This window comes from Ochotona princeps, chromosome 2 (genome assembly GCF_030435755.1).
Source record: "Ochotona princeps isolate mOchPri1 chromosome 2, mOchPri1.hap1, whole genome shotgun sequence".
NCBI classification, from domain to species: domain Eukaryota; kingdom Metazoa; phylum Chordata; class Mammalia; order Lagomorpha; family Ochotonidae; genus Ochotona; species Ochotona princeps.
In genome coordinates this window covers 84,373,464-84,517,642 of record NC_080833.1, presented here as the reverse complement: position 1 = coordinate 84,517,642, position 144,179 = coordinate 84,373,464, and the positions used below count along the sequence as shown (strand labels likewise).

General features: G+C 39.0%; 1 protein-coding gene across 1 annotated transcript; it reads left to right on the top strand.

The window, feature by feature from the left end:
• The first annotated feature begins 25,452 nt into the window (after nt 1-25,452).
• PLPPR5 (phospholipid phosphatase related 5) lies at nt 25,453-141,752 on the top strand. The gene is made up of 6 exons (XM_004582019.4): nt 25,453-25,777; nt 65,573-65,705; nt 69,053-69,303; nt 108,744-108,920; nt 116,857-116,976; nt 141,006-141,752. Exons 1-6 carry the CDS (start codon nt 25,574-25,576, stop codon nt 141,036-141,038), a joined length of 918 nt encoding a protein of 305 aa, XP_004582076.1. The 5' UTR covers nt 25,453-25,573; the 3' UTR covers nt 141,039-141,752.
• Nucleotides 141,753-144,179: the final 2,427 nt, after the last annotated feature.

Below are 144,179 nucleotides of genomic sequence, written 5' to 3'. Positions count from 1 at the left end.
GAAACGAATGCCACATTGGTTTCAGGGACCTGTCACAGGAGGTAATGTCAAGGACATGATGGAGATGCTGTGTCAGTGATTCGGGTAGCAAACTACAGTTTTGTAAGGCTCTGGGAAAGTTTCTTGCTACTGATGTATGTGATAAGAACCCTGAAGTAATGGTTCTAATTCATAAGCATATGTGCATGGTGATCCTTCATAACTCCCCAGCTTTATTTTTGCTAGGACATGACACAATGACTCCATTGTGATTCTGACAACTTTCGCATTGGTCACATTGCTCTATCTTTCATGACCAGTGGGGCCAATAGTATTTTCCTATTACCAACTTTTCAAAAAATTAAAATGTAGCAACCTCCGTAACAATTTTCAGGTTATGTTCTTTAACAAAGAATTATACCTAGTTATTAAGAGCATATTCAACATATTAAGATTTTACAGAAAATGTTATGGCTTTTAACCCAGTAATTGATATGATTTATTTACTTGCAAGTAAATAGATGTTATCATATTTCAGCAATTTGGCAAACATTTGAAAATTTATTATGCTGCAAGAAATATATAAAATGATTGGTAATAATACTAGATTTGCTAAGTATTTCTGTTCAACATTAAAAAATTGAACTGCTTGATTTGCATATTTTGCCTCATTTGATCCTCCAAATGTGAGGTAAATAAAGTTACACTTATTTTACAGTTGAGAAAAGTTCAGCATAGAGAGATTGGATAATCTTCCCAGTGTCACATACATAATATGTGAGATCCAAGACTCCAATCCAGATCAATCTCTTCAAAATCGGTGCTCTTAACTGTGATACATTCTCATGAGGACAGAGTGAAAAAATCTAACTCACCCTTAATGTCAACTCAGGATAGCCAATAAACTTAGATGTCATAATGCAATACAAGAAATACAATACATGCAGAAATGCGTACTGAAAGTTCTGAGTAACAGGGGCTGTCTTTTGCCTTTTCAAATTCCAATGGGTTACCTTGTTCTTTGGTTAATAGTGATTAATTAGGATGCAGTGAGTGAGCAAAGATTTAAAAAATGAAAAAAAAATACAAACAGGGATCAGGGCATCAAGAATAATTTTTACATAAGAAGAAATTTGAAAGGTTAAGTGTCTACCCAAATGTCATTTATCTAAGTAAAATGGTCTTGGACTTATTTCATCTAATTCTACCTTTTCCCCCCCTAGGTCACTAGAGCAACATACTTTCAATATTATCAGGGAATCATAGAAACTCAGAAATGCATTCATTTTCTAAGATAAAAATACGGTTTTTTGGAGTGCTGCTTCAATGCTTAATATAATTTGTACAGTTTAAAGTAGACAGTGTGATATGTTGCTATATGTTCATACGGTGAGATGGTAAGTTCAATCAAGCAAACTTACAAATCCAGCATTTCATGCAGCAACCATTTGTTTGCATGTGTGTGTCTATGCAGTAAGAGCACTTAAGAACTTCCCTCTTAGTATATTTCAACTTTATAATACAGTATTGCTAAGTATAGTCAATATACTATTCACTAGATCCACGAGATTATTCATTTAACCATAATTAAAATTTTGCACTTTTTGACCATATCTCCCAATTTCTTTTACCCTAGACCCTAGAAATTACCATCTTATCATATTTTTAAGAGCAAAGAATACTTTATATTCCAACTATGAGGCCAAGCAGTATTTGTGTGTGGTTTATTTCTCTTAGTATCCTGTCCTTCAGATTCATCTGTGTTGTTAAAATACACATCATTTCCTCTTTTTCTTATGTCTATATGCACAAAGATGTATATTTACTTTTCCATTCACAGACATTTAAGTTGTATCTATATGTGGCTACTGTGCATAATGTTACAATGAATATGGAAGTACATATATCTCTTTGAAATATTATAATATCCTCTGAACAAATATCTAAAATTGAGACTGGTGTGTCAAATACTAGTTCTATTTTTAACTTTTTCAGCAGTCTGTACACTTTTTCTACAATTTTAATGTTTTCACTAACAAAATATGAAGATGTCATCTTTCAGATGATTTATCTTCAAGTTCACTGATTATTTCACATTGAATCTTCTATTGACGCTCTCTGCTGAATATTTCATTTTAGATACTGCGTTCTTCACCTACAGGATTTTTGTTCAGTTCTTTAATTATGATTGCTATGCTTTTATGAAACATCTCTTCTTGTTCATGCTTTGTTTTGATTTGTCATGACTAGTTTGGATTCTTTATCTAGCAGGTCATAAACTTCCATTTCTTTATGGCTGGTTAATGGTGTTTTGTTACTTTCCTTTGCTTGATTCTTCGACACATTAAACCTGCCTTGGTGTCTATATATTTGAAGGAGAAAAAAATCACTTTTTCAGGTTTGCAGGCTGTTTTCATCAAATAAAAACCTTTTTCTAGTGGGTCGCTGGATTGATGGGAGTGCAGAGCTAGAACTGGAGTTCAATCATGTCAGGGGTCAAGGGCAGCCTGTTAGCATGTTGATGGGTATGGCTCCCCCTAGGTCCGTGAATGGGCATTCATTTCCCCAGGTGTAGAAAAGTGTGCCTGAAACTTGATCACAGGGTTGATTTATTATCCACTGTCGGAGCTGAGCGCAGTAGACTTACACCAAAGGTGTCACGTGCCAGTATGAAACAGTCCTGCCAGGAACAAGGCTGAGAGACAGGTACTGAGAGAATTCATTAGAAATACGGAATCAATATGAAGGAAAGAGGCAAAGTGGGGAGACAGCAGGGACCAAGGTTGACTCTTGGCACTGCCAGGCACAGCAGTCCAGAGCAGCTCCTCGAGTCCATTTTCACTCTGTGTATACAAATCAAACATCGCATAAATCTGAGAGTCTGCGATTATGTGCAGGTTATAACAGCAATTATTAGCAAACACATCCATTGACTATTTTAGTTCCTGTCCTTGTTTTAGTTGTAGTCTGGTGCCAGGTGAATGACCAGTCATTAACACAGGCCTATGATCTCTTATCTCCGTTGTCTATAGGGCAGCCGGGCCTACCTGCCTGCATGCCAAACATTTATCCATGCCCATGGCAGAGGCCTTACAAGAGGGAAGCGTGCCTCCACTCTGATCTTGTTCCCAAAAATAACCATGAGGAAGTTAAGGTACCTGGTCTCCATTTATAAGGAGAGGTTACCTGCTGGACAGACTGCAGCCTACTCTAATATCAGGCTTTAGTGAAGCTTGAACCCAGCTAGGGCTAAAGCTAGAAATGCCAACACAGAGGCATAAGAGAACATTTTCTTAGCAGAATTCTGAGTAGACAATGCGCTCTGACAGTGTGAGGAAGAAGCTGGCTCTGAAAGGTGCTGGAAGGTTCATAGCCAGGAGGTCGGGGCCGTAGATGAGTGCTCATGGTTTTCTCAGTAGGTGGAACTGATAGAAGGGACCTGACTAAGCTAGGCTGGAACCAAGTCCAGAGGAGCACTGAGTTTATTCCATGTTGGACCTGGGTCCAAAGTCAGTGAGTGTACTGCTGGAATACATGCTTCCATCTCAGAGTGGCCCTTCCTGCTCTTGGGGCCCACTTGGAATTCACGACCTCCTGGCTCTCACAGAATCCATATTATGAATGGCTGCCAAATCACTGCTTCTATTGTGGAATAGGCAAGTTGGAGTCCTCTTGTTTCTTCATTTATTATGGCTCTTCCAAAGTGACAAGACCCTTGAAGCTTTGTTCCACCTTTACTTTAAAGCTACATTGTCATATTATATGTGATAGCAATACAATATGTGAGTATTAAAAGCATGAGCTCTCAGTAAGGTAAAGTGCATTCAAATTTAGACTGTGCTCTTTGTAAGCTGTGTGATCCCAGGATAGTTACTTTTAGTTCACCCACCTCAGCATAGTTGCTAATCCACAGAGCTGAGAAATTAATGTGAATATTGATGGAAAGTACTTATTCAAAGAGTGATTACCAGATGTTGGAGAATGGGGTGGGGGCTGGGAAGATATTGGCCAAAAAATACAAAATTTCAGTTAGAAAAGAGGGACAAGTTTAGATGTATTGTAATCCAGAGAGTATAATTAACAGCAATGTATCATATAAACAAAGACTACTGAAAGTGCAGATTTTAAATGCTCTCATTACAAACAATAAGTCAGTTAGGTATTGGACGTATTAATCAATTTGCTTTATTCATTCCACAATATATAAAAATATTAAAATGTCATTCTATATATCATAAATATAAGCATTTTCATTTGCTAATAAAATTAAAATATAACAAGAAGAAAATGATTCAACATACCACCTAATGCATATTATATAGTTCCAAAGACCTTTCCTTTATTTAGCAGGTATTTTAGTACACAGGATTACAATAATGAAGTACTAAAAGATGGATAGCTCAAAATAACAGAAATATATTTTCTTGCTTTCCCCAAGATTGTAAATCTGAAATCAAGTTGTGAGCAGAGTCATTCTCTTTCTTCCACTCCCTTCTCTGATTGTCCTAAGGAGTGGATTTTTTTTTTCTCTGCTAAGCTTCTGTAGGTTTATGGCAACCCTTGGTATTCTCTGACTCACAGATAAGTCAATCCTGTCATGGGGATATCTTCTCCCTGTTTGCACGTCATATTTCCTTTGTGCATGTCTATCATTGTGTTTGCATCAGTTTTAAACCATCACAATGCCTTCATGTTAAATTCATCACTTCATTAAAGACCACATTTTTAAGTAAGATCATATTCTAAAGGACTAGAGTTTACGACAGGAATGTATCAGTTTTTGGGCCATGATTCCACTTACAACACCAGGGTGTCTTACAGCCTGTTTTAGGAGACTTCTAAATTCAAATTTGCCAACCCAGAAAAAATTGTATAAAAGTCACTTCCCTGAGAACTGTCCCTTATGTGGCCTATTTTTCTTCACCTAGCTTCTCTGCCAGCTCGATTGCCTCAATTCAGAGATCCCTCCTGGGAGTGGTTTAACTGTCTCTATTGGTCTAATTAGGGGGGGGCACTAGGTGACCTGAAGCTTTCTTGCCCCAGTAGGCCTCTAGTACTGCTTTTCTTGTATCAGTAACTGCCTCTGATGGTATGGTGTTCCCCCAAGAGTCTAACCTCGCCCTTATTTTAGCTTCATTATCTCTCTATTGGCATAAGTGATGGTAATGACAGCTCCTATTTACTGAAAGTGCTTATGAATTAGGAGTTACATCAAATACTCTGCAGGTATAGCTTTATTTAATCCTCACAACAGTCCTCTAGCGCATGTTGATCAGTTTACACATAAGGGAACTGAAATTCATAGAAACTAGGTATTGTAAGGCCAGAATATAAAGCTAAGTTTGATTAACACCAAACATTGCTTCCTAATCATGCAGATGGTGCTGTTAAAAAAAAAAAAAAAGCGAAAAGTACACAGTATCATGGTGGTAGCAGGGTGTGGAGGAAGACAGGACCGTCAATGAAATACTTACAAAAAGTAAAATGATTGAAATGAGGGATGAACAATGGGAACATGAAGGATGATACAAAGTCCCATGTAATACCCCAGGGAAGACTTCTTAAAGATGACAATTCATCAAGCAATTGTGCAAATGTGGCAGAGGATGAAAAGAGAAGAGGAAGAGCCAAGAAACCAATGTGAATAGTTCCTGTTGGTCAGGCAGGAAACAGAGAGCAAACAGAGTATCAATAAGAATAATAGCCTAATGAGTGGAAACACACCAAACGCCTTTAATCTCATACATTTCACAAGTATAGTGTATATACAGCATATAACACAAATTACTAATATACAGGTAGATTTATTAGGTGACATAATTGCATGTCAATATGCAAATATATTACAATGTTTTATATGAATAATATTATTTAAATATTAAAAGTATCTATCATATATAAAATTCATTAAAATTTCATTTTATTCCTTGAGGCTATGCTGGGAAACCCAGTCAGTTTTCAAATCTGTAAATAAAAAGAATTAATAAAGCAAATGTTCTACATTTTCTTATTTAATCATTATCTAACACTGCCATTATCTTTAGGTTCTACCAAGGAAGGATCTGGTTCCAAATTATATTGAAGATACTTTATATGACTGTGTAGTAACATCTGAAAAAAACATAATCCCTTGCACACAAAAGCAAATGAAATAAATGTATCTCAAAGACAAAATACAATGGATATAATGCATTCATTAGGATCAGGGATAGAGCTTCTTAAATAATTGTAGAGATTTTAATTAGAGTTAATAATTATGAAATGCATGAAAATGAAAAAATAATATTTTTACATATGTAAAATAATTAAAAGACCTAGGTAATAGATATCAGGGACTAGTAATACCATTAATAGATAAAAACTAAAAGGAAATAAATTTGATCAAAGTCTAACAAACTAATGTCTATTCAATAGCCTCACTAGAGAATAAACATAAAAATACCTTTCAATTCAAAAAACTTCAGGAGAAAGAGGAATATGTTAACTGATCTTTCAGAGTGGTAATTATCCAGGTTTTGACTGCTACAGGAAGTACTCTATGATTTCAATGATTATTTTCTTTGGCACTTTTATATTGCTGTGGAAAATGTTTTTTGAAAATTTTTTATTCTTTTATTTTGAAGATCTTTACATAGTTTATTAGGGCACAAAGGTCAAGGGTTAGAAGAAAGTGGGTAAAACCATTGTTTCCACATTTTTGTGTGTGTTCATCTGGGGTACGGAGAGAGATAAAGGGAGAAGACCCACCTGACTTCCACCCCATCCCAAGGTCCCCGATGTGGGGCATGCTCTGAGGGCACTGCTCAAGTGGTTTTGATAGTCCAATAGTTCTGAATTGCTGCCAATTTTGCCATTCCAAGCACGATGGAATCGCTCCAGAATCCACTGGCTGACACAGTCCACCTTAGAGTCACCCTAGAGTCTTCACTGACAACATATGGCTGGAGCAGATAAGCAGTTTGTTCCATCCTCCATCCTTTGCTATGGTACCAGGTGTCCTCTGCAGGCTCCAATGGACTATCATTTCCTCCATGTGCACCTGCATATGCTGTCCACTGTTCCATCTGAGCCTCCAAGGAGACTCAGCTTTCACATGGACTCCATGTTCAGATCATGAAACCTGCACTACTCCTCATGGTTGGGGTTCTAAGATCAGCAGTTCAGTTGGAGGGATTCCCAAAGAAATTTCGAATTCCAGATCTGATTCTTGTGTGTGAACGCCAGTACAGTTTGGCACAGAACGTCGCCCCAATCAACTTATGCATATGCTGTTGGTTGCAATTGCTGGGTCATTTCTGTTTCCAGACCTGTCTTCCACTCAAACCAATGTAAGTTGCAGTCAAGCCTGATTCTGCCCACCACACCCTCAGCCCTCACACTAACCAGTGGGAGCTGCAGCCTAGAAGGGGTGACTTCCAATAACCCCCACCAAAGCTGGCCCTTACCCTGGTTCCCGTGTTTGCCAGTATGTATGGCAGACTTGTCCAGTCTGTCCCACACCACATTCAGCTCTCATACATGTCGATGGGTTTTGAAGCCTAGTTCAACCCAACCAGCCCTACTTTCCAGCAAACACATGTGCTGGCGGATGCCATTCTGTTTAGCTATGGCTGCCCCAGTCCTGGTTTTCATACTCTCCAGTGGGAGTGGTAACCCAAGATTCAGTTGCCCACTATTTCCCTACTATGCCACTCCCACTCCTGGATCATGCACTCTCCAGGTGGTTCTGGGAGTTAACTTGACAGAATTAGCTCCAAAATGTCAGCCTCTGCCAGCTGATGCTGCGGCAAAGCCCAACAAACCCTTACCCACTCTGATTCATGCTTACACCAGTAGGAATAGTCAGCCCTGCCTGGCTTTTCCCTGAACTTGCTCACATGAGGCCCACAGGTGTTGTAACCCTGCCTGGTCTGGTCTGCCCCCATCACAACTCAACACTCTTTAGTTCTCCAGTGGGAGTGGTGGTCAAGCAGGGGAACACTCCACATTCTCCCTACCAGCTTTGCCTCCTACCTCCCCGCCCCCGGCTTCTCACATGTGCTGGTTAAGTGCTGCGGTCCAGTCTAGCATGGCCCGCCTTGCCAGTGGATGCTGTAGCTTGGCATGGCCTAGCCCTCCCCCCTAATTCCAGCTCCAGCTGGTGGGAGTTACAACCTAGCCCAGCCCAGCCGGCATCCCATCCCAGACATAATGTGTGTTGCTATGTGTTGCAACCGAATCTGGCACAACTCACACTCTGATTTGGTGCTTGGATTCCCCAGTGGGTGATGTGAACTGGTTCAGCCTGATCCACCTCCGACATATGCCAAATGTGTACTGGTGGGTACCTTTTCCTGGTCTGGTCTGGGCTGTTCCCTATCATAGTTCTTGTGCTCAACTGTAGGGATTGTGGGATTGTGTACCGACAAAGGAGTTTCTTGTGGACTGGCATGTGGCAGTCAGCGATGCTCTACAATAACAGCCCATCTCAGGACTCCCATGTGGGCTGTTGAATCAGTCTGGCCCAAATAGATCTTATGGACTCTCCCCTCCAAACTACCAGGTCTCAGTCCCCACTGTTACCAGCAAGTTCCGAAACCCTGTCGCTGGGAGTCATACAGGATTCATCTCCCACTTACACTCACATTGGCCTTATCTGTGGATGTCCCAAGGCAGCAATTGCATACCCTGAAACCCTAGGGTTCGCCACTGGGCAGCGAGCAGGTAGAGCCTGGCACCTAATAGGTGCACTGGCCACCCAAATCCTAGGTCCTGCTCACTGTGTGGCAGCAGTGACCATGGCCTGAGTACCAAGCATCGGGTCCAGCCTGATTCAGGAACCCCTCACAGGCGCCACACTACAGAGGGCTCCTTTCGTGCCAGCCCCATGACCGAACACTGCCCAGACTCTTCCTGCCGCAAGGCAGTGGTGGCAGGGCTGAGCCAGGGGCCTAATCCAGTTCCTGCCTCATGATGTACTTACCCCGAGGGAAGAAATCTCTTGGGTCTGGGAATGCCTAGGACTCGCTCACCCGCATGCAATGGTGACCATGGCCTGAGTACCAAGCATTGGGTCCGTTCTGCCTCGGGCACCCCTGCAGCTGTAACACTGTGGCGGGCTCTTTTCACCTCAACCCTGTGGCTGAGCACTGCCCAGACTGAAAACCTAATAGAAGGGGAATTTACACATTAACGTAAATGTGAGACCTGAAACCAAGTGTCAGAATTTGAAAATTAACAGGTCTTTATTTTAATAAACTTTGAAAAAGACTGTACTTTTCTGAATGTTCAAATACTTCATAACTGAAAAAAAGAGATGATTAGTACAATGCCTACCATGTAAGCTTTTTCATAATTAATTATACCTTTTATTTCTTACATCATCCTGAAAGTAGCTAGCACCACTCAATTTACTCACACTGATGTTTGGAAGCCCATTTACAATAAAAACAACACATTGTTTCAGAGGACATTGTTTAATTATCTTATTACAGTTGTATGCTTACATTTCCATTTTTAAAAATTAGAACAAATGAAAATTTATAATGCATAGAGTTTATTTTTGTGCTTCAAGTTCTCCCAAGAAAATAATTATTAGAATGTAATGATTATGCATAAGCAGCCTTTTAAATGACTACCTTGCTTCTAATTTCATGGATAACAATAGTTGCAGTGTTTTGATCTTTCTCACCAAAACTGGTCAGGAGAAATAATGCAGTTTTAATACTCACTGACCAGTGATCAAGTACATGAAAAGCCTCATGAGGTTAACTCTCTGTTTTGCCTTTTCCCATGCGGTAATGATTTGATATGGTTCACAACTGAGTTCCTCCTCAACACATGGCACTGGATCAATCAGTGGGTTTTGCACAACTTTGATTTCTCTGATAAAAGATCTTTTTTTTTCAAAAGAAGTCATACTCAACAAATATTTTTATCTTCTGAAAAAGAAAATAAAAATGTCTGTATCCTTGCTTTCTTTTCTCAAAATGAAGAGGGAAGGTGGGATGGGAGTGAGGGGTTGGTGGAACATGCGACAGGCAGAGTTGAGGGCATGACAGATGTGAGCAGGACTTGTAAGGCGTGTTTTTGGCTTCAAGATTAAGTTTTGCAGTTCTAAATGGAGATGCTTAGGTCCATTCATCCACAATCTGCTAAAATGCCTTGTTTCAACAGGGTTAGTGTGTCCTATTTTTGTATACTTCTCACTACACAATTTAGCAAAGCGACTTTGATACCAGAGCTAAGTTAAAAAGGAAATTGTGCTTTTCATATCATGAAGAATCGTCAGCCTTCTTGAGACCATTAGGTTTTTATTGACCTACTTTCTCCCTGGTTCTTTTCTCTCGGCTCTTCCTTCTTCCAGCTTCTCTTCTCTATTTTCAGAGTTTTTTATATCCAGTTTCAGCCTCCAGTTTGCTTCACAAGAGGAAACCAACTCTCCAAAGACTGACCTTTCTGCCCACTGTTTCATGATTGGTTTGCTTATTTATACAATAAATAAACTACACATAGTCAGCGGGATGTGTTATTTGAACCACATCTGTTTCTTTATCAAATTGTTTAGATGACTTTCCATCATTTTTAGGATCAATCTTGAACCATTAGAGGTCATTTGCTCAGGGTTGTGTTAGCAGGGCCCAGTCCAATATTCTCATAATTCTCCCCAACACTAGCTCTTTTGTTTGATAAGCCAATCTCTATTTCCCAGACTCACATTTGTCGTATATTCTCTACAAACCCTTATGCTCTGAAATGATTTAAAAAAACTTTTTCTCCAACTAAAATCTAAACACATTCAAGAGTCTATTCTTTTAAATGTTTTTTTAACTACCCCAGACCACTATAAACCTCATTCATGGTATATTATTCTGTTGGCACATATTTGATTGCAACAGTTTCAAAAAGAATGAACCTTGCAAAAGTAGAATTCCTGTGTGGGAAAAAAATTACTTCTCATTTGAGTCAACATAAAGTTGGCTTAAATTAATTTAATTCTTAGATTATGACCTTCTTAGTGGTATAATTTTTCTAATTTTTCCCATGATGAATATGATATTGTTTCTAAATGATAAAGTTTTCAAAAATCCAGAAGAAAAAGAAAGAATCTGTGTAAAATTTTTATCATTATAAAATATTTTCAAGGCTCCTAAAATTTTTGGTAATAGTTTTATGTACTGCATGACATACTATTGAGATGATATTACATAAGTCATTCAATCATATTTTGTAACTAGGCATTTAATTTTTTCCAGATTCATCATAGCTTTAAACAAGTGGTATAACCATAATTTCTTAAGTGTCAGTTATTTTCTGAAGCTAGATTTAAAAGTATGCATGTGCTGACTCAAAGACCACAGAAAAAAATTTTTAATTTACTTTTAGAGAGAGAAAAAAGTGAGAGGCAAAGAAACAGAGTGTCCACCTTCTCTTTCACTCTGCAAATACTTACAAAGAGCTACAGTTGCACCTGGCTCAAACCAAGATACAGAAACTAAATCCTAGGTCTTCCACTTGAGTGCTAGGGACCAAACTTCTAGTGCAATCATCTGTTGCCTTTTAAAGTGCACACTGGTGAGAAGCTGAGATGGGGAGCAGACATCACTCAGACCCATGCAATCATATACAGGATGCATGCCTTTCAACCAGGGTCCTAAATGCCAGGCCAAACATTCTCCACAAGAGCTGGTATTTTTTATTCTCTAATACATTTTCCAACAAGGCTGTACTATTACCTATCCATGTTGACCATAAATCCATCCCTCCTAATTTTTCTGTATATTATAATCACCTGGGCATTTTTAAAAGTCATGATTGTGTTGGTTCCATCCACAGTCTTAATAATTGATGAGTATTGGATGTAACCTTGGAAGCAAGCATTGGAAACCTCCCCAGGCAGTTCCAGTGGACAGTGAAGTTTGGGAATCTTATGATAATCAAGAAAGAGATAGTCTCAGAATATATGGATGCATGTTCTCTGAGGTTTATGATAGGACAATAATGAGGACAGCCATGTTCTGACATCTGTAGACTTCCTCTGAACTGGGTTACCTCATACAGTGGCTTTGAACAGTCCTATTTGAATAACCATAAAAGGATAAGACTAAGCATTTGACAGAATGATACTAAAGCAAAGAGCTACTTGTGATCTTAACCTAAAACTTCACTGTCATTTGTGAAAGTTGGCAGTCACACATTTATCATTTATGACATTCTCTGTGTCCCTTATGAATCAGTCGGTATAGAAAAGTGATACCCGAGTAAGTCACTGTGAAAATAGGACTCAGATCTTTACCAGTATTCCTAGTAAAGAAGCTAACATAATGTAAATGTACTTCATAAATATATGTGTATATATTTATATATGTATATATAACATGCAATTAATATAAATATGCTTTTTAAATAGGCTATTATTTTAAAACAGTGTGAATTGCCTAGTATATAGCATCACTCTTCAAGAAAAAATATATATAGATTGTGCAAAGATTTTTATCCATTTCATTTTGATTTAGTTCTCAGAACACGCAATCTGCTAATGCTGAAGCCTGAATTCTCAGAAATTTTCCTTTTATTACATGCGTGGTATGCACATCAATAGTACAAATCAGATGGAAATTTTGTAGAGAAGCAAAATTGCTAACAGACTGGATGTGCCTGACCCCCAAAATTTGATTTATCTAACATATTTGCATTTTAATGGATTTTTCTGAATGAGTAATTTCAACAAGATGGGCTGCTGTGGCTACACTGAATAATTCACAATTTTCAGCTCATTTATATGTACTTATTAATGCACAGGGTGAATATTTGCAAAACATGCAGGCACATATGAATTATGTTTGCCTGAAATGTATGTTTAAATTTTGAAAAAACTCAGACATATGATACTGTGGTTACATTACAGCTGTTAATCTTCTAGTTTAAAATATACCATTAAATCAGTCTCTGAGTTTCAGGGTAATACTAAGTCCTCTATGGAACCCAATAATAAGTAGAATTCTTTTCACTCTTGGGAAGGCTGAAAACTTTTGGAAAAACCTTTCAAGAACTAGTATTGTGGAAAATTGGGTTAAATTTTCTATAGAATCTCCAATACCCCTTATAGGCACGAGTTCAAGTCCTGGCTGCCCCACTGCTCCATTTTCAATACAGCCCCATACTAATGCAACTGGAAAAGCAGTGGATGGCTAACGTCCTTGGACTCCTGCATTCATGTGGAGATGTACTGAAGTTTCAGGCTCCAGGTTTCAGCCTGGCCCAGATCCGTTCTGGCCTTTATGGAAGTGAACTAGCAGATGGACAATCTCTCCTCTCTCTCTCTCTTTGCATGTGCACCCCTTTCTCTCTCCAACTCTTTTAGAAATCCTAAAAACAAAACAAAACAAAAACAATACCCATCAGTTCCTCCTACTCAGTGTATGCTGCCAATTTTCAATGGGGCAAGATTCTAAGCCAGTCTTAGAAGCAAGTTTATGTTTGCCTAGTGGAGATGGTCAGTGGATGTTATCAGAAGTTAATAAGCTAGTCAATTGGATATGGTCTGATTAAAATCTGCCATTATCTCTCCCCTAACTCCACTGCGTAACACAAAAGCCTTTTTACCCAGTGCCTCATTTCTAGTACTCTGATTCTCCACAAGAACTGACACACCTCATCTTCATCACTGGGACAGGTTGCCTATTCTGTAATTAGCAGCCATGAAAAGCTAAGGAGGAAAAAGTTAAAACTCTTGGGTGGAATCTTCCCTTGAAAATAGAGAAGCTGCTGAGATCCTCTGTGAAAGAAGAGTTGAGAGAAAAGAGCCAGGAAGAAATTAGGTCAATAAAAATCTATTGGTTTCAAGAAGGCTGATGATTCACAGTGTTCTGAAGACAAGCACTTGCTGCCTGAGATGTCCTCAATATTCTCAATATTTATACCGACATTAGGATGCTACCATTTGTCGGTATTCACTACACTAAGCTTCATGTTTATTGTCCTCAAAAGACAGATAAATCATATGGAAACGCAGACTCACATGGAATAGGTTAATTTTTGGAACGTAAGTAGAGATAAAAATATGAACAGTCTTACTAGTATTTTCATATCTTCTACAGTTTTCCATGTTTCAAATAATATTTCTCTTTTTTCCTATTTTTTGACATACAATTGTGTAGATTTCAACATGCGTAACTCATATCATCACAACAATCAGCATGCCTATCATTTACATTAGTCAGAGAAGTTTCCTTGAAGCATTTTGTTGCAGTCGTATCACATGCCCAAACCAATACCATAACAACTACCGATCTTTTGTCCATCAGTATAGATGAATCTTTTCATGAAAGGCACATGAATGCAACTGTAAGGTATGTAATTATTTGAGTTAGGTTGGTTTACTTCACTCACCTTGATGCCTTTGAGATTCATGCAAGTTATAGTGTTTGCTCCTTTTAAATATTGAGTAGTATTTTCTCATTTTGATAAACCATGTCTTAATTACCTATTCCAATGTATCTTTAAATACACATAACAGTGTTTATAGTATCAGTATAACATCTCAGAAATTTTCAACATGATGCAGTAATAGAAATATTTCAGTAATCTGCCAATTGTAGATTTAAACTTTAATTCTGCTACTTATCAATTGTGGCCAAGTCCATCTCTTCAATCTTCAAATTTTGGAAAGTGAATATTTATTTCATGGAACTTTAGAGAATTAGAATTAGAGCTTATGAAGTGTTTGACATACAGTAAACATGCTTATCTTCCTCCCATCTGTCTCTAAGTGGAGGTACCATAAAATATACAGATATATGAGTATTTAAAAAATTTATTCCTTGATTTTCAGGTGTGGGAACTCATGATATTAACAGTTTTTTAATTGGTTTTGTTAACAGATGGGAAATAATACTATACATGGAAGAACTTTGTAAATTGTAAATTCTAAATGACTGTTTCTAAATAAGTGCAAAAACACCAGTCGGCATGTTTTTGTAATATAAAATTACCTTATGGAGTGAGTTCAGAGGCCAAGAATGCAGTAAATGTGCTTGGGATGCCATCAATAGAACAGTGTTCCCACATAATTTGATAATTATGTATGACAGATTCATATTTGCTCCTTGACATGCAATCATAGCAGCTAAGAAGGAGGAAAATCTTACATGCAAAGGTGCCTTGAGTAATTCAGAAAGCATCAGTTAAGTCCTTTGTTGAAGCTGATCTCTAAACATGCTTATCTCATTTGATACTGGACTCCATTACTTGTCAGTAATTGATTTGTTGCAATTCCTAGAGCATAGCATATGGCTTCTTATCAGTACAAGCTAGAAGAAGCAATTAAATTTCTGACCCTAAGATAAAAATATGTATATGCTTATCTCAAATGTCCCATCTTTTATTCATTTTAGACTTCTGGCTACACAAGTGAGTAAAACCATCCCTCAGATATCAACATGTACAAAATGAAAATCATGTTGAAGAAGCTATCAGTGTAGTTATACTGCCAAGTAAATCACTGAAGTTAGGTATCATCAGTTCACCTTTAACTCATACTTTCTGACTCTCACAATTAGATAATAAAAATCAATGTGATCTCAAATCCAAACTTTCAGAGTTCAACTGGAACACCATCAGATTGAAAGGCATAGACATAATATCAAATTGAATAAATATATTTTCTTGCCTCATGTTATAGTTTATGAGATTTTTCTCTTGCATATTATTAGCAATCTAGCATACCCAGAATGACCTCCAAATTATCCAGTTGAGGCTACCAACGATCAACTGCTTTCTGTCTTAAGAAAAACATAATGTGTTGAATTGAGAGAGTCATGGGTGCTATTGGATTTCCCCAAATTTGCATGTTGAAACCATAATTCCCAATGTGAATGGAGAGAAGGCATTTATACAAGTAGTCAAAGTTCAGAAGGTGTTCAGGATGATATCCTAATGACATAGGGCTTGGGTACTCATTAGATAAAGAGACACTACAGCAGCCCCAGACTCTCTTCCTCCCTTCCACCCACTGCAGAATGGCCACCACTCTGGCAACCATCTAGATGCCAGGAAGAGAGTCTTTAACAAAAACCAGCACTGATGGCACCTTATTTATTAATTCTCAGTCTTCTAAATTTGAAAATAAATTTCTGTTGTTTAAACCCCACAGTCTGTAGTATTTTGTTTTGTTAGCCTGAGCAAGCTGAATCAGATTATTTTACCCAATTCTCCAGTAATTTTTCCAATAACCAAACCAGATTATCACATGTTAAGAAGAAATGGGGATATCTGCCCTTCAAATCTATGGACTTCTTTCCTGTGGACCAAAATGAAAACTCCGGTGTCACTTAAGGAGAGCTTACATTCATAACCACGAAAAGTGGATTTATTATACTCTAAAATTTCAAACATTATATTTAAAAGTTTCCCGACATAAAAATTAACCAAGGACTGTGCAGTATGACATACGATGACACAAGAAGGTCTACTATGAATTTTGTTCATCTTACCACCAAATTCATTTTCTACACACTAGAAATGGACTCTTTAGTGATTTATTCAGGGTAAATAAGTCTTGAATATAAAAGTGGAAATAAACTCCCCTAGATTGTTTTGTGGCACAACTTACATTGCATGTTGGAGGGTGCTATGTTATTTAATTCTCTCAGCTGAAATCACAGATTATTAGGCCCATCATGCAAGCCTTGAACTCTTCCTTCATGTTTATTTTTGTGTTAGGTAGACATGTAAAAGTAAGCAATATTTCACAGTTTGAGAACACCTGCACTAAGACCAGGGGAATCTAGACTTAAGGCATGCCTGAAATCCTTTCCCTTACAAATTATTTAAAAAGAGATACAAATACTGTCAACGCAAGGACTTGGCTTTATCTCAGCAAGAAAAATAGCTGGAATAAAGTGGACTAGAATAGGAAATTAAAATGTTCTTCCTTGCTCTGCACCCATGTGATCACAGACAATTGATTTTGGAGACAGGGGGTTCTCTTTCTTTCTTTCTTTCTTTCTTTCTTTCTTTCTTTCTTTTTTTTTTTTTTTAAGATGAATGAGATCCAAACAATAGACGACCTTAAGGTTCACTTCTGGCACATGCCTTTGAGTGTGATGACAGTTTAAGAAAAACAAGCCTCCTTCTTGCTCTACCATTTGGAAAAAGGCCTATATCATGAGAACTGCAAAGTGTAAAAAATTCAATCCTTTCAAAGGTATATTTTCAGATTATCTTTGGTGAGACTACAAAATATCCCACTTAGCCTACCTTATACATCATAATATTTTAATGTATTATTTGAAGTAGTGGGCTCCACACACACATAGCTCCTCCTCAAAGTCAACAATTATGGATATAATCAAAGTAAGTGATTTTTTTGGTCAAGGAGAATAAGTAATATCTTAATTGCTATATTTGAAGTTATTAAATAGTAAAATATTCAAAAGTGGAAGTATTTATGCTTTATACCACTATGAAATTAAATAAAATTGACTTAAATGGAGGATAGAGTATTTAGAAGAGAAATACACTGTATATTCCTTTGCTCACTTTTTCAATTATTAACTTAACATTATTATATTTCATTATTACATCATGTATGTGATTTTTATTATCAATGATTCCATTGGTAACTATGCTAATTTAATACAATGGATAGTTCAGTTTATTTTTCCAGTCACTGATGATTTGCTTTAAAAATGTTTTTTGGTTCATGTGGATCTCCAGTAATAATAGAAGAACATGAACAGTAAAATCTTAATTAACTTCATAAAAAAGGATATCCTGGGGAACTACTGCCATTATTAATACAAATTCTCCAGGTTTTTGTCAGAAGTCCTGAATTAATAATCAAACTGAGATGAAATTCAGTTCTTATTGTTCACTACTATATTTGTACAAAATATAGAAAATAAAATACAAGAGACAGTTTTGTAAGTACTTAAGAAAGGATAAACCATGAAGACATTTAAGTATATTTAAAACAAGCTGTCCCCTTTGAAAAAGCAATGACATTTACTTAGTAACTACCATATACCCAAAAGAGGAGAAAATGTCATACTCACGTATCTTTAAAGAGGACACCACTCTCAGGTTACTGAAGAGATGTAATTACATTGGTCAGTTTCACCTTCTTTCCAAAACATAATATGCTTCTGTTAAATGAATACTTCTGCTGAAATTACTCAATTTACTTCAGTCTTCTATTGTGCATCAAATCCAGTTACAAATAAACCAGGCACTTACTAATCAAAATTATGAACCTTGTTTTGATCATTCGCTCTTGTTCTTCATTTTTCTTTCATGTTTTTATGTATTTTGTGTGAGCAGAGATGGAGAATTCTCCCATCCACTCATTCACTTCCATTGACAACAACTGAGGTTGGATCAGGTCAATGACCAGGAGCCTGGATCTCAGCCCAGGTCTCACAGTGATTAACAGGAACCCAAATACTGCAGATGTCACCTGCTACTTCCCAGGATGTGCATTAGCAAGAAGATGGAAAATAGCAGTTCTGGGACTCAAACACAGACACTCCAATGTGCAATATAGGATTCCTAAGCAGAATCTGAACAGCTACACAAAATATTAACCTCTAATGCATTTTTAAAAGATGTTAAATTAATAACTGATTTATGTTCCAAGTATAAACTGAAGAACCAATTTGAGAGTTGTATTTCCAATATCCTTCTATTTCAAACATTTCCCAGGACACTGAAGGACAAGCAAACAAATGCTGATTAGCATTCACAACCTGTATCTTTGACAAAGGATGCAGCTGTGCTCAGCTCAGTTTCATGTGTTCTATATCACTGTGCAAGAAGCTTTGTTTCTCAGAATATCAGCAGGATTTGTGATTCTGTTTAGGATGGTCCTCATTTATCAAAGCACAGATAATGACTTTCAGGTGTCTTCAAGTGACATGAAGTTACAAACACAGTTCGGCAGAATTTTATGCAGGCACATTTCCAACTGGATCAATAACAGTCTTGCTGATCCAGCAGTGGCATAATTACACCAACATGGGGAACAACAGCAGTCACCATAACGATCATTGATTTTGTGAGCAGCCTAGGCTCGGTACTGTACTTTGGTGAAGTAGGCTACATCAGCCTCAATTTGCAATACTGTGGAAACTGAGACACTAAAATGACTCAACAGGGTCTGTCATGGTAGCATGGTGCATAAAGTAACTTGCTGAAATGCCAGTATGACAATATGGGTGCTGGCTTTGTCCTGATTGCTCCATTTCTAATCCAGCTGCCTGTTAAATGACCTAGGAAACAACAGCAGAAGATGGTCTAAGAGTTTGGGCCCCTGCCACACACTTGAGAGACCCAGATGAAGCTCCTGGCTGTCGGCTTTGGCATAGCCTAGCATCAGCTGCTGTGGGCATCTCCAAAGTGAAACAGCAGAAGATCTCTCTCTTTCCCTGTCTATCCTTTTTCTCCCTCCCTATAACTGCAACTTTCAAATAAGTAAATAACTACTTAAAAACACAATGAAATAACCTAAACTAAGTTTTTGCAATCTTGATCTACAGAGAAAAGATGAAAATTTGGATTAACTGAATGGTTAATGTTGGACTTCCTCATCATATTTTATTTATACACTTTGATGTCCATTTCTCAAGGTATCAGGTGATGATCCCTAACCAATGATAGGGATCCATAAAGTTATATTGAATAAAACAGTGTGTATTTTTATGATTACAACTTAGAGTTAATATGTTTAATTGAACATTCTCAGATGTGGGAACAGATCTGTCCTAATTTTTATGAGTTCAGCTCAGTGTTGGGCAGAAACCCAGGACCCACTGGGTGAGGCAGTCTCTTTTCCTGATTGTGTATTTTCTAACACATATGGGCCCAATACTTTAAGTATTCTTTAAAATCTTTGCATGGCAAAGATTCCTTACCTCAATTTCACTTGGGTTGGAGGCTCAAAGAGGCTAAGTCATCCCCAAGATTACACTAGACATATTATTAGCTTATTCCAAATTAATGGTTACTAACTTAACGATTTAACTTTGGAGTTGATTATGGTTACATATTTCTATTCCATCAATCCCTAATACTTTGTAAATCATTCTGGCTCTTTGCACTCTATTCATTAAATCCATGTCTACACGTTTGGTGAAAAATGAATGAATTCTTTAATAAAATACACACCTTGTTTGTGATCATTATTGTACTGAAAATTAAAATTTAAAATATTGGAAGTATAGAACAACAAAACTGACTGTAAACAGAATCACAGAGTATAAAATACTTTACACTTCCTTATCACCCACCCAAAGACAAACGCTGCTTATCTCTGTCAGAAGCATGTGGTCTTTGAGACACACATCACATTACAGTTGGAACTTCATGGACAGACACTCAAATTGCTAGCCTATCTGTTTGTTTGTCTTACTGCGTTCTTGAGAAAGTAGTTGCTCCTGAAAGCATGCATGGAAAATCATCCTGTGAATATGAAAAAGCCTATGCTGTCAGTAATACATTGAGAGGTAAATCTCAAATGTTTCCAACTCTTCTTAGCTTGTATTTCAGGATTTCATATTTTTTGAACATCTCCAAGCACCCCACTTCTTGGATTAAACAGATCTACCTCTTACTCCTTGTACATGGTTCAGGATTTAAGCAGGTAGACTAGGAGTTGGTAGCTGTGTGCTCTGGCTCCAGATTCAATCTAATATTGTGATCACTTAGATAATGTTTTTTGCAGGACATATGCAATAATCTTAGAATCAGTTACCAGAGTCCTCACTTATTCTTAAAATAGCTACCTAGCACATTAACAAAAATCTCTTTATAAACTATCCTCCTGAGATTGTCCACCAAATCTATATGTTAATATATAAAGTTGAACATCAGTGTGAATTCATTAACCTTTCATACTCTTGAGTCTTCTCAAACATCTTAGCTCAGGGATAGCATTATAAAAATGGGCGTGTTGTTGTTTAAAGGAGGAATATATTTCTTTGACAAGGCTTCCTTAGTTTGACTTATGTAAAACATTCTAAATCTTTTCTCCTCTACCATCTCATCTATGAATTGAAGGCAATGCTATTTTTATCTCTGCACATGAAATGCAACAATTGGGGGAAACTTTCTATATTGACATACTAGTTGCTTGAAACATGTAAAGATCAAATTTAACATTTTTCTTTAGACATTGTCAAGTATTTCGAACAAAATTGATCAGTCTAGAAATCAATGAGGACAAATTATTTGACCATTAGCGAAAAACTCAGTCTGATTTGGTCAATATGGTAGGTTTTCTGTGTATACCAAATCTTAGTCAGGTACAGAGCTGCTTTCTGTGATTTCCTAGCATTCAATGTAGTTTTTCAGAATTAAGTAGAAGGCATAATTTATGTAGACATCTACAAATAGCCAATGTTTGCCCATCTGAGGAAAATTCATTTTGTCTTCATAGCAACATAAGCAGCATAAATACAACCCTCACCTCCAATTTTTGTATATTTGCCTCTTTTGGGGGAAGAAGTTATGTAACATTCACATAGACAAGAAAAATGCCTTGCTGTGCTAATGTGGCACCATAGAAGTTCTTACTAGAGTATTTAATATTGAAATAAATTGAGGGGATATATTGGAACTGATAAAAGACTTCCCCAAGATTTGTCTTAGTGTTTATTAAGGCTCATGTTGTACAGTGCATAAAATTGATTGAGGTGGGAGTGATTCTAATGTCATGTACATGAAAATATAATGCAAATTATTAGAAGAAATAAGAGTTCAATATCCTGCATTTTAAAAAATGTTTTATTTGTCTTGGTAGAAAGAAGATTAGGAAAATTTGAAATACATGACAGTATTTTGTTAAGAAATTTACTGCTACAACTCATCTAAAATTAGAATTGTGTGTTAAGCATTAAGCCAATTCAAGAATTTTGACAAGATTCCAAAGAATTGCATATTAATAGCAGAATTTTTTTTTAAAGTTTTATTTATTTTTATTACAAAGTCAGATATGCAGAGAGGAGGACAGACAGAGAGGAAGATCCTCCGTCCGATGATTCAAAAAGTGAGCCGCAACGGCCGGTGCAGTGCCTATCTGATGCTGGGAACCTGGAACCTCTTCCAGGTCTCCCATGCGGGTGCAGGGTCCCAAAGCTTTGGGCCTCCCTCGACTGCTTTCCCAGGCCACAAGCAAGGAGCTGGATGGGAAGTGGAGCTGCTGGGATTAGCACTGGGGCCCATATGGGATCCCCGCGCGTTCAAGGCGAGGACTTTGGCTGCTAGGCCACACCGCCGGGCCCAATAGCAGAATTTTTAATTAGAAAGAGTAGAAATTGAGGTAGAACTCTAAAGGATTTTCTACAGTTGACATATGTATTTTAAATAATTCACTTATAAGACTTAGCAGAAATGGACCTGGTGCAGTAACCTAGTGGCTAAGGTCCTCACCTTGTATGCGCCAGGATCCCATATGGGTGCCAATTCTAATCCCGGCAGCCCTGCTTCCCAGCCAACTTCCTGCTTGTGATTTGAGAAAGCAGTCAAGGACGGCCCAATGGCCTTGGGACCTTGCACCCGTGTGGGAGACCTGGAAGAGGCTCCTGGCTCCTGGCTTCGGATGGGCTCAGCTCCAACCACTGCGGCCACTTGGGGAATGAATCATCAGATGGAAGATCTTCCTCTCTGTCTCTCCTTCTCTCTGTGCATCTGACTTTACAATAAAAATATGTAAATCTTTCAATAAATAAATACATAAATTAATAAAAAATAAAAGAATTAGTAAAAACAAAGTGAAGAAACATGCCACATCCATACCTCCTTTGGATCACATCCCTCACATACTAATGTTTCATTTCTAGTTAAACCCAGAAGTAAGAAAGCATCACTGTGCTTTACCCCAGAAGCAGCTCAGTCTTAGGAAGGCAAACCAACCAGCCCTAGATACTTAACATATGCTACCTCATCTACTTTGAGTACTTTCTCTCACAGTCTGGTCTGCTCAAATATCCGTGGATGGGGGATACAATGTTAGTGTCCTTACAACATGAGTGAAGACTCAAGATTAACTTTCCATTTTGGCATTGGATATTTGACAAAGTGATAACATCATTTGACCACCTAAAACAGATAAGCAGTGACAAACTGGAATTCTGAAGAAAAATAAAACCATATTCCTGAAATGAATAGCATCTATGAAAGCTGAGTGTGTGATGTCTACAGAAGAGTGTGCTTACCTACCAATGTGTTTGGTACATCCACAATCATTGGTGTGCAATAAAATAAAGTGACTGTTATTAAAGAAGTCAAGGTCTAAAGCAGTTAGAAACCACTGTCACAGATTGAAAGTAATTAGCACCATTGATGTCTCATGTCAGCTGGGAATCGAATGCCAGTTCAATCTGGAAAGCAGGAATTGGAGCTTCTTGCCTGGTTTCCAGATGGCAGAGCTGGCATTTGAACTGAGGCTTGGGACAGAGTCGCCACTCACCTTTTCTGTCAGTGTGATCTTATTAGTAGATGGGCTGTGTTTAGCCTGAAAAATAATGATTGTGCATAAGTCTAATGTCTGCTGAATCACTCCCTAAAAGGCTGCAACAGCCAATGCTGAGCCACACTGAGTCAAAAATTTCACCCCCCCCCCCCTTCACGTGGTGCAGGGCCCAAGCACAGGGATGATCTCGTGCTGTTTGTGCAGACCCATTAACCAGGAGCTGGATTGGAAGTAGGGCAGCCTGGACTCCAACCTGTGTCCATATGGAACGCTAGCATCTCAAACAGACTAATTTAACCTGCTGCGCTACAACCCTAGCCCCCATGATGCATTTTAATTTCGAAAATAATACATGCTTCCACAGCTTGAAAAAATGGCCCACCATTGAATGTTAACATCATTCTACCATAAACCCAACGGGAAGGCTTGGGGATTTCTTGTTTAGAAGCAGAGAAGCAGTTTAAACACCCCACCACCTTAGAACGATTTTCTGAATGAAGCCTTAAACGATATATCTTTGTAGTAACAGTATTTTCATAATATCCCAAATCACTCATGTCCATTTCAGAACAGTTTACTCCCACAGCCCAAAATTGCTTGTTACCCATATTGCTCAGTGCCCTCGCTCCAGTGTGCTCTCCGTAATTACATTCTGAAATAATGTGGAGGTATATGCAACACTGATTGTGTATTAAAGAAATTCACCCTGCGGTTCCTATCCGACGCCCTATCAATCATTTGCCTATTTCAAACAACTTGTTTTTTAAGCTCAGGATCATTTTGCAGACAGCAATGGCCAGACTCTTTAAAATAATCTAATTGCAGCTGGATGGACATGAAGGAACAGTCTAGAAATGTGCTAAGGTAAGTGTGTGATTTCTTGAGGGGGACATGGTCTTCCTTAGCCTCCTATAAGCGGGTCCTTCCTCACCTACTGCAGGGAGTGGAGCGCCTGATCGGTGTCAACCTCCCTAAAGGGCCTCAGGAGTGTCTGCTGCGTAAGCCTGCGCAGGGTCTCATCGCTTCACTGAAGGAGCTCTTCACATACGTGCAGTTCCACAGACACCTGCAAACCCTCGCGCACGCGAGGGGATCCACGTAGCATGCATGCATGCGCGCGGAGCAGCCTTGGACTCCCTCTCATTTCACGTGACCCCGGAGAGAATTCCTACAGCTCTCAGCGAGAGGAGGTGGCTGGCCCCATCCCTTGGTTCCACTGGGGCCCCAGAATCTGCAATGCCTCCTCTCACATAAAGCGAGACTGTGGAGACGAGCTAGAGAAAAACACAGGCAACCGGGGACGGGCCCTCAGGAGATGACGCTCTGGGAACCACCAAGCCGGGATTTCTGCTTTAAAACACAAAGCCCTGGGGAGACAAAGCAAACCCGAATTTAGATGCCCTGAGAAGATTTTTTTTTTTGCTCTTTGCCACTGAGAACCACCGTTCAGCTCGTGCCACCCGCGGGATTCAGGGAAGCCAGGGCGAGTCACCCGGCTCGTGGACAAACGCGCACCGCATCCCGCACTTGGCGCTCGCGCTGGCGGCGTTTGCGCTCTCCAGACGTGCCCTCGCATAATCTTCCCGGGCGCCCTGCGGGTTCCTTCCAGCGCCCAGCTGGTGCTTCTGGAGGGAGTTTCTAGAAGCTCCTTCTCTGCTGCCTCCCCTCCCCTGTTGCTTGGTTTTAACCCCCCCTTGTCGGGATCTAAGCCAGCTCCACCGCGTCCTCCCACTGAGGGGTACGGGTGCCGCTGTCCCGCTGGCTGCCGCTGCCTCCGGGCTGGCCAGGGGGATTGACCCAGCATCGCTGTCTGGCGAATGGTCTCCTGCCAGAGCGCAGCACCCGCTGCCCGTCGCTGGGGACTTCCCACCCTTCCGCGCGACCCCGCGCCGGGGCGGGCGGTGCTGACGGCGGGCAGGGGGCGGGTAGGGGAGCGGGGGCTCGCGTGGGGCTAGCCGCCTCCTCTGCCGCCTGCCCGCGCCTCCGAAGCCGGACCTGCCTCCGCATCTTCCTCCAGCGGTTCCATCCTCAGCCGCCGCCCCCGCCGGCGGCCTCGGCGCAGCGGGGAGGGGGCCCGGCGCCGCGGCCGCCCCTCGGCTCGGCCCGGGCGGCGTGCCTGCCCCGCTGCCCGCGGCGCTCACCAGCAGCATGCTCTATTTCCAGATGGTGATTATGGCAGGGACGGTGATGCTGGCGTACTACTTCGAATACACCGACACGTTCACCGTGAACGTGCAGGGCTTCTTCTGCCACGACAGCGCCTACCGCAAGCCCTACCCGGGCCCGGAAGACCGCAGCGCCGTGCCCCCCGTGCTGCTCTACTCGCTGGCCGCCGGCGTCCCCGTGCTCGTGGTAAGCCAGGGGCTGAGGGTGGGGGGCGCCCGCCTCCCACTGCCGTCTGTCGCCCTCGCCTTCGCAGCGGAGGGCACGGGAAGGGCCGGGGCGCGGCAGCCTTTGCCTTCTAAGTTCCGTCAACTTGCCTGCCGCCCCTGCCCCGAGGACATGAAGGGTGGTTGAGGACGAAGTCCCTCGTTGGTGCCCACTCGCCACCCTCGCACCCCTTGTGGTGGCTGTGGTGTTCGGTGCAGCCGCCAGGCATGAATGGAAGGACAGGGGAAGTGGAGCCACAGGAGGGATCTCATGGGGGTCTGGGCTGGAAAGAAGGCTCTGTCCTTGGAGTGGCTGGCTGTTGTGGCCTTGTTTCAGTGGCCGCCCGTCTCCTCGGTGTGCTGCCAGGTGAGCAGCCACCAGGAGTGACCAGAAAGAGGTCAGTTGCTGGGTGTGCCCAGGCTTCCTTTTCCGATGAATGATGCACGAATGGATGGGACTAAGCTGCTCAAAGGGCAAGTATCAGCAGAAGAAATTTTGCAGAGTCTCTGAATGGAGAGGCCTTGGCCACACTGCTTTGCTGAAAAACAGGAGCTGTGCCCAAATTATGAGATGGATTTGTTTAAAGGCTGCTCGGCTTCCTGGGCAGTTGAAGTCCTTTGCTCTCAGAACAGCACGGAGAACACCTTGCCTGTTTGGGCTAGGAGAGCAACAGCAGCAGAGATGGAGCTGGAAAAGGAGATGGAGATTGTGCAGATAGCACACCCCGTGTGTGTGCCGTTGGTGGGGGGAGAGTCACACCGGTTACATTTGTGAATGTAGTGCAGAGTGATTTGTAAGAGTGAGCGGTGTATCTTTAGAAGACTCGAGACACTAGGCTTCTTTGATGTTGACCAGATGTTGGACCCTGCGTTCCTCTGATTCAGTCCCTCTCTCTCAAGAGATAATACATAGGGCATTAGAAGATGAACAGGAAAGGGAGAAGGACGCTTTATTTTCAGTAGTTGAATGCTGAAAGTGATCAACAAATGTGAAGAACATCTGTTATATCCACTAAGTTTTGGTATTGATCTTTTATTTGATGTTAGGGGAAATAACTTCATAATGTAGAAAATAGTGAAAAGTTCCTGAACAAACCGAGGATATTCCAGATAACTTCAAAGTAACTTTGTTTATGCCATGCACTGTAATAACCGACTTCACAATCAGGCCTGGCTGAATAATGATTCAAAATGTGTTCTGCCTTACGCAGGAAAATGTTTTACATATATATGAGTGCAATTTGCTAAAAACTCGGTCAGATGCACCCCAGTCCTACTTCCTGTCTGCGTTCTCTTTAGTCCATTTGAAAACCTGACAGAGGAAAAACAAATCTTGTTTTGGGCCCCTTTACTTTGTCCAGGTGATGGGGTTCCTGGCACATGTTTTCCAGGAGACTAAATGGAGAAAGCCTTTACTTTCAGGTCATTGGTTTGAGTGCAACATTAATTCATAGTGTCAGCAACTGTCCCTTGGTAATTGACATTCTGACTTGTTTAAATGAGATGGTATAACTCAGATCGTTATCAGGCAATCCATGATGGCAGATGCCAACTGTAGACAAGCATCAGTTGGCCCAAGGATTTAATTGTTCTCCAGTTAGGGAAAATCCAGCAGTGAAAGGGGTAATCAGTTGGTTGCTACTGAATACTAACTTTGCGCTGGGCTTTGCGCTGGGCACTGACGAGTTATAAAGTGGTGCTTTGAGGTGATGGTGTCTTCAGTTAACAGGTAGTAGATAGGAGCCATCTGAAAGCAAGAGTTGGATGCCGTGGTTGTGTGCCTATGGAACTGGTGCCAGGTACCATCTACTGCCGTTGCTTCCAAAGAATGTTTTTGAAAAGAAGATGAAAAATGAATGACTGAACAGGCATCTAGAGTACAGGTGTATGTAGTTTTTAAAGAGAGTGTCCAACTGGATTTCCACATTTTGACCATCATTTCTTTGTGTTCAAAAAATGGATTTATGAGTCTGTTGGAAATGTTGAATTTCGTAGCAAAGCAATGTGCTATCCTTAGTTTCCCATTCTGCTCCTAAGAAAAGTTCACAGCACAAAGTAAGGAGTTAGGAATGGAAAGGGGCAGCTCTTCCTGTTTCTCATCCGTGCACTGGCTTTGCATAATTACTGGGCATAAAAATAATGCTATTAATGACATTAATATTATTTACTGTTTGTAGAGCCATTGCTTTATTTTGCATATGCTAATAGGCATATGCTAATAGGCTTTTTTCTTTTACCCATACAATTTATTTGTATTATCTCAGAGAGCAAATATTCTCTTTATCATCCATCATTTTGAAAAATTAAGGCTCAGAAAGGTTAAGTGACTTGCTCAACAATTAAGGTTAAAAATGCTATATCCAGGGTTTTTATCCTAGTTATCAAGTTCCAAATCCTGTGTGCTTTTTCCATTACAGTATGCAATTGAAATTTACTCATCCATCTTTCTTCCAGATTAATGCTTCAATCTTCCCTTTATCTCTAACATTGTTTTTTTTTTTTAATGCTTATTACTCTATTTGGAAGGCAAGAAGAGACACACACACATAGAAAGGGAGACTGGCAGATCATCTATCTGCTGGTTCATCCCCCCAGACACCTGCAGAAACCAGGGCTAGTTCAGGGTAAAGCCTGGAGTGAGGAACTACATCTGGGTCTTGCAGGTGGGTGAAAGGAACTCAACTGCTTGAACCGTCATTTGCTGCCTTCCAGGAGCATTAGCATGAAGCTGAGTTAGAAGCAGAATAGCGAAGTTTGAATCAGGCACTCTGATGTGGGCTGTGTGTCTCCAGCTGTGGCTTACTGCAGTGTAATGTGCAGTCCTGCAGCGGTGTGGCTTGTACTGTAGTGGTTAAGCTGTTTTATATCACATGTCATTTTTACCTTTAAACTCCTAATTCTTGAGAGTAATTTGGAAAATCATTACTTTTCACTGTAGTCTTCATATTTACCTTAAACATGCTTATTTCTCTTAAGAATTTAGACAAGATATCTTTTGTCTCTTTTATCAGTTTTGTATAATGTGTACTTGGAGCCTACATTTAGAATCTGAGGCTTAGGATTCAGATCCAAGGTATACTGTGGCACTCCGTGACGAGCAAACTCCATTGGCTGTGTTATTATTGTTTATACTCCCTAAGCCTCAGCTTCTTAAGTCACAGGATTTAGGCTGTTCCATTTAGTTGCAATATAAAAAGTCATCGTTGGCTCATAGGTGATACTCTATAAGGTCAATACATCATTTACGTTATTGTTGTAAAATACCAATTCGGTGAATGTTTATTGAATTCCTTTGTTTTAACTTCTGTATCTGGCAGGGTGTAAGTTACAAATACAACATGGCCACTGAGTCTGAGGAGTTTGTAGCTTAATTTGGGAAATTAGACAAATACATCAAAATCATAATCTAAATAATAATGATAGAAACTGTACGTATAGATGTATGTCTGCACATATCCCACAGACTATGCTGGTTTACAAGAGATGGTAGATATGTAATTTGGAGGTGGAGTGGTTTCAGGAAAGGCATCAAAGAGGAGATTCTGGTATTTCAGATGTGCCTTGAAAGAGAAGTCACCAGGGAATGTGAGATAAGATGCCATAGCACAGCTCCATGTGTAACCACAGGGAGGCAGAAAATGCAGACTATAATCTTCAAACAGTGCCTGGTTTATCTCATTTCTGCCAGTTCTGTGTGGGGAAAATGGGGCACACAGCTTAAGGCAAAGGCTATACTTGCATGATGAGCCTTGGGACTACTGGCTGAGGGTGTTAAATACTGAGGAATCGAACAGGGACAGTCTGATGGGTGGTAGATTAGGATCTCTCTTGATTAGAAGTGCATAGGACTTTTCTACTTTCCTGATATCTGTGTTAGATTATCATATACTTTGTCTTCACTGTCTTGTATAACTTTACTTGTATTTTCAGGAAAATTAAAAGAGCTTATTTAAATAGATGACAATTTTTAAAAACTCTTTTAAAATCAGTACCATCCAATTTTTGAAATAGAGCATTTATCAAAACACCACACAAAGAATACACAGGTGTAAAATTAATCTGTGATATTTGGTTTTCAGTGATTAGAACAATTGACAATGACATTGGGTCTGTGTTCCCCGAACTTGTATAGAGTGACTAACAGTAGATCTAAGGAATTACGCTTGCAGGAGGCCAACAAGAGTCCATCTTGGCAGGGCCAAAATCAAGATAAAGAAAGTCGACACCAGCCGGGGTAGCCACTGGCATCAGTCAGGGTGGGTTTACAATTTAAGGCACATTTGTTGTTCTTGTCTGCAGCTTCAGGAAGTTCATCCTAGATCTTAGGCCCCACACGTGACAGGTATAGCCACTCCTGCCATCCCAGTTGTGTTGATCTCACTAAATGCAATGGAGACAGATGCGGTTGGAAAAGCATCTCATCACTAGCGTCCAGTCAGGTTGGATCAGACTGCCTGAAGCTTTCCTATAAACTCCGTCTCCCCAGAGCTTGCCTTGGTGCTCCCTTTTAGCTCCTTGGATACTTTCCTGTGGTATGGTATAGGCAAAATGTACAGAGCTGGCTGTGTCCGCAGTCTGGATTCTTATCCTGGTTCTTCTCTCTTGCCAGCCTTATGAGCTCAAGCAAAATTTTCCTGTTCATAAGCTGGGAGTACAAGCTGGTGTTCAGCCTGGTGGTTTACATACCAATTGATGATACCTATGTCCCATATTAGCTTGACATCTGGCTCAAGTTCATGACTCCAACTTCATGCCAGTGCGGACCCAAAGAGGATGACTCAAGTCATTGGGTTCCTGCATTCCTGAATGGAGTTCAAGACTCCTGACTTGCAGGGCCTGACTTCTTGCTTTGCAGGCTTTTGAGGAGCCGACCAACCATTGGAATCTCTCCTGTTCTGCTTGTCTCTGTCTGTCTCTCTCCTCAGTAAATTAATAAAAATTCCAAAAAACACAGAGGAATGAACTAGGGATAAAAACTTCAATTTCTTGGGGAGTCAGTACACAGAAATGTTAAGATCATAGACTATGGTGCAAACTCCTCGTACCCATACCCAAATTTGCCACTTTCCAGCTGTAGGAATCTGAATCAAGAGTTCTTTCTATGTGTATGAAATAGATAAACATCTGCAAATATCAGAATAATGTCCAGCTCTGTCTGTTAACCTCCATTTACTTTCCTAAGGTTGAGGTTATAGAAATTAACAACAACAACAACAAAACACCTATTGAAACACCTGAAAAAATTACAATGAAGATTGATGGTAGATTAGGGGTCTGAATAATAAGAAATATAAAAGTCTGAGATTCTTAGAATAAAGTTGGTGATTTCTATCTTTGGATACTCCATTTCATCAAGTGGATTAATAATAACTAGTACTTGTCTTGAGATTCCTGTGTATTAGATGCTGAGTTATGTACATTGAAAGTGCTATTTGCTTTTATGTTCATTCTAACAGCATGTTTTGTAAATATAAATACTATCAGAAAACTCATTTTATAAGTGGGAAGTGAGAAAGTGGATTGATCTTATTGTATCAGATTTAAATTATTTACCTTTATTAGTATCATTAATTCACAAAGTATGAAGCTGACTTGGATTTTGAGAAACAAGGTGACAATTTCCAAGTCAGTCCCAAGATGACAGTGTCAAAATTACCAGAAGCTAAGCGTTTAGTTTTTTATTCACACTCTTTGTCCTGGCATGTTAATTAGCTGTAAAGGTTTTTAGTTATAGGGATTCAATACCAACACAGTAGGATTTTTTTTTTTTTACCCTGGCTTTCATTTCAGTTGCCCAGTTGGATGGGGAGCTTAATATTCCATTGTAGATAATGGTTTCAGTGTGTGGAGTAGGAAATTGTTTTGTTTGCCATTAAGCTTGGGAACGTTGCAGAGAGGTGGGTGGTGACAGAAGGCATTCAGAGGGACTCCTGTTGTGATCTGAAGGCAATCTTCCCCTCTTAGGAGCACCCTCTATGAGGCTGCAGCACCCACATTTCTGCAGAAACACACTCTGGCTCTAAAGCAGCTGCCACAGAAGCCAGGAGTGGTGTAGCCACCTACCTGGTTAGGCTTCTTCACGTATGGAAAGGAGCTCTAGATTTTACTTAAGAACCTCCGTGATTTTATCTGATTTTCAAAATTTCCAAAAGCCCCTAAAAGTTAATATTTACTGCTTGGGAGCTCGTGGGCCTGTTTAAACTCCTTATGCCTCTTGGATATCTTAGAGTTTCTGAATAAAAAGTGGTTTCTTTTCCTCCTTCCATACCTCTATTCCTTCCTTGCCTCTTTCTACTTTTCCTCTATTCGTTTATCTCCTTTCTTTTTCAAACTGATCAAGAGGTGTTAATAGTGAGAGGAAAGCAGAGACCAAGGAATTAAAACATCAGGTAAGCTTTCCCTTCTCAGTGTTTCTCTTCCTCCCCCATTCTCCCTGTTATACTCAATCTCCTGCCTTCTCCCTGCCACTCATCCCTCAGCACTCATCACTGCAACTTCTCTAGGCATGCACCTGGGCACTTTGAAGACAGTAAACTCCGTCGTACATGTAAGGAAAACACAATTTGTGTAGGTTTCATGGGTTTTGTGGGGCCCCTGTCACTGGAGATGGTTGGCAGTGCTTGCAGTACTCTTTTGTCAACCTAATGCTTTTACCTTGTAGAAGAAATAAATACTGCTGCATATTTCTCTTCTGATTTTCCTGTAGATAGGACAGCAACAATCAAGTCAACAATTTTAAAGACTTTAATTAATTAACACATGCTGCCATTCCAATATCCAATGATGTTTTTGAAAATATTTTAAAAACACTCTGAAAATCAAAATTATTATAATCGTCTCATAATTTGAAATAAATAATGCTTCCCAAGAACACTACTGAGAGCTTTTGTAATGTATTTATGTATTGTATCATATTAACTTGTAACATTGTAATGCATTAACACTGTGTCCAAAACACAGTATTTGTAGATGTTTTGAATGATGACAATGCTTCTGTTTTGTAGTAGGTACAATGTTATGACTGGTTTCTAAAAGTGAATAATGTGTATGTCCTACCCTTTAAAAGCTCAAACAATAGGCATCTCCAAACCTGTGAATGTTTTAGTCTTTAAAACTGAGAAAATGGTACTTAACACAGTATCTTAAACTGAATGTATGCAGATGCTGCATACTCAGTCAGAACTGTCCTTTTAAAATGAATGAAGCATTTTTATTCATAATGCAGACCTAAATGACATACTGTGTATTTACTTCTTTTGATGGATACATGAAGTAAACTGTTTTGTATGAATCATTTCATATAGTATATATGCAACGACATATCTAGGCAGCTTTGGCAGTTACTCAATAAATGACATGTCTGGTTTCTCATCCATGTTCTGGTGGCCACAGGCAATTGTCCACTAATTCGATTTATAGCATAAACGATGGCATTCCTCGAGAGGCAGGGGAGAAGTGAAGCTATATGGTTTGTCTATCGATGTGTTGTTTGCATTACATCATAAAAAACAAAATCTGAATTAAAAAATTTTTAAAAACCATTGATTTTTAGGATCAGTAGAATATACAATAGTACTTGATGTCCAGATGAACATTTCCATCCACACAGTAAAGAAATGCGATGATGATGTCAATCATGATATTGTAGATAGGAAGTTCCTTCCAACAGCTTTGGAAAATAATAATGACTATCATCTTGATGGTAGATATTTTAAAATATGTGAAATGGAGTTCTATATTCACTACTACTTAAACTATTTCTGAAAATGCCGGTTTTTACTCAGCAGGCTGTGTATTTTTTTAGTCTTATTATGACAGATGCAGTTTTAGAATCACTGTCAGTAAAATAACTGCTAATTTTGGTGGAAGACAGAGTTCTAGACTTTTTTGAAAGCCAGATACATTTAGAAATTTATTTTTAACAAAATAATTTTAATATTAATGGGCAATGTTGTGATACTTCAGTACATGTAAATAGTATGTAATGATGAAATAAGGATAATTAGCATTTATTTTTCCTTAAACATTTATTATTTATTATGTTTGAAGTCTGAATACTCCACTCTTCTACTTCTTCATAGTATACAGTAAACTGTTATGAACTATAGCCCCTCAGTGCATTGTTCAACACCAGAACTTAGTGGTTTAATCTATTTTTGCATTTGTTCTTCAACTTTATCTCTCTCATTATCTTTCCCAGTCTCTAGTAATCATTGTTCTCTTTTCTTCTTCTATGAAATCATCTCTTTTAAAACATTCACTAATTTTTATTGGAAAGTCAGGTTAATAGAGAGAAGGAGATACAGAGAGGAAGATCTTACATCTGCTGGTTCATCCTCCCAAGTGGCCATGTGGCTGAAGCAGAGCCGATGGAGGCCAGAAACCAGGAGCTTCTTTATGGTCTGACATGCAGGAGTCACTGAGGTAGAGGGCACAGTTCATCTAAATGCTGGAAATGTCTCCAAACTTTTATTTAATTTTACATTACTTGACCATTTTTTATTTAACTGATAAGCCTTTTTAAATGATTTGCCATCCTAATTAAAATTTCTGTTTTCATTGATAAAAGTCATCCCTCTGTATCCACAATGATAATTAAATCAATTGTTAATTAACGTTTAGTTAGCACAAAGAGTTGTGACATTCTTTTCAAAGTAAGACAATCAAAAAAATTCTAGTGGCAGCATAGGCTTTTGCATTCTGGCAGCATTGCTGGCCAATCCTATAATTAGGACATAAATAAACTAGTCACACACATCATGTAGAGTTTAATAAAAAGTTTTGAACTAAATTATAGCTTTCATAATTTAGAAACTGGGTTTTGTTTATCATCATTAATTCTAAAATAGATATTTGATATACATATCTAAATCAGTTACTTAATCGTGAAATGTATTGAACTTTATTTTGCTAATCTAATTAAAATTTCAACTATTTCTTGATGTATATTCTGTTTGACACAACATGAAAATAAGTGACACTTGGAAATCGAAATGGTATGGAAAGCATGGAGGGCAGTACATAATTCCCTGCATTTTCCTTCTCTCCCCTCAGTTCTTTCCTTCTCATCATCTTTCCTTTCTTTCCTCTCACTTCCATTCTGTCCCTCGTGTATGCTTTCTGTGAGCAAGTATTTTGTGAGCATCTGTCATGAGGTATATACCATGAAATCGATGCATAAAGAGGCTAGGTGACTTGCTTCAAATCCCAAAATAAGAATTAATGCTTGGTTCTCCTCCCAAGTCATTCAAGGCATGGGAATTAAAGACATAAAATTACAGGGCAGTTAAGTACAAATGTGCTCTTCACATATGTACATATTACCAAAATAACTTGCATGACATTTCCTCTCCAAGGGAAGTAGGATTTGTGTTGAAATAATCAGAACCTCTATGCTGAGTAAATTGTGTTTCTAGTATAATAATACTTATCATAGTGCCAGCAGAAACTGTACTTTCTTATCTCCATTTCAGATTTAGCCTTTTTTTCAACATTGGGTGCACTGAAGCACTTTTCACATTACCTAACATTTTGTATTTTCTGTAAAAGTAGAATGCAATTTTGTATAGAAATTGTGTAGATTATCTGAGCATTCATCTTGTAGTTTAAAATGAACTCTTGACATTTTCAATTAAAAAAAAAAAACAAAGCAAAACAGCATCTTTGGATAGTGACGGTGACCTCTTCCTTCACATGTGCTTTCGCAAGTGGTGGGTTTGCTCAGTTTCTAAAATGAATGAAGAGTCTTAGTCAAAATTACGTGACAACCCGTTTGGTCTTTCACAAAGAGATGCTTGTTTCCTCTTCTCTCTGCCTCTTCATCACGTGATTACTTGGGGTCCCCTTTTTATTTTTCCTGGGCTAAGTCTGGAATACAGATATGGGAATCCAGTACACACTTTATTCAAGCCACTTCATCAGGCACTTTCTGCTATCCCAATGTTGGAAGAGACTCATGAATTAAATGTGAAAGAGAACATGCTTCTCCCATAATGGACTTTTTCATCATGAGACGGGATTTAGAGTTCTGTTAATACGTTATCATAATTTTAAATCAAAGAGTCTTGGCACTTCCAGGATCATGTAATTAATGAGAAATTACACAAAGAGTTAATGTATATGGAGTATATGGGACACATAAAGTGGTTGGGAATACTTCCCACCCGTGCAGTAACTAATTCCTTCATAACAACATTATGAGGCAGGCTCTGGTGTGGGACACTGAGGCACACAAAGATTGAGCAACTTTCTGTGTTGCATAGCAAGGGAGCAGATATCAAGCTTGGCAGAAAGATTTAAACTATCCCTTTAAAATGAGGATGATCTTCAGTCTGTGTCTTCTGGGAGGGTTGAAAATACCTGAACTGAACCTTTCTGGAAGAGGATTTGAAAGACAGTAACAGGTAAAGCATTTAATTAATATGATGGTCTTTTCCATTATTAATCTATACTGTAAATATGTGAGATTCTATAGAAGGATGCATGTTTAGTTAACAGTTAATAGTGAAGGATTACAAAACAAACAGAAAAGATTGATTTTCAAATAATTTTTCTCTGTGAAGCTTCTTTTATGTGTTTAAGGTCAGTGTTTGGAACAAAAAGTAGAAATTTGTTTGAAGCTTGCTACAAATGGAAACAACAAGAATTGTCCCATTTTGATGTACAAATTTAAAGTTCTTATACGCAATTATAATGTTAACAATATAATTACAATATAGCATACAGAGTATCTGCTCCACCAACTGCAGAGTCATTGTTTAAAGATTTGACAGCTGGTTAGAAGCATGGGGCCCGTCAGGATAGCCTAGCAGCTGAAGTTCTCGCCTTGGGTGTGCCAGGATCCCACATGAACACCAGTTATAATTCTGCCGGCCCCGCTTCCCATCCAGATCCCTCCTTGTTGCCTGGGAAAGCAGTTGAGGACAGCTCAGGGCCTTGGGACTCTGCACCTTTGTGGGAGACCCAGAAGAGGCTCCGGGCTCCTGGCTTTGGATTGGCTCAGCTCCAGTCATTGCGGTTACTTGGGGAGTGAGTTATCACACGGAGGATCTTCCTGTCTGTCTCTCCTTCTCTCTGTGCATCTGAATTTCCAATAAAAATAAATATTAAAAATGATTTATAGAATCACGGAAGAACTATTCAATATGTTTAAGATGGAAGGTTGACTGACCATTTACATATTTATGTTTTCATCTCATGTGTATCTGGCAGGTGTATAATCTGTTGTTCAGGATATTCTCCATAAGAGTAAAGTCCTTGTATTTTGTGGGAGGCAGCAGGGACTTGAGAAAAGTATTCCGTGCAGTGTGTTGCTGTGTATTTGTCTCCCTGTCCTTCAGTTCAATCCAGTTAAATACTTCGTTTGCAACAGCAATCCTCTCTCTTTCATAGTCTGTCCTTGAGACTTTTCATAAACAGTGACCCATCTTCCCTGTAAACATCCTGTAAAATAATAGACTTCCCCCCTTACCTTAAATACTTTATGAAAGAGAAAGGTAGTTGTGGGTGTGGGATGGGGAGTGAATAAAATAAAAATAACAAGAAACAGTGACTGGTTCTTTTCTTTCGGGCTCTGCTGCTGGTCATTGTCTTTAAGACCTTGAGAAAATGTTTTTGTGGCCTCTGAATCATTAGATGCTTGAAATCCAACTCGGGCAAGAGGTTGACTCATATCTTCAGCATGTACCACTTCGTGTGTATACAGTATGTCTATTAAAACACTGTTGCAATGACTAAAGCATGTCCTAATCTTCTCTTCCCTGGCATCTATCAATGTTGTGAAACCTTATGGAGGTCCTAGGTGGTTTCTCAATATTTAAAGTAATTTTTTGTTTGTTTTATAACTTATTCATTGGAGATAAGAACTCTTACTTGGCATGGTGGATTTGAGTTCCTCTGATCTTTGTTTTAGCAGACAGTACTCAGTCTAGTTTCTGTTCCTGAGGGGTGGCTCAATACTGAATGATCTATGTTAGGCATAGCCCTACCTCTGGTAAGTAGGACAGGAATTTCTCCTGTTTCGGGTGCTATATTTTTTCCCTTAATGTGTTAGAATTGAAGTGGTATAAAGCCACTCTGTAGTCAAATATCTATAAGGGAAGTAGGATTATTTCTTAAATAGGTAAAAACACAGCTTGATGATGATCTCCGTCCCTCCCATGACCAAAGCTAAGAAACCTTGGCATTTTTCTCTCGGTTTAAGACTGATATGGGTGTCTTAATTATTAAGATAATATTCCAATTTTAAATTGTTTTAGTTATTATTTCTTTAAGACTTGTGCTAATTTCTTATAGTTCTGAATAAATAACTTTAGTGATAAAGTATAATGTGGTATTTTATTCACTCCCAGATAATTGGTCACAAGTTCGCTTCTTTTTAAAAATTTATAAATACAAAAACAGATTTTATGCATCCAATTCCAGGGAGATAATCATACTTCCCTTAGATCTCTGCTCCCAACCCCCAGATCCTTCCGTCCTTGTTTCTCTCTCTCTTCATCAGTTTTTCCAAAAACATAATTTCATTCTATTCAAAGTTAACAGGCCTAATTCACCAATAATCATAATATTCATCAAGTAATAATTAGGAGGACACAGTTCCACTGGGATATAAACATGGTCTAAAAATGCTTATCAGATACCCAAGTGACCATTTCACTGTCACGCATTTTTTTGTTTCTATGTTAGCTGCTGAATATAAGGGAAGACATACAACATTTGCTTTTTGAGACTACCTAGTCTCACTAAGCATACTGATTTCCAGTTGCATACATTTTGTTGCTAAAGACAGGGTTTTGCTGTAGAGATCAGTTTTATTCTATATGATCATATTTTCTTTATCCAGTCATCAGCTGATAGACATAACAGTTGAGTAACTTAGCTATTTTGAATTTAATTGAAATAAATATGGGCCCAGATTTGCTTCTAAAACTTTAATATTTAATCGTTCATTTTGTCCCAATAATCAATGATTTTATATATTTTCCCATGAATGTTCAGTTAATTTTCACCTTATTCAAACGTATGTAAAAGGTTGTCCAACATAAATTTTAGCTCAATAAAAATATTTCAAACGTGTGTCATTTTGTTTTATAAGTCTCTAGCATCTTCATATTTTGGCCCTGTGAATACTAGTTCAGCTTCCTGTGTCTTAAGCTGTAAATATAAATAGCACAGACATTTATAACTTATGTTATTATTTAGGCATTTGTGTGGTGTAGGACAATGTTTTTTTTTTTTCTTAATTTATTTGACAATGTTTTTTGAGTCATTGTATTTTTATTCTTTTTCTGTAACTGATAAGATGGTTTACAGCAGATCACTTTCAACTTCTTAAATCTCCAGTACACTTTACATATGAAATTTGCATATATGACAAACTTAGAAAACTTTTTTTTGTTTCTCTGATATTGCATTCAGATAGTTGGCACTGTTTCTAATGAAATGAATCATGATTTTATTGTCACTCAGGATCTCTGAGTCATACTCTATGTTTTCATTAGTAATTCCAGATTAGAATGGAAGTATTTGACTCACTACATGGGACTATTTTTGCAAGGAGTTTCTTTCCTCAGAGAGTGATAAAAAACAGTGGAACTCTAGAGAATGACATTAGTGAGTAACAATGACAGACTGCTGCTGGGCAGGCAAATAATTTACAATTTCAGTAACTTCAGGCAGAATAGAGAAACTAAACTTACCATTTTATCGTTTAAGGTTACTTTTCATTGAAAATTAGGCTCTCTCAATTCAAGTGAAGTATCAAACACAAGAACAGATTAGCTCTCACCTTATCAAATAGGTACAAATGGAATAATTTATTAGTAGTCCTGTGAAATGAAAAAAAAACAGTAATTTGTTCCTTCATATATTCATTAACAAGATATTTATTCAACCCATGGTGGAAAGGGATTTGTGTGTTATGAGTTTCAGATAGACATACACACCTGTAGTTTTTTATAGTGATGTATTCACTTATTTGAAAATCAGATTTAGAGAGAGGGAGAAACTATGGAAGGGAGAGAGAGAACAAGAGAGAAAGAGACTTTCTATCTGCTGGTTCACCTTTCAAATGGCCACAGTGACTGGTGCTGGCCAGGTAGATACCAGGAAGTTGGAATATCATCTGAATCTCCCACATGGATGGCAGCAGCCCAAACACTGCTCTCACTTTTGCTGCTTTTCCAAGACCATTATCAGGGAGTTGGATCCTAAGCACAGGATCTTGGAACACAACATAGGATGATATCACAGGTGATGGCTTTTCCCACCTTGTCACAATGTTGGTCCTGATGCTGATAAACAAATTATAGAACTGCAAGTGGGAATGTGGTATGGGAGAGGAAGAGAGAATTGAGGAGGAGAATGCTACCAGAGAGGAGGTAGTATTTGGAAAAAGCATCCCAAACAAGTATCAGGCAAGGTTTCTCTCCATCTTAAAGTTGTAAATCTGTAACACACAGTGATAACATGTGAAACTCACTTTTCTCTATCTGCAAAATGGAATTTCAAAATATCTCACAAAAGCAATTCTATCCTTTTGACTGTTTTTAATTAAGTAAACTAAGAAAAAAACTAGATTTTATTTTAGTGTCTTCAGGTACTAGAATGATATTTAGCACATGGGTCTTGGCTACTAAGCATATTGTGGAATTTTTCTGTTTTATTCTTTAATGTTTCAAATGAAGCTATTACCATAAAACACATTTCTATATAGAACAGCATTGAGAAGTTAACTTGCATGGCAGATATACTACAAATGATTTTTCATTGTCATTTGTTTTGTGAACAATGCTAGAAGACAAATATTTATATAATTATGAAAGTACCTGTTGGGAATGTACAATTAGATTAAATAACAAAGTTATATTTATCTCTATCACTGTGTTTTGCTTCTAGAGTTAAATTATATATTTATTTTTATAATTCACATTGCATAACAGGTGTGTTTATTCTTTTTTTTAAAGATTTATTTATTTTATTACAGTCAGATATACAGAGAGAAGGAGAGACAGAGAGGAAGATCTTCCATCCGATGATTCACTCCCCAAGTGAGCCGCAACGGCCGGTGCGCGCTGATCCAAAGCCGGGAACCAGGAACCTTTTCTGGGTCTCCCACGCGGGCGCAGGGTCCCAAAGCATTGGGCCGTTCTCAACTGCCTTCCCAGGCCACAAGCAAGGAGCTGGATGGGAAGTGGAGCTGCCGGGATTAGAACTGGCGCCCATATGGGATCCCGGGGCGTTTAAGGCGAGGACTTTAGCTGCTAGGCCACGCCACTGGGCCCAGGTGTGTTTATTCTTAACAGTGTTGTCTCAATCTTTCGATTATAAATTTAAAACTAAAATACACTATAAAAATCTATATGCTGCTTTAGAATTTGAGTATAAGATAGCGTCTTACAGAAAAATACTGAAATGTGTTTGAAATCCAATGGTGCTATTGTTACTAAGGTTCAGATTTTTCAGTTAATAGTATTAAGGATTTAATGTGCTTGATTTCGTTGCAGGATGCACTCCCACTTTAAATTTAGTCATCTAAGTAAGATTTCCATCCATGGGAAATGACTTTAAAGAGCATATAAGTCTGTTCCTACAAAAACTAACTTTGGATTAATTGGATTTGCACTGATTTTGTAGCAAGACTGTTCCAGTGTCTTGTTTTCCTTCACTTAGAAGGGAAAACTCAAAGAAATCTGAAAGAGGAAGCGCATTGAAGATCGCAAAGGAATCAGGTAGAAGCAGTCAAGTTAATAACACGAACAAACTGTGAAATGGTAACACATCAAAAGCTTTGGCAAAACTCAGGCAAAATGAGCCAGAAAAAAGGCCTAAGAAAGAAGAGGGAAATGTAAACAGACCTCAGGAGTTTGAAGTTTTGTTTTGTTTTCCAACCAGAAGCAGTCGCTGGAACAGCAGTGATGTCTGGGCTAGGTTTTACTAGAAAACCTGAGGAAACTGGGACACCTTTTAGTGCAAGGACAAAAGCAAGGATGGCTAGGTGGACTTGGCAAGCAGGCTTCTGGCCAAAGCTCTAATGGGGTGGGGGTCACTTGGAAATCAGAGATCACTAATGAGCTGGTGTTACAAGAAAAGGAAGGATAGGGTGGAAGAACAGAAAAGAATGACAGGTGGTGAAAAAGACAGGCTGATCAGAATCAGCGTCAAGAGGAGTGAAGGATAGAAAAGCACAGTGAGATGAGGTTCCGGCACACAACCTGGGGTGCATGCCTGGGCAGTCCACATCAGAGTCATGAGCAGTGTGAGATGAAGAACTCATTCCAAGAGGCAGCCAGCTGCAATGCACGGTTCGGAAATTGATTTTGGGCAGCATCTAAACAACGGATGTGAGATAATAGAATTAAGAGAGTCTTCATAGGCAATCAAACTTCTGACCTTACCATTCTACCAGTGAAAAGCTTTCTGCAGAATATTCACTGGAACTTGAATGTGTTAAACAATAATACAACAGGAATAACAGTAAGACCTTCACATTGGTCAGCACCCAGAAAATGGCTCATGATATTAATTTGATTTGTTATTCTAATCATTTAGAGATCACAAAACCAAGATTGAAAAATTGGGATTGCTCACTGTTGTGCAGCCCAAATTGAAAAAAAAAACCTAAATAAGCACTAGTACTTGGCATTTTAACTTGTTTAGTACTTTGTGTCGGTAAAGACAAACTGTTTCCTTGTGGAGGCTTGAAAGGTGATCTTACAGTGTTTGCAAGGGCTGAGAGGGCTTGGAGAAAAGATGGTTAACATATACAGATATGCAGCAGAGAAGATTATTAAATTCTAGTGTTCTGCACCACAGAAAGGTGAACTATGATTGCAAACAGTGAATTGTATATTTCAAAATAGTAGGGAAGCATTTGAATATTTTCAGACAGAAGAGTCACAAAATGTTTGAAGTGGTGGATACACCAGTTAGTCCTGATGTGATTATTACTTGTTTTTACAGTATATATCACATGGCACTCCATTAGTATGTGCAGTTATGTGTAAGTAAAAAATATGATCTTTTATTTAAAAAATAATAAAGAAAAGGGGCAATTGGTATTCAGATTTTTGAGATGGGCCCTCTGACATCACGAAGTATGCAGTTCACAATTTAGGTTCATGAAGAAATATTATTTATTATTTTAAATTTTGAGGAGGGGTATTTGAAAGTCTGAATTTCAGAGAGGAAAACAGAGACATTTTTATTCAATGATTCACTCCTAGCTGGATGCAATAGCAAGGTTGGGCCATGCCAGTGCCAGCAATTCAGAGCTTCATCAGGATCTCCCACATAAATAGTGGGGCCCAAGGACTTCCAGCTATCTTTTGCTGCTTTTCCCATGCCATAAGCAGGAATCTGGATGGGAAGTGGAGCATCTAGGACAAGTATAGGTGTCAATACGGGGTGCTGACATTGCAAGTTGTGGCTCTACCAGATATGCCATAATACCCAAATTTTAAAATTTACTGTAGTACCTGGAAGAATGTCTGGGCCATAGAAGGAATTCAGTCACTGATGTATAAATGGACATTAGATGAAATGCTGTGGTTGCCTAGTGACGATAATGCATCTGTATTCTGGCCATTGAGAAACCTTCATTGAGAGCATGGCATTATGTCCATTTGAAGACAGGTTGTTTCTATGTCCTCCTATAAGATGTGTGTGGATTTCCCGGGGAGGAGTGCTCATTGAGGCAGAATAAGAATCAGATGTACCTGAGTTTGGATCTTGACTTTACAAATTAGTGTCCTGTGGAACCACAGCACGTTGATTCCCTTGCCATTAATTTGTATTTTGCACAAGCCAGTGCTTTTAAAGATATTCACTTTGAGAGTGGGAAAGCTAATGTAAGTTTCACAACAGCTCCATCATTTTATATTAGACTTACCCATTTGCAAAGGAAACTGAGACTCAAAAACCATTGATTAATTTTCATGAACTGAAATAATTAGAAACAAGGAGATTGCCTATGTCTAAAGCCCATTTTGTTATTTATTGGAAGGGGGAGAGAGAGAGAATGAGAGAGAGAGAAACTTTTGTCTTCGTTCATTCCTCAAATGGTTGCACAGCCAGAGCTGGGCCAATCTGAAGCCAGCAGGTTTCTTCCAGTTCTCCTCATGGGACCAGGACCCAAATACTTGGAATTCTAGTTGATAAGTAAAAAATATGCCTAGCAAAGCTAAGTTATTAATTCTAGATCTTGTTAATACATATCCAGGGATATCACAACATTACTTTTAATCAGGAAGATAGAAAAAAATATCAAAGTGCAATTCTTGTGGTTGGGTTCCTTCCTGAAATGATATTTCAGATTTTCTAGTGGCCACATTTCAAAAAAGCAACTGGTAAAAGGAAATTTACAGTTGATCTTAGCCAAAAGGCTGACAGGTGATGGTAAAACGAATTTTAATAACATGTTATACTAACTCTGTAGCCAAAATATCATTGCAACAAGTAATCAGCATAAAAATGTATTAGTAAGTAATATTCCATTATTTTTGTGCCGAGTTTTTTAAATTAGATTTTAAATTTTGCACTTATTATACATCTCACTGTGCTCAATTATAAGCACTTAAGGTTACTGGACATTTCCTATGAATGAGCACATATAGATTTTTTTTCTTTATTTTAAAGAAATGTAGTGGTTTCTTGGTGACCTTTTTCTGTCAGGTTATACCTTGATGGAATACCCTTCAATTGGTATGTGCCTTGCAGATCTGTGTTTCAAACACAGCCTGAATAGATTTCTAAAATTTATTCATATTAATAAACACTTGGTTTATTATAACTACTATGGTTTTTATGGTTTACATTTCTTCATTTTTTTAAAAAAGAATTTATTGAGTTAATTGGAAGGCAGAGTTAGAGAGAAGGACGGAAGGGCAGAGAGAGGGAGATCTTCCATCCACTGATTCACTCCCCAAGTGATCACCATGGCCAGCACTGTACCAAGCTGAAAGAAGGAGCTCGGGGCTTGTTCTGGGTCACTCACAAGGATTCCAGGACCGACATTTCAGCCATCTTCCACTGCTTTCCCAGATGCATCAGCAGAGAGCTGGATTGCTGGATTGAAAGTAGAGTTAGGGTGCTACAGGTAGCAGGGACTTTATCTCTTCTCATGTTCATGTGAACTTGTGCAGAGGACAGATTCTAAGCAGAAACTGTCACATAATGCAATGTAATCAATAAAAAAATAAAATAAAATAAAAAACTAAAGTGATATTCCCTTCCTTTTCTCTCTCACTCTCTCCTTTCCTTCCTTCTTTCCTTCCTTCCTTCCTTCCTTTCTCTCTCTCTCTTCCTTCTCCTCTACTTCCTCCTCCTCTTGCTTCTTTTCCTTCCTTTCTTCCAAATATCTTCTTATTAAACCCAATTTTTCCTCAATGTTAACAAAGACAGATATGTGAGCATTCTAATAACTTAAAACTTAAACCTGAGCAAGAGCAAGAGCATATTACAGATCTTTTACATGTTTCCCTGTGGGTGGAAATCATTTACTGCTGTGTGTGCATTCTCTTTTCATTCCTCCTCCTTTTGCTAGTTTTCCTGTATAAGTAAGACAATTTGTAGGGAAAGATAAATTGTGGCATTGCTTTTGCATTATGGGTTTTCTTTCCCCGCTTTAAGTAGTATTAACTCATTTCAGCAAACATCATGGCAGTAACTGCCATAAAGAAAGTAGAACTTCCGTCATTGAAACTGTAACTATATTGGCCTTATCACAATCTTTCATAAATACATATTCATGCAGTTTAACTCATGTGCATACCTACATGATGGGATTAAACAATAATAAGGGGGTCCCCAAGGATTTCACAATGCAATAGGAAAAGTGTATGAGAAAATTATACATATGAAAGCATGGAGACCATCCCTCTTCTCAGTGTGTCTTGTCATTTATTCTTGTTGGTGTAGTTGAGCTTGGGTGCAGATGTCTGATTTTCTGGAAATGAAGTATTCCCCCTATTAGATGTTTATGTCCAGTTCTGTGCTTAGTTGTCTGGTCAGGTTGCATTAATGTTTCTCACTGTCCTGAACATCTCCACACAGAACTGGGTTAAGCTAACAGAATTCACATATGAAACAGAAGTACATTCCAGAAAATAGACATGTATCTTGTTATCACACATAGACCAGGATATTTAGTCTGAGATAATAGAAAATGGGTCATAGAAGTTGGGATGTAGTTATGCAAGTCTTTGCTGAGTAAAATCATATTTTCGAAGATCAAAGAGGGCTGAGTTTCAAGTTTAAGATAAGGGAGAAAATGGAGCCCCTGACTTTGTGAAGAGTTTGGAGGACTAGAAGGGTAGGGAGCAAAGCTGAAATCTATGTAGAATGAAATATTTGCAATTCATTTCAAAATTAATTCTATTTACCAATCCTCACATATTTGATTGTATCCTTTGTGTCCAATCCATGTCAAGCCATTTAAAATCAGACTGCTTGGTACATGGAATTAGTCCATCGATACAACCACCAAGGTTTTCTGAAAGGCAGTGGCACTGCACAGTTTCTGCTATCATCAGTGTCAAGGTTTTCTCTTAGGTCACCAACAACAATTTCCTTGCTTGGACATTTACTTCCTGCTTCTTCACAACACTGAATGTGGCTGGTTAAATAGTCTCTTCTAGAAACTTTGTCCTTTCCATAAAAATATGTTTTTCCATCCCACTAACAATGTCCTCAATGTCCCCTCAGTGTACTTCCTACTCTCCAGCTGAAGGGGATGTCATAATTTATCCCCAAGCATTTGTTTCTTTAAGTTCTGCCCAACACATTAATTGTGTTTGTCAGTTTGGTCTTCTGCTACCGTGCACCTACTCATTAATGTGATAAGTACATGGTTGGCTCTCTGATCTCCTATGCCCCCTTGTACATTGCTTTTCCTGAAACCTGCGTCTAAACTTGAGTCTCTCTTGCTCAGAAGTGTTATCGCCTCTCACAGAGGCAATTGATTTGAAAGGCAGAATTAGAGAGAAGGAAGGAAAAGCAGGGAGAGAAAGATCTTCCATCTGCTGATTCTCTCCCCAGCTGATTATAATGGCCAGGGCTATACCAGACCGAAGCCAGGAGATGACCACTTGTTCAGGATCTCTCATGTGGGTTCTGGGCCTAAATATTAAGCACTGACTTCTCACCACGATTCCAAGACCTTTACACAATGATATCCAATTAGACTTCCACATCTAGTCTACATGCCAGCCACATTTAGTCACTTAGATATTTCTGGAATAGCCTACATTTTCTGTCTTTGATACTCTGTTTATGATCTCTTATGCACCATGATTGTGGCTACCACGTGTCCTGTTTGTGTCTGTTCTGGTGTCTTATTCCCATTTGTTTTGGTATCCATGAATATGCTTCCCATTTCACATTCAAGCATGCAGTAATTTGAATGATAAAATTATACAGTCAATCTAACAAGAATCTTCTCTGCCTTTCCTTCTCTCAATGATTTCCTACAGTTTCCATTCTGACTTACTTTGCTCGAAGTGACCATGGCCCTCTATTCTTGAAATCCATGTGTTCATATGAAAACATTAGCTACTATTACCATTTTGTTGAAATTTCTTCCTAATTACAATTCATTAAATTTATCAAAATGGTAACTTTGTTATCTTTATACATAGTTATTTTGCATGATTTTTAAATCTGTAATCATACTTTGAAAGTTCAGGGTATTGGTCTTTTTATTAATCACTTTCATCTGTAAATAATAGAAAATTCTGAGTGAGGAAAATTTATATGTTAGATAACATAGAGCAATTTGTTAGAATGACTCATAGTGTGCTAAATTCCAGGAAAGGATCACAGAGTGCTGCCCCTTCTCTATCAACTCTGGCATAACATGTGTCTATTTTCTCTGTAAGGTACCTCTCCTAATTTCAGTGTTCCCCTCTATCCCCTTCACTTAAGACAACATCCAAACATGACGTTGTCTGGCAGAAAAAGAATAGTCTTCCTGTGTATCTTTCTCAAAGTGAAACAATTTTTTGTAAGTACCCAACTTTAGCAGATGTGGGCTCATGTTTTGCTGGGCAGCACTTCATCTAGTGCCCATGCCTAAACTTGACAGGGAATCAAGACTTGCCACACCATTCATCCTTGGAACTCAAAATGGACTTCATTTCAGATCATGACCTCCCAAGAAGATTAGTGACCAAACAAACCAAAGTTCTTTGATGAAAAGGAATAGTTAACACTGATGAGACAAGCAAGTGTCTGCTACATACACGTTTTAGCTTTATGCCAGAAAATGAATAGGTATAACTTACTTCAATATTCTAATGTTATTTTGAATAATAGTAAAACCTGATGTTGGACTTTCAGACTTCTTACTACTGTATATAGTAGTTTCATTTTTATATTACTTTTTTTAAAAGTTCATGTAGAAGGAATGTAATTAAGATTTTGAAAGAAAATTTGATTGAGATGTTGATAGCCATCTAAAATTGCTGACCAGAAAACTATACTCAGAATTGCTCGTTAAGTGGAATTGTTTCCTGTAGCTTTTTGAGGAAATGTTTTTCCAAGTATTTGATTTCTACTGGAATTTTAAATATTTCAAGATTTCACTTATATTTTATAGCACATTTATCTCAGGCATTAAATTGTGCAATTCTCGAAATGTCTGATAACTGTGAAATGTGATAAGCAATGGGTCATCCAATTGTGATTTTGGAATGAACTCTGTTATCTAAGGGAGCTTTGAAATAGAGGATGAAAAGTGAGAATTCTGACCTCTCATGCCCATTGGGTACTCTGTCTTCCCATCCGTTGTCTGTTCAGGCTGAGTAATACTTAGGATATTCGAAGGTCAAGTCATAGGTAGAAGCAGAGAATTTGGAGTTGTGCTTGCATTCCTTGTTCATGTTTTAGTATGATATTCTTCAAATAGAGGTTTGTTCTAGCTTTTGTGGTTCTATCTTCAGTCAGCCATAGGGTGATCCCATGGGATAAACAACAGATGAACCAATACTTCTAGCTTGAGAACACTGCACATAATAAAGGGAACTAAGGACCAATTTTGCTGCTGAATGAAACAGAAAGGATGAAATAGAGGAAAACTGTTTCTAAAATGTTCACTCGGCGTTGCTGCTCAGTTCTAGACCTGAGTGCCGGAGATCTTGGAGTTGACATTTCATGTCCTTGGCAACACTCTCACAAACTACTGAGATGTGACGACTCTAAATATTTTGACTACTCTCAACAGAGAAGAGGCTACGAGTATGTGTGATTCAGACATTTTAGCAAATATTCTGAAAGACTGAAAGGACAGTGTAAATTGGATTTCCTTCCAGGTATAAAAGTCAAAGATACTTAATCCCAGGGTATTTTTTCACATGTGTGTTAAATAATGGAAATGCACATTTGTATCATGGTGGGAAAATAACTTAGAGACCGAGTAAGTTATGAATGGAAGAGATGATGAAAGTCATACTTCTGCTGCTTAGCAACTATAATCAGCACAAAGGCTCTCATATCAGCTATGTAAGCTTCTACCATACAGTTCAACATTTAAAATAAATAATCACTATTGTTTAAATAAATAATGTTAACTTGCAACAACTTTTCTCCCAACAGAAGGCTAGGGAGACATTGTATCTTCAGCCCAGTGTGCCTAGGTGCCAGTAGAGATTCCATGTTCTGGCATCCTTTGCACACATCTAACTGCTTATTAGAGCATCTTATCATTCTCATTTAATTTTTTTTCACAGTCCATGTTTTAAAGCTTATACTTCATGAGACAAAAAGAATTGGTAGATATTTTAAGTTGCAGAAGTGCAGGCAAAAGTTTCAACCTCATAACATAAAGCAAACTAATAAAAGATTATAATGTCAAGTTTAACATTGAGTGATAGATGAGTTAATGTATGCGTTTTAAAGTGCGTTGACTCCATTCCCACAAAACTTTCCTATCTTGAGTATAATGCTCAAACTGGAGCCGGCCTGCTGGGTCTGTCATTTGTTAGCTATGAGCCCTTGGATGATTGGTTCACCTCTTTCTACTTTGGTTCCTTTATCTGTACACTGGGATACAAAGGGGCTGGTGGTGTTGAGTAATAGGTTGGGCCTTCACTTGTAGTGCCAGCATTACACATGGATGCTGATTGAAGGCCTGACTGCTCCACTTCCAATCCTGCTAATGTGCCTGGGAAAGCAGCAGAAGATGACCCAAGTCTTTGGCCCATTGTACCTTGTGGGAGACCAGGAAGAAGCTTCAGGTAGCTGGCTTCAGACTGGCCCAATGCCAGCCATTGTCACCATTTGGGAATGAACCAATGGATGGAAAAGTCTCTGTTTTTCTCTCTCTCTCTTCTTCTTCTTCTGTAAATCTGCCTTTCAAATAAAAAATAAATAGATAAGGATAGCTATCTCATAGGGTAGTTGTGAAAAGAAAATCAAATGGATTTGTTTAAGTTAATAGAATAATAACATGGTAAATACAATGAAGATAATACATTTCTAAATTAACATGACAAATGTGTATAGATTGCAAACTGAAATTAAAGGTATTTGTGATAATAGTAATCTGTGTTTAAAAATGCATTCCCTCCAGAGGTCAGAATTATGGTGCAAAAGGTTAAACCAGTGTTGGAATGTCAGCTGCCCCTATGAGCACCGGTTTAAGTTCCAACTGCTCCACTTCAGTCCAGCTCCTCACTAATGTGCCTGGGAAGGCAGTGGAGGATGACCCAAGTTCTCCGCCCCTTGTGCTCACGTGGGAGGCTGAGGGGAAGCTCAGGCCTGGCTTCAGATCCTCCCAGCCCTGGGCTTGTGGTCGTTTGTGAAAGAATCAGCAAATGCAAAAACTCCTCCTCTGACTCTCCCTCTGTGCAACTTGACCTTTCTTATAAATAAATAAATAAATAGATAGGTAAATAAATAAATAGTCTTTATAAAAAAGTGCCTTCCCCGTTAGTTGCTAAAAGCCATTAAATTGGTTTAATTAATAAATTCAATCAATTCAGAGCCTCACATTTACATTAAAATTATACTTTTTCCTAAAACATGGTGAGCAGTAATTTGGAGAGTGGAAGTGATAATAAATACCAATGAGAGCAGACTGAAAAATGAGCGTATCACAGGATTTGCCTCATTCATTTACTTTTGGGTTTCAGGCATGCTTTTCTGCAGTCTTCCTCACGAAACATTTCTAATGACTTGGGGAAGTACAAGAATTTCCTATGTAATCAGCATTTACTCTTCCTGTGAAAGCATTTTAAAAATAAAATCTTTTTGATGTCTAGTCCTTTTTTCAGTAAGAGTGAATGAGCTTAAAAGACATTTTTTTAAATTATTTATTATTTTTAATTCATTAATTACATTGTATTATGTGACACAGTTTCATAGATACTTGGGTTCTCCCCACCCCTCCCCAAACAAAAGGCATTTGTGCTGGCGTTCCATGTAAAAATGGGGGAGATGAAAGCTAAGAAAACCGGAAGAATATGGCCTCAAAGGAGTGATCTGTATGACGAATTTGAAATTGCGAGGAATACTGTTTTGCTTTCCCAAGCAGAGCTGTCACTGCAGAAGGCTGTTTCTATGAAAAGAAGAATGTTATTCACAGTATCATGATGTAACCCACTGAATACATATTCCCTTAATGCCTAAATAGGGCACTGGAAGGTGATCACTAATAATTTATTCCATTTGCAAAGGAAACCTGTGTTTTGTCGCAGAATAAAAAGCAGCTACGTGTTAAATAGAGCTTTAAAAAAGGAAAATATTGTATAAAAAAAGAGAAAGTGACAAAATTACTGTCCTCTACCTGACAGTAAACCAAGAGCCAGCACCTTGGCACAAGTCCCTGATAATTCTCCCCAGACAGAGTTGTTAGCTGACATCCCAAAGAAGTCCAGCGAGGGAAAAGTACAGCTCTTCCGTACTGTAAAAAATGAATACTATTCTTTCTAAGTCATAGATCTGTAAGCTACAGTAAATTTCAGTATACTCTACTGGCCACTTTTTGCAATGCTTCTGTCTCAAAATACTATCTAAATGCTGTTTATTTATATTCCATCTGTGCCTTCCATTGTGTGAATTGCTTTGGTTTCTTATTTTAAACTGCCTTCTCTTCTCTTGCTAATAACTAGGAAAGTGGTAAAGGGGTTAGTTCTCACTTTCTAAAGTCAGCTTTTTCAGCTGAGCTTTCTCTTTTTTCAAGAGTCCAATTCTTTTATCCAATTATCATGTAATAGCTGTACTAGAAAAATCCTTCCTAAATTTAAATTTCTTTTTTCAAGAAGAAACAAAAATTTTACCTTTACCTTTTCTCTTGGTGTTTCTGAGACACCAATGACCAGATATTTAGAACTGCACTTCAATCAGATTTATAGAGCAAATCAGTTTGGAAAACACTGGACACAGAAGTTAGGAGCTTTGTTTGACAGATTTATCATGCTTTGAGTTTATGAAGGAGAACTGATTGAAGGAAAATATAAATTCAGAAAGTGATATAAGAAAGCTTTATTTGTCAAATTTACAATCCAAAATAAGGCAAAACACTGCTGTGTCAAGTTGGATTTCAGAACAAAAATGCAGGGGATTGAGGCCTGGCTTTATGGCTTATTGATTGAATGATTCTGGAAAATTGTATAATCTGCCTGTTCTTTTGTGTTTGTAACTTGTGAGATGAATACAATGGGAGAACTCCATTTTTCATACAGCTCATGTTCATGACATTTATGAGTGTGTGTGCAGAGCGCAGAGATCATGTAAAGCTTAATCAGCAGCATTTATTTTAGCTCCGAGAGCGTCTTTAATGGTTTCTACAAGCTTTCAGTCATTTAGAAAGAGTGGGCCTTCTTGGTAGTAGCCGTCTCTTCTCTCTGTAGCCTCTGGATGTCCCTCCACCCTCTTGTGCACTTGGTTATTAGTATCAGGATTTTGAAATCTGCCAAATCATCAAACCTTTATCTGGTCCACTGTATCTCAGGCTCACTTCCTCTCCCACTACAAGCACTGTTCCATAGCCAATAAGTTGAATAGAATATTCAAAATCATGTAAAAATGTCTACATCTACATAACTCTCTGTGCCAGCTCCTTTCCCAGGAGTTGTTCTTTTTAAAAAACAAAATGTATTTATTGTTATTATTATTATTATTTAAAAATACAGTTCCATAGGCTCTGGGGTTTCCTCTCCCCTCTCCCCAAGTTCTCTCCCTTTACTGGTATTCCCCATGTTATTGTAGTTATATAATTTATTGTAGAAGTATATTTAGTATCCATTGTAGTGTTGTGGCATAGTACAGTAGCAGAGTAGGAAGCCTTTGCCTGTGCCTATATCTTGTAGATTATTTCCTACATTTTCTTCTATGAGTTGGTTTTAAGTAGAAAATTCACATAACAAATTTATGATGGCATTATTTCTATGTCCACTAATTTATAAATGAAGATACTGAGGTAAAGGGAAATGTGTGATTCATTTGTTTTTTAAAATATATTTATTTATTTACTTATTTTTATTACAAAGTCAGATATACAGAGAGGAGGAGAGACAGAGAGGAAGATTTTCTGTCTGCTGATTCACTCCCCAAGTAACCACAGTGACTGGAGCTGAGCCAATTGGAAGCCAGGAGTCCGGAGCTTCTTCCGGGTCTCCCACAAGGGTTCCGGATCCCGATGCTTTGTGCCATCCTCAACTGCTTTCCCAGGCCATGAGCAGGGGGCTGGATGGGAATCAGGGCCGCCGGGATTAGAACCAGTACCCACACGGGATCCTGGTGCATGCAAAGGGAGGACATTAGACAGGCTACCATGCTGGGCCCAATATTGTGTGATTTACTTAAGGCCATTATAGCTGGTAAGTAGTAGAACATACTCAACCCCAAAGCATCTGGGTCCCATACTTAACACCCACTCTACTGCATGAGAAAGTGAAGTAACCTTTCTTAGAGCTTGTGACAGAACATTGTAGGCACTACTGCATACTGCGTGCCTAAGGCCTCAGAGGATTGATAGTAATTACACCATTTAGATGGAATTGAGAGATTGGATGCAGCAAATGTGTTCCAAAAAGGAACAACAACTTTCTTTTAATGCAAACTTTGGTCCTCGTGTTCTCAATTCACCATCATCACTTAACCCTGATCGCGTTCTTTATTATTTATTTACTAGTATTAGTTCTGCATTTGTCTGTGCCATATCCTTAACCACCACCAGAAACACATAAATGTTGCTTTTTACTCTATGTTGCTGAATTACACTGGAGTGTTAATGGTCACACCTACATTGCAGTGTTGATACAAAACTCGGTTGATAAGTATTTGCAAAAGGAACAATTCATAAGACTTATTAAACTTAAAGGCACTAAGTTTTATTTTTATATTAAATGTCTCCACAATTTGCATCTATGGTGTCACCTTCTCGATTTCCACCATAGCTGCATACCACCTCAACTATCATTTATATTCTCTTCAAATCACTCTAATGTACCAGTAAATTAAAATAAAATAATACGTAAGTTCATTACAATGAATGGAAAACCAATTTAAGTTGAAAAAGAGAAGGGAATCATAAGATAAATTCATTGAGTTGGACTTTGAATTTGCAACTAAGGTTTCAGGATGTATGGGACCATTTCATATTGGAGTGCCTTGGTTGGAGTCCCAGCACTGACTCCTGCTTCCTGCTTCTTGCTGATGCAGATCCTGGGATGCAGCAATTGATGGTTCATGTAGCTGTGTCCCTGCCATTCACATGGCATGCCAGGATCGAGTTGCCTGACTTCTTCCAAGTTTGTGCTTGTCAAACCATTTTCTTTTTTAATTTGCAGAGCAAGCCACTGGATGAGAGAATGCATGCATGTTCTCTCTCACCCTCCTTCACTTTATCTCTTCACCATTTTAAATAATACTTGTAAAAAGCAAATTTTCAGTTCTACAAGCTACTGTTTTCTTTTTCTTTTTTTTAATAATAGGGATATTAGCAAATTCTAGTTGTTGTAACAAAAAAACATCTTTATATTTCTCTGGCCACACATTGAAGCTTTTCTTTCAATAACCCAATGCAAATCCAGTGACTGAGAACCTTCCATGTCTTCCATCCTGTGGCACCAACAGTTGGTGGAGCCCAGCGGTTTCTCTGCTCCAGTCATCAGAAAGGTGAAGAGTACATGGAGAAGATACTGTGGATGTTTTATTTTCTTGTCTGTGACTAACATCATTTAACCTAAATATCCTTTACTACAAGTCTACCTAGATACAAATGTATAGCAAATATTGTTCAGGAGAGGTAATCACTCCACATGGCAACTTTATACTATGACTATGTATATGTGAGATATATGTGAAGTGGAGGTACACATGTTTAATTAGTTCAGTGTGGCCACTTGACATTGTATACATATTTCAGGAATTATATTGTATATAATAGACACATACACCATGTGCTTACTAAAATACCTAAAATGAAAGGAGCTAAGTTTTTATGTTCTCATTATGAAATATATGTAGCTATACTTAGATTATAAAATAGTTTCTAACTTGTGGGCATGGGGGGTGGGGAATGTGATGTAGCTGTGCATCACGGACTATGTCACTTATTTAATTCTATTTATCCTCCTCTCTCCTAATCTTGATTCTACTTGGAAGCTCTGTTTAGAGAAATTATCACCTGCATTGCTGAGCCACAATGTTGAAATTAGTCTATATACAGAATAAGCTTAGCTTCTTTGATTTAGAACATAAAGCTGGGAGATACTGCCCAATATGGCTTTGTATCTCTGATACAATTACCTTTGAATTTTTTTTTGGTCAGCTTGAATTTGATGATAGGAAATGAACTGTATACAGACATACCTATAAAATAATTAAGAATATTCAATAATATAAACATTTTTTAATTTAAGTGAGTCCCATGTCTCACACTCCATAATATTGTTGCTTTTCAGAACTTATTTCTCACATACTGCACCAGATTTTCAAGCTATGATGGAAGAGCATCCTTGTTGTTATCAGCTGCAAAGGAGAGAAGTGTCTAATTGGGTTCTTATCAATGAAATCATAAAGCTGTTTGGAGTTTGAAGTTTAAAGAGAATCTTTACTGATTTTTGTCTTTCTAGAAACCTTAGTATTTTGCCTTTAAGTGATATAGATACGAAAAAGTCATCCTCTGAGGTTGACATGTGAGAATAAAGGTATACACTCATATTAGAAACCCTTCACTCACATATACCAGGGGATTTGTGACTTATAGCTGCATTTCTGTGCATTGTTCAACAACAATATGAGGCTTTTTACTCACTGCCAAACAATGCACTGAATAAAAAGCAAAGCTGATTACCAGATCTTTTTTTCTAAGGACATGGTGTAGAAGATGAGCCATTAGGACATGTGTAGGTCCACCTGCTAGTCAAGGCAGATTTCCATAGTGTTGCAATTGATAAAGTGAAATATAGTGGTTCATCTAGGAAGAAGTTGTGTATTGGGGAACATGGCTTTTTTAAAAGATGTGTTTATTTTTATTGGAAAGGCAGATATACAGAGAGGAAGAGAGACAGAGAGCAAGATCTTCTGTCTGATGGTTCACTCCCCAAGCGGCCGCAATGGCTGGAGCTGAGCCAATCCGAAGTCGGGAGCTCTTCCGGGTTTCCCACACGGGTGTGGGGTCCCAAAGCATTGGGCCATTCTTGACTGCATTCCCAGGCCACATGCAGGGAGCCGGATGAGAAGTGGGGCTGCTGGGATATGAACTGGTGCCCATATGGGATCCTGGCACGCTCAAGGCGAAAACTTTAAGCGCTACACTATCGCGCCGGGTCCGGGGAACATGATTTTTAAGTTTGGGGAAGTCTGTCAGTGACATGCATGGCTTCTGTCTCTTAGTCTGGGGTTCAGGAGCAGACGTCTTGCCCCTCAATGAAGTAGACTGTTATATTGTAGTGCAGAAGGGACTGTACCTTTAAGAAACTACACGTGTCAGGCCCAGGGTGGTAGCCTAACTGCTAAGGTCCTTGCCTTGCCTTGCACACAGCAGGATCCCATATGGGCACCGGTTTTAATCCCTGTGGCCTCAGTTTCCATTCAGTTCCCTGCTTGTGGCCTGGGAAAGTAGTCAGGGATAGCCCAAAGCCTTGGAACCCTGTACCTGTGTGGGAGACTTGGAAGAGGCTCCTGGCTCCTGGCTTCGGATCAGCGCAACTCCAGTAATTGTGGGTGCTTGTGGAGTGAATCAGTGGACAGAAGATCTTCCTTTCCCTCTTTCCTCCTTTCTGTATACTTGACATTCTAATAAAAATAAATCTAGAAAAAAAAAAAAAGAAGGAAACTGTACCTATTTTCGCTGTAGTCTGGACCTTGAGAGGGAAGGCAATGAAGATCCTCTGTAGCTGGTCCTGGTACCTCTATGGCATCTTAATCCATCCCGCAGCAGTTTGGCAGGGGCTGTTAATCCCACTGCTCTTGCAGTGGAGTTGATTGAGGGCATCCTGCAGAGTTGGGGAGCAAGCAGGGGCTTTGTTCCTGGGACAGAGGCGGTGGTTGAGACCCATGCGGTCTCTGAGACCAGGTGAAGGGAGCTAGAAGTCAAAAAAGGGAAGTGAGGTGAGAGTGCACAGTTGTGACACGTCTTTACAAAGTTCACAGATGTATATTGTAAAAACAATGCATAGTTTTCAAAATTTTGCACCAAAAGTAACATGTTTTCATTCTGCTTCTCTTCAAATGTCACTTATTGCCCCAGCTACACTCTTGCCCAGTGGAGCACTTTTTAATCACTCCTTGTTCTTTCATGTCTCGGTGAGTGGAGATCTTGTTTGACATGAGAAAGGAGCAATCCCTGAGTGCATGGCCCTAGAGAGATCAGTGGATGCTCTCCAGCAGGGACACTGGTGTCATTCAGGAGGTTCTGTTTCCTTGTTACTCTCCATGGGCACAGGCTGCCTGGTGCAGGCAGAAAGAGGGACTTTGCTCCTTCTCAGTAGATCCCAGTTAACACAGCTTATCACCTCAGCTCTTTCCAGAGACACATGTCATTTGTGATTCACATGAATAAATCAGTTTTATTACAGCTATGATAGGACAGCGTTTCTAGCTTCCTCATCAGTGACTGGCTTCTGTGCCCTGTTTCATTTTCTGCAAAAAAGCAAATTAAGTTCATTCAAGTCTGGCTTCGGAATGCCAGAAGCATAGCAGACAGTAACTCCAGAATAAGACGTGCTTCTTGATAAAGCTGAGAATGTGACCAAAACATTAGGTTCTCAGTTCCACATAAAAGCCGAGGATATGCAGAGGAGATATGAAAACAATCACTGGAAAAAACGTTAAAAAATAGAGTTAGAATGGATGCCGTGGAACTGTCTCGGTTGAAGTGTGCATGCTAGCAGGAAAAGGAGAGCCTTTTCTGCACTCAATTCATTGTATCTGAAGAGTAGTCATGGCTCTTGGTGGTGCTGTGTGCACCAATACTTCTCTTAAAAACTGTAGAAATGTTGCGGATGTTTATAACCTGTAAGTTGGGAGGAAGCAACTGACTTCACCTTGAAAAGTTTGGGAGAAAATTTACTAATCCTTATATAGAAACTGTAGTAATAGTAGCTCCAAATTTAGACTTAACATCCTATGCCAATAACTGTGTTTTACTTTCTTTCTCTGTCTAGATAGGTTGTTTGTCACTGAAATGGGCAGATTGAATTAATTTCATTCACTCTTACTTCACTTACATAGATTGTTATTCACTTTAGTTGAACACTGGATGCATGAACATAAATAACAGACCATCTCCGCCTCCAAGAAACTCTTACTTGACTGGAGGACACAGATGCTCCTGATATAAGACCATAAGAAAATTATCATAATAAATGTACAGACTGCTATTGGAACATAGAAAGAGAAGGATAAATTATGCCAGGAATGGATGCAGAATTGCAATGGAGCAGGCAACATTTAAATCAAGTCTCAAGAACTGAATACTGTCCTGTTTAACCAGCCTTATTAAGCAATGGACCAAGTGCAAATGCCTGAATAAATGGAAATGCCTGGTATGATGTCAAATGAAAATCAGTTATGTCTCAAACATGGCATGTCTGGAGGCTATATATGAGCTTTAAAAGCTGAAAAAATTTGGTTTAGATTTCATTGTAAATAATATCTTAAGAAAATACCTGTCATAGGCTATGAGGACACACTATAAATTGTTAAGTAGGCCATTTTTATTACACATTGTTTTTTAGATTGATAAGTCTGGCAATAGACAATTTGGAGTGAAAGACTGAGTCCCAAGAACACTTCATTGCAGAGATGATATGAGGTATTACATTTTAAACTAAAAATAGTGATGAAAATACACATACTTGAAATAGAATTAAGACATAAAGCCAACAGTCTTCAGAAATCTAAGAGAAAGTAGAACATGATGTTTGGGGGTTTTATCCCATTTAAAAGGTAAAATTATAGCGTAAACTGGAGAAAGGAAGAGCCCTCATAATGATGGAGATTTCCAGCAGCTCAGGAGAGGAAGGAAGGCAGACTGGATGGGAAGTTCTTCAGTTTGTGGCATGATTCCAAGAAAGAACTAGGCCAGTCTTTTGATTAAAAAAAAAATGTAAAAAGCCCAGTTGAAGATATCTAATGTCTCAAAGGAAAAAGTTTCATCGTAGTACCTCCACCATGCTTGTTCAACAGAAAGGAGGAGCCTTGCATAGTGTAGCCTCAGCACAGACGAGGTACTGGGTCCAGAGGAACAGCTGTTGAAGCCTTCAGTCTGTGGCTCTCCCTTACACAGGAGATCTGAGTGCCACATTTCATAGCTATTGCAGATGCCCTCAGCAGCTTAGTGACATTTCTACACTAATGTTCCACTGGCACATACTGTCCAAATCAATTTTAAAAACCCAGTATTTCAGCTTCATGTATTCATTATTATTGTTTCCATCCAATTATGGATCTTTCTTTGAATGTCTATGTCGAACATTGCAATCTTAAGAAATTTACTTGGACACACTGATAATAATTAGAATCATTTTAATCACATTATTTGAGAATATCTAAGATTTATAAACAGTGAGAATTTTCACCCAAGTTGAGTAGTAAAGAGTTAAGGGAGACGGGTTCTGGCCTTGGGTTTGGGGGAAAGTGCCGCTCCTCACAGTGTGGCGGCTGTGAGGGGTGCCCCTGCCGGGTCAGACCCAATGCTGGGGGCTCACGCCAAAGACACTGCCGCAAGGCAGTGAACAAGTCCTCGGCCTCCCCCAGGACCCAAGAGAGCTCTTTCCTCAGGGTAAGTGCACCATGATGGAACTTGGGAACTGGGTTAAAATTCCTAGCTCCGCCCAGCTACTAATATCTTGCGGCTGGGTGAGTTTGGGAGGGGTTCGGGCCTTGGATTTGGGGGAAAGTGCCGCTCCTCACGGTGTGGCGGCTGTGGGGGGTGCCCCTGCTGGGTCAGACCCAATGCTGGGGGCTCACGCCAAAGACACTGCCGCAAGGCAGCGAACGAGTCCTCAGCCTCCCCCAGGGCAGCCTGTGCACCATGTGGTGCCAGGCTTTGCCTGCTGGCCGCCCGGTGGCAAACTCTGGGGTTTTTTAAGATATGTTTGCTGCCTGGGGACACCCATGACTAAGTCCAATTTTAGTGTAGGTGAGTAGTGAATCTTGGGTGATTCCCAGTGACAGAGTCATGGAAGTTTTAGGAAGGCATGGGGACTGAGACCTGGTGATTTGGAGGGAAGTACCCAGGAGACAATTACGGTTAGTTAGATACACCAACCCAATTCGGAATACAGAAATGGCCTGTTTGCCTAGAACATCACTGATCGTCACACACTAGCCCACACCAATGCTATGGATGGGGGCCTCTTTGGCAGTGATGGGTACCATTACCCAACTGTTTGGCGGAGTGGTGGAGTGGTCACATCTGGCAGGGTCAAGACTCTTTCCAGCACACGAGAGAACTTGGTCTGGAGGTAGACTCTATGGGGTTGTGTGGGCCCAACCCTGTGGAAATACAAGTTTCCCTGGTTAGCTTGCAAGCTGTGGTTGGGATGGACTAAGCTAGATGTGACCATGCCACCTGCCATCACACACGGGTGCAGGAACCCAAAACAGTCAGCGCAGGTCAAGGCAGCAGCACCTGAAAGTGCATCCTTTAACAGGATGTGGGGTGGGCCGTGCTGCCACTGGAAGGGGACAGAATGGGCAGGGCTGAACAAACCTTAACTCACAAGAAACAACAGAAATCAGGTTGGAGCACAGGTCATGCCAAGTAGGTCCTTGCACCTACTGATCTGCGTAAGACAGGGATGCTAAGCCACAGCATCTAAGGGGACAGGACAAGAGGGGCTCTTCCAAGTTGAATCAGAGCAACCACTGGCCTTCATGAGATCTACAGCTGGGAATAGGCCCGGTTGGACAGCTAAGGGGATACTCTAGCTGGGTTTAGTTTCCCACCAATGAGTGCATGGACTGTAAATGGGGCTGCATTCCAATCAGGATACGAGTGTAATCCCACTTGGCACAAGTGTGGACTGGGAATGGAAGCACCAAGGTGGGCCAGGCCCCAACACCATCTGGTGCTCTGCAGGACCAGGGGAAATGTATGACAGACTAGGCTAGGTCTCAGCCCTTACTGAACCATGTGTAAGCTGTATAGGGTTATGGAAGAGCCATGGCTGGGTTGAAACATCCAACAATAAGAATCAGATTGGGTTGAAGAACAGTCAGGAAACACCACTGTTCCTGCTAGGACAGGAGGTGAACTGAACAGGGCTGGCTCATGGACCCACTGGTATGCGCGAAACCTGGCACTGGGAGAATTTCTGATGGAGGAGCCTGGGCAACTTCTCTGGCAGGACACAGTCCCTGCAGGTGAGTGCAAGAAGCACAATAGGAAACAGCCCAGAACAGGCCATGGAAATTATCCCACTGGCATACACATGGCATGGATTGGGGGCAGACCAGGCTGAACCTGTTCACATCAACCGCTGGTGAGTCTGAGCGCCAGAACAGAGTGTGGGTCGAGCCAGGTTTGGTTGCGACACATACTAGTACACAATAAGGAATGCCAAGATGAGATGAGCCGTACCGGATGTGGTTGCAGCGCCCAAACAGCACATGTGATAATCAGGGGGAGGAGGCAAAGTTGACAGGGGAACATGGGCTCCCCTGCTGGACAACTACTTCCATTGGAAAGCGAGAGTCGGGATGGGGGCAGATCAGAATAGGCAGGGCTGTTACACCTATGGGCCTCATGTAGGCTAGATAAGGGAAGGGCCACGGTGGGCTGACTGTTCCGACTGGTGCAAGCAAAAACTAGAGTGGGTGAGGGTTGGTTGGGCTAGCCACAGTACTAGCTGGCAGAGGCTGGCACTTGGAGCTAATTCTGTCAAGTCAAATGCCAGAACTACCTGGAGAGTGCATGATCTGGGAGTGAGTGTGGCCTAGAAGGGAAATAGTGGGCACCTCCTTTGGGGCTACCACTCTCATTGGACAGCACGAACACCAGGACAGGGGCAGGGGTGGCTGTACAGAAGGGCACCTGCCAGTAGGTGTGTGGGCTGGATAGTAGGTTGGTTGGGTTGAGCTGGGTTTCAATGCCCATCGACATGTGCAAGAGCTAAACAGGATGTGGGACAGACTTCAGAAGCCTGCGGTGCGTACTGCAAGCATGGGAACCAGGGTAGAGGGCAGAACTGGTGGGAGTTATGGAGAGTCGCCCCAACCAGGCTGCAGCTCCAACCGGTTTGCGTGAGGACTGAATATGAAGTGGGCAGGATCGAACTGGACTACAACACCCGTTGGTTCACGAGGAAGACAGGGCTGGAAACAGAACGAACCCAACAATCCCAACGACCAGCATGAGCATAAGCTGATTGGTGTGGCGGATGGTGTCGGACTCTGTACTAGCAAACTCACACAAGAATCAGGCCTGGGATCATCTCAGATGAAGTTTCTTTGGAGATCCCTCCAATTGAACTGCTGATCTTAGAACCCCAACCATGAAGAGACTGACAGCCAGTGGATTCTGAATAGGGTTCATTGCGATTGGAACTGAGAGATTGGCAGCAATCCAGAACTGATGAACCATCAAAACTGTATGAGCAGGACCCTTAGAGCGTGCCTCCCGTTGGGGATCTGGGATGGGTGGAAAGTTGGGTGGGGCTTTTCCCTTTGTTTTTTTCCCTGACCCCAGATACAGGGTAAAATGATATTGATGTGGAAACAATGATATTACCCACTTTCACCCTGTAGCCCTTGACACTTTGTTCCCTAATCAACTAAGTAAGATTATTTTAAAAAAAAAAAAGAGTTAAGGGAGACTACAGTTTGGATGTGAATATCTATGGATGTATGCTAGAGGGAAGAAGAACTAGAGCCTCAAGAATAGAACATATTTGAAGAGATATAATAGGGCTCAGAATTGCACATTTGATGAGATGAACTCTAAATAGATGGACAGAACATGCATCCAGAGACCATGGTGGAGGATGCTACTCTAAACCAAGGATGGGCATAGGAAGGTCTTGGAAAGCACAAAGGGTGGCAGATTGAGGTAGACACCTATTCATAGCAACGGTCTCACATGCTTCTCTCTCTTCTTCCCTCCCTCCTTTGTTCATTTGTTCATTCCTTCCTTCCTTTCTTCTTTCCTTCCTTTCTTCTGAGAATTTCCACAAATTTTGTTTCCGTAACTTTGGTGACTCGCATTAGGGGAGATACCTACCTTGGACAGAACATCCTGGAAGCTGGAATTGGAATTAAGTACATCTAATCAGTTTAACTGTTTCCTTGATATGTTGAAGAGTTCAAGAGTAGGCTCTTCTAGTCTGATGGGGAACCACAGATACTATCAGGCAGGTTCACAGAAAGGCAAGCATGAGCAGAATTTACAGAGGAGATGAGATTCAAGAATAGTGTGGTTGTGGGGATGGAGAGAGTGACAGTGTTGTTTTCTGGAGACTGAGAATTTATACCGATGGATCTAATCTCAAGCCCCATTTCTCTAAGTTTGGCAATAATCTATAAATCTTAAATTCACTGCTTTGCTTAATCCAGTGGAAAAGTTCTTCTGTAGTGAGAGGCAAATGACAATGACTGAGATGCTGCTTGAGCATATCTGCTCAAGACGCTACCAAAAAATTCACGGACATTAAGTATGATGAAATGCAGGTAAACAAGAGCTAGCAGCATGAAGGTCACTGCAGGAGTGACCTAAAAGCAATTCTAAGTCAAGAATGGCCAGCAAACTGAAAAATTCTGCAAGTCAGAAAATAAACATAAGATTTGGTTATAGGAACTTGGATATAGGGTAGAGATTTTATTGTAGAAACAACTCACGTCGGATTACAGAATTCAGACAACAGATCAAAAGCAAGTGAGAACTCTATTGGAGACAATATGTATTTAACATGTTCTCTCTGGAAGATGGGATTCATCTACAAATTCAACAAAATTTATTTGGCTTCTACTACATTGTATAGAGATTAGTGAGTGAACTTGACTTAAGGTTTGGTGTGCCAAGAGGTAGGACTTTCTGGAGGTGGAGACCTGGGATAGCTTCTATGGAGAAGAGAAAGTCCAGTGGAGAGCCCAGATGGGTCTCTGACTAAGGCAAGAAGGTCAAATGGATGACACGTTGTTGGAGCTTTGGACGTTCTATGATTAAATGGATCTGGATGAAGTTAATACTAAACAGAAATCAAGGGACAATGCAGATCATGTAGGATATGAAAAGAGTTATTCAAACAGAGAGAGAAGGTTTGAGTTACACAGCTTGTCTGTGGATTTGGTGACAGCTGATGTACTCACGAAAAGTAGTTCTTGTTCCTCCTTTGGCTGACTAAAGTGTTTTAACACACACCTGCTCCATTTCTTCAAAGTTTTAATTTAAGAAGACTTTCTAAGTTGCAGTCTTTCCTTCAAACTTTCATTTGTATTTAGGTAAATATAGGCTAAATATCTGCTGTCATGTTACCCTTCTCAACCTCCCACTTTTTTTTTTTAATCTTGTAATCATAGTCAGTACTTTTCATAGAGACCCCAAAAACATTTTCCTGAGAAAATGTTAATCAGTTAAGAAGTTAATTAACTTTGACAAGGGTACAAAAACCAACATAGCAATAACAAACTAGCAGATACACTAATGGTTTCTCACTGTCTTAGTCACATTCTTTGTGAGGTTGTTCATGAGAAGCAGTGGAATCCAAAGACCTGACCCTGAGAACCTGGCTATCCTTACTACCCCTTGGGCCATTCAGTCGAGTCTGACGCTGACTGTTTCATATGTATGACTTCTTACGAGATGTTAAAAACATTTCTACTAAAATATAAAGAATGTACTAAATCTTAGAAATCTAGGTATTTGGGCGATCTCAAGGTCAAACACGTGTGAACTGATTCTTGTAAAAATATTGATGTGATTTTAAATTAGATCTCTATCCCTGATCCTTTGGAAAATATTTGCGGAGAGAACATGTTTTGAAACAGTAATATTTAAGCACAGTTTCTTTAAAAAATGAGGCACGGAATTCAATCACACACCAACCTGAGCAATTCTTTAAAGGTTCTTTGTTTATTCCTTTAACGAGGCTTTGCAAAACAAAAAATCTGTGGTCTGTTTTTCATAATTTGTCGTTTTAATATTTCCCTGTTGTAAGAGAAGTAAGTTTTATATTTATAGGGATGGGATTGTAATGACAAAATCTGGTTAAAAATACGGCTTAGTTGTACATAAAGATTATCATTTTCCCAAAATCATCTTTTTACACCTTAATTAAAAATAAAAATCTATTGATTAAATTATAATATTTTTAATTCCTTATTTCTTTACAAGATAATTGTTGGAGAAACGGCTGTGTTTTGTCTACAACTAGCTACAAGAGATTATGAAAACCAGGAAAAAACTATTTTAACTGGAGACTGTTGCTATATAAATCCACTGGTACGCCGAACTGTCCGATTTCTTGGTATGTATTAGTTGAATTGTTTTGATTGCTGATGAAACAATATTTATGTATAAATATAATCTTTCACTTAATCTGCATTCTAATTGTATGTAAACAGTTTATCCTGTGAAATGTTTCAATGTGATTTGAAAAATGAATCTTACATATTAATTTCTCTGAAATATTGCAAGACTCTGCATTGGAAATTACATTTCCATATTAAGAAAAAAGAACACCACCTATATGTATTTAGTATTTTTTAAGAAACTAAAGATTATGTAATTTCAAAAATGGTTAATTGTGTTTGGAAGTTTTAGAAGCAATACTGATAGGTTGTTAGGCATCATAAATAACAAGAACAAATAGCTTGGAAAATAGAAGAAATGTGATAGATTTCAAGTAGCACTCCGTGCAGTACTACTGATCTCTGTGTGTGTGTGTTTACGTGAAAATATATTGGAAGTTTTGCTATAGGACAAGATTCATTGAGACTTTAAGCTTCTTTTTTAATGTCAGCACTAATAAATAAGAACACTAAGAAATTATTTAAAATCAACTCAATAGAGACTCAGTCAAAGCAAAAATTTTAGCTGGAAAAGTAAAATGTAACAGAAATTATTCTAATGGCTTTACTAAGCAAAATAAATTATATCTAAATATATTAGATAACATTTAAGATAAATCCTGATTAGTATTAAGAGATGCTAAGGACACAGCAACAATTAAATATACTTTTCATATAGAAATATGACTATGAACATAGGATTATGGATGATCTATCAAAAGTTAGCAAATTGCCATCAGGCATTTCTCTGGAGACAAAAAAGACCTGCATATTCAACACCTGTGTTTTTGATCAATAGCAAATTATACATCTCCAAAATCTTCACATATACTCTTAAAGGGAAAATTTTGTACGAGAATTTTGCTTTTGGCATTTTTAATAATATAAAGAGAACAAATTTCGTGTATTTCAAAGGTAAGTTCCTAGAAGATAACTCCCTTTGTCTTCTCTCCAGTCCACTCCTTCATCCTTTGTTCTCTAATTTGCAAAAAATATTTTTATAATTATCAGCTCTGTGTTCTTGAGTCATTCCTCTACATAGCAGTACAATGTAACAGCAAGACAAACAACAATACACGGAAGACAAATCATTTTATGTAACTGATGCTTTCCTGAGCACTCTTAAGCAAATCATATTTACATCTCTAAGTATTTTTCTGCATTTGTGCATGTTTTTTCTTTCTTTCTTATTACGTAATTGTACTAAACATTTAGTGAACTAGATTTGTTTCTTGTTCCTTCATGGTTCTTAGTTTGTTAGAACAATGAAAATTGTTGACTGAGGCATTACAGTATAAGCATTATTTTTTGTAGTGACCAATCTTGAGCTCATAGAAGTAGCTGACACTCGTGGGATCTCCACTTTAATAATTACTTTATAGTCGGCTATGATATTGGCCTGGGATGTGATGTACTGATTTTTTTTTAATTCTAAAGCACATTGGAGAAGTTTGTAAGTATCAAGAGACATTTTCATTTTCTTGTTAAGTGTTTTCCTGTATTTTAAAGAGGAAAACCTATTGCATTATATAAAAAGAATGGTCTAGTTAAGTGAAATGAACTAATCTTAGCTCAAATTTCAAAGGATTAAAAATTGACTCACAATTTAGGTTCCTGTGCTTGGCCATTAGGTTTTGGCAGGAGCGGTTATGTCCATATCTACTGATTTCAGTTCTGTTTCATTTCTCTCTGTGTCATATTTTTGTTTTTGATAAGCTTTATTTTAATGACTCACAAAACATTTAAGAGCTGAAAGGAAGATCTTGCTGTTTTCTTTAGGAATTTGAGAAAAAAACCATAAGTCTGTTTCATTGACATTTAGACACACATAGAGTTTTTCTGTGTGCAGGTTTTTGTCCGTAAACTTTTGTACACAAATTTTCCGTATATTGAAAATTAAAAATACAGGTATCCATCACATATTGTAAAAGTATTTATTCTTGCACTAATTTCATTGTAATTTCCCATGCCATGGCCAATAATTATGAAAGACTTTGAAAATGAAAAGTTGAGAAATACCTGACAAAGAAGAAAATCATGTAGTTATTACAATAAAATCCTGTCAACTTCTTAATAAGCCAGTTGTTTAGGGATGCATAATTTTAGAATAATTTTAGAAAATCCTAATGGACTTTATTTCCCCAAATAACGAAAAACGTATTTCCTTACATAATTAAAGAGTATGCATGTACATTAATTGAAAGCAGGTGTGATCCAGGCTCTGCTTCTGATTGCAGCTTCCCAATGGTATGGACTCTAGCAGGCAGGAGGTGATGGCGCAAGGACTTTTTCAGTCCCTGCTGCCCAGATGCACACGCTAGGTTCACTTTGGTCTCCTGGCTTCAGTCTGGCACAGCCTCTCTCATGAACATTTGAATAGTGACCCAGAAAATGGAAGATCTCTCTCTATCCTTCTGTCTCTCTCCCCATTTCTGTGTGTCTGTGTGTGTGTGTGTGTGTGTGTGTGTGTGTGTGTGTGAGAGAGAGAGAGAGAGAGAGAGAGATCTGTCTTCAAAAATATAAAAAGAAGTTTTTTTGCTTTCAAGTGAATTGGCTCGTCGTTAACAAAAACAAAATATAATTGTGTGTGTGTGTATACTTTTGTGCCTTCATGTAGCCAAAGCAAAAAATTAACACTTTAAATTGAAAAATTGTAATTTTTGTTGTCTTTTGTGAATTGAGTTGCTTCGAATTTATTAAATTGAAAGCCAGCTTACAGAAAGCCATGTGTGATTAAGCTACTAGCTGTTCTGTAACTTTAAATTAAATATATATATGCGTGTATACATATTAATTTGAAAGCATTTTGCTTTACTTAAGACTTTCCATGATATTTAAATGAAATCTGTTCTCATTGGATTTCACTGCTAATTGGCACCTCCAGCAGAGTTAATATCAGTCTGAATGGGCTTAGGAGGCATAATCAAAGGCAGACAACTGCTCTGCTTTGTGTTAGTGAGATAAAAAACATTTTCCAAAATAGGAGGAAAATGAAGATTGCTAACATTAGTAAAATGTGATAGACTATACCCTCTCAAGGGACATGTCTCTATTTTAAAACTCAAACTACCCAAACTCAGTCTTGGAATATGGTTTCTTCTTTTATCTTATGCTTTTATAAACCTGCCAAGCACAAAAATGTAGCCAGTGGCAGACAGCTCAATATGTTAAATATTTTAACACTCCTACCACACCAGGAAGCCAAGGGAAGAACCAACTAGAAGTGAAGTGAAAGACAGCGAGTGTTTGCATATATAATATTTTGTAGTCTCTAAGATGTTTTCATCTTGGTTTTCTTTCTCAGGAATTTATACATTTGGACTGTTTGCTACAGATATATTTGTAAATGCTGGACAAGTTGTTACAGGAAATCTGGCTCCACATTTTCTTGCCCTGTGTAAGCCCAACTATACAGCTCTTGGATGTCAGCAGTATACACAGTTCATCAGCGGGGAAGAAGCCTGCACAGGCAATCCAGATCTCATCATGAGAGCAAGGAAAACCTTTCCATCCAAAGAGGCAGCTCTCAGTGTCTATGCAGCTATGTATCTGACGGTAAGACAAGCTCATCAACATATTTTTCCAGTGTAGACATTCTTTTTTGCCACAGGAAAAGTCACTTATTGTCAACAGGAATTTAATTCAATTTTAGTAACAGCTATTTGTGTTGTGAATAATATTATGCCAGTTGAGTCTCATGGGATTATGTGTAGATTGTTGGTTATACTAAAAAAAATAGCTGTTAGCATTCTATGAGAATATTTCTATATTTATATTAAACAGGACTTAATAGAAACATATGTGTTCTGGAGCATTCCTAATGAACTTTCGTACTGCGATTCATGGAACTACCCAGACCTCTGGGCTGCCTCCTCAAGCTCTCACATGCCACGGAGGAGATGGAGCAAAGGGCCTTCTTTCTGGAAAGCTCTTTTGTCATTATTAATTGTATCAACATGACAGAAAGTGTTTTAGTATTTTCTTGTAGAGCTACCTAAAATGTTTTTAGGCATTATGTTTTTCCTTTCTTCTTCAATAGATGCCATCATTTTAATGGTAAGAACAAGGCCCCAAGGACAGCTGTCTTGGGACTTTGAGCTCTAAGTAAATATTCATAGCTGCATTACCTATATGCAGTAGGTAGAAAGGAAGTCTTGGCAGGCACCTCTAGATTCCAGCATTCCTGTCATTGCGTTTTTCTCCATCTCCAAAGATGTTCCTCACTGAATGGGCTCTTTGTAGGCTCCTCCAAAACCTCTAGTAAGTTTGTAAAATTTCAATGTCTTTGAGGGTTCTGCTTCCCAGTGTTTCCCATGTCCACTTCCTTCCAATTTCAGCTCATTCATGAGACTCATAAAGACCAAATTGAACCATTTCTGGTAATTTGGAAAAACTCAGGATTATTTTAGTCAAAGATGTGTCTGATACTAAATTTTTCTAGCACAATTAGGTGGCACTGTCACTAAAATTTAAGAAAATCCATAGTAATATCCTGTGACATCTCCACTTGGAATTGAAAACAAACATTACTAGACAGAATGTAGTTATGGAATTTTACTACCCTTTATTATTTGCAAATTATAACATAATTCATGCTACATACCAAAATTATCAACTAAAAAACTAACTACCACATAGAAATATTGAATTTTGAATCCTGCCTGGAGTTTCTTTGGCCAGACCAGACTAAATGATTTCATGGGGCTTCTGAGGTCTGCAGATCAGGTATTCCTCACTCCTAAAATAGAATCAATATCCCTGAAAATGAAAATATAATTTTAGAGGTCCAAGAGAATGTATTCTTGACATTTTAAAAATTTTAAAGCCACTTTAATCCTATTGATCACTGCCTGGATTTTAAAAAGTTGCATCAAGAATAACTTCATGGGAATAAGGATTTAGGCATATCTTGCCAAATTTCTCTGCATTATAACTGGTAAAATTTTTCTCCTAATACTTTCTCCTTGTCTTTTCATGGTGTTTCCCACTCTGTTCCCGTAATTTCCCTTGATTTCTTTATCCCGTTACTTTTTTTCTTTTTCCTTCACATGCAAAGTTACTTATGGACCTGTAGGAAATATGCTAATCTGTGCATATTCTTTCCTATTTTCTACATTGCTTGATCATGTAATTCTACTTCTGCTAGAATATGAAGCACTCAGCCTTAAAATGAAGATTTAAAACTTATTGCAGCAGAGTCACATAATGCTTTTTCTTCATTACTGTAGCATCTAAATCTGATGTTTGCATTTATGTCTGGATATGAATTGCAAATGTATAGGCAAATACATATGCAAACAATCCAATGGTGGGAGACAAAATTCACAATGCTCCCTGACCCCAGGTGCTGTTACATGACTATTTTATCAATAAGGAATGATAGGTTCTGCTATGTAATCAATATTTGTAAATAAAATACTTGGCCTTTCTATTCAGACATTTCTCGGGGAGAAGGTACTATCTTTAGATGTGTTAGAAGAATTTTAACATTTGCATCTTGTCACTGGCAACTTATACGCATTTGTTTTAGCATATAAGTGGATTATAAACCTAATTATTATAATCTGTTATAGTTATAATAGTTATAATTAGAACTAGTACTTACTATGCATTTGTTATGAGTCTGGTACTTCTTGCTTCACTTTTACTAAATTATTTGATATCTTACCAATTATTAATTAGTATCAATAAAAAGAATGCTAATTTATTAAATCCTCATAAGATTTGTTTTGTGGATTTCCATACTCACTGCTCAGATAAGGACACTCAGAAATTAAAGTAACTTTCTCAGATCAATGGAACCACACCTTTTCATGTTCTAGAGAGGAAAGCATTAAATCTTAGACCTATTGTGTGTATGTTCAACTGAATTCATTCCTACTGCATAATCTCAATGAAGTTTAGAGCCAAGGGTACACATGGTAGGGTCTTTCAGAGAGCAGTTAGTTAATAAACATTCTAATACTTGAAAGTCTTCTATCGTCAAACAATGTTTCTGACTAACATTTAGGATTCCTGCTTGTAATTACTTTGATGGGAGCCTCTGTCTTTTTAACAAAAGATCCTGCTAACAGCTTTCCTGTCTTTGCCACCCCTTTGTGTGTGATTATGCATGTGGGTGGGTGCTATGGTAACTCTGAATTTAACTCCTGTTCAAGGGTTGGCTTTACCGTCATTTTCTGCCATTAGATTAGAACTTACACACACATGTATTTCTCACCAGCTTTACTAACAACACCTTGGGAAGTTTTTTTAAGCTTTATTTCAATTTTATTGGAAAGACAGATCTACAGAGAGAAGGAGAGACACAGACAAAGATCTTCTGTCTACTGGTTTATTCCCCAGGTAGTCACAATGGCCAGAGCTGAACCGATCCGAAGCCAGGAGCTTCGAGCCTCTGAATGGTCTCCAAGGCTTTGACCCATCCCCAGTTGCTTTCCCAGGCCACAAGCAGGAAGTTGGATGGAAGTGGAGCAGCTAGAATATGAACTGGCATCCTTATGGGATCCTGGAGTTTACAAGGCAAGGATTTAGCCGCCAGGTTCTCATGGAAAGCCCACGGAAAAAAAACAACAGAAATTTGACAGATAGATAAATAGGAGAACACTATATAGTCAATATCCTGTGTGGAAATACCCTGGTGACTGTTGTACTCCACGTATACTTTTTTAGTGTTGGTTTTACACATGCATACAAACTCATAAAAGAACTGAAGAATATCTGCCAGGTATTCTCTATGTCTTAGTCTAGTAAGAACTACGAATTCTCCTCTAGCATCTTACTTTAAAGCTTTGGAGATAATTTGATGACAGCGTTTTCTTTTGCTTTACTGAGAGCTTGCAGTGGGAAAAAAAAATCTCTATTCCTATTTTTGCAGATGGTATTCATTTCCTAGGAAATAATTCTGGAGGTTATTTAACCCTCAATCATCAAATTTTTAACTCAGTGCTAAATTAGCAGGAGGTTAATATTTAAATTTAGCTTTCACTTTTTTCAAATAACAGAAGTTTTTATATGGCATATGTAATCTTTTGGTTTCCAATGAGAAATAAATGAACTTCAAAGTTAAGAATGAAAGATCATATTCAGTAGCTTTCCAGTTAACTTCATGAATCATTAAAACAGATAAGCATAAAAAATCTCTTTGGGGTACTTATAGTTCTGATCTTAGACGTTTTATTTTTATTAAAAAAAAATAAGGAGTCAGCTACATTCTCTTTCCATTCTCTGTTTTTATATTACAAAACACCTCAACAAACAAAACAGCACACTGTAATCCTCAGGGAACAGTGGGTTAGCTAGTGCTTTTCCAGCCAGTCAATTCTGGTCTGTCTCCTGGGTCACATTTGGTTGAGCAGTGAGCTGGGGTTTTGCCTGGCATACTTGTTCCCAGAAAATGCCTGAGAGCAGCCTTCCAATTGGACAAAGGCCACGCTGTAAGGTGTCTTGAGAACTTACTGTTTTTGTGTTCTGCTTGAACAAATCGCAAGGGCAATTCAGGTTGTTGCTGAAGAGAAATAGATCCCATGTATGGATGAGAACGGTATCAAAGTCAGATTGTAAAGCAGCAACTTTCCTGAAATAGGAAGAATTTGTGAGTGTTAAACAATTTCCTGCAGTCTCTTCTGATATGAATGGCAAGCTCTGATAGAGCCGTTCCTCTGTTTTTCTCCACCTTCTCCTCCTGGGTGGATAGGCATTGGCTCTGTTCTACCCTGGCTTCCCACACAACCTTCTTTATACCTACATGGCTTACGTGCAGAGATTGCTGCTCACTAGCTGCTGAACCAGGCTCCGCTGATGTCCGAGTAACAGATTCCGCTTAAGGACTTTTTTAAATCAATTGTACATGTGGGTTTTCCCAGCTGTCACTCTAAAGTATCGGAATTTGGGGAGCACAATTACCAAAGCTGATTTCATGAGACCAGTTGGGGATTAGCTGTGGAGGAGAGGAGCTGGCATGAGTGGAAGGACAACCTGAGGGTTGTATCAAGTGTTCGTGTTTGCCTTCCCTGACCAAAATTCTCACTGTCAACAAGCTGAAGCCAAGTCCTTTGTACATTTTCTGCTTATAAGTAGTTTAATCATGAGTTGTATAAGGTCCCTGTGCTCTAGATTTCAGTTTTTGAGTGTCTACTAGGTAACACAGCTATCACAAATGTACATTGAGGACATACTAATCGTGTACCACTAATGTGACTGTTAGTGTCATGACCACTCTTATTGGCCAGGGTTGATATGTATCCTGTCTGTGTTCAGTGAAACGTTGTTAGTGGGGAAGAGGGATGGTGTGGAACACTTTGGGGAAGTGCCCATCATATTCTAATATTTTCTCTACCATAAATCCCTCTTATTGTTTGACCTATTCTGCCTTCTTCTGAGCTACTTTTGAGCTCCATATTTTGAATTTTTCTATCTAGCACATTGTTTCCTTATTCCACAATAAACATAAATATTAAATAGCCATAATAAAAATGTTTTTGAAATTAAATACATAGTAATTGTTAAAAATGGCTAGGGTGATGATAAACAGTTGAGTAGATGATTAGAAGCATGTAGGTACTCTATAACTAGTTTTACTTGATTTCTCCCAGTGACATGTAAATTTGAATGTGCTGTGGCAAACAGGTGGATTTGTAATGGTATCTGGTTCTTTAGGAAATCATAAAAATTTCTACTATAATGCATCAGGATCTCTAAGCAGTACCAGATTGCCAATTTTGCCTAATAGCTACAGCACAAAGCAATGAACTTTTGACATTTTAGCTAGGTGTTATAGGCTTATCATGATGCTATTCTGTTAGGCATTTTGAAATGTTGACAAATTTGTGATATAATTCCGTTAGTATGTCTGGGATTTTTTTAGGTGCTATCAAATTCCAGCACATCATAATTATTTAAAAAAGATTTACTATGGTAGGCCATTATGGTATAGTAGGGCTACATTATGACTTTTGTAGATTGTAGGTACTTAGGAGTTACCAGCCTCCTCCACTATAAATCTTTTACTTACAGTTTATAACTACATTGCTAGAAACTACAGGCTACACATTAAACATTTGATCTACAAAGTTTGCTTTTTCTTCTGTTTTTAAGAGCTTTTAAGCTATTTTCATGGGTTCTTACAAGTGTCATGCTTCTGGGTACTGAGCTTCCTGTACCCACTGGATATGCCTACCCTGACAAGAAGGGCGTTCTTCAGGAAATGTGACTGTCAGTGCATCTGGTGATGACAGTGAATGTAATTCACTGTTACTGGCCAACAACAGGGAGGGGTGTTTCAGATGTGTGTTCTGGGAGTGGATCCTGAAGCAGGATATGACTTGACAAATAAGAGGCATGTTAGGTAATGGAGACATCAGGGATCAAAGCAAGAAACAAGAAACATGGAGAAAATAAAAAACAAAAGAGGGGAACATCTGAAAGCAGAGAAACGAGCTGCTTAAGGATTGGCATGTGTAAGGAAATGAGCTCTAGGCTCTCCGACATCAAGTTGGTAAGCAATACAGACCAGAAAACTACATTACAGAAGTAATGCATCCACAAGATTGCATCCAGTTCTGTAAATGTATATTGAACATCAAGAATGCATCACATATCTGCATACAGACACAAATTCCTTCTGAAGTTGAAAATTGGTCTAGTAGAGGGCAAAATGAAAATTACAGTGGGCAGAAACTAAAAGTGAGGAGATTGTCACAGAATCTAGCAAGAAGTAGGATGATTTGATTCGGCCAATTTCCCTACAATTCTGAGTTAGAGTTGATGAGGCAAAGGTCAGATGAAATGGGATGGAGTGACTAATCTTTGTGTCCCACCCAGCGAGGCATGAGCAAATCCACACCAGCTCTTTCCTGTCAGATTCCAAGCTCTACTTTTTGTTGTTTGTCTATTTATTTTAGGTTTTTTTTTTTAGTTTGTATGATTGTTTGTTTGCTATGAGGGGTTTCAGGAGCGATCCCGATGGTCATTGCGAGGGAGAGTGGGAGTCCAGAGCCGGAGCCAGGCTAGGACCAGAAAAAGCTGTCCTCTGTGGTCCCGAAGGACATTTATTGTTCTTCTGTTTCTGCGGACCGCTCAGGGCTTCTGGTTGTCTTTCCAATGACGTTGGTTTCTGCACGGTAGTGTTTGGACTTCTTCCATCCCCTGCGGAAGTTCCGGTTGGGGGTGGGTGACCTCAGAGTACTCGGCCTCCTAGGGCATCCAATTCCCTGTGGCTTCCTTGGCAGTTGGGATATAGTCCTTGTTGTTCGTGTTAATAGTCTGTGGTGAAGATCTGGGAGTCTTCATGGTTGGAATTCAAGCTTCCTCCTTTCCACCTGCTCCACTCTGGAGTCACTCCTCACCATTGTGTTGAGGATTTTCCTGCAACCCCCCCCCCCCCACACACCAAAAAAAATGTTCTGCACCTTAATTGTCGACAAATGTCTTGTTAGAGTTACAAGCCAGTCTAGATTATCCTAAAATCTGCCAAGATCAGCAAAATTATACTTCAACACAACAAACGGCTAAATACTAAAATGAAATACACACAAGACAGCTGAATAGTACCCTATAGCCATTTTAAGGTATATAGCAGCCAGTCCTGTATATAAACTAAAATTGAAATGTCAATGAGCTAATCATAGGATGTGATTAAGAACTTGCGTTTTTTTTAAACATACTGGTTACTCAAAACCATGTCAATTCCATAATGCTGTAAATTGCTGTTGATGTTATATTGGGACTCTTAATTGATTGGGATGATATTCTACCAGTTTTAACTTCAGACCAGAAATAGTCTCCCCAAGAAACTGTTCAATCCATCTGGACAATAAGTAGCTGGACTCTATGCTTGGTATATGTTTGCAAAGAAAGAATCTTGATTGAATTTGAACTGTAATGCTGCAACAAGGTGGAGGAACCCACCGGGGGGAAAGGCATGGGGAGAGGTGGGGGAATTCCCAGAGCCTATGAAACTGTCACATAATGCAAAATAATTAATAAAAAAAATGGGATGGAACAAGCAAGGACTCTGCAAGCTGCCTGATCTCTGCAGAGTGAGTGTGGATTGGAGCTGTGAAGAATTCCCCATTACCCTGTGTGAAGCACAGGACAGGAAATTCAGTTTTCAGGGATGTGCTTCCAGGCTTGTGCTGCGTCACCAACTGACTTCGAAGCTGTGGTTAAATGGAGCCAAACCAATGGCCCCACTGTAGTATTTATTTCTGCTGTATTTCAACCTTCTGTGTCCTGTTAAACTTCATGAAATGTGACTCATTGAGAAACTAAGTGACATGTCCAGTTGTTCAGGTGGTAGGTATTAGAGTCAGGAGAGTTTCCAAATTCATTGTGACTCCTGGACCAGTTTTTGTCATTCATATCACACTGCCATTCTCTCTAAAGAAAAGCCAGCCTATTTTGAGTTATCTTTAAAAACAAAAGATTGGGCCTGGCATGATAACCTAGCAACCAAAACCCTCACTTTGAACGTGCTGGGAACCCATATGGGCATCGATTCGGCAACCCCACTTCCCATCCAGCTTCCTGCTTGTGGTCTTGGAAAGCAGTTGAGGATGGCACAAAGCCTTGGGACCCTGAACCAGGTGGGATACCCGGAAGAGCTCCTGGCTCCTGGCTTCAGATTGGCACAGCTCCATCCATTGTGGCCACTTGAGGAGTGAACCATTGGATGCAAGATTTTCTTCTCTGTCTCTCCTTCTCTCTGTATATCTGCTTTTCTAATAAAAATAAATAAATCATCAAACAAACAACCAACCAAACAAAAAAAAAAAACCCTAAAGATTAGGAACTTAGTGTTTTGCAACTCAGAATAGAGGTATTTGATACTCAGCAAATTCCTGGTAACCCAGTAACTTATGCATTGCAAATAATATAGATAGTCTTAATTATGGGATTTTAACTGCACTTTGATTTGTAAGTAAATGCATATATTATTACTCTTGACTTGCAATATCTGTGGTGTACCCCATATATAAACTATTAAAGAACATTAATTATTTTTTAAAAAGATAGCTTCTAAATTTTCTTTAATGTCTTTACTATATGTAATATTTGAGTAGATAATAACATAATTTTTATTGGCAGTATTTATAGTAGAACAAAACACCATGGTAGGTAATTCCACCTTCACAGGTTCCAATGGATGCAGTTTATGATTGATAGCATTAAAAGTGAGGGCATTTGATAGCTGGAGGCCATACATTCCATCACTGCCAGGCCCAGTACATGCATAGCTTATATTTGATAAAATACATGATTCTCTGCTGCAGGTGGCATGCCTTGCTCCTGAACTTCTGTGCCTAAACTCCAATTCTTCTACCAGTGCTGTAATAAGCTACAACTCTGTGTTTTCCTACCACTGACTCTTGTAAGCATCCTACCATCTGCTAGGTCCTGTGAGCCAGGCAGTTGGAATGCTTGCCATACCTGCTGCAAAGTTCCTTCCTGCGCCAGATGCCGTTTAGAGCGGACAGTGTGTTGATCCTTCAGCATCTTAGTTCTTCTGGATTAAGTTAAAGCAAATTACCATTTTATGATGCTATATAAAAAACACTACTCAAGAAAAGAGATGAGCAACTGAAGGCCTCATGTGTAGATGGTCTTATTGTTGCGGCCTTAGATGGTAGAAAGATGAACTAACTCTCCGGGTATCTTTTATAAGGGAACTATTCACAACCTATGAGAGACCTTCTGTCATGATAATCACCTCCCAGAAACCCAGCTCTTAATACCATCCCTTTGCGGGTTAGGCTGTTGTTGGCAAGGAACGTGCTTCTCCAAAAACCTGAAGTGATCTAACAGATAAATGTTTCTGTGGTAGGGACATAAGATGCAGTCTTTGTCTTTGGGAAGGCATGTCTAGCATTTCTCTAAAACACCACGTCTGTAAAAACTTTACTCATACCCTCAGTCCTGGATGAATGAGGGATTCTGTCTCCCTAAATCTGGAATGCAGGTGCTTTCTAAGGGCCTGCAGAGTGCCTGCCGCTTGTTATTTTTCTTCCACTATCAGTGTGATGCTTTGATATCAGCCATCCTTGTGCTTTCAGGTTAGGTCATGGCCAGAGAATAGAAGAGGTAATGTAACACTGACATAGACATGCAGTAATGAGTTTTCTGTTCAAGGTGCATGTGAACAGTTTCTCGTCTGTTTTCCTGAGTAGTGTAGAAGGAATTGCAGTAAATGAATCAATGACTACTCTATCTTGGTTTGAGATTCAATCTACACTTTTCCTCCAGGATGCTGTTATTCCAGAAGCTCTAAATTGAATTCTTCTGACAAGGGGTTACTCAGTCAAGTGCCGAGTGTTTTTCTGTTTTAGACCCTCACAGACTGAGAAGATGGTCCCTGAACTTTTTAATAGGGTTAGTGGATGTTCTATGAGCACAGACATTTGATGGACTAACTTACTACCATGTCCCTACTATAAAAAGGGACCATGAATACACTAATTCAGATCTCCATTATCAATACCTCCTCTGATATCAAGTCCAATAACCTTCATAATATATGGCTAGATACTCTTACTTCCAATGTAAAGGCACTTTAGTGGATGGTCAGAAGTCCTTTTGGGGAATGTCATATTTCTTGATACCAGAGCCAGTTTACTTCTGTGGCTGTCAGACTGCTTTATTCAGGTCTGAAAACCTCTGTTGAGTAAACACACAGCAAGAGACTGCTACCAGCATGTATTGTCTTCTGTCATCCCTTCTGTGTCAACTAAAGTTACATTTTAATTCTCTCTCTCTCCATATATATATATACATATATATATATATAAAGATAGATTGAAAGATATATGTATAGATAGATAGATATATAGATTTATCACTATAATTTCAGTCTTCAGACCTATACTAAGTTGAGGAACTAGTTCAAGCCAAGGAGATTTCCGGCAACTCTTCTATTGTGTCACAAAGAGTTTACCTTCTTATGAACAAATTCTGTTGTGAGTTATTTGTGTCTTAAAGAAAATCTCACAAAAGAAAAAGGGGATTCAAATAACACATAGAAAACCCTGCATAATAATACATCAGCATAGAGCATAAGGATAATTATTATTGATTGCTTACTGTGCATAATTTCTATGCAGCATATTTTCTGCTTTCTTTACCTTGCCAAATGCAGCAATGAAGCAACTTACTATATATAGGGACTTCTGTACAAAATAGGGAAATATGTTGTCCTTAGACAAGTTAAAATCTCCACTATTAAAAAAGTAAAACTAACAACCCCACAGAAACTTTTCATTATTTTATAATCCCACTCCACTCCTAAGGTGACTTCTAGAAAGACTACTTTATACCTCCCCACTGTTTGAGGCAGTTACAAGGTAGGTATTCCCCCCTCTGCTCTCTTCCAACAGTGCCCAACTCTCTCTCTCTCGCTCTTGCTCTCTGTCTCTCACACACACACACACGCACACACAGTCTGCTGACTCTCCTTAGATTCCTCCCCTGTTAATTGTACTACGAACCTCCTCAGTTTTGTCTCACTAGCCCTCTCAATTTCATTGGTTCTCTGAATCATTCATTTTTGCATTTTCTTAAGACTGAAAACATTTCTCATATTTCTTCATCACTCATTGTTTAAATGTTTTTAACCATAATATCCTAAAATTGTTACCAGTGTGGACCAAGTTCCTGTTCTAGCTCTTCTAGCTCTGCTATCCCTCTCAAGGATGACCTTAAACATCCCCATTTCATATCTTTTTAGAGGAAACTCTTTGGAGGAAATTCCTTTTTAGAGGAGTGCATTTTCTGACCTTGACCTCCCCTGAATATCATTCTTTACTCTGGCTTGAATAGTTCAATGTGCTGTGCAGCTCCTGAAGCCTGCCCAACATTCTAAACTAACCTTTGCTTTTGTTTCTTCTGATTTGATTGCTGGCATTCCTGCCCTCCCTGTTACCCAGGCCTGGAATCTCTGAGTCATTCTCAACCCCTCCCTTTCCTACACCCCCATATCCAGATGTCTGACTAATTCTGTTGGTTCCACATTTAATATGTCTCTCAGACTCTCTTCTTCCCCCTGCATACTTCTATTGGTTAAATTCAGATTCTTTGTATTTCTTGTCTTGCCTGTTGTGAAAACCTGTCAAATAAGTTTTCTAACTGTTAGCTACCCCTTGTCCATCCTACAGTCTGTCCCTAGTGCAACACTCCTGAAACATAAGTTTTAAACAAGTCCCTTTTTGCCCAAAAAGATTTGAATAGCATGCTCTCTCTAATGCTTCAAGAATCTCACTCGTACACATGACATGTAAGGTCTTCTTGGCCCTGACCAAAGCTTCGTCACTATTGCTATGAACATATTTGCATTTCTTTCAAGTTCAAGAATTGATGCCCTCACCCCAAAACTTATGGTATTTGGATAAGAGGTCTTTGGGAGAGGGTTCAGATTAGACGAAGTTGTGAGAGTGGAATCCTGTTAATAGAATTAGTGATCTTTTAACAAGAGACCTCAAAAAGCTTGTTTCCTGCCTCTGTCCACCATATGCGGACACAGCTAGAAAGCAGCTGTCTGTCCTAATACCCTGAATCTGGATTTCTAGTATCCCATTCAACAAATAAACAAATGTGTGTTGTTTAAGCCGTGCAGTCTCTAATATCCTGTTGTGGTAGCCATGAAGTGGACTTCCCTTTCTTCTTTCCGGGGCTTGGGTCTGTATTTCTGGTATTCTTTCTGCCTTCACTCTCTGCAATCTCTCCAGCTTCAGTCTAATAGTGATCAAATTTCTATTTGCTTTCTTATATACAGGCCAGATTTTTCCTCTGCAGTTAATTGGAAATGAGTCAGACCAACTTAGAGAAAATGAGGTGAAAAGAAAGGCTGGAGAGTGAGAGTCAGGGAGTTGGAAGGAAATGTTAGAACCCCAGCAGCCTGAACCACAGCCAGAAGGAGACAGAAAAGTGATGGTGAGGATACAGAACTGGCATTGCAGGGCCCTACACATCACCGGCTTTTCTTCCGGTGGACGTCAGTTATAGCAACCCATGATAGGGTGGATGTGCACCATGTGCCACCTGCCTGCTGACCAAGGCTCTGAGGAAGGCTGTCTCTAGCAGTAACATTGAATGTTTGAAGGAGCCTCTAATGTATAGAAAATGAAATTAAGGGGATGCATGGTAACTAATCAGGCCAATCCTCTGCGAGCAGCACTGATATCTCATAGGGGTGCTGGGTCATGTCTCAGATGTTCCTTTTCTGATACAGCTATCTGCTTATGGCCTAGAGGAATAGCAGAGGATAGTCTGAGACTCTGGGCCTCTGCACTGATGTGGGGCATTGGGAAAGAAGCCTCTGGCTCCCAGCATCAGATCAGCTCAGTTCTGGCAAATGAGGTCATTTGGGAAGTAACCAGAAGATGAAATTTCTCTCTGTTTATCTTTCTTTCTATGTAAAATCTGTCTTTCAAATAAAAATAAATGCTCTTTTTAAATAATGAAAATTTAAAATGAGTTTATTTTTTGTACAAAAAAGCCTTTAATTCCATGTCAACCTTTTCCATAACATGTGAATTTTCTTTAAAATTTGTCTTTTTTATTTGAAAGTCATACTTACAAGGAGAGGGGAGACAAAGAAGCAAAAGAGAGAAAGAGAAAGAGAGAAACAGAGATCTTTTATTCACTGGTCCACCCCTTAGATAGCCACAATGTCCAGGGCTAAGGCAGTATGAAACCAGGAACCAGGGGACTCCAGTAGGTCCCCTAGATGGATAGCAGAGGTCCACATATCTGGACCATCTTCCACTGCTTTTTCCAGGCCATTATCAGGAAGGTGGTTGAAATGTGGAAGTGGCAACCATATGGGATGCTAGCACCATAGATGATGTCTTTAACCATTCTGCCACAATGCCAGTCACCACATTGTTTTAAGTTTTAGATATAAATAAAACCTTGTAACAATCACATATTTGAAATAACTCCACTTATTAATATGCTATGATATTTTAAACAGTATAAAATATTTTCTTCAAATGCACCCCCCCAAAGGGTACATAGTTGATGTATTGGCTACATTGCCACTTGGAACACCTGCATTTCACATTAGAGTGTCTGGAGTTCAAGTCACACTCTGCTTTGGGTTTTAGTTTCTTGATACTGTTAGCTTTGGAAGGAAGTGAGTGAGGGCTTAAGGAGTTGGATCTCTGCAGCGCATGTGAGGGACTCAGAGTTCCTGCCTTTCAGCTTCAGCCTTGCCCAGCTGCTTTGAGAAGTAAGCAAGTGGGCTTGAAATCCTCTCTGCCTATCTTTGTTTGTCTCTCTCTTCCTTTCAAGTAAAAATAAGAAAAAATAAATTCAGCTAAACTTCCAATAGAATATGATATTTTTAGAAGTTATTTAATAGAAACATAGTAATTAAAGCTTCTGTGCATTGTTGACAATCAGCCATAACTAAAATGATTATTTCAACTTTAATAAATTATCTGTTCTGCATAATAAAGCAAATCACACTTGTCATAAAGCAATCATTTTACAATATCCACAGATTCTACGGTCAAACTCTTGAAAAAAGCAGATTGTGAGTCTTCCATTATGTTTCATGCTGTTTCTGGCCTCAATGGGGAGACTTACAGTTGATTTAAGAATGATTTAAAAGCTGGGGTGTGGAATTGCCTGAAGCATTGATTGCTCCTTTGTCTCTCCATATATGGGCTAGGAGGAAGTGAAGACCAAAGCTGAATGTTAGTGGCCATTGCAAGTGGCTTGGTTTCCTCACAGTATGGCAGTCCCAACAGCACAACATGAGCTTCTGGTGACTTGAGCAGAAATTCATGTGCTTTTATGAGGTATAAGTTTCACACCTACGATTTTTGATCATGAGCAAATTTCAGCTGAGGGAAATTTAACTCTCTTTCATGATGAGAGTGTGGTAAAGAAGCAAGGAATATGAATAGCTATAGTTGTTCTTTGAACAAGTAATTAACCACAATCAACACAAATGTTGGAAGAAATGAGTATGCTATCACTAATACTGTTAAAAGCTGGCAGACTATGGTAATAACAAAAAGCAAATAGAAATTAGTAGATTTTTCTATTGCACCCTTCTATTGCCTACACTTGGAGCAGGCTGCACCCTTAGTAACCCACATGTTCCAATCACTGAAGGCCTTGATAATATAGCCTTTAACAAGGTCAAAACTTACCATAATTGTTTATCTATATCATACAGATTATAAATTTGTTGAAGATAAAGGCCATTTCTTTATAATTTCTATAATGTCTAATAAGAAGGAAAGATGATCCAGTCTAAGAAGAGGTAATTAATTCTAACAGCTCCAGCTATTTATTAAATGCTCATTATTTGGAACAAAACTCTTTAAATAGATGTCTAGCTCTTTTCCCTCATGTATCTCCAAACTCAGATACATTGATGCAGAAAAATATACTGAGGATTCAGGGGTTGTACCTACACAAAGCACTAGATCACTGTTCTAAATATAAATCTTATCCCCAAATAGATCAAGCATTTACATTTTCTCTAATGGTCTTATAAGAGAGGTAGCAGGAATTTTCCTTGGCCTTTTATATGAAACATCATATATCCTTCTCTTAAGCCCTATGGCATTCCAAAGCTAAATGAGAAGAAAATTTTTAAGAATTTATTTTTTATTGCAAAATCAGTTATACAGAGAGGAGGAGAGACAGAGAGGAAGATCTTCCATCTGTTGATTCACTCCCCAAGTGACCATAACGGCCAGGGCTGTGTTGATCTTAAGCCAGGAGCTTCCTCCAGGCCTCCCACATGGGTGCTGGGTCCCAAGGTTTTGGGCCATCCTCAACTGCTTTCCCAGGTCACAAGCAGGGAACTGGGCTGCCAGGATTAGAACCAATGCCCACATAGGATCCCGGCGCATTCAAGGCAAGGACTTTAGCTGCTAGGCCACTGTGCCGGGCCCATAAATGAGAAAATTTCTACTTGATAGGATTGTGAACATCTTTAGGCTTAACAGGTCCTGCTGAATATCCAGCCGCAAGTGTAGGTTCCTCTCAAATCTCTATAGACCTAGAAGCAACTGAGCTGGATTTGGAGATACCGGTGGTAGAGTTCCTGTTGTAGGTGAATGTGAGATCGTTAAAGGCCACATCTGCAGCATCTGATGCAGTTGAGATTTGAACCTTTTAAAAGCCAACTTCATACTGCTCCTTAAACATTCTAAAAATCTCTTATTTTTCTTAAAAATGTAATCTGTATTTGTGTGAACAACTGAACAGTGTGCAACTTTCTTCTATGATGTGTGCCAATACTGTAGTAAATGCTTTGCATACATTATCTCATTTAATCCTCACATTCATATGCCACCATTTATAATCCCCAAACTTAGAGTAAGGATAGACTCAGAGAAATGTATCAACCTGCCTGGCGTCACACAGCTGGCCCATGCCAGAGTCAGTGTTGGAATCCGGAATATCTCCAAACAATGTTCCCGAAACATTCTGCTGCTCCTCTGCAGTTCGCAGGCAGAAGTGTACATCCTGGAATGGCTTATACTGCGGATGTCCCTGTGTCTTTACCTGAACCCTTTGTTCTAGGTGGCTAATGTCTGCTTTTCTCCTTGGGAGAGCAAGTTGGATGCACAGCCCAGTTCTTTGCTACTCATATGCTCATCACTTAATGCAGTGCTATTGGCCCATTACATAATGCAATGTACCATAGATTATAGTGTGCAGAAAAAATATAAGGAACATTAAAAGAAATCATCATGCTAAATCAGACATATTTCTTAGTGATCTCTGTGTTCTTATGACTATCTAATTTAGTTTATAATGACACCCACAAATTGAACTGGAATGCAGTTTGGGGAGTGTTAAGTTCATTCTTGTAATGGGTTTTCCTTGTTCCATCAGGTTTTCTTATTTTGTATTTTTTAAAGTCATGAAATTGTGAAACAGTGAAGAGGAACATTGATGCAAAATGTTATTTTATAACCTTAAAATTTCTCCTAGCTTTCACAAACTTGGTTTAAACACTCATCATTGTTAGACTGCATTGCTAATAAAAGTTTTCTGAGCCCTTCGCCTTTTCTGGAACAATTCAGTTATTCTTTTTGTTAAAATTAATTTATTTTTTATTGGAAATGTAGATTTATAGAGAGAAGGAGAGGCAAAGAGAAAGGTCTTCCATCTGCTGCTTGACTCTCCAAGTGACCTCTTGGCTGTAGCTGATCTGATCTGAAGCTAGGATCCAGGAGATTCTTTCTGATTTCCCACATGAATTCAGAGTTCCAAGGCATTGAACCATCCTCTACTGTTTTTCCAAAACCCAGAGAGATAGCTGGACGGGAAGCAGAGCAGCCATGACATGAACCAGCACCCAAGGTGAGGATTGAACCACTGAGCCATCATGCCAGAACCCAATCCAGTTATTCTTTTGAAATTATTTGCTTATGAGGCAACATGAAAAATCAGAGAGATACACACTGAGAGAGCAACACAAAGAGTTCCCATATACTGGGTCAATTTCAGCATGCCCAGAAATATTGGGATTAGGCTGGACCAGAGTCACAAGCCAAAAATTCAACCCAGATATCCCAAATGGTTAGCAGGGACCATACTTCCTAGGCCACCACTGTTGCCTTTTGTGGTGTGCATTAATAGGAAGGTAGAGCTAGATTTGAGAATCGAAAGCAGGCAACCTGATACAATACGTGGGCATACTAACCACTAGATGTAACAACTGCCCTCCAATCATTCTTTATGGCCAAATAGTTTTCTAAAATGGAGATCCTAACTTGTTGGGTCGCATTCTCCTGAGCCTTTGCATTTTACACTGCATTCCACAAGTCATGTAAGAAAGGTAATAAAGTACCTTAAGCCCCCACTTCCTTCAGAGAGACTATAGAAATTCCTCTGTCCACCTGGCATGATAACTCAGTTGGTTATTCCTCATCTTACAAGCTCCAGGATCCCATATGGGTTCTGGTTTGTGTCCTGGCTGCCCTACTTCTTATCTAGGTCCCTGCTTGTGGCCTGGAAAGCAGTAGAGGATGGTTCAAAGCCTTGGGTTTTTGCATCTATGTGGCAGACCTGGAAGAAGCTCCTGGTTCCTGGATTCTAGCTTTGGATAAGCTGAGCTCTGGCCCTCACAGCCGTTTCGGAAATGAACCAGCAGAGGGAAGATTTTTCTCTTTCTCTCTTCTCTCTGTAACTTTGCCTTCCTAATAAAAGTAAATAATTTCTTAAAAGAAATTACTTTAAAAGAAAAAGAAATTCCTCTGTGAATTTCTTAAGAAGTCATGGATATGATGTAAGAACATCTGGGTTTTCTATAAACTTCCTTCCACCTTTAAAAACTTTAATTCTTGGTCCCACCATGGAGTGCATGTATCAAAGCTGAGCCAGCTCAGTGGCTTAGACATAGCAGTGGATAGTATATCCAAGTACACATGAAGGATATGACAGAATATTAGAGCCTGCAGAGGACACCTAGTTCCATAACTGAGGACAGAGGACAAAACAAATTGATCAACTACCCAGCCAAGTATTGGCAGTGAAGATCTGGGCAGGTAGAAACACTAAAGTGGATTATGTCAGTCGATGGATTCTGAGGAGATTTCATTGTGCTTGGAATGGCGAGATTGGCAGCAACGCAGAATAGTTCAGTTATAGAAACCAATTGAACAGTGCCCTCAGAGCATGCCTCACATTGGGGACTCTCAGGGACTCTCACATGGTTGTCTCTCTTCTTCCCCCAGATACAGGAAGGAAAAACAGAATGTGGAAACAATGGTTTTTACCTACTTTCCTGTAGCCCTTGATCCTTTGAGCCCTAATCAACTATGTAAAGTAAAAAAATATATAAATATATGAAAAAAACTTTAATTCTTGTGAACCATGAAGGGCTTCCCAAATACAATTACTAAGGTATGCCAAATAATTAGTGCATGTATTGTGACAGTGACCCAAATATGGTCATGGTTTTTGTTTCTTTGTTTCTTTAGAAGTGGATTGTTTGCTTGGTTTTTTCATTAGACACATCACATCGCACATTGACTTCTATCGATCAGGTAGCCACACATATTCAGTGGATTTTTTTAAACAGTGACCTTTATGTTTTCATTCAAAATCACAGATTTAGATGAAACTTCAGTCGTTTTCTCCATCACCAATTATCTTTCTGTCTATCAAAGTATTCCAAAAGGGGCATAAAATATCTGAAACTTGGTTTTGCCATATTTTTATTTCGATCTGAAGGTCTTCAGCCATATATTAGAGAAGTAATGTAGGTCATAAAGAAAACAATTTGAAGTTGGTGAATTCCAAAACATTGAAAATAGTGATTGATCCACAGATTTATTAGTCAATTCAGTGCTAGCTGTACATGTTTTATTTGATGATTCTTAGATGTTTCCTTGCTGTGTGGGCCCCTTGTGTAAGGGGGCATGGGGACTCTAAACATCTTTATCATGAACGGTTAATGTGCAGTAAGTGCTTTAGCAGATGGCCTCAGAGTGGTGGGTGGCCAGGTTTCTGGGAAGCAGGAGAATATATTAGGTGAAAGGACCCACACAAGGGTTGAAGGTGACTAAGGAACAGCCTGGTTTCTTGAGGACTTCATAGTACATTATGCCAAAGTTTGTGTATTCAAACAACAGAAGTTGAATTGCTTTCATGGCTAGGGGCCAGAAACCTGAATGCAGACACCCTCTCTGAGAGCTATAAGGGAAGCTTGCTTGCTTCTTCCAACTTTCCTCGCTCAAGGTGTTTTTTTAGTAAATGTCCCACCCTAAATAGTGAATTATCTCATGGTGAGATCTTTAACTTAATCACATCTGCAAAGGCCCCTTTTCTGCATGAGGAAACATTTAAAAATTGCAGGGATTCAGACTTAGACATGACTGTTGAGGATTCACTAACTCACTGAAAGGAGTCAAACATACAAGGTGATAGAATGCATGGTTGAGCAAAAATCCTGATTAACAGTGATAGCATGAAACTGAAGAAATATTGAAACATGTCAGGAAGAGCCTTGTGCATCCTCTTTTAAATCTTGTCCTTTCCTCTGAGTGCAGTGGGGATTTTGTTAATGGCTTGCCCTACTGTGTGCTCCCCTGGCTTTTGCTTTGCCCTATAGAGAAGTCCGTTAAGCAGGTGAATGTTGGTGCATGTTTAATTCAGTGACAAGATGTGTGTATAGCCAGAACACTGGAAATTTATCGATTATTTGCTTAACTTAAAAATGGGAAAATTTTACTTCATTACTGTGATTATGACTCTTCTTACATTTGAAGTAGGGATGTTAGTGTAGCGCTTGACTTAGACTCACAGAAGGCATAATTGGTGGGCTGTATCCTTCATTCTAGAAAGCACTTGTCTTCAACTGTTGGCCTTGATCCTTCTCATTGTGTCCTCCATTCAAGGCTGAACCATTTGCCTTACAACACTGTGCTTCCATTGTTGGTCTTTCTAAATTTGCTTAATTTGGCTCATTTACACACCTGATAAATAAAACTACAACTCTTTATTTAAGCTTTTATAAACACTCCTTCCTTTTAAGTAAAATTCTCTTCCCTTACTTTTTCTTCACTGCCCTTATTCTTACTATGTGATCTTTCTGTTTCTCTGTTTTCTCTTACACTAAGAGCTCTTGGAAGTCGTCAGGGACAGATTTCCCAATCTCTGTGTCAGTAGGCCAAGTACGTTGTCCAGGCCCCTAGGAAGAGCTTACAGCTTCTAATTGAAACCTAGTGAACTCAAAGATTAGTTACTCCTCAGTGGAGTATTGAAGATTTTTCTGCACACCCCTCCTAAAACTGTTCACCTAAACTGTTGACATATGTCTTGTTATAGAGTTAGACTACCCTAAAAACAGCCAGGTTCAGCAAAATCATGCTTCAACACTATAAACTGCTAAATACTAAAATTAAAATAGACATGAGACAGCTGAATAGTAACCTATAGCCATTTTAAGGTGTATAGAACCCAGTTGTATATAAACTAATAATTGAAATGTCAATGTAGAAGTCACAGGATGTGGTTCAGAACTTGCATTCTTTTTTTTTCCCTTTTAACATATTGGTTACTCAATACCATGTCAACTAATTCCATACCGTTATAAATTGTTACTGATGTAATGTCGGGGCTTTTAATTGATTGTGATGATACTCTGCCGGCTCTACCTTCAGACCAGAAATGGTCTCCCCAAGAAACTGTTGAACTTATCTGGACAGTAAGATGCTGGACTTTATGCTTGGTAGATGCTTGCAATGAAAGCATTTCAACTGAATTTGAACTGTGGTAATGCAACAAGGTGGAGGAATCCACCATGGGGGTAGTTAGGGGAGGGGTAGGGGGAATCCCAATGCCTATAAAACTGTGTCACATAATGCAGTATAATCAATACAAAAATAAATTTAAAAAAACAACAAAAAAGAAACCTAGTGAACTGAGGAATTAAGGATGATAGAATGAGTTCTACCTACCTCTATCTTCTTTGTTTTTTCTCATAAAGCCCCAACCATTTTTAAGCTTTTTATCAATCGCTATTAATGACATGTACTGTTTTTTAAGGTTGCTCTAGAAAATCTTTTCTTATTTGGTGAGAATCATACCCTCTGTCTCTCGTTGTCTTATGCTGCATTTTTCCCAGAGAATGACAAACTTGACATCCACTCCTGCACACACATTCCTGTCTCGGCTCCTTTAGCTGTGTTCTGTTGCCATTCTTGCTCCAGATCACAAGAAAGGCAAAAAGTTGGAAGATCATTGCTGTGAAATAACTTCTCCCATCTCTTATATTTCTGCCAACCTCAGTACCCTGCGTATAGGCAAACTTCTAAACCTTTTAATTTCCACTTATGTATTTCCTGATTCTGCTGATATAGTGGGAGCTGAGCATCCCTGAAAAAATGTTCTTTCTCTCCTTTAGTCCATGCTGCATTGTCCATTATCCATGTCTTCTCAGGGGACTCAGGGGAAGGAACATATCTCTGAACATAGCTTTCAGTGGGAAGAGAATGTTCTCAATGTGATTCTCAAACTTTAGTCAGATAAGTCTCCTCATTGTCCTCAGCCCACACTTCCTACTGTGCGCTTTGAGGTTCACTCTCTTTATTATGTGCACCAAATGCATTCCAAACCCTGGATGCCCCTTCCCAAGTCAAACAGGGCTTCTGGTGTTTGAATGATTAATGTGTCTTTAGCACTTTCTCAGGTTTTAAAGCTAGAAAGTCTCCTCTGCTTTTTTTTAGTTAGAATTACAGTCTTCCTGCTGGCAACATGAGAATAGCCAGGAACCTCCAGCTCTGGTAATACAAACCTTAATGTCTCATTTTTACTCTTGTCCATTTAGTGTCATCATCTCTTCCTGTCCTCAGAACAGCTCAATCTCACAGCCCTGTATTTCTCAACTATTGATGTGCCCAGAACTATAGAACAAACTAATGTGAGGCTATTTACAATTCTTTAGTTATGCTACTTTGAATATTCATACATTTTGAAGTACAAACACAGATGTGTTCTATTGTGGAGACATTGTGGGACAGTGCATGGATCATGCTACTTCTGTAAAATATGAAAAAAAAATCTGAATTGTGGGATAGTGCTCAGCTCGATGTTCAGATAAAGGGTAATCAAGCAGGAGCAGAACAGATATTGCTAGCAGCCATGCTGGACCAATGAAGAGCAATGGAATCAGTTACTCACTGAACTTCACTTTTCTATGTACTGAAGAGAGAGAGAAAAGGGACTGAGTCCTCTGATCTGACAATGGGTAAGATCTGTTTACCATATTACCATATTGCCTCAAGTGGGTGACAAATGCAGGGAGGAATAGAGCTTCCTCCTTCTCAGGTTGTCAGATGCATCCATTTCTCAGAAGGTTGATGTATTTTAGGTCATTTTAAAATATAATAACTGCTACACATGGGACCAAAGAACTAAAGTGATATGTAAAGTGGATATATCACAGAAATGCTCATTATGGAACTTGCTGTAAAATTACCATATGTTTTTCTCATGAGATATTACTAGTATAATGCATACACAAGCCAATATTTCCATAGCAGGATGTTCTTTCATTTATTCTTGCAGTGCTTCTTACATTCCTGACACTGGACTGCACATAGAGAAGAGATCAAGACAACCATCACCATTTCCTCATGGAGGGCCAGCTTGGTGTTTTAGCTGAGTTATTTGAACCTGCATCATGTCTTACATGGAGTTTTAGCATTTAAAAGCGTAGCATTGTTCTATTGCCAGTTAAGCCACCATTGGGATGCTAGTGTCCTGTAAGAGCACTGCTTCTGTTATTGGCTGCTCTACTTCTGATCCAGCTCACTGCTAACATTCCTGGAACAGCAGGGCACACCCAGTTAACCCACAGAACTTATCAGGCTAGTTTCCTACTTACTCCAGTCTGCTCATTACTGTTCCTGCTACTCCAGTTCAGAACATGATGATATCATTCCAGGAACTATTTCACACAAAACGACATTTCAAAATTCAAGTTCACTCCTGTCATTTTCTAACATCCCTGTAATAGTGTCACATTTTCCTTGTAATAAAAATAAAATGTCTTCACTTGACATACCAAGCCTTTTTGTAACCTGGCTCCCATTAACCTCTCTGGCCTAATTTCCTGCTACTCTCCACCCTGTATTCACCCACTCTCCCACCCACCAAGCCTTCAGTCTGACAGATGCTGAATTATTTTCAGCTTCTCCAATTCCTCCTATGAGAAAACTCTTCCCTTTGCTTAGAGATTCTTGGGCCCTCCTGCTCTCTCCAAGTCTAGAACAAAACCACACTCTAACTTCTCTTATCTGCTGATATAATCTTGGGTTTGTAGCTGTTTTTTTTGAGTTTGGATCTGTACTTCACTACCTGTTAGCCTAGGGATCCTTCTCTGCTAGCTGTCTTTATCATTAATATCAATGTTGTGATGTTTTGATCACTTGAGTAGATACAAAACACTTAACAATGCCTTGAGCAAGTTGTAAGCATTGAGTAAATTTGAACTTCATAGCTAAGGATTGAAAATGAGCCAAATTCAATGCTGGACACTAAGATTTCAAAGCAGAAAGGATATTTCTTTCTGTTTTTTTAAATCTATTTTATTGTATTGTTGTTGACAATCTTTACATAGTTAATTACGGTTAAAGAAAAAAAGAAAAAAAAGGTTCAGGGGGTATAGGGAAGTGGGTAATACTATTATGTCCATATTGTTTCCATCATGTATCTGAGGTAAAGAGGGATATTGAGGGAGAAGCCCCACCCATTTTCCCGCCCACCCTGAGTCCCGGATGTGGGGCATGCTCTGAGATATCTGATTAAGTGGTTTTATAGTTCTCCAGTTATGAATCGCTGCCAGTTTCGCCTGATGAGGTCGTCCACTGATTGATATGGTCCATCATAAAGTCTCCGTTTGCCCCATATTTCGCTGCCAACATATAGCTGAGATGAATGATTGATCTGCTCTGTCTTCTGTCTTTTCTTGGTTAAAGTTCTGAGTCCAGCAGTTTGATTGGGGAGATATCCAAAGATACTTTGAGGTATTCCCAGACTAGTTTCTTGCATGTTCTAGCAAGCACAGGGCCCGGCACAGTCCATCACCCCGATCAGCTGGTGGTTTGAATTGCTGGGTTTGTTCTGTTTTCAGGTCCCGAGTTGCACTGGAACCAATGGGTGTTGCAGTCCAGTCTGGTTCGGCCCTTACATCAACCAGTGGGATCTGCAACCTAGTCGGGGCGACCCACAATAACCCCCACCAGGCCCGCCCCCTACCCTGGTTTGCCAGTATGTGTAGCAAAAAGACCAGTCTGTCCCCCATCCCATTTGACTCTTGTACTTGTCAATGGGTATTAAAGCTTAGTTCTATCTAACCAACTCAACTATTCAGCCCTCACGGATGTTGTTGAGTGCCTCTCTATCTAGCCATCCCAGCCCCCGTCCTAGTTTTCATGCCCTCCCACGGGAATAGTGACCCAAGAAGGGGGAACCCACTTTTTCCCTCACAGGTCTCTCTGTCCCGGTTTATGCACTCTTTGTGTGGTTCTGTGATTTGACTTGACAGAATTACTCCCCAGTGCCAGCTTCTGCGAGCTGATGCTGTGGCTAAGCCCCAACAACCCTCACCCACTCTAATTTATGCTTGCACCCACAGGAATAATCAGCCCAGCCTGGCTTTTCCCTGATCTAGTCCACATGCTGCACACAAGTGTTGTAGCCTTGCTTAGTCTGGTCTGTCTCTATCCCAGCCCACGCTCTCCAGTGGGAGTAGCTGTCCAGCGAGGGGACCAGCCTCTTAATCCCCCTGCTGGTTCTGCCGCTCCCTTCCTGGATCTCACGTGTGCTGGTTGGGTGCTGCATTTATATCCATTACAGGCAACCACGCCCTGGCATTCCATAATGTGTACTTGATTTGTCGCGACCAAACCCGACTCATCCCACACTCTGTTCTGGCGTTCGGATTTGCCAGTGGATGACATGAACTGATTCAGCCTGGTCTGCTCCAGACCCATGCCAAATGTGTGCCAGTGGGACACTTTCCATGGCCTATTCTGGGCTGTTTCCTATCATGCTTCTTGTGCTTACCTGCAGTGTCTGTGTCCTGCCAGAGGAGTTGCCCAGGCTCCTCCATCAGAACCCCTCCCAATGCCAGATTTTGCACATGCCGGGGGTCCTTGAGCCAACCCTACTCAGTTCACCTCCTGTCCTAGCAAGAACAGTGACTTTTCCTGGCTGGCTTTCACCCCATTCTGGTTCTTGTTGTTGGATGTTTCAGCCCAGCCATGGCTCATCCATACCCACATACAGCTCATACATGGCTCAGTAGGGGATTGAGACCCAGCCTAGTCAGTCCCACATCTACCCTGGTTCTCCATGACACCAGATGGTGTTGGGGTCTGAACTGGCCTGGTGCATCCAATCCCAGCCCACACTAGTGCCTTGGGTGACTATGACTGTTTCCTAGATAGATCGCAGCCCCCATTCCAGCACATGCGCCCCTTGGTGGGAACCTCGATCCAGTTAGGATGTCCCCTTACCTCCCCGATTGGGCCTGATCCTAGCCGTAAATCATGCACCTGCCCGTGGTTGCTCTGAGGACCAGTAGGTGCAAGAGCCTAGCTCGGTATGACCTGTGCTCCATGCTGGTTTCTAGTTTTGCTTGTAGGCAAAGGTGTGCTCAGTCCTGCCCAGTACATTCCATTCCATTACCAGTTTACACATTTTGGAGCTACTCTGCCCTGCTTGTCCGACCCCCAGATCTGGACCACATGTTCACCAGCAGGAGCTATGACTCGCCAGGGGAGCCTCCCAAGTTCCTCCACTTGATCCACTCCCAGACCCAGTTTACATACATGCCATTGGGTTTTAGGCCAGTGCCCGGTGTACTCTGGCCTCCCATTTGGCCTTGTATGAGCTGGTGAATGTTGCAGTCCGGCCCACCCCACGCCCTATTCAGGATGTACATTTGGGTGCTGCTGCCTTGCCCAGTCCAGTCTGTGGCGGGTCCCTTTACCTGTGATTGATGGCAGGCTCCTTGGTCACACCTAGCTTAGTCCATAACCACCCAAACTTTTAGATTTACCAGTGGGATAAACTTTCTACAGGGTGTGGCCCACACATCCTGCACAGAATCTACCCCAGGATAAGGTTCTAGAGTGCTAGTTGATATTATGGCCCTGCCTAATGTTACCAGTCTCCTGAACCATCATCATGTCAGGCAAAAAAATATCCTGCTAGACAAGCCGGAGCTTATCTTTCGCATGATAGGTGTTCAAAGCTCAGCATTATTAAGTGCTTAGAAGTTCTTCAGAGGAAGAGTTACTGGCATTGGGAATCTTTAGGATTGACTCAGATCGCAGAAACAGTGGGGTCAGCCTAGAGCTATCTAAGCAGCGATTCAGACATCCATTACCCCAGAGCTCCCCGGCTGGGCTGCCACCAGGCACAGCCTGGCGCCAAATGGCGCACTGGCCACCCGGGCCCAGCTCAGCATGAGCACATGTTGGCTGGGATTGGGATCCGAGCAGGACGCTCTCTCCTGAAGCCCCCCCCCCGAAAGGATATTTCTATCCTCATAATCTAGCAAAAGAGAACAAGATATGTTATTTTAAGAAAAATAGGAAAATTCTTTTTATAAGAGCTAGGAACACAATACCCAGTATCAAAATGAGACAGAGATCACTGCCACTTCCTCACAGCCAGTATCAATGCAGGGAATGTGTCTAACATGAGGGCAGATGCTAAGCAGGGAGATATTTTGACACTTTTCACAGTTTGCCTGAAACCCAGAGCTTGCAGTAAGAAGCATAATTGGCTCGAGTGTGCATCCTGAATGGGGTGTGGGGTGGGCCAGGCTGCGATGTTCACCCGCTCATGCAAGGCTAAGGGGAGGGCTGGACTGCACCGGGCACTGGCCTAAAGCCCAGTGGCATGTATGAGAACTGGGTCTGGGAGGGGATCAAGGGGAGAAACTTGGGAAGCTCCCCTGGCGAGTTATAGCTCCCACTGGTGAACAGGTGGTCCGGACCTGGGGGTCGGACAGGCTGGGCAAAGTAGCTCCAACGACTCATCAATGTATAAAAAGGAAATGGAACGGGCACACTGGGCAGAACTAAGCAAACCTTAGCCCATAAGTAAGATTAGAAACCAGGATGGAGCACAGGACATGCCGAGCTAGGTTCTTGCACCTACTGGCATGCTGAACACTGGCTAGGAACAGGCCTCGTTTGGGAGCTAAGGGGAAACCCTAGCTGGGTGGAGGTTCCCACTAAGGGGCACACGAGCTGGAATGGGGCTGTATTCTGGTCAGGATACAACTATAGTCTCCCTTGGCACAAGTGTGGACTGGGACTAGACGCACCAGGCCGGGCCAGACTGCAACACCTGCTGGTGTTCTGGAGGACCAGGGTAGATGTGGGATGGACTAGGCTAGGTCTCAACCCCTACTGAGCTATGTATGAGCTGTATGTGGGTATGGATGAGCCGTGGCTGGGCTGAAACATCCAACAACAAGAACCAGAATGGGTTGAAGGACAGTTAGGAAAAGTCACTGTTCCTGCTAGGACAGGAGGTGAACTGAGTAGTGCTGGCTCATGGACCCCCTGGTATGCATGAAATCTGGCACTTGGAGGGGTTCTGATGGAGGAGCCTGGGCAACTCCTCTGGCAGGACACAGACACTGCAGGTAAATGCAACAAGCATGGAGGGAAACAGCCCAGAAGAGGTCATGGAAAGTGTCCCACTGGCATACATTTGGCATGGGTCTGGAGCAGACCAGGCTGAATCAGTTCACGTCATCCACTGGCAAATCTGAACGCCAGAACAGAGTGTGGGACAAGCCAGGTTTGGTCACGACAAAAGCAGTGCACAACACGGAATGCCAAGGTGAGGTTGTCTGTGCCAGATGTGACCGCAGCACCTAACCAGCACACGTGAGACTTAGGAAGGGAGGGGCAGAACCGGCAGGGGAATAAGAGGTTGTTCCCTTGCTGGACAGCTACTCCCACTGAAGAGTGTGAGCTGGGATGGGGTTAGACCAGACTAGGCAGGGCTACAACACCTGTGTGCCTCATGTGGACTAGATCAGGGAAAAACCAGGCTGGGCTGATTATTCCTACTGGTGCAATCTATAATTAGAGTGGGTGAGGGTTGTTGGGGCTTAGCCACAGCATCAGCTCGCAGAAGCTGGCACTGGGGGCTAGTTCTGTCAAGTCTAACCACAGAACCACCTGGAGGTGCATAATCTGGGAGTGGGAGTGGCCTGGGAGGGAAATAGTGGGCTCCTCCCTCCCTGGTAGGTGGCAGGCCTGGTGGGGATTATTGTGGGTTGCTCTGACTAGGCTGCAGCTCCCACTGGTTTATGTGTGGGCTGAGTATGTGCTGGGCAGAACCAGGCTGGACTGCAAGCATCCATTGGTTCCAGTGGAAGACAGGGATGGAAACAGAACCAACCCAGAAATTGCAACCACCAGCTGATTGGGGTGATGGACTGTGCTGGGCCCTGTACTTGCTAGTACATACAAGAATCTGGTCTGGGAACACCTCAGACAAAGTTTTGTTGGGGATCCCCCCCAGTAGAGTTTCCGAACTCAGAACCCTAACCATCGAAGGACAGAGGACAGAACAAGTCAATCAACCAACTCAGCTCTATCTTGGCAATGAAAATACTGGGCAAACGGAGACTCTATGATGGAGTATGTCAATCAGTGGACGACCTCCAACTACCTCATTGTGCTTGGAGTGGTGAGAGTGGCAGCAATTCAGAACTGTTGAACTATCAAAACCACTTGAGCAAGTATCTCAGAGCATGCCCCACATCTGGGACCTGGGGTGGGTGGGAGACTGGGTGGGGCTTCCACCTTAAAATCCCCTTTTACGGGCCTGGCAGCGTGGCCTAGCGGCTAAAGTCCTCTTCTTGAAAGCCCCGGGATCCCATATGGGCGCCGGTTCTAATCCCGGTAGCTCCACTTCCCATCCAGCTCCCTGCTTGTGGCCTGGGAAAGCAGTTGAGGACTGCCCAAAGCTTTGGGACCCTGCACCCACGTGGGAGACCCGGAAGAGGTTCCTGGTTCCCGGCTTCGGATAGGCGCGTACTGGCCCGTTGCGGCTCACTTGGGGAGTGAACTATCGGATGGAAGATCTTCCTCTCTGTCTCTCCTCCTCTCTGTATATCCGGCTTTCCAATAATCATAAAATCTTAAAAAAAAAAATCCCCTTTTACATCAGATATATGAAGGAAACAATAAAAAAAAAAAGAAAAAAAGAAGCATAATTGGCAGACTGAGAGAAGTAAGGGTGTGGGGTTCATCTTCTCAACCGCTCCATTTCCTGAGAAGTGAGAGAGTTGCTAGCAGACACTGAGTAGGGTGGCAATGTAAACACAGCAGGTAGCTTCCAAATTGAGGTAATGAAGGAGGGGAATCTCAGGGCATGAGCGCGGGCAATGAGGGCCCTTGATATGCCAGGCAGTAGATCTACCTACCCCTGACTTGTTCACCAGTGAATGCGAAGAATAATATCAGAAATATTTCATGTGTACACTCTCAAGCTTTAAGAAATTTTTGATACATCATTGCATTATTAGTATTTATAATATTCACTGAGATTGATAACTAGCTTTATTGTTTATTGCAAACTGATAAAGGTATATATTCATATATGCCCTGAATGACAAATGCACTTTATGTGTGTGTGTGTGAAGATAAGTTTGCATCTGGTGATACAAATTGCTTTTCATCATGGAATTATTGCATTTATTTAAATGAAACTATAGATCTTCCTGTTATAATTTAGAAGGATAACTTAAGATTTGAAATTTAGTTTTTAATACTTATTTTCTTCTTATATGGTATGATACTGAGGCATATTATGCTTAATATATACCATACAACGATTATACAAGCAATGAATTTGTTTTTAATTTCGTCGATGATAACTTCAGGTAAAAGTGGCTTTGTTTGCAACTGATAAATGAACCATGTGTTCACTGCACTTATCAGGGTGTCGTGCTGGAGCGAAATGGTCTCCATGCCAAATCCGTGGTGCGCTTGCCCTTTAGCGAAAAGGTAAACGTGTCCATGATGAAGGGATTTTATTCACAGTCCAACTATGAATTGGTCATTGTGCAGAGGCAGCTGAGCGACTGAGCATGTTCTAATCTTAACTGCGTGTACCAGCTGGTCCTGAACACTGAGGGAGTTGTTACTGACATTGCCTTGGAGGCTTCCTGGTGTTGCCCATTCAAAGACGTCGACCACAGGGACAAATTCTGTGTTCATGATGATGTAATCTTTTGTTAGGAGCCCATTAAAAGATATTGTAAAGAAAGAAAGCAGAATCTCCATCCTCATGCTCATAAATTAGGTAATCTAGCAATTGTATAAATTTAATCCAAGTATACTTTTTTAACACTATAAATTGATTCTACTCATAAAGCAAAGAAATCTTCATATTGTTGTGTGACAATACTAAAGCATACATTTCTTGCATGACAGTGCTAAATCCTCCAAACGGAGTACTAGTGTCATTTTAAATAAGCACAACCAAGACTCAGAGAAGTTTAGTAATGTGCCTAATGTCACAGAGATAATCAGTGTAAAATTGGGTTTATCACCACGATTATTAAACTGAACACAACACAACTGGTTAATTTTGCTAAAACAAAAAATTTGAAAAAGTGACTGTTGTGACAATAAGAACTGAAAAAAATAAAGTCAATGTGAAAATTTACCTCAGAAATTGTGTTCCTTCATAAATAACTTCATAAAAGTGCAGTGTTTGAAATGATTAATAGATATAACAGATGAATATAGATAAAAAGATGTATTTAAATGTTGTCTGATGAAGTGCAGTTAGTCTGCCTCCAACAAACAATATCAATAAAATGATAAAGGCATTTTTTAAATTTCAAAAATGTATAATCTATTTGGAATATTCGCTAATCATTTTTCATTTTCCTTGACTTAATAATGTCCTTGGCTAAATCAGCATTGTCCAGTGCAAATATAAATTTCACCGCATATGTGACTCAGCCTTCTATCAACCACATTAAAAATGTAAAAAAGTAAAAATGATACTAAATCAAAAGCTATATTTTATGCAACCCAAATAGAACACCCAAAATGTTACCACTTGATTATGATTCATTGTAAACATTTTGCACTTCTTTGTTGTAAGATGTTCATCACATCTTAACGAGACACTAAATTTTGATGTGAAATACCTCATCTGTTTTTAGATTTCATAGAATTTACACTGTAAAAATTAAATATGCATACTTAATTTGTTTCATACATGTTTATAAGTTTTCCAATACCCTAGCCAAGTAGATCATTGGAGTTCTAAGTTAAATTAAAATCAAATGTAGTTAAACTTTACCCCCACAGCTCCAGGGCCACATTTTAAGTGCTCAGTTGCTGTAGCAGCTTGTGGCAATCCTGTTGGTAGGTGCTTCAGAGAAGGGCCTGTAGAAATCACACACAGAAGAGATTGTTGTGCTTCATTCCTTAAATGAAGCCAGCTTAATCAATAGGAATTTCCAAATTCCCAAAGCAAAATTTAGATATCACAAGTCTTTGTAGTAATCCAACAGTAACAGGGAAAATGGGCAACACGAAGGATGGCAGTGGCAGTCCAGGGGAGTCCCTAGAATCTACAAGGGAAATCGGAGGAGATGAAAGGATGCAGAGGCAGTGTATGCATGTGGGTAAGCACCTGAGCGTTGGAAACCCTGAGAATGAGGCTGAGCCCTGGATGACCGACACTCCAAAAAGTTTACAGTGACAATGGAAAGTTTAGAGGCTCTCTGTTTCTGGTTTCTGCACATAAGCAAGGCAGAGAGTCAGGCAACCACGAAGATGGCCCATGAACGTCAGAGGAACTGCTGCAAAGTCTAGCTGGGCAGACAGTGTGTTGCTGCTGAGGAAAAACATGTTGCAGATAAAAGACTTTATGGCTTGTGAGCTTGGGTAGAAGAAAACAGCATAGGGCCACAAGGATGTTAGTAGTGGCTGCCAGTACTGCATCATCAACACATGGAGTCACACTATTGGCAGTAGACACCAGTAGAGGGCACATTATAGGAAAGCCTGTGCCAGTGAGGTCACATCCCAGCGTGGGTAATGAGGTCTCAGATCCCTAGCAATATTCCAGTGTTGGTTTTTTGTTGTTTTTCTGTTTTCAGAAGGCAGAGCAAGAATCAAAGAACAGTTGAGCATTTACTAAGAGACTGTTTTTCCCCTCTCCCTCAACCAATTCCTATCTGTTGTAAGGTGGGTTCTCATGATGAAGTTGAGATCAGTTACAGAAAGTAGAGTGGCCACAAACTTTACCAGACCCAGAGTATAGCCTGTAAAGTTTATGACTCAAATATACCACCACTGAACCCCTCAGTCCTCATCACAATCCTGAGTTCTGTGAGCATGAATCTGTCTCATACAGCCTTTGATCTTTCTAGCATTGTATTACCTCTCATCAGCATTCTGTTATATATCCCATCAATGCCTTTATATTGTTAGTTGGAGAATCTGTGGGTATGGATAAGAGTGCCAAGTATGTTCATAATAAAAAGATTTCCAGGACACTCTACTGTTGACTTAACAAATGAACTTCTGATTTTGTGTTTAATGCATAACTATCAATTCTCTTATTTTATAAAAATCTGGATTGAATATCCTTTTACTTAGAATCCCAGATCAATGTTTCAACATTGTTCATTATTCTTTCTTGTAATGTCCTGCTTCATTTTGAAGATGTTATTTAATTTTTTTGAAAATATATTTTATCATTTACTATGATACTGTTTTGCAGGTATAGAAGTTATTCCCCACCTCCCTTCCTCCCTCCTTGTTATGCCCTCTGATTATCACAGTAGTATAGCACCTTAGTAAGTTACAAGATTAACTTTCTGCCATTTAAATGTAGTATGACTTTGGTTGATCTAGTCAAAAGTAGAATATCTAATATCATGCTCTATGGACATATTTACACGCTTCAAATGGATAGAGTTATGCTGTAGTATGCATCTGTATTCCAAAATATTAAATGTTTACTATTTATTGCAAAGGTAAGGGGATTGTAGATCCATGCTAGCCAATGATTAGAATTTCAAGGAAAGCAGGTTCAGGGGCCATGCGTTTGGGGTGGATGGCATGGAGGTATGGGGTGGATGGCATGGAGGTATGGTTAGCACAGCTCCTCAGTTAGGAAGGCTATGAAGAATTTCTGGAGGCAGAATGTCTATAATCACCTCACTGATGCATCATCCCATTGTGTGGACACTCAGTCACTTCTCTGCTATTTCATGGAATTTTCTTGAAGGTGTTGTTTTTCTGCAAATATGAAATGATTTTTGTAACTGGAAATTGATTATATCAATCATGTTACAGTAAAAGGGTCTTTAGCAACTTAAGACAATGAGACACAACTAAAAGCATACAGTAGCACAACTGAGCCAATATTGTTGCCAAATGTCTTATTATGTGCCCACTTTTGACCTGGAACTTACTCTAAGATGCATAATTCTCTCCATAAGAAATGGCTTGGCAATATCTTGGAACAGATGGCAATCATGGAGGTACAAAGAGTTTGTTTACTGTGCAGCCTCAAACTGTTAATAACACATGCAATGACACATTTTGGCTTCCCATCATGTAAAGTAGAATGTATATGGGGAATCTTCTAAAGGGAGACAAATGTTGTGAGGCCCTAGAAGAAAATGGTTTGAAACTTCTATTTAGGGAAAGAAAATAGTATGAAAAGATAAACAATATTTTTTTTTGTAAATGCCCTGAGTTTTCAGAAAGACTGAGTTGCCCTGATCCTTTTAATTGCCCTTTAGCAAAAGAACAAAAACACAATTGAATCAGTATTAGGTGAAGATGATGGTAATTAGCACATAACTGCTTATATGATTGAATAAAGAATCTATGATATATGCCTTTATAAATTCCTTTCATTTATAAGCTTTTTTAATTTTGGTTTTTTTATATTTTAGGTAATATTAGTTTAGGTATAGTGAAAATCTATTTTGGATATAAGTAAATCACCTGTCACTATGTAATTACATGTGCTGCAAATGGTGGAGTTCCTGGCCTCAGCTGGTTAACTAGAAGTTTGAATGAATAATGGTTTGCTGAAAATGTTTTCTTAGAAGTAAAACAATAATTTTTTTAGAATTGTTTTTTTTAACCATTCTTTCAAACATGAAGTAAAAATGACACAATCGGATGTTGTGCAAAAGCTTGTGATGATTTCTATATAAATAAAGAAGGCATCATGCCATAGCAGTCCATGTCTCTTTTTGTCTTCTCACTGACCCACGCGTCCTTTGGAAGCTCTGAAGTTAGCTAGAGCTGATCTCCAGCAGGCAAGGGAGAGAGTGGGTGAGAGAAAAGTTTTCATCTTCCCTCCAAAATTCACAGGAAGTGGGTGTTGGCAGGGGGAGGTTTATTGCACCACTGTTGGCTGTCAGACTACAGCAGTGCCAGGGGACAAAGATGGTCTTTTGATATGATCTTATGGACTTTGATACCTTCCTTAGTCTGTCCATGGACTTAGGTCCTTGTTGTAAAACTTGCCCTCATGGATTGTGTCCAACTTTGCTGAAGTGTGTTCACTTTCTTTTCTTTTCACCCTTTGATGGGGGTACTTGAAATACTGTGTTAGGTTAGAGGGACCGACTGTCTTGTTCTGTGCATTGTGTCTCTATGTTATTGTACAGGAGTCAGCAATGGAGGTGGCCTAATTTAGCAACATGCTCTTCAAGATTGGAACACATACCTACATGATGATCCCTGAGAATGGATATCAGATGCCATGTTCTAGCTGGGGAGATTCTTAGGAACCCCAGCTGTCCTGTTTATCAGACCTAACTCTCAAGCATGCTAGCAGGTACTGAGGGCTAACTTGACCCACCCCACCCTCATACCCAGCTCTCACAGGTGCTGGTGGATGCTGTGGCCTGGTCAGGAAGACCCCCAAGAACTCCTTGCATGTACCAGAAGGCGCTGTGTCCTGGTCTTCCCTGGCCCAGTCCCAGATCTTGCAGGTACTGACAGGTTGCTGCACCACAATCAGTATGACTCCTTAGAACCGCTGGCTCTTTAGTAAAGAGCCTCAGTAATTGATGATGCCCTGTTATTGCTGATCTGTTTGGAGTAGGAGGCAATTCTCCTGAGACGGATAAGGACAGAAAAGACAATAAATGAACAAATAAATAGCAATCTCAAACAAATACGCAATAATTTAAAGCAATGACAAGTGTGTTCTGACAGTGAGGATTCAAAAATCTCGCTTTCCCCAAGCATGCCATCCCTACTTCATTCATTCAGTGGTTCTTGAATAGTTACTACTCATTAGGTCTTCTGTGTATTTAGGGTAGTATAGTGAATGGATGTGGTTCCATTGGAGTTTTCCAGTGGAAGGAAAATAAACAAACAACAATATAAAGAAGCAGATACTCCATTGGAGAAAACGACTTTTATTTGCTTGTTTTAAAGATTTATTTATTTGTTTGAAAAGCAGATTGACAGAAAAAGAGAAGCAAAGAAGGAAGGAGACACCTTCTGTCCACTGATTCACTTCCCAGATTGTCACAACAGATATAGCTGATTTAGGTTAAAGTAAGGAACCCAGAACTCCACGTCTGACTCTCTGATGTGGATGAGAGAGGCCCAAGTACTTGGTCCATCATCTGCTACCTTCCTTGAAGCATTATCATGGAGCTGGTTGGGAAACTGGGCATGTGTGGCTAAAACTGGCACCCAGAAATAGAATGCTTGCATCACAAACACTGGCTTAACAATTTGAGTTTTACAATGCTGGCCCCCATGTCTGATCTTAGACAGGTACATACTATGAATAAAATACATCATCTGATCCACACTTACGTATTTTCTCTTACTCATTCTTTTCTTCCTAAACACTCTATACTGCATGTTTACTTTGTTTTGTGAAAAGTGCTACCTAAACTCAAGGGCTTATAATGAATTCATACTTGGTTTCTAGATCCTTGCACTAGCAAAGAAAATAAATAAAAGAAGGGGCCAATGTCATGGCAAATCATGCTAATCCTCTTACTGTAGTACTGACATATGAGTGCCTGTTAGTGTCTAGCTGCTGCACTTCCAATTCAGCTCTCTACTTGTGGCCTGAGAAAGAAGTGAAGAATGGTCCGAATCCTTGGGTTCCTGAGCTCATTTGGGAGACCAAGAAGCTTATAGTTTCCATCTTCAGATCAGCTCAGCTGTAGCCACTGAGGCAATAGGGAAGTGAACCAATAAATTGATGATTTCTCTCTGGCTCTCCTCCTCTCCAATAAAGTCTTCCTTTAAAACAAAACAAAAAAAATTATTAAATCCTTAAAAATAAAATAGCTAAAATAAATCTGTTAGCTGTTAACTGTTTACTGCACCTTAGTAAACCTATAAGGGAGGTTGACCACAGTATTTTGAAAGTACATGGCAGGATTACCTAAAGTCCTCTGTCTTTACCTACCACTTCCCCTGCACAAATCTTTCAGGATGTCGTCTTAGCTTTGTCCTTTTGAAGGTCTTAGTACATATTCTAGTGCATAATAGGTGCTCAACAAATGTGTGTTTTCTTATGTATAATAACTCTGTTTTGTGTGCAGTATGATGTTTCCTCAATTTACAGAAAAGACGATTGGTTATTAAAACAATTAAATCAACTTGTATTCCAAAGGAATAAGGGTATTGAAGTTATACTTTACTAAAAGCCAAAAAATAAGCAAAACTGTTTTGTATGTATGCTGATTATTATGTATGAACAGAGAAAAAGAAAAAAAATAGATAGCAGACTATTAACTGGGAACAAATGATTAGTTTTAGAGTTTTACGCTTTAGTGTTACCCAAGAATGGAATAGGTACATAAGGACTGCTAACAGTGAAATAGCGGAAGAGACAGTAACATGTATTGACTTGGGGGATTTAATAAATATCATCCTGCTTAAAAAACAAAGCTTGGTGTTTGTGTTTTATTTTGACATCTGGTCAACCTAGATAGTTTCATAAGTGAATTAAGAAAAACCAAGATAGCATGAATAAGCAATTCCTGTCCTGCATCCAAGTTACTTAATAGGTTATTATGCCATAACTTTCTCTTCCGCAAATCAGGAATAATCAATTTTAGGTAAGAAAAACACTATTTGAGTGGTAAAATGCACTTAACACTCATAAAGCACTGAAGAGTTGCTGAGTGGAAGGGAAATTCTCTAATGTTTCTTTTGTTACATTCATTCTAACTGATAATGCTCTGAAAAACAGTCTATGCATTACAAAGCAGTGCTGTGGTCTACCTTTAAGTTAAATCTATAACCCTTGAAATTCAGTTACTTCCCACTCCCTGTCAGATGGTGCTGTGATGAAAGGAAAGCCAAATCCCAGGTTATTTCCAAGTTATTTCCAAGAGTTTTTTATGAACTTGCATATTAGGCAGACTGTGTCTTTGGGCACCATATAAACCTCAATTGAGTTATTACAACAATTTAGGAATTATCTCAGCATTGAAGAAAAACAATGGAAAGTTGAAGTTTAAGCTCACAGGTCACTATGGATCTGCATAATGTGGGACAAATAAGGACTGTGTGATAGCTGAAATGGTATTTGTTGCTAAAGGGAAGGCAAACGTTTATCAAAACCATAAAGACTGTAGAAGATTTTATATGTGGATTACACTGTATCCCACTTCTGAATAACATAGATGGAAGCTTACTCCTTTTATGATAGTGTGATGGTGGCCTTCTTCCTTTATGTTAGTGTCTGTCGTTCACTGATACTCAGCTTTTAATTAAAATCGATGGAGAAAAAAGAGAGTGCATAGGAATTTAGTGTTTAAGAAGTACCTAAGTACTTACATGTTACTGCCCATTCACATCTCCTATTGCTCAGCAGTACCACAAATTATCACTGGCATAGTTATCATAACCTCATCTTAATTAAAATTCTCATCTTCTCATCTACAAACTTATGGTAATAATTAAATCTAACTTAGACGTATTTTTGAAGGTTTTAGTGAAACAAATAACGTAAAATGCCACAAACTTTACCTAGAATCAGAACACCAATAACACAATCAGTGAATTTTACAGTATGCTATATCAGGGGCTCTGAACTAAAACTTTAAGCCGACTTCTGCTTACCGTTTAGGCAGTTGTGTATTTTATCAGTACAGGAGTTATGTTGTTCCATGCATTTCTAATTTTTTAGTGTATTGTTAGTACCAGATATTTACTGACAGCATCATAAAATCTGACTCTACTTTTGAAATCATTTTGTTTGTAGTTACTGTGAGTAATTGCTAGCAATAACTAGTATTCATTCCACTTGGAGTCAACAGATTTGTTTACAGAGGAATATATGGTTTAAATTGTGAGCAATTAAGCTATTGAGTAAAGAAGATTGGAGGAAGAATCAAATAATACTTGAGCACCCAGACCCACAAATTTAAGCCATTTTATTCACTGGCATCTGCTCACACTTTGTTAGTTTCTATGAATGTAAAAAATACACACCTCAGTTCATTTGTTGTTTTGGTGTTAGGTAACACATTTCCACCATTGTAACTAAGGGGTTTTTTTTGTTGTTGTTGTTGTTTTAATTCAGGTTGAGAAATTCAAATATGTAGGGTGATTTCACAATAACAACATACATGCAAGCTTTACATTATAGTGAATCTTAAATTCCTAAGTTAAAATAATATCTTTTTAGTGGGACTCTGTTTCATATAACTATTTCTAGCTATATTTACACTTCTGAATTTCTCAAGTATATATCTGTTCAATGTAATATGCAAAACTATAGCAGTAGATAGCTATTAATTTTCTCCTCCCAATATTGTTGGGATAATTTAAGACAGATGTTCAAATTAAAAAAGAATTGGTATATTGAGAATTAAAAGATGGTCAAGTATCTGTGCTAAATATTACTAGAGGAGTAATGGTGTTATGAAAAATTGGCTAATAGTAAGAGATTTGTGTAACAGGTAAGAAAATTAAATAATTACTGCTCCTAAGTTTCATTAAGAAATTTTCTTCATTTTATTGGTTTTTGTTTTATATTTTTTTTCCTAGATCTTAACTCCCACATAAAAGGGAAAATAGATCATGTTTGCCTATCTGTGTCCAGCTTATTTCACTCAACACAGTGTCTTCCATTTGCACCCATTTTGATCAAAATGATAGAATGTTACTCTTACGCTATGAACTGAAAATGTTATCTTGAACACTAAATTAAGAAATAAATTAGAGGGAGGGGAAAAAGGAAATTAGGAAGACAGAGAGGCAAAGGAAGGGAGAGGAAATCATATTCTTAGGATTGTTACCTGTGAACTACATGTAATCTATTCTTCATACTAATGTAACAATGAGACTTGATGAGAAGTATGTCATATTAATTATGCATTTGTCTGTAACCCTGAGAATCCACTTTACTAATAAAATCTCTAAAATAAAAAATTAAAAATTACAATTTAAAATGTATTCTTTGATGAGAACTCATTTTTTTTTGTTTGTTTAATGTTTCAGATGTATATCACCAACACAATCAAAGCCAAAGGAACCAGACTTGCTAAGCCAGTCCTTTGTTTGGGATTAATGTGTTTGGCATTTCTAACTGGACTCAACAGAGTAGCAGAATATCGAAATCATTGGTCAGATGTGATAGCAGGCTTTCTGGTTGGAATATCCATAGCAGTATTTCTGGTAAGTACAAATAGATTTAAGAATCAATGAACTTAGTTAATAACCAATAAGAAATAGAATCATGAATCACTGTCTAAACAGACTAACAAGCAATAAAATATGAAAAGACTTCCAAACTTTTGCACAGAGATGAAATTAAAAGATACATTTATTTGAGCACAATTTGAAAATATATATATATACATATATATATATATATATATATATATATATATTCTTCAAAATTGCCTGAACATGCCTATAATGAATAATGGATGTATTTCTAAAGGTTTTCACCCAAATAAACTTAAACACACACACACACACACACACACACACACACACACACACACTCCCTTTTTTTTTTTTTTTTTGCTAAAATCAAGATTGAAGATTAAAACATAAACACATTCTACACAGCAGATTGCTTTTTCCCTAAAGTAGAGGAGGGCTGAAAATACTGGGCGCTCTTTAATTCATTTTAAGGCTGCATTATTTGGATGTTTAAAACATTTGCACAGAGCAGCTTGCATCTTAAAATATACAGTCCATCCCAAAACCTCACTACTGTGTCCCACTTGAACATGTACACCACACTACCCTCACCTAGTGAACCTCATCTATGAGGTGTAGCATTTTACTGTCATTAAGATTCATTGATTGGTTCCTAAACAATGTATCAGATCATATTTTATCAGGTCATGAACATACACAGCAATTTTTTATGCAGTTAGAATACCATCTATATTCCTGCTTTATAATATTTTATATTTTATAATATTCTTGGATATTGCAAGAGACTCTTAGAGTTAGAAATGTATTTCACCTGACTTTAGAATTCATCAGTTCACTTTAAGTCTTGATATATAACACTTAAATGGAAAAATAAATAATCTATAAATAATGCATTTTGCATAGACCAATTACAATATGAGATACTTTATTTCCATTTGATCATATTGCAAATTGCTTCTCCTGCTTACCTTTTATTCTCCAGCCACATTTCAATATTTAATTACCAAAAAGAAAACTGAAACTTGCCAGTGAACCAATGTTGGGGCATAATTTATGTACCAAGGTTTTTAAATAGGCTACATCCACTACACTCTCCTGTGGTGCTTGATGACTGCTCTCTCTCTTTCTGTCTCCTGTGATATAGTCATGGTCCCAGTCCCTTGGATTCCCAGGATCCCTGGAATCTTGTCTAATCCTCTCTAACTGCCCAAAACAGCTACCACCTTGAGCACTAGAGTCCAGGCTTGGAGTAAAATGTTTTCTTGCTTTAGCTCATCACAATTGAAACTGCTTAACATGTTAATACAAATATATTTCATAAATCCTTAAAAAATATAATCATTGGTAATTGTCAAAGCACTGGTGTCAGATGTGACTTCATTTAAGCTGTGCCAAAGCAGAACATCAGCTTTGGCATTGCATTAGCATTTCCTGTAGATCTTACTGTGCCTGTTGTCATCTTGATTTTCCTTTGGTGAACATTTTAGCTCCCTGCAAGGCTGAAATTGGAACTTTAGTGTTTTCACACTCACTTGTGTCTGAGAACCACGTGGTGAGTGATAAGTTGACACTCTCCTTTTGCAGCAATTCAGAACATAATCAGGAAAATTATCTCATAGGAAGATCATGAAAGCAATACATTGCCCACAAAATAGCTAAGCATGTAATCATGTGTCGATTCAGAGCTCTGAAGAGTATGAGTAACTGCAAGATACAAGGCACTAATCATGAACTGGACAAGAATAGTTGAAGCTCAGATTATCAGTCTGGTCAGTCTTCAGGAGAAGCTAAAGGGTCTGATAATAATAGATTGATCACCTAACTGTCTCCTTTCTATCTTTCAATATAAAATACATTTATTAGAATCTGGGCATGGTCAACAACTGGTTGTTGACCTTGTTTTATGGCTTCTCAATTATGGAAATGTATAATGATGGAGTACTGGGGTCTATCATATCTAGATGTGGGGATATAATGCAACATATATCCCTGCTTCCAGACGAAAGATGGATTCCCAATGAAATGTTGGACAAGTGTAGACAATGGAATGCTGAACTGTCTGACTTTGCCTGTGCCAGCAATGTCAGGGTACACATAAATAAGAGACTGATGGAATTATAATTCCTTATGAAGGATTATACCACTGTGGTAAAATGAGGAAAATCTGTCGGGGGTGTGAGTTTCAGGGGAAATCCCAGTCTATGTGAAGTTGTAACATAATTCAAAAATTCAAAATTTTATATATATATATAAAAGAATCCGGGGGCATGGAGCTTTAATGCTGCAACTAAATACTGACAAAGAAAGAGCACGTGCATTTAAATGGAACAAAATCTGGTGATAACAATAGAATTTGAAGAGGGTTAACCACTGTAGACATGCCTACACTCGTAAGATCAAGCCAATTTTAATTAGGAACTAATCATACAAGTAAGGTGAGATAACATGTTGAGAGGTTTCTGGGCTGAGAAACAGAAACAAATGCTTCATAAAAATCACCAACCCTACTTTATCCAGAGTCTAAGGCATACTTTGTGCATGGAAGTGCATGGCATCATGGAATGATGCCAGGTTTTCAGTACAAGTTACAAAGTAGAGATATCCTAAATGGTCTTATACCTCTTTGTGGTATACTTACTTTGTGAGCCAGCCTCAGTATCTTCCTCTCTAAATCAGGGAAGAAAAGCCTCCCTACAAGATTTACCAGGCTAATGGAAAAAATATATGCTTGGAGATGGTTGTTTGAATGACTGAAAAAGGCCGTAAATGAGAATGAGTTTGCTCATTTCCTTTTACACTATGGTAAGATTTGTACTCTGAAAATAACATTGCTGAAAAATAAAACTTCATGTGGTAATAAAGGAAGCAGGCTATGCAAAAATTAGTGAAATATGATGTCTCTAATCAGACCCCAGTGGCACAAAGAGAGGGAAGGATATCTGAGAAGGGTGTCGGAAGTTTGTGGGTTTACAATCTGTGGGTTTGGAGGAGGGCAAATGAGGCAGGAGAGTGATCCACGAAGCTTCTCAGGTTTCTCATTTGGAGCATTCCATGGGACAGTTGTTTGACCCACGACTCTAGCTCTGTCTTGCAGTATTCTGGGCTGTTTCCAATTATCCTGCAATTTGCACAGATTCTAAAATGTTTCAAAGATAGAACTTTATGCTGTCCTGCCCCAAGGTTCTTATAGCTCAGTTAGAGGAACCCACATCCTCTTGCCACCTAGACTCCACATCCAATATTTAGCTTTGATTCATTCTTCTGGTTCATCCCCCACATTCAATGATTCATCTAGTCAATTTCATTTGCACTACAAAATGAAACCTGGTTTCAGATAGGCTCAGATTCGGCCACTGCAGTCACTTGGGGAGTGAATCAATGGATGGGGGACTTTTCTCTCTCTCTCCTTTCCGTGCATCTGATCTGCCTGCTTCTTTGTCTTACTTCTTTGGTCTTCTGATCATTACCTCCCAATGTAGACTATAACATGTTTCATTTCTGCTAACTATAGGTTGCTGGCTACTTCTTTAAACTTTTTCTCCAAACAATTCCCATCCATCTTGTCTCTGTGCACGTTATGGCAGCTCATTGCTAATGGCAAAACAACAAATAAATCACTTTTATTTTTGTTCTGTATCAAATCCAGACATCTCCATTGGATTTCTATTGCATTCTGACTGCATTCCCATTGAAGTTTATTCTCTCCTCTTCAATGGGTAAATAAATATTACATATTGAATCTGGTCAACTTTCTTCTTTTCTCAAAAACAAGCTCTGTCCTTCCTACATATTTACTTCCACAGGAATTCCTTTCTACTGTGCAGGTTGCAGCTGCTATGAGCTAACCTTAAGTCTTGATCACCTTGGAAGAGAGGAGGTGAAGCAGTGATTGCCCTAACAGCCATGATTACTGACTTTCCCTGTGATAAAAAAGGGAATCCTCCATGTCCAACGTGGGTGTCATCATGTGCTCTCACACTACCCTTCATTCCAGGTTTGAGTACACTGCCCAAACTTAGAACATACTACTGCATATCCATTGAAGGAGCAGTCACTTTACCAAATCACAGAAGCATGGTTCAAAGACAATAATCATCACAAGGGAAAATCAACAAATGCTTCTAGAAATGCTTAAAAATAAATGAGGAAAAAATTGAGAGACAGGAACGGAGACGAAATTACTTCCACAGAGGAACTCAATGACAGTTCAATATTAGAATGCAAAGATGAAGATATTAATGAAATGCCTGAAATGAATTAAAAAGAATGATCATGGGATTTCTGTAAGGAGCACAGGTCATGCCGAGCTAGGCTCTTACACCTACTGGTTTGCATGAACCAGAGATAGGAATAGACTGAGCCAGGCCAGGTTCCATCACCCACCAGCAAGAATCAGGACAGGGAGCAGGCCAGGTCAGGCCAGGTTACAGCATCTAAGGCAAAGGCCAATACAGGTGAGGGGCTATGCCAAGCTGAGTCAGAGCAACCACTGGCACGTGCAAGATCTGTGGCTGGGAACAGGCCTGGTTAGGGAGCTGAAGAGACCAGCTGGGTTGGGGTTACCACTGGTGAATATGGGTGCCGGGGTGGGAGTTGCGTTCTGCTCTGGATATGGCTGTAGTGTCCCTCGGCACAAGTGTGAACTGGGACTGGACACAGTGAGCTTCACTAGACTCCCACACCAACTGGAACTCTGGAGTATCAGAAGAAATGTAGAACAGATTTGATTAGGTCTCTGCCCCTGCTGAGCCATGTGTGTGCTGTGTCTGGGTGTGGACCAGGCGTGGCTAGGATGAAACATGCAACAGTAAGAATCAGAATGGGTTGAAGGCCAGTTAGGAAAGGTCACTGTCCTTGCCAGGACAGGAGGTGGACCAAGCAGGGCTGGTCCATGGACCCACCAATGTGTGTGAGATCTGACAGTGGGAGAAGTTCTGATGGAGGAGCTTGGGAAACTCCTCTTTTGGGACATAGTCCCTGTGGATGAGTGCAAGAGCCAAGAAAGGGAGCAGCCCAGACCAGACCAGGAAAAGGTACCCACCAGCATATATTTGGCACAGGTTAGGGGAACACCAGGTTGAACCGTTCACAACACCTACTGGCGAATCCGAGCACCAGAACAGAGTGCAGGTCGGGCCAGGTACGGTAGCAACACATATCAGTACACATTATAGCTGGTATTGGTGGGGCTTTGCCACAGCATTAGCCAGCAGGATGCTGGCACTGGGAGCTAATTCTGTCAAGTTAAATAACAGAACCACTTGGAGCGTGCATGATCCAGGAGTGGGAGTGGGCCCAGTAGGGAAATAGTGGGCACCTCTCTCTTGGGTTACCACTCTCACTGGAAAGCATGAAAGCCAGGACTGGGGCAGGCATAGCCAGACACAGAGTGGTACCCATTGGCAGGTGTGTGGTCTGGGTAGTGGGACTGTTTGGGTTGAACTAGTCTTCAATGCCCATTGACATGTATGAAAGCTGAATGTGATGTGGGACAGACTGGGCAAGTCTGCTGTACATATTGGCAAGCATGGGAACCAGGGCAGGGGACAGGCATGGTGAGAATTATTGGGAGTCACCCCAACTAGGCTTCAGCTCCCACTGGATTTACGTGACCAAGTGTGTGATGGGCAGGATTGGGATGAGCTCAAAAACCCATTGGTTCGTGTAGAAGACAGGACCAGAAACAGAATTGACCCAGCAGTTGCAACCAGCAGCATGTGCATAAGCTGATTGGGGCGACAGACTGTGCCAGACCCTGACCAGGCACGCACACACAAGAATCAGGTCTGGAATCACCTCAGGGGAAGTGTTTGGGGATCCCTCCAACTGAACTGCTGATCTTAGAATCCCAACCATGAAGAGAAGTGCAGGTTCCATGACCTGACCATGGAGTGAATGCAAGTGTCAAAGCTGAGCCTCCTCAGTGGCTCAGACAGAGCAGTGACAACATATCCAGGTGCACATCCAGGGTATGGCAGACCATTTGGAACCTACAGAGGACACCCAGTACCACAACAGAGGATGGAGAACAGAACAAATTGATCATCTGTCCCAGCCATGTGTTGGTAGTGAAAATCTGGACAAATGGAGACACTAAGGTGGATTATGCCAGTCAGTGGATTCTGGAGAGATTTCATCGTGTTTGGAATGGCGAGACTAGCAGCAATTCAGAACTGTTGAACTATCAAAACAACTTGAGCAGTGACCCCGAAGCGTGCCTCAGGTCGGGGGCCCTAGAATGGGTGGGAGGCTGATTGGGGCTTCTTCCTTTATCTCCCACCTTACCCAAGATGCACAAGAGGGAGAGAGAGAGAGAGAGAGAGAGAGAGAGAGAGAGAGAGAGAGATTATCAAAATTTTAAAAAGGAGGGGGCAAATGTGTGAAGAGTATATACAATGAATGCAAAGCTTCTTTTTCTGTAAGGTTGAGATTTTAAAGAGAAATAAAACTGAAATGTGAGAAATAAAGGATCCAATATGTGAAATTAAAAATATAGTGGAAAGCATTAGCAACAGACATGTAATATGGAAGTCTATAAGTTAAAATATAAATCTTTAGAAAAATCACAGCCAAAAAGCAAGAAGAAATGAGAAAAAGCAAAAATGATGTCCAAGATTTATGAGAAAGTATCAAACAACCTAACATATGAATTGTAAATTCTGAAGTAGAGTAAAGCATAATAAAAAGATTATGAGTAAAGCATCATAAAAAGGGATGTGGCAGCCTACCTTCAGAAGAGCTAAAATCGGACTTCCAGCTGATCTCTGTATATTTCATGGAATGGGCATGAAATTGCTCTTAGCCTGTGTTAGCAAAATTCCTGATTGCATTTTACATCATTTGTACTGTAAAAAATGGTCAGCAAATTTGTGAAAATACACAATGTATGTGTATTATTACATTCGAAGCATTTATGTAAAAATGAATATTAAGCTGTAAGTGCAAGGAATGACTGCATTTTAACTTGAAACAAAATGTAAAACCTAGCAAAAGAAAATTAAAGAAATTTCCTACTCAAACAATAGCAAAAATAAACAATACTTTTCTTGTGTTAGCATTTCTATTTATTAAAGTGTGATTCACCTGCATCAGAAATTTCTGGAATTTATTCTGAAAGTGTCAGCTCTTAAATACCTGTAGTTTGTGCTTCAGAGTATTTGGAGTAGGACTTGGGCATAAACATTTTTAAAATTTCAGAACTCAATTTTCAACCATACTAAAGTATGAGAACTTCAAGTGTAGTTAAAATTCTTTCATTTATGGGATATAATAGCTTGAAACAGGGTCAACTTTCTTTGTGTAAAGGGTCTTCTATTTTGGCATTAGTCCAATAAGCTATTGTTGAAACCCCAACTATATATTGGACATAATAATGGACAATAAGCCAAGCTAAAAGGATGCTGTTGAATTGAGTGCCACTTGTAGAAAGTTTACTATGAATGCAATAATTTTGAATCAATGGAAAATGTTAGCATTTAAATTAAATTGTAGGTTAGCTATATTAGGGAAAGGTTAGTTTCCTATGAATTTTTATAAGGTTATGGTACTATTTCTGTTCTGTATAATAGTATCTAATGTTGACAAAAATTGAATTTTTTGAAGTATACAGAGTGTTATGGGTTTTGGAATCTGTGGACACAGATTTAGAAGATCACCATTTACAAATAAAATATTTTACATCTATAAAAAAAAAAGATTCATTTCACGGTTAAGTATACCTCAGTGAAAATTTTGTCATTATTAATTGGTGAATATTCTTGAATGGATATGCATTGGAGTAGCTATTGAAATTTACATATCAAGAATGTGAAATTACATGTGTAATATTTAAATAATTTTAAAATTTTATTACCATCTTAAGGTTTATTAAGCTATTCAAAGAAGGTGATAGAAATAAAGACAATCATTTTATTTTAACTATGATTATTTTCTGAAATTTCAGGTTGTGTGTGTGGTAAATAATTTTAAAGGAAGACAATCAGAAACTGAGCATATCCACATGGATAATATGGCACAGATGCCAATGATCAGCATTCCTCGAGTAGAAAGTCCTTTGGAAAAGGTAACATCTATACAGGTGATTCATAATTTACATTCTGAGATGTGATTCTTATCTAGAACAGTCAAATAATTATTCCCATGCCCGTTTATTGCCTTTCTTAGCTTGAGTGTAAGGTGACATTTAGCAAAAAGTTCATCTTTAAATAGCTCATCCTAGAGAAATGTTTTTCTTGCTTAAAAATACCTCTTTATATCTATCATGTTAACAGCTGAGTAGCTGTACCTGGGATCCCTTGAGTACTGTGACAAAGCTTCTAAATGAGGAATACTGGACCCTGGTCTCATGTGTAGACAAAGAAGTAAGATATTTTAGAGTATATACCAGTGTTCATAAATTATACTTCACTTATTCCATTTCACTAGGAAAACGTGAGTACAATGTCTGGCACACAATTGGACCTCTATTAATATTTAATTAAAACAAAGATCTGACTGCAGAAAAATGCCAGCCATGCTCCCCTGAACATGCACTTCAGCTCAAACTGGACTCTGAGTGGCAGTTTGAGGCCTCCCTGGGTGCAGTGTTAAGCAGAGAAGCCAAATATTCAGGAAAAAACTTTCCTTGATACTTTTAATGAAGCAGGTAGGGTGTTACTCCCAAATGCCGATCTAATTTTATGCATTTATGGATAGTTACATGACCCCATGGGAATGTACCAATGGCTTCTTCTTAGGTCACATCGATTTCCATCTTTCGATCAAGATTTAGATTAAGCATCTAGGTACAAGCTGGTTGAGTCTGTGGATGGTGTGAATTCATGAGGGAGAAGTAATACATTGGATGAATGAATAAAGTTCTTGTGGATCTGCAATCAGACACAATGAACTAACTGAAAGACAGGAAGTGTGGTGCTTGCGTTTTTAAAAATTTGTTTTAGATTATGGTAGGTCTACTTTAATTGCATAAACCAAAAAAAGGAGGAGGGGTTTAAGAGGCTATGGTTCAAAACACGTTATTTGTCAATGGCATGATACAGTTGCTAAAACTGTTCATGTGATTTGACATGCCTCTTAGAGACAATTATATCTAATTGAGGGAACTGATGGTGGTCTCTGTCCAGCTTTGCTAGGAATGCTTTAAATTTTGTGTACGACTTGTGAGAACACAGTTTTAAAATGGAAATGGATAAAAATCAGTTAGTAGATGCTCAGCAAGTCCATATTTAAATGAGTGAGTGATTGAATGAATGAATGTGCCCAGAAAAATGAGTGGACTCCAAGTCTCATATACTGACGAAGTGTCAGAAAAACAGAGGCTGGTTGGTCTAGAGTTAAAGCAAGTTCATGATAGAAGCAAGAGCTTCTCCTAAGTATTGAAAACCTATTGAGTGACAGTAATATGAGATTTATTCTGTGCAGCCAAAAGGCTCAGGCAGCTGAGTTTAAGAAATAGGTAATAGCTATTGAGAAGACAAAAACATTTTGAAAATGGAATTCCTGAAGAGACATGAAGTTTTCCTTTGCCGTAAGAATTTCAGAATAGCTGAATAATCAGTTATTCATGATTTTGTGAAGGGAATGAAAACATTCAAACAAGAATATAAGCACTAAATATTATTTTTTCTAATAGTAATACTGTCATTTATTTATTTATTGATGTATTTATTGTGAGAGAAGAAAGACTGGCAGACATACATGGATTGTCCCTACGATAATTTGCTCCCTGAGTTTTTGCAACAACTAGGCCTGGGCGAAGCCAAACTCAGGAACCTGATCTTCAGGCTGAGCCCCCTAAACCTATGATTCGGACCCTTATACTTGAGGCATCAACTAGTGCTTCTCAGTGTGCACATTAGCTAAAAGCTGGAAGTGACGTGAACCCTATGACTCAATCTCAGGCACCTCAATATGCAATATAGGCATCCCAGACTGCATTTTAGCCACTTAGTCTGAAAGTAATGACTGTTGTTTAATGACTTTCAGTTTACACCAAAAATGTGCTGGAGGCTTATGTATATGTAAGACACTCCCATGATTTACAAGTGTTATTTTGGTCCTCACAACTTTCAAAAATCAGTCTCATTATAATGGTCAGGGTAATAATTAGTCTTTCTATTTGCATATGTCTGAAATTAATAGTCATGCTTTTTAACTTTTCTCCAGGATGGTTTTTTAGTAAATTCCTAACATTAAAAAAAAACTTAAATACTATTAAATCATTTTGCATATTAGGTGGTTAAGAAATTATCACTATGGGTTTCATGTTGATTCATTTTTATTTGCACTAAGCTTTAAAATATTAGATGGATGGGGCTGACATTACAGGCAGCAGATTAAGCCAACTCCTGAAACAATAACATCAAATGAGTGCCTGTTCACATCCCAGCTGCTCCGCTTCCAGTTTAGCTGCTTGATAAGTTCCCAGGAAAACAGTGGAAGATGGCCCACATACATGAATATCTGCCACACACTTGGCAAATTAGAAAATTCGCTATTGTAGTTCCAGGCTCTTGGTGCTGTTCATGGGAGTGAACCAATAGACCTCTGTCCCTTTGTCTCTCTACAACTCTGTCAATCAAGCAAGCAAGCAATAAACCAACTTTAAAAAATATATATTATGTAGTGCAAGCAAACAGTATTCCTATTGAAAACTGTAAATATGGGAGAAATGTTTTTCACCTTCACACATTAGTATTTTTTGTCTGTGATAAATCCTTGTTCTTAATCTTCACAATGGTAGTTAGAGAATAAAAATTGTGTGAATGTACTTTTGTGCTTCTCTTCCTCACTGTACCACAAAGACATCATCACACCCCGCTGAATCACAGCTTTTCTGTGGACTCTTCCATTCTGTTCTCAGGCATGATTCTTTCTCAATGGGCCATGGTCCTTTCCCTGTACTCACACAGAGCACAGGAAGATTGAGGTAGGAGGGACTGGCACTGGGTATCTCTCACACCTCCCTCTGGAGCTTGTTTGTATGTGCTTCTGCTCGTCAGCCAGAGAGGCAGGACGATCAGTAGTCAGCCTCCAACAGTCATTTCTTTTTGCGGTAAGCAGTCAGTCCAGGGGAGTGTGGAGACTTTTCAGAATGTTCTAGGAAAACTGGAATTAAAAGACAAGTCTATTTTGGTATAAAATATTTTTTGAGATTCATGGGCAGTTGTTTGATAATACACATTTTCCACAAACTATTTAATGTCATTTATTTTTCTAAATAAATTATTTAAATTTATTTAAATAAAGTCTATATATTTGAATTGTATCTATTTTAAGTAAATTGATTAGATTTATTTAAATGAATTCTATTTATTTTATTTTAATTTATTTTAAATAAATTTCACTTAACTCTAGGAAATGGGCCACCCCAAAGTCAGGAGTTAGGGACTGGATCTAGGTCTCTCACATGTGTGGCAGGGACTCAAGAGCTGCAGACATAACCTGTGACCTCCCATGCTGTTCATCAGCAAGATGCCGAGTCGTGCAGCCAGGCACTCCAACACTAAATGGGGTGGGGGACATCCCAATCATGTCTTGACTACCGTGGCAAATGCTCACCTCTATGTAACCTTCTGTGAAATAACACATTGTTTTTCACTTATTCCCATAATAATAATTAATTATGAACAATTTAATAATTAGTTTTTGACAAGTGGCATTAAATCCTTATTGCCAGCCTTCTGAGGAGAAAAGGAAACTGTGTATCCATGTTTGGTCTGCAGGCATGATTAATAGCTTCAGCCCTGTTATCCAAACTATTACTTTATGGTTGTCACTTTGGGGTTACAGAAAGGAATAGGTTTCTCCCATAAGTGATGTACTTGCATAACCCCTAAGTTGAGAGTATATGTTTGATACACTACAAGCTGTAAAGTAATTACGGTGTGTAAGCAGTCTTCATTTTCATGGTATAATCTATCTCTTAATTACAGGGAATTTGTCATGTACTTAATTACCACAGTTTATGAGGAAAATCATGCTTTTTCTAAAAGCTTAGTAATCTGAAATTTCATTACATTTAGTCTTATGAAAAGAATTAATCATCTATGTTGCTGGGCCATCAGATCCCAGGGCTCACTAAACACTGAAGCTCCCAGCAACTTTGTTACAACTACTTGTGATACAACATTATGAAAAACCCCGGTGTATCAGTAATGCATCATTAAGTCATGTGGGACATATTCCCTAACTGGGACCCAGTATATTCTACTGTGGTTTGGGAGGCAGGTTGACTGGCAAGTTTGAACAATGTTGGCCTTAGGCAATTCACTGAAATCTGTAGTGGCCCACTTTCCCCTTTCATAAATTGATAATTAGGAGAATCCAGTAAGCTTCTTGTGTAGCACTTCTGTATGGTACATATGAAGCTCTTAATTAATTGTCAAGTGTAAGTATGGTTACTATTTAAATGTTTAAATGGTTGAGGCATGACATCAGGAAGCTTTCCTATGTATAGTGTAATTTTTTAAGAAAAAACCTTTACATGTGTGAGTTGTTGTCATGTGTGTGTATGTGTGTGTGTGCCGAAGTTTGTTAGGAAAGGCACACACACAATTTTACAATATAATGGAAAAGGTAGGATGTGTGGTGGGGCTGCTGGGAGGTAGGAAACAGGAGGGGAAGAGGAACTGGCACCAAGCAGAACAGCACTGAAGCACAGGAAATCAGTAAGGTAGTGGTGTCCTTTCCTTTTTTCTCTTTGTCCTCTTTTTCTTTCTCTTCATTTCATGTCCTTTATTTTTCTATTCTTTTTTCTTTTCTTCTCTATCACTTCCCCTATTTCTGTAACAAAATACAATATGAATAAATGGATAAGTAAAACAATCACGATTTTTAAATATTCTATTTTCTTAAACTGCTTCTAGGGAGGTTCTAGTTATGCTTCCTCATTGGGTTGACTGCTGATAGGTTAGGACTGACCACAGTAATTGAATTTCCTGTGCTTCATTCTTGAGATTCACATGACCTTTCAGAAAGCATTTTGGCTCATTTTTCTCTGCAAAATTGCATGCAGAAATCTGTTTGTATCTCCTTTGCCTTCTTACCCATGGCCCAGCATGTCTTTGGCACATCCACTGTCACCTGGTTATTTTTTGTTTGTTTGTTTTTTCAAGATGTGTTTTCACAGACACAGGGATTTCCCCAATCCTCCCATTCTCCCACTGCTTTCCCTCATGTGTTTATAATAGTATTGTCTTTAAGCAGCAAGTACCACATCATGCTGTTTAAGTATATCATGACATCGTAGGTATAGACAGTGGTAGAAAGTCCAGTATCCTGTTGTTAAGATCTATTTAACAGTTTTGAGAATGACGGAGAGAGGGAGAGAAAAAGAAAGGAGATTTCTGTTGTCAGCAGTTTGATTATCCAAGATTAGGCCAAGAGGTAACCCAGGAGCCCAGAACTCCAACCAGTGTTTTGAGGTGGGTGGCAGGAATCCAAATACTTGGGACTGTTACCTGCTGCCTACCGCGGAACTGGATCAGAAGAAAAAATAATGCACAGTGCCACAACACCTGCCCCGTCCCACCCCTTTTCAGATTCTGTCAGCCACAGGGCCCTATGGGAGCCATGTGCAGGTGACTATCACCTGCAAGATCCAGATAGCTCATCACATCCAAGGGCTGGGAGCCATCTCTCTGCACAGGCTGTATCACTCTTTCTTCTCAAGATTACCCTTTTCTGGTACCTAACTTGAAGGGCTCATGCATCCCAAACAAAAGCTTCGGTACTGCTGGCTTCACAATGTCTCCAGAGAAATAAAGAGACTCTTCATTACTCTTGGAAACAGGAGGAATAAAGGTCTGCTTTCCCTTCTAAGAAGTGGGGACTGAGACACTGACATTTTTCATTATCTTTAGTCTCTTGTATTTGCAAGAGTAAAGCAGTAATCAGTATCTAGTGATACTGTCATCCAGAGTGGAAGCTGGTGTAAAATTCTAGGCATTTCTATGGCATAGGAGTTATATGATAAAAATAAATCTAGTTTAAAGGAGTCTCCTAGGGGGCAATTGATTTTTTTTCTTGCTATTAAAGATGTGCAAAGAGGATTAACTGGCTAAGATCTTAGCGAATCTCAGGAATACCTCAAATGTTGAAGAGTGAAATGAACCTTAGTAGCAAACTCTGAGGCAATGAGAACTCTCTTTTACAGAGTATTTCAGTGCCAGAGGTCACACCCTTTTGAGACAGTTAGCAATTAGACAAATACATACCCCAAAAGCTTTCAAGACAGCTTAACCTCTAATCAGAGTTCTCATTCATGTAGACCCATGACACAAGACAGAACCCTTTTCTAGACTTGGAACCCCACAATCAGACAAGGGTTCCGCTTAACAACAACAGCAGCAGCAAACTTCCTCCAGGAACTGCGGCAGCATCCTGGAATGGACACTAGGCTAAACAGAAGAGCAGTCCTTCTGGTGTTTGAACAAACAGAGTAACAACTGAAACTGGAGAGAAAAGGTGATCCTTCTAAAAATGCCTAAGGTCTGAATTTTCTCTGAAATCTATTCATCACGTAAATCATCAGAAGATGCTGTAGAACTACAACATCCAGCTTTTCTGTCCAATTTTAAATAGAAGTTTCCCTAGCCACTTATAAAAATACTTACAGAATGGTAGATTAAGCACCCCTTCACTCATTTCTGGTAAATAATCGGAATTAGGTCTACCCTGACCTAGGCAGGAGTAATCAGGACAAACAAATCCTTTAAAATGATTTTGTGACACAGAAGAAAGATTTCAAGAGATACTACATGTTGGCATTTTTAAAAAGATCACAAAGATTTAATTAAATTTACTGTAGCTAGCTTCCCTTTACTACAGTCAAGGAAATTAAAGAAAACATTTGAACTGAGAGGTGAAAGATAGCAGACATGGTTAAGAAACTAATGTAAGGAAACTAATAATGTCACTACAAGATCAAGATTCAAACCAATACCATAAAGCAGAAAGGAACAGAAATTTCACTGGAGAAAATCAGATTAATTATATTAATGCCTGGTTGTTAAGAACATTAAAATGATTTTCATCTGGAGATAATACATGTGACAATATAGCAGGATATCTAACAGATGAATATATATTTAATAGAAGAGCACAGTTGAAGGAATAGCAATATTCAGACACAGGCTTTAAGTAAATGCTTCTTCCAAATAAACACAGCTTGATGCTGTAATAGTTAAGCAAAAGCAAGAATCAATTAGGTATCTATTAGAATTGAGCTATTTTCAGTGCAATATTCAAATCTGGTGCCAAGGAAAGAATATTATAAATAATGTGGCTGAAAATACTATCAGTACAAATTGATAATGATTTCCTTCCTTAGACAGATTGTCCATACTGAAGTATTAATTTTTCAGTTGGCCAGACATAAGATCAAACCTGGTAACAAGATGATATCCACCAGACAATTGCACTACTTTCAAGGCTTTCTACAAACCCTTTTGTGCATGTGCCTTTTATCAGGGAAAGCCATTTTTAGACAAGTACTGTTGTCTCAGCAAGAGCCCCAGGATGGAAAAATCAGCAGCCTACAGCCAACATGTAGCTAGGAATAGATCCAATGAACCTGGCCACAAACATGCTGTATGACAGACGAATAAATATTTCTTATTGGAAGCCACTGACCTTTTGAGATTTTATTCAGTCAACTAATTGAAAACTTGCATACCATGGTAGGAAAAGTAGGTGAACAAAACATAATGGGCAGCATACTGACCTCAGATTCCGTCCTCTGTAAAATTAGTTGTAAAATCTGCTCTAGACAAAGTGCTATCATCAGGGTTTTCAAAGGAACACATTTGTGATGTAAAAATTCTGTTTTACACAAGGGGTCATGCAAATGTTCAGATAATCATACAATATTAGTTACATGAGACTTCAGGAACTGTAATGCTCATGGAAACCAAATGTTACTAGCTAATGAATAAACCAATATCTGGAGCTCTCAAGTCGAGAACATCATGATACGCATGAATTGGTAGAAAAAATGGAAGTTAAGTAAGAATAGAATTAACTAGATGTAATAACATTAAAATGCAGTAACAGAAACATTGAAAAATTGTACAATTACAGAAAAGATTTAGAACAGAAGATATCATAAAATATAAAAAGAGACAGAAATCCTAGGTAACATCAGCAAAATCATGGAAATATGAATTTCCAAATTTCATTTTCTTAAAAATTTATTTAATTTAAAAGGCATACTTACAGAAAGATTGTTAGAAACACAAAGAGAGAGAGAGAAAGAGAGAGAGGAATCTTCTACCTGTTTCTCAGGTGGCTACAATAGCTGGTGCAGTCAGGCAGAAGTCAGGATTTTGCAACTCTATCTGGGTCTCCAACATGGGTGACAGGACCCCAGCTACTGGAGTAATCTTCCCCTATTTTTTTTAAAGATTCATTTATTTTTATTGGAAAGACATATTTACAGAGAGAAGCAGATACAGAGGAGAGATACAGAGAGAAGAAGATACAGAGAAAGATATTCTGTTTGCTGTTTTACTCCCCAGTTGGCTGCAAGGGCCAAAGCTGAGCCAATCCAAAGCCAGGAATGAAGAGCTAGGAGCCAGGAGCTTCTTCCCGGTCTCTCACATGGATGTAGGTTCCCAATGCTTTGGGCTAACCTCTAATATTTTCCCAGGTCACAAGCTTGGACCTGGGTGGGAAGCAGAGCAGCCAGGACACGAACTGGTGCCTGTGTGGGATCCTGGTGCATACACGGCAAAAATTGAACCACTGAGCCATCACACTGGGCCCCTTATTCAATGTGTTTTGTAGATATATTAGCAGGGAGCTGAATTGGACGTGGAGCAGCTGGGATTCGAACTGGCACTTATATGGGATGAAGGCATTGAAAGCAGAGGCTTAACTCAGTCCACCACAATACTATTCCCAAGTTTCCAAATTTTATATAGGAGGAACTCAGTATCACTCATTTGTTTTTGACATTGTGAACTAGAAAAATATTCAATTTTTTTCAGGAAAAAAAAAGAGATTTCAAGAGTAGTTTAAACCCTATCACTGTGTGATGATATGAAAGAAAACAAAGTAGCATATGCTGGAAAGAATGTGGAGAAAGAGGAATCCTCATACACTGTTGATGGTAATGTTAATTACTGTGTCCAATGTGGGAAACAGGACAATTCTTTAAAAGCTAAAAAGAGAACTACTATATATTCCATATGACTCAACAGTGCTATTACTGGATTGATTTCTGGACGACATGAATTCCTTGTATTAAAGAAATAGCTGCTCCACCATGTTTTAAGCTGCACCATTCACAATAGCCAAAACGTGAAATCAACCAAGGTGTCCATCAACAGATAAATTGATGAAAATGTCTGTGTCGGGGTGGTGATGGCACAGCTGGGTAAGCCTTCCCCTGCATCCTTTCCTGCAGCACTGGCATCCCATATGGACACTGTTTCATGTCCGGATGCTCTACTTCCCATCCCTTGTTTATGACCTGGGAGAGCAGTGTGGGATGACTAAATCCTTAGGTCCTTGCAGTTGTACAGATACCCAGAAGAAGCATCTGGTTCCTTCCTTCAGACTGAATCAGCTATAGCCATGTGGCCATTTGAGGAATGAGGCAATGGATTGAAGATCTCTCTACGTCTGTCCCTCTCTCTCCATTAACTCTGCCTGTCCAACAAAATATGAGTCAATCTTAAAAAAAAAAAAAAAAAAGGTTTGTTTCTACCCTGTAAGCAATTGAGAATTTGCAGTATGGGAACAAGTTTGGAATAGAGAATAAATTGAAGTATAGCCACATTGAGCAAAACTAGAAACAATCCTCCGACGCTATTGCAAAAATAAAATAAAATAAAATGTTGTAGGCGATGTGCACTATATCACAACAATGTCATGCTATGTCAGTTTGGCTAGCTAAATATAGATTAGCAGCGTTGTGAAACTACTTACTAATTTGAGTAGTAAAGATACAGAGAGAGAAAAAAACCGAGCTGGTTCACTTACCATGGAAATTGGGAGCCAAACTCTTAACCCAACCTCCCCAAACCCCTTGCCCTACCATGAGTAGCAGAGCCAAAGCACCTGACACATCACTGGCTGCCACTCTGGGTACACAAGAGCAGGAAGTGAGGACCTATACAGCATGATTTCTGTCTTCGTGACTTATAGTAGAAAAGATCTGTTAGCCAAAATGTTACTAAGAAAACCATGCTGCCAGGCAAGGTGTGTGTGGCTGATCTTTCTACGTCACCCTGTTCGCTCAAGATACGTATAGCAGAAAAACACTGAGAATGCTTGAGCTTTCCCACACTTGAGTTCTACTTGTTCTCTAAGCCCAGTGCTGACATTTGGATTAGTATAAATAGACACCTGGAAAAATTTGTCATTATTAATTTTTGTTGATAAATAAATAAATCTAAGGAAAGGGGCATTAACCTGCCAAAGGACCATACACACTTGAAAATAAATATAAGGGTCTATTTAATTAAGAAATGGAATCTTTCTAGTAGATGTCAAAGGAATTAACATCTATATAGCTTTATGAAGACAATTACAAAAACCCGTATAGTCACTTATGTTCAATTTGGTTTAACTTTCAAAGATCAAGTGCAGAGTCAGTTATAGTCTATGCTGTCAGAGAAAGTAATATTTTCTTTCACGTAAACTTAGGAGTCATTTTCTCTGACTTATGGGATCTCAGTCAATTAAACAAAGGTAATTCCTCATTTTTCAAGATAGTGAAGGAAGGGAGATAGTGAAAAGAATAGTTTGCAAGAGTCTGGCTTTATAGAGAGGAAGGAGCTTATCGTCTACACTATCCAGTATAGCTCATCATGTAAAAGTACACGATAGTTTAACAGAAGCATTTGCTGAATGAAGGTGTAAGAATGGTAGCAATTCGGGCCCGGCGGCGTGGCCTAGCGGCTAAAGTCCTCGCCTTGAAAGCCCCGGGATCCCATATGGGCGCCGGTTCTAATCCCGGCAGCTCCACTTCCCATCCAGCTCCCTGCTTGTGGCCTGGGAAAGCAGTTGAGGATGGCCCAAAGCTTTGGGACCCTGCACCCGCGTGGGAGACCCGGAAGAGGTTCCTGGTCCCGGCATTGGATTGGCGCGTACCGGCCCGTTGCGGCTCACTTGGGGAGTGAAACATCGGATGGAAGATCTTCCTCTCTGTCTCTCCTCCTCTGTGTATATCTGGCTTTCCAATAATAATAAAATCTTTAAAAAAAAAAAAAAAGAATGGTAGCAATTCCAAAAATCTAGACATTTGCTAATGAGTAGGTACTATAATGGATACAAATTGTCATGTTTAGTTCCCATAGCTACTGCAAAGAAATTTAGATACATGAAGTCTTCAATAACCCAGGGAAGTATATGCATAGACATTTTTATTGATTCTGTTGTGAATCATAGTGTTACAGGAGCACGGTTAAGCAGGAACTGAACTTTAGTTAGGGTTAGGGATGAATAGAATGCTTGGATTTTGTAGTGGGAAATTCTGGTTTTCAAGTCTCTCAGCTCCAGAGCAAGCAGGGTTAAACCCATTACAGCTTTTTACCTGAAGAAGCGACACAATGAGAGTTCTCATGCAGGATAATTTTTTAAAAAGATTTATTTATTTTTATTGCAAAGTCAGATATACAGAGAGGAGAGACAGAGAGGAAGATCTTCTGTCTGGATGATTCACTCCCCAAGTGACTGCAATGGCTGGTACTGTGCCGATCCGAAACCAGGAGCCAGGAGCCAGGAGCTCTTCCGGGTCTCTCACACATGAGTGCAGGGTCCCAAGGCTTTGGGCTGTCCTTGACTGCTTTCCCAGGCCACAAGCAGGGAGATGGATGGGAAGAGGGCCGCCGGGATTAGAACCGGCAACCATATGGGATTCTGGCGCATTCAAGGCGAGGACTTTAGCTACTAGGCCACCGTGCTAGGCCCTGATTTTTTAACTTAATATTGGAAATATAAACTTCTCAGCAAATAGTGGGTGCTTTACAATAGTTTAGTTCTTTCTTACAACAATAATAATTCTAAAATGGGATTTGAAAGACTTCAGACTAGGATTTTCACATAAAAATGTTTCATCGATTTGAAAATATACACAGATTGTCTATTTCATGCATAACACATTTAGCAGAAAACACCAGATTTGAAATGCTGTATACATAAGTACTGTAGCAACAGTGAAACAATCCCTGTGATTTCTTGCCAAGATAAATATGATTATGCATTATTGTGCTCCCTGTGACAAATTCCCTTGAGGTTTCACATGTGTGTGTGAATAACTATGGTGATCTAAGTATAATAACTATGGTAATTTCTGTAATGCAAATCATTGTTTTACAGAGACATTGACCTGCAATGTAAATGTTATATAGGACCTTGTCAAAATAACCCTAGTGACATACAGCATTGGAATACTTAGAGGAGCTAAATACAGTCATATTTTAGGCATTTTCCTTTAAACTTTGATTATTTATGAAACATTTGAAGTAAATAAACATTTACATGCTATACTCTGTCTCCATTTGTTAAATTCAGCTTTGCTTTAAAAAAAAAGTAAATTGAAAATGGAAGTTTGAAATTTCTAACAGGCATACCAATTTAGGTGAAAATCCTGGCACATTCTGTATTACATTGTCACATGTCATTTTCCTATTTCTGCCCCCATGTACTTAGTATTTATTTTCTACATTGTTCATACGTTATAATAAATGCATGACAAATAAAGGCTAGATTTTCTCCACATTTATCTATTATAAAATGTCTTTTAATAAATTACTTCTGAATATAGACAAGATTTCTCATTTCATTAATGTGAATAAATATAGAGCTGATGACTGTATCTGAAATTATAGGGTTCATTCAGTCATTAGTTAAGGAGACAATAGAAAGTAGACAATGACAGATTAAAAATATTCCAGTGCACAAGTAGCTAGATATGCATGGGAAGCTGTTCACAGCCATTCATCCCTATCTTCTCTCAGCTCACTATGGGTGAATGTATAGGGCTACTCTCGAAGCTTTCAAAGTCAGATCTCCACAACAGTATGAGAATGTTCTGCGCTAAAAAAGAAAAACTGTATTTGATTAAATCCAGAAAAAAAACAGTGACCCAATTTACAGGATTTTCAGTCTTTTGTAACAACTATAGTATATTTATTTATTGTTTCAGTTAAATAACAGATAACATGTATGTATTTGGGACAGGTGTTGAACCTACCTTCTAACACACTGTTTAAGGGCACCTGGATTCATCTCTCAGCCCCAAGTCCTGAAGAACTTCCCTCCAGTGCAAACCTAGGATGGCAGCAGTGATGGCTGGGGTTTCTTGAATTCTTGTAGGAGGCGGGTATTGGTTCCCCCGCTTCCACCTTTGACCCAAGCCCAGCCTGGGTTATTGTGGGAATTTGGGGAGTAAACCAGTAGATGATTCTCTCTCTGTTTCTTTTTCTCTCTTTTTCTTTTTATGTTTCTCTCTATTCCCCTCTCTGTATTTCAAGTAAACATTTATGGACAAATAAATAAATAAAATTTTGATTATATTGTCTAAAATTTGAGAATCCTGGTAAACAAAAATAAATAGGAAGTATTCATATCCTATCATCGCAATCATTGAAATCACTTTCTTAAAATAACCTTTGAAATTCTGAATGTGTAAACTGGTTTGTATATTGGGCTGTCCTCCTGTAAATTTTGTTTGATAGCCTGCTTTTACTAACATAATAATATACCACAGATGTGGACAGAGATCAATAAACCGATAAACAGAGATCAAGCATGATGATAATGTCTAATCTTAAAGTAGAAGTTAACATGTGTCTGAAAGAATGTAGAGAATTTCACAAGACAGTATTGTGGTTTCTATAGAAATCTTATGAAGGTGCCTAATTTCCACTTAGTAGAGAAGGAGACAGGATTTGTAACATGCCCAAGGTCACACAGATGGTCTATGCTTTGAAACAAGAATTCAAAACTGTATTTTTCCATTTTATCGGAAATATGTTCTGTGTTTTATACTTTGGAGTTCAAAGTCTTAATCACAATGCCAAATAATATTGTAAAATTATATTGAAAAAAGTTGTAACCCATATGAGCTAGCTAAACATTACATCTTTTGCACATAGGAAATTGTTTCTATTTCCATTCCAGGGCAATTTTAGACCATTCCAGGGCAAACACACCACTAAAATACATTTCTGTGTAAGCTCAATAAATAACTCAAGATACAGTCAGAGAAAAAGAAATGCTGAAACAAGGAAAATGAATACGCAAGGCTTTTGGCTTAATTCATACGTTTATGTGCTCTGCAACAATGAAGTATATTATTCTTCACTATCTTCACCAAAATCATTGGCAAGAACAAATCAAGTCTCATTTTAATAAGTGTTATTTGAATAATTTCTAATAAGTCTTACTTTTAAAATCATATTAATGTGAAAAGAAGAATTACAGAGAGTGAGAGAGTGAGATCATCTCTTACTCCTCAATTGGACATGATGGCCAAGGTTAGGTCAAGCCAAAGGCAGGAGCCAGAAAAATCATCCTGGTCTCTGACTGCGGAATCGATGGTACAGGTACTTGGACCATCTATCTCTGCTTTTCTAGGCACATCAGCAAGAGGTGGATTGGAAATAAAATAGCTTGGACTTGAATCAGTGCTCCTGAGGGATGCCTGCATTACTGTTGGTGGTTTAGCACATTGTAACACTGGTCCCTGTTCTTGTCTTTTGTGGATAAAACGGCAAATGTTTAAACAACAGTTTAGTAACTGAAGAACCAAATTCTGGACACGGTATTTTTTAGATATAATTCATGCCATGACCAGTAGTCCTAATTCTATTACATTTGGGATTTATAAACATAAAAAGGTTTTTTTCTTTTAAATTTTTGAAACTGCATTCATCATGACATCATGACAATGACCAAATTATGGAACATTTTTATCAATCCAGAAGTATTCCTCTTTGACGTTTTAGTCTAACTTTTTCAGCCTCCAGACCTGACAATCACTGTTCCTTTTACTGCTTCCACCTTTGCCTTTACCAGAATGTCATATAAATTAACTCAAAGCATGACACCACTTCAATCTTCTTTGTTACAAGCATGCCATGTAACAGTAGGTTTCCCTCTCTTTTCTGATGAATAATATTTTATAATAAAGTAGCTATATGAACGTACCACAGTTTTTCTATTCACCCATTAAGGGATATTTGGGTTGTTTTCAGGTTTTGATGATTAAATAGTTTTTTTTGTGTGCGAATACACTTTTCTTTCTGTTGTATAAATACCTTTTAGTAGTACTTACAGATTCTAAAGTAAATTTATATTTATGCTTATGAAATATTTTTTTCGAAAAGCCATGTCATATTTATTAGTTTCTATAGTTTTTGAATAGTTTCGAAATGAAACTTTATATGATTTATCTTTGTTTTTACCACCTGGCACCTATCTGTGAAAATAGGCAAGTATCCAAATGAGTTTTGCTTGAGGACTATGCTGCTGTTTTATTTTGGAGAGGAATAGTGGGAGGGAAAGGTGAAGATGTTATTTATATATTTCAAAGGCAGAGGAAGAGAGGGAGAGAGAGCGTCTTCCATCTGCTGACTCACTCTCCAAATGCCTGCATTAGCCAGAGCTGGGCCAAGTTAAAGTCAGGATCCAAGTGACAAGGGCTCAGACCCTTGGCAGTCTTGTGCTGCTTTCCTAGTGCGTTAGCAGGGAGCTGCAGGGAAAGTGCAGCAACTGGGTGGAGTCAATATACTATGCCTTTGTCTTAGGCAGTGACTTAACTTACTGGCACCTTGGATGAGTTTTGATCAGCTCTCAGTTCCACAAGGATTTACCATGTATTTAATTATCCACATGCTTTGATTTTTTTCTGTCAGAGAGCAATGAGCTGCCTAGTCAGCAAATTTGAAGTTTGAAAAGTTAGAAAAATGGAACAAGTAAATTCCAATTAGTTGTGCGAGTACAATTTATAAGTAGATCCTTTCTTATCACGAATCATTATGTAAAATAAAATTTCTTATAACCAGGTATGCAATTCACAAAATATGTGACAAATATCATAACAGTACTGGACTGCATTTCCCAGGATTCCTGAGGTTATAGTGTATTGCAGATACAGCAGTTTGTGAGTACAGAAGATAGCAATTACTGTTGTGCTAATGAAACACATAAAATGGGATCTGTCTAAACTCAAAAAGGCTTGCAACATGTTAGGAGAGACTGGAAGTACTATCAACCAAGTGAGGAGAGAGAGCAATACTCCAGATAGTGTGGAAACAGCTTGTGCAAGGATTTTGTTTGGTGGGGAGAAAAATGCACAGAGACAAGAGATAGAAAGATGCTGTTAAGAAAGTTTAGATGATTAACCAGGGGATCCAGAATGAGTCAAAAAAGAGAATCCATAAGAACCAAGATGGGGGCCCGGCGGCGTGGCCTAGCGGCTAAAGTCCTCGCCTTGAAAGCCCCGGGATCCCATATGGGCGCCGGTTCTAATCCCGGCAGCTCCTCTTCCCATCCAGCTCCCTGCTTGTGGCCTGGGAAAGCAGTCGAGGACGGCCCAAGGATTTGGGACCCTGCACCCACGTGGGAGACCCGGAAGAGGTTCCAGGTTCCCGGCTTCGGATCAGCGCGCACCGGCCCGTTGCGGCTCACTTGGGGAGTGAATCATCGCACGGAAGATCTTCCTCTCTGTCTCTCCTCCTCTCTGTATATCTGGCTGTAATAAAATAAATAAATATTTAAAAAAAAAAAAAGAACCAAGATGGGTTAGAACAGGTGAAAGCTTAGCAGTCAGTAAATGTTTGCATGAACAAAGACACTTTGTGATATGAGGAAGGTGAGTTAGGAGATTAATTAGGTTTTCACATTCCAAATGTTGCTAAAGGTTGAAAATTATGAGCATGTGATGAAAGGGTGAAAGATAACAAGTTTATTGTAATTAGTTACTTTAGGAAATCAAGAAAGTTGGGGAACAGAGTACATGAAGACTTACCTCCATCAAACACTACAAGTGCATTGACTTTTATCGGGAGTTTCATGATGTCAGTACATTTGAAAAATGCTGAATTAAAGCGAAATGGGGGGGGGGAATAAAAAAAAGTGAAGTAAAATGATACATGTCATCTCAACCCCTTGGCCATTGAGAAGCTGCATGCAATGAAGTAGGACTGGTTCAAAAATACATTTAAAATGGTATTTTGCTATTTTTCAAATCAGGATTCTTCCTTTCTTAACCTGTATTTTTTTTCTAATGAAAGGATAGCATTTAAAAGAAAGGCTTGAATATATATGACTGTCAAAACCTACATCACTCATTAAACACTTTAGTATAGCATTACACACTTTGCAGTAGTTTCTGAGACAAGCATCAAAGGCATGTGCACTTACAATAAGGGAAACTTTCTTGGATACACACCCAGCGAATAGGATCCAGTTAACCTTGGCTTGAGCCTTGGAATCTGACTGGTGTTAGGCACCTCAGGTGATATGGACACGGAGCCAGGATTTATCTAGATGTGATTGCGCTGGTGGAGTTCTTTGCTTTTTATATTGGTTGTACACTAGGATTATCCAAGGAGCTTTTAAAAGCTCTAATTACTAGTCCATATCTGACATGAAAACACCGCAGCATCCAGGGATTGCGTCCGTGTTCACCTGAAGCTCCTGAGTCCACATGAAGCCTCAGGTGAAGACGGTGCTCTGAGATTCGGTGTGAGAAGTACTCAACTTCGTTAGCTCAGAATTTGAGACTGCATTCTCAGGTGCATAGCTAAATTGTCAGTAAATGCCAGGCCAGAGGAAGACAGATGAAGATTACTATTTCTCCAGAAAAAAAAAAAAAGTAAAGATTCTCTCAGAATAGCGTGAAAACAATCAACTCCTAAATAGAAACAAAGCTGTACACTTGCAAAGAAAAAAAAAACTTTGCACTAAAATGAAATGACTCTAGTGAGAGAAATTATCTCCAACAATCTTATTTCCAAAAAGAATGTGATTTGGGCCTGGCGTGATAGCATATGTGGTTAAAGTCCTCGCCTTGAATGAGCCCGCATCCCATATGGGCACCGGTTCTAATCCCGGCCGCTCCGCTTCCCATCCAGCTCCCTGCTTGTGGCCTGGGAAAGCAGTCGAGGATGGCCCAAAGCCTTGGGATCCTGCACCCCTGTGGGAGACCCAGGAGAAGCTCCTGGTTGCTACCTTCGGATTGGTTCAGCTCCAGTCATTGCGGCTCACTTGGGGAATGAACCATCGGACGGAAGACATTCCTCTCTGTCTCTTTTCCTCTCTGTATATCTGCCTTTCCAATAAAAATAAATAAATCTTTTTAAAAATGTGATTTTTTTTTAAACTTTTATTTTTATTTGCAAGGCAGAGTTTCAGAGAGAGGAAGAGACACAAGACATGTTCTAGTTGCTATTCCTGTCCCCAAATGGCTTCAATGGCTGGAGTTGTTAGAAGCCAGGAACCAGGAGCTTTCTCCAGGGTCTCCCATGTAGGTGCAGGGGCCCAAGAACTTGGGCCATCCTTTGCTGCTTTCCCAGGGCATAAGCAGGGCTCTGCATCAGGATTGCAACAGCCAGGACATAAACAGATGGCCATATGGGATACCAGAGCTACAGGTAGAAGCCTAGCTAACTACACCATGAAGCTGGCTTCCAAAATGTGATTTTGTTATGGAGGCTTTTATCCCTCTAAAGAATCAACTTTTAAAAACAATAATACAGTAATTAACGTGGACTTGACTCTTCACAGTTTCAGGTTTAAATTTGACTGATATATTCATTGTCAAAGGTCCTAACATTATTTCCTTCAAGAGAAATCCTTACACATTTTACAACTTGCAGGAAGGAAAAATGGTGTGACGACGTAGGTTGGGAACTTGTCCCTATGTGCAGCTACTTTTCCTCTTTCTGTTCCTCCTGCCAGTGTTGTTCTTGGTGTCTGTCATCAAAGAATACCATGAATGAATTGACAAAAGAGCAAGATAAAAAAGAACAAGAGTTGCAAACGTGGCATCTGTCTTCCCTTGATAAAAATGTGGCCTGTGTCGACACAACATGAAAATTATTGGTTGACATAGATTAAAGGATCAAGCTTTGCCTCTCAGGATTTGAAGTATTTTATACTTTAGAGATATGTGTACTAGACAAAACAAGTGGGATCTGGAAAACATTTTGTACTCGAAGGCGAATATTTCTATAGAAAAACAGAAAACATAGATTACACCACTTCAATTCTGGCTAGAATTTTTGCCACCACATGAATTTTTAGTTATCTTTTAAGAGATATTTGAGCTTTAAAATCCATTTTGGCAATAGAATTGTAGGCTGGGAGATTGGTGGAATTATATGGTAAAATAAAACAATTGTGGTGTTTACTTTTTAAATTCTGATCAATGATTAGAAAAAGGATTTTCTTGATTTCTTTATTTTATTTTTTTCTTTTTGTGTTACTTTTCAGCTTATTTCTGTGACTGCTAAAATATATTTGCTTAGCAGATACGTCCTAGTTGGTACTAAGGCTATTGTGTATGTAAGTTCATATAATTTTAATAAAGATTTATGTCAGCAGTCAATTATTCAAGGTTGTGAAAGCTGTGTGCTTCAAATACAAGCATTTCATTTTCAAACTAACTGTGAAGTTCACTGGGCAGCATAGCATCCTTGCCAACTGGCCAAAAACAAGTCATTAAATTAATGACACTGAGTGAACAGGCTCAATTTTATGCTTAGGTTAAAAATCTAATTTTATTGCTGATAACTTCCTTTTAAAATACAGCATCTTTTAAAAATCAGTCATTTCAACATGGTAGTTAGCCAATATTAATCTCAGCATTTTATCTAACAATATAGAACTTTAGACTACATTCAGCACATTGTCAATGTCTATATAATATGTAAAACATGTTTTATAGGTGTCTCAAAACCATCCAGTTGAGAATGCTCAAGAAGAAAATTTGCAGGGAAGGTCCTTTAAAGACTGCCTTGCCAGACTTTTCAGCTGGATAATGGGAATAAGCCGCTGTGAACACCTTCGATTAAGGCAATAAACGTATGTGCGCTTGTGCGCACTGATTTTGAAATTGGGTGGCAAAGTTAAGGCAAACACAGAAAAACATGTCCTTCTGTGCAGGTTTCCATTACAACCAAAAGTGATATAGAAGCAGTAACTTCTCATTGTTGTTGTTACTGTTATTAATCTTTCAAATCTGTTTTTTTACTCACTAATGCACATTCAATATTCTGTAAGCAGCCTTACAAAATTTTGTTTCATGGATTTTTTGATTGGTTGTTTTTCTATAGCTTTAATTATTAACACCTTGCTGCATTGCCTTTTCTCCTTTTAAATTTTTTTTGTGTATATTTTCACATCTTTTCAGATACTTCAGAGGCTACTCTTCAACTGGCAAGCTTATTATAAATTTACGTATCATAAATAAGTGACAGTTTTAAAAATAATTTATTAAACTATATTTTTTGTAAGTAGAGCTATAAGATAAATAGAGAAAGTTCTCATGTATAATTCAGATGTTTGGATATGGGCATGCTTTAGTCCATAATTTACCAAATTTATCACAACAACTTTTTAGGAAGAAAGGATTGTTTTCTCATGGGATCCCTGCACTCAAGGAATGGACTGAGTAATTTGTCCAGCGGTTTGATGTGGAGTTGAATGAACCCTTTCCAATGGATGCTTCATGTAGCACATTCTGATTTTTGGAGGGGCTAAAGCTCTATCCTCTCAGCGATAAACCTCTGTAGAAGTAATGGAAGAGGATTTCAGGAACTGTGCTGATAAAGTACAGGATCCCTATATTCTTGTGACTGTGAACTCAGCTTTCATGCATGCATTTTCAATGTGCTACCTGCTTGTTTGCACCGTTGCTTACTAGTAAGTATTACTATTGCATGACAAGAATTCATAGGCAAAGGAAGAGATAGAGATGGAAAAGGTTGAAAATCAGGGAAATGTTAGAATTTTGGAGATTGCTCTAAAGTGGGGTGACAACAGAGAATGTAGTTTTGAAATTTTATTCTATTTTTAACTTGTATTTACAATGTTTTGTGTCTTTCACAATACAGATTTAAGAGCAAAGAGATACTCCCCACTCCACATACCTTCCTGTCCCTGGTTCTTACCCACCCTCCTTCCTTCTTCCATTTTTTTGTTTTTTAATTCTTACAGAAGCATACTTTCTAGTTCATGTCACAATCATAGGCTTAGCACTCTATCAACTAGGGAAAAGAACTTTGAAAGTTTCAGCATGAAGAAACTACAAATTCTTGAAGAAAAAATGCTTGCTTAGATTTGAACATTTTATAATGTATACATGCATTGAAGTATCACATGCATGCCTTAAAATGTATGATATTGATATGTATGTTTAAAATAAAAAGATATTTCTATATCAAAAGCAAAAATCAATTATCAGCTAGTTGATCCCAGAGAAAGTCCGTTCCTCTGAACATGTGAATAGAAATATTGAATGCATTTCCTATTTTTCATGAAATGAGAAAATTGCTGCTGGTGAATTAAGCCGTAACAGAACATCTCATATAAGATTTATGCCATTTGTATATTTCAAACTTTGCCCTCAAAAAGTTTGCTAACAAAAGTTATGTACTACAGATTGTAGAGTGCTATTGATGGGAAAGATCTGATATAATTACTTAAGCTACTCTAGATTATTTTTTGGGGAAAATCACCCTTATGTTAGAAGAGAATTTTATTCTTAGAAGCCTGCATACCTCCTCTGTACACTAAGACTGCCCCTGAATTTTCACCTTCCTATGCAGCTACTTCAGTGTTTTATTTTCATCTGTTTATCTTTCTGATAAACATGACCAACTTAAAATGGCAAACTCAAAGCAGAATCCTTCTAATTCCAATCACAGGAAAAATCATCATGTCAGAGACTAAAATTTAAGGGTAGTATAAAATGGAGAGTGTGCTAGTAGGATATTTGTTTCCCTTAAGAACCACGGGATCATAAAATACAGTGATGCCCCACATAATATGATTTGGAAGTTGTACAGTGACAGGAAGAGCCAATGGCTACTGAAGTGGTGAGGATAGATTCCAAGATTGAATTCCAGCAGTCTTGAGTATGTTGCCTGTCATTAACACACTGAAACAACTCAGTGAATGACAGCACTAATCCGTTCATGAGGTCAAGAGCCAGAGAGTGCACTGGCAGGAAGCTGAAAGTGGAGTGGGAGCAGACTATGTGATGCGGGATGTGGCATCCCCAGAGCACTCACTGGGACATGATCTTGAGGCCCCAATTCTTAACAATGTGTTGGAAATTATGTTTACAACCCATTTTGGGGGAACACATTGAAACCCTAGCATAAATTGACCTTCCCGCCTTGACATTCTTAACCTGACTGTTACTCCTATGTATCATTAGGAGTGCCTACACATGTCCAGTTTAGATGATTAGCTATGTGCGTCACCCTAAAGTTACTGCAACTTCTTTGTCGCATTCTCCTATTGAAATTTATACATTTTTCCTCTCTTCTATCAAGCTGTGCACTAATTATCAGGGGTCTGTTTCTGCATTCTTTTATCAAAGTCACAATATCTAAGCCTTCGTTCCATGGTGATCATTGTCATATTTATGTTGTTATCTGAGAACTTAATGAGTTTGTGGACCCTTTGTTACCTAAGTCTAAGAAAGGCTTCCTGAGGTGTGAAAACCAGTATCTTTTTGAATGTCATTCATTTTCTGTTAATGTTTATTTCCACCTCTTGACTGATTAATATTCAATTATGATTTTAACAATTTTTGTGCAATTGTTTTTGTGCTAGATACTATCCAGAGTTATAACACTCATGCCAGTCCCATACTGAAACACCCTATTTCAAACTGTCCTGATGGGGCCCACAGAAGTAAAACTGAAGTATCATCTCCTTGATTCTTGCACATTTTATCCAACTAGAGCATATCCTGTAACTTTTTGTTTTATCCTAAGGTCACGTCTATGACCTTACACATGAAACATTTAGGAGTCACTGAATTTCTGAATGTTTCAGCCTGCATTTTTTCCAGTGGTGTTATAAGGAGTTGATGGGCAAAAAAATAGAATTCTTTTCTTGCTAGTAATTATGACTGACTTCATCCCCTCTCTAGCGTTAAGTGGGTCAAACCTAGAAAATTAAGGCCCAAAAGAATTAATGATACTCTTCTAGTTGTGGTTTAGTATGCCTAAATTCAGCAAAAATAGTTACAGTTTCTTTGCTAACATTTCAAAAATAACTGGTATAAAATAATTAAAAATGCTACATGTACACTGAGTCATTTTGTGACATTCATTCATTTTATAAAGTCCTGCTTATGATGTCATTATATTATAAAAACAAAGGCAAAGAATATTATGGAAACATTCTAGACAGGCAGTGGGAAGGGGAAATCCTTTGGCAATACTGCCATTATTGGTTTGGGTTGCCACTTACATTAAAGTCTCAATTCTCCATCACAGTGTTTCAGCAGTCACGACTTGGCCTGCAGCATTTCTGGATCTATTTAAATATAAGCCATAAGACAAGTTTCCTTTGCAAACATTTCTGTTAATTAAAAAACAGGAAACAATTTTTTTTCTGGAAAGAATACTGTGCTTGAGCTAAAAAACTGAGATTGCAGTCTAGAGTCTGGATCAAAAATGAACCGTTTAAGCAGATTTTTGTCAACTTTGAAATGCCATTTTAGTCTGAGCATTTTTCCACCTCAGTCTACTCCATCTGTCTCAGAGGGAGCAATTATTCTGAAACCCCAACATGTAGCATTAAAATTCCATTAACACTCAACAGAATATTAACATGTCTAGCATTGCCATTTTTATCTCTCTGAATTTCAGCATTAATTTTGAATAAAGTAGGTATAACATTTTAATCTATCTGGCTAATTAAGAATATTGAATAATATATGTAATTACCAGCTAACATTATGCAATAACAGAATGTAGTTTAAAACCCCTGTTATACATACATGAGAGGAGGTTTTTGTATTAGGTTATATTGATTGCACATAAAGGCACTAAATATTTTACAGAGCCAATTTTCACAACACTCTGACTTTACGATTATTTATTCTTTTTGCAGAACCACATCACCGCCTTTGCAGAAGTCACATGATATCGAAGCAGATGGTTTTTCCCTGCACTGGACATCATCTCTTTTTACCATCCATTCATAACACCCAAAGTTTATTTGATTACAAGAGAAGTTTATAAAGTTGTCTGATAATTTTTATAATTTTAATATCTATGTTGATCTCTCTGTTTTCCCCACTAGACTGTGAGCTCCTCCAGGGCAGGATTGAGTCTTTCTTCGTGGTATCCCCAGCACCTGCAACAGAACATAGCACAACGTAGGTGCTCAATAAAAATGTGATTACTAAATGAACAAATTAATTTCTAATAAAAATTTCACCTTAGTTTCTCACAGAATCATATCTGTTAAATAAAAGCTATCTCTATATGAACCATGTTTTCTAAAAGAATAAAAAAAAAACCTTCTATTTGGGGCCAGTTAAACTTCAGAATTTTTCATAGATTATTCAGGAGTATATACTATTTCATTTGAAGTGGACTTTCAAAGTCATGGGGACTTTTAGTTTGTTATTCAGCATGACATCATTTCCTTTCTAACAGATTTCAGTGTGTGAATTTTCTTTACTTTTAGAAAGTATGTTCTATGGTAAAATAATGTTTGCACATTATACTATCCTATATTTCACTTAAAATACCATTCACACTATACATTCTAAGATTGGTGCTTCTGCTTTTGAAGGGGAAAATGCCAATTTTTACTGTAATAAGTAATGTATCATAATTAAAATTATTTATTTGGACTTTTCTCTTGACACATGTGATTTAATTGCTGATTTACAGGTTTTGAATGCAGAAAGTATCTAAAACAGTTTGAATTAATAAATCCAGCAGTGGTAATTATTATTGAGAAGCATCCCATTGATGATGGCGTTTCAACGGCAGTCAAAGTCTCCATTCATAGTCTCGTTTCCCCCAGTGGGGAAAATTTCACACATTTAAATGGGAAAAATTCACCCTTGGACATGTATGTTAAATTGCATAAGTGCTAGAAATATGGTCAATGTGTTTTGTTTTTTGTTTGTGTAGAACTTCATGATTTACAAAATACCATTTCATTTATTACTGTGTAAATATCAAGAGTGCAGCTTTATTTTTGTGAGAAAAAAAATATAAAGACATAGTGAGCCACATGCCTAACCTCAAACAAGTGTAAGAACAGGCTTAAAAGTATAATTTACATTTTCTGACCCTAAATGCACATTCTCTTCAAATGCAAGAATGCTTCAGAAAAGGTCATGGAAAATGGAAGTAAAAGGTAAGTTTATCTTTTGGGGAGGCGGGGGAAATGCTGAAATCCATAATGCTGAAATCCCCATAATATGCATTTTCCATGACATTTTGAAGCCCTGTCACGTGCAACACCCATGCTATTATACTGAACATTAAGACCTTTGAAGAGGTCGGTAGAGTGCTGGCCAGCTACCTATGTTTTAGAAAATGTAATGTAAAAGTAAAATTATGAATACTCTGCAGTATTTTGAATGCTTGTGGACATTTAGAATGAATTACTTTAAATGTGCAAGTGTGCAATAGCCTATTTGTAATCTTACTGAAAAATAACAGATGCCATGGATCCATTTGTAAGGACCTCTTTAAGCAAAAGCTGAATCAAACCTCTTCCCTTTTAGTATCAGCCCAAATCTCAGGCCCCAACTCAGCCAGGTGCCCCAGTGACATGCCTTACACTGAGTCTATAAACTAAAGGATGAAAATTTACATAAAATAAGGAAAATGTGCGTTTTGCTGGTAACATGCCATCTTGAATGCTATTCTGATTTGTTGGTTTATATAAATGTTAGTAAAATTGATTGAAATGAATCTTTTGTCCATGACAGTACTAGAGAACGTGACATTTTAACATATAGTGCAGTTTGAAAAGAAATTAGTTAACAAATATTACTAGAGTCTGTCCATTACTCCCAAACTGGATGTTATCTTCCCATCTTCATCACTATAAGTGTTCCAACACTTCTATTTCGGCCAAAAGAAGAAAATGCATGTCTCTACCAATTTTAGATCTTTATAGCAATTCAACTTTGTTGGTATTTTAGAGTATGAAAAAATCTTTGAATGCCTTGATATTTTTCAAAGACCTCTACGGCAATAACAGCAATGGAGACTTAACTGACTGGTGGTCAAAGCAAAGGGGATTAATTATATATTTTTGAAGGCAGAATTTCTAGGAAGGCTTCTAAAGTTTGATAATTTCGATTGGTTGTGCAGGATTTCCCAAAAGCTCAAATAAGAATGGTTTTCTGTATTTTATATAGCTATATATTATTGTGTTCGTGCTGTATGTTTGGACCCTGGACTGATCAAAAGATTTATAATTTCTAAATAATTTAATCAAAACCAATGTAAATTTATATTTAAGCCTCATGGGCTCACCATTGATTTTATTTTCAAGAAAAATACATAGAGCAAAAAAAAAAGATACAAATTAATATGACTAAAGCAAGCAGAGTCCTTAATCATGATGCTATTACTGAGAATAATTTTAAAAACTTAACAAAATATTAATATGTAAATATGTACGTATAAAGTCTAGCAAAAGCAGATAAACACATATCTTTCTGATAAAAACATTACATTTTCAGTCTACTTACTTGGGGCCCAGGTCAGTATAAATTGACCAACCTAAAAATTTCAGTAGTCTCTGTTTGCATGGCAGAAATTTTGCACATGTTCTAACTGATTCCTAGGATAACTTAACAGGCTCTTTTATGTTAAAAGAGAGGTGAACTTTGTTTGACAGACTTTGTCTATTCCACTTCTAACTGGGCCTCTCTTTTCTCAGGATCTCTCCTAGCCAAATATTTCAGTTACATTTACCATGCAGTTTCCTTTGTGAAAGAGCAGTAGGGGAAGAAATAATTCTCTGCTGTCTACTGTATTTTTCAAATAAAATTTTCAAAATTAAATTTAAAAATGAATTTTGTTTTATTCCCGATCTGTTGTTCTATGTTGTGGGTGGAGGAATAAAGACTGCTTGTTAATGTGTGTGGAGTTCCGCACTCTTCATGACTATGAACAACGTTTAGGAATGGATCACAGCAAGTTGGATTATATCATTTCCGTGGGCAGCTAAGTGACTGACAGCATCCCATTGGCCATCTGGTGAACTCACCACCCTTGGTGTTTTGCAAGTCGTAAGTGCATTTAA

Bases quoted from the DNA above. Each gene is read 5' to 3' on its own strand.
- PLPPR5 (XM_004582019.4), top strand. From the start codon at position 25,574: ATGCTCTATTTCCAGATGGTGATTATGGCAGGGACGGTGATGCTGGCG. The intron at 69,304-108,743 runs GTAAGACAAGCT...TTAATGTTTCAG, and splicing joins ATGCAGCTATGTATCTGACG to ATGTATATCACCAACACAAT. The intron at 108,921-116,856 runs GTAAGTACAAAT...CTGAAATTTCAG, and splicing joins TATCCATAGCAGTATTTCTG to GTTGTGTGTGTGGTAAATAA.